Source organism: Typopeltis vanoorti, chromosome 3 (genome assembly GCF_054136105.1).
Source record: "Typopeltis vanoorti isolate ZY-2024b chromosome 3, IOZ_Tvanoo_1.0, whole genome shotgun sequence".
Lineage (NCBI taxonomy): Eukaryota > Metazoa > Arthropoda > Arachnida > Uropygi > Thelyphonidae > Typopeltis > Typopeltis vanoorti.
In genome coordinates, this window is record NC_143551.1 from 30,135,001 (window position 1) to 30,253,607 (window position 118,607).

The 118,607-nt window shown below is 35.8% G+C and overlaps 1 protein-coding gene across 1 annotated transcript; it reads left to right on the forward strand.

Annotated features, from left to right (window-relative positions):
- Positions 1 to 12,423: 12,423 nt before the first annotated feature.
- Nubp2 (NUBP iron-sulfur cluster assembly factor 2) lies at positions 12,424 to 115,975 on the forward strand. Its single transcript, XM_090415512.1, has 8 exons — positions 12,424 to 12,436; positions 23,372 to 23,496; positions 55,309 to 55,397; positions 59,394 to 59,503; positions 77,209 to 77,363; positions 98,077 to 98,187; positions 112,955 to 113,024; positions 115,732 to 115,975. Exons 1-8 carry the CDS (start codon positions 12,424 to 12,426, stop codon positions 115,881 to 115,883), a joined length of 825 nt encoding a protein of 274 aa, XP_090271638.1. The 3' UTR covers positions 115,884 to 115,975.
- Positions 115,976 to 118,607: the final 2,632 nt, after the last annotated feature.

The following is a 118,607-nucleotide window of genomic DNA, read 5'->3' on the forward strand; positions in this document are numbered from 1 at the left end:
TGTTGTTTTTGTGTGGGAGGTATATATGCAAAACGTTTTAATGTATTTTTTCGTAAAGTGAAATCAGGGGTGCCAGTTATATTCGACGGTAAGCGTTCGCTGACAAGTCGGCATCCTTCTGCTGCTTCCCCTGCTCCGCTGACATCTATGGTGAGTTACAATGCATAAATATTTTTCTCACTACCGTTTTTTTTTTTTTCAAATCAACATCATTAAAATCAATTTAATAACACAATAATCAATTTTATACTGAATAATATTATTCAGTATAAAATTAACTTACCACAAGTTAATTTAATGATGTTGGCCTGAGGAAACTACAATATTGTAGCATTAGTCCTGTGATTGATAAATAATTTAAATGCGTACTTTTATATTTCTCAACATAAGTGTACTAATACTCTTTATGATTATTCCATAATTAATTATTAATACTTATTTATTAAAATAAATAGCCAAAAGGCTTCACATCGGCGATACAAAATTATATAAATTAAGTGGATATTAAATCCAACATTAAACGTTAGTTTAATGTATGAACTTTAAAAAATGGGAACAGTATTTACGAGTAAATTTGTTGGGACTGGGCCCTCTAATACAGTAAGAATAAATATAAAAAAACTAGCGGTGGCTATATTATCAATTTTCTCCTCTACATATGCTTGTGAGTCATTATTTTTTGAAATGAATTTTATAAAACACAGTTTAAGAAATAGAATGACTGATGAATCTCATTCGGCGTGTGTATTACTAACAGTGACAAAATATGAACCTGATATAAAGAATTTGGCATCTAATGCACAACAGCAAAAATCTCATTAATAAATTGATATATTGATATTGATAAATTAATAAATTGATAATAGGTTGATATTGATTTGTATACAACAATGTGTATGCCAAATTATGAGTTCGTTTTTATGAAATTCTATGTTAATTTTTAAACGTGTCTCAATAAAATTCTGCAATCAATTTTGAACGGATAAATTGGCATTGTTAAACGGATAAAATGTATTAATTTTTCCCCTATTAAAAACTTGACGGCACGTCAGTTTTTGATTTGTAAATATTTGGCACGCGCTGACACATCAGCAACCCGATTTGTAAACTTTTGGCACGCGCACATAAAAAGGTTCGCCACCACTGTCGTACAACATGGTGTTAAATAGGGAAAAGTACATTTAAAAACAGGTGTTTTTAATAATTTTAAGGAGTTTTTTGATTTTAGTTCATGATTTTATGAACAAGTATATACACGTACTGTCATGGCAATTTTTTTTATGTGACATTACTTGCAAAACATCTTAAAAATATATTTTGTAAACTGGTTTTTGGTTATCCGACATCAGAATTTTTCTTCAATAGCAGTGTTTTCAATCTATATTAGATTTATTTATTTTCTAATATTATCTATTTTAGATATATTTTATTTATCAGGTAAGTAATTTTGTTTTAATTTATTAACTTATTTTATAATTAAATCTATCGTATTTAATTCTAGAGTATGACTAGTCGTGAAAGAGATTATTATGGAAGAAAATACCCAAGTGGGCATGACAAACGAAAGCGAAAAAAAGAAAAAGAAGCGGCTCAGGAACGTCAAAGAAATTCACTGTTTAAATTTATGAAGTTGAACTCATATATTTGTTCAGATATATCAGTTGATAACGAGAGTTCTGAAATAACTACAAACAGTTCTTCGGCTTCAACATTAATTAATAATGAGAGCTCTGAAATACTCAAAGGAAGCGGAGAACATGACGCGTTTGGTCAAACAATGAGTATTGAAGATCCTAAAACTGAGACACCAGAGGAAGGTGAGCTATTTATTATTAATGATCCAGCAACATGGCCCAAAATTTTGAACAACGCAACACTAACACAAATTGTACAACGTGGTCCACCATCTCCTTCGACTGAAAATGGTTTTCCAAAAGATGACAACAACAAGAGGTGTTTTTCCACAGCTCACTATGTCAGGACAATTGCAAACGGAGAGAAGCAAAACAGAAGATGGCTTGTATATTCAGACTCTTCCAACTCTATTTTTTGTTTTTTTTGCAAATTATTTTCTTCTGATGATAATTTTTTTTATCTAATAATGACTTTTCTGACTGGCGACATGTAAGTGAAAGATTAAAGTCGCACGAACGAAATCCAGTGCACATGAAATGCATGCATTCATGGACACAAATGGAATGTAATTTAAAAAATCACAATACAATTGATTAGACAAATCAAAATGTCATAAAATTTGAAGCAGAACGGTTAAGAAATGTTCTAAGACGAATAGTAGCAGCAATTCTTTATTTATCCAAACACAATTTAGCTTTTATAAGTAATTTTGATACTTTGTACACAGCCCATAATGGTAATTTTTTTGGAATCATAGAATTAATTGCAGAATTTGATCCACTTTTAAAAGATCATTTAATGCGATATTCGGGGGGGAAAATATAGGTAAGAAACAAAATTCGTATCTATCACTCATTGTGCAAAATGAATTAATTGTTGATATGGGAACCAAAATTCAACAAAATATTGTATATATGATACGACAGGCAAAGTACTATTCAATAATTCTCGATTGTACTCCTGATGTTAGTCATCAGGAGCAAATTTCAGTAATTTTTAGATTTTTACATATATTTGAAGTAGATATTGAAATTCGTGAACACTTTTTGACTTTTTAACATCTAATGACACTACTGGTAACGGTATATATGAAAATATAAAATCACTTTTGAATAAATTAAATCTTAAATTGTCAGACTGTAGACGGCAAGGGTATGATAACGGAGCGAATCTGAAAGGAGTATATATGGGAGTCCGTGCTTACATTTTAAATGAAAACGAAAAGGCATTTTATACTCCTTGTGCCTGTCATAATTTAAATTTGATTTTAGGGGATGTCGCAAAATCATCAATTATAGCAATAAATTTTTTTAATGTTATACAAAAAAATATATACATTATTTGCTGCCTCAACTTCACGTTGGGACATATTAAAGAAATTTGTTAAACAATTAACTCCAAAACCGTTATGTGATACAAGATGGGAATGCAGAATAGAATCAGTTAGAGCTGTACGTTTTCAAATTCCAGAATTTTTAAATGCACTAAAAGAATTATTTAAAACTGCATCGAATAATACTATCAAAGTAGAAGTGGTTTCAAATAGAACAAATAGTTTTTTTGAGATTGCTAAAGAACTGTCAAATCTATTAGAAATAGAAATTAAATTTAAAGAAAGTCGAGTACGTCGAAGAAAAGTATTTTTTGATTACGAAACGCCTGATGAATCACACATAGGTGATAACAAAGATAATTTTAGGATAAATTTCTTTTTGTAATTTTAGATACTGCTCTACAATCTGTCAAAAAAAAAATCATTTATAATGTATGAAATTTCAATTGTATGAAATTCACCAAATTTCAATTGTATTGAATTTCACCAAAAATTTCAATTGTATTGAAATTCACCAAATTTCAATTGTATGAAATTCACCAAAAATCATTCGGATTTCTTTACGATATGAAATTAATAAGAAAAATGACAGAAAATGAATTAAAATTTTGCTGCAAACAGCTGTATCAAAAATTAAATACAGATATTGATGAATTTGAATTTTACAATGAATTAATTATTTTTAGAAATATTGTTCCAGAAGATATCCCCATTAATATTTTAAAATTCATAATTGCAAATAATTTGTCGGATATTTATCCAAATATTACTACGACGTTTAAAATATTATTGACCAGTCCAGTTACGGTCGCATCAGCAGAAAGGTCATTTTCCAAATTAAAATTAATAAAAATCTATTTGCGATCTTCTATGTCTCAAGAACGTTTGTCGTCCCTAGCAATAATATCTATAGAGCGTGAAATTGCAAAAAATTTGAATTTTGATAGCGTTATAAATGATTTTATTGATAAGCGCATTAGGTTAAATAAAATTTAATATAATAAGATTTCTTTTAAATCTTATAAGTTGTTATACATATATTTCATTCTTTATAGTAAAAATGGATATTTTTTTCATATTTTATATTATTATTTATATTATTAAATAAATCATTGTTCTGGCGTATTTATATGATAATGTGTACTTACATAATAAAATAATATATCATGTACATACAAACACATTTATTTTTTAACTAATTTTTTCCCTCTACTTAAATTGATGCTAAAGAGCATACTTGTTTATTTATGTTCATAAATATTTTTCATATTTGATTTAATTAATTAATTAACAAGATATACATTTAAAATTTCCATAAAAGTTACTAACTTTCAGGGACCCGCTCCATTTCGCACAGGGCCCCGCAAAATATAGAAACGGCCCTGCCTGCTGATGTGTATTGATTACAGGGATGGCAAATGTATTGATTGCTGTTACAGTGTTGCCTCCATTTAGCTTTGACTTGACAACTTTTCTAACTCTTTTCAGATATTACACACTGTTTACTTTTTTAATCAAGGATTCCTAGATATTTATAGCATTCGTATTGTGGCAAATTTTTAATTTCCCTACCATCTGCAAATGGAAATCCTTTGTTGCCTGTTATTTTTCGTCGACCTATGAAGAGCGTTGCACAATTCTCAAGTCTAAATTCCATAAAAATGTCTTCACCGAACATGTGGAGTGTATTGAGCAGTGACTCAATTTCCCTGGATGATTTTCCATGAAGCTTGAGGTCATTCATGTATAACAAATGAGATGTTTTTCCTGCTTGCTTATGTTTGATATCCAAAGTTAGTTTTCTTTAGAATTAATGTTAAACGAATAACTACTATTATGAACAATAGAAGTGATAGTGAGTCACCTTGAAAAATTCCTTTTTCACTATAGGAAGATGATCTCCATTGATTATTAACTGAGTTTTTCAAGTAGGCATGCAACTCTTAGGATTTTTTTAATTTTACTCCCTAAGTAGGCTTTTCATCTTTCCGAATTTCAAAAAAGGTCATTTTGTAAATTAACAATTGGTCTTTTTTCCTCTGGATTTTCTGAAACATCCCTTTAGTCAATAGGCAGAAGTTGGTACCATGATAAATATTAACTAATCGAAAATTGCTAGAAGCCCAGTGAGTAAATTGAATGTTGTTGGCAGGCAAGTTATTGGGTAGTAATTACTTGGAAAACGTCTCTGTTTTCTTTGTTTTTGAAAATTAGAACTGTCCTTCCCATTGTCAAACATTCTTCAGTTGAACCTGTCTGCAATATTTTTTCTTTTTTGAAAGAAAAAAAAATCCGTACTGTTTATCTTTGCCTGGTGCACTTTATTACTTCATTATCTTTGCTTTTCTTTCGATGATTTCTGTAGTTATGATAGGGTCTTATATCTGAATGCTGTTCAATTCTTTCAGCAACTATAATAGAGTTAACATTTTATAATGTTCTTTTGGATTAAGTGTGGTAGACTTCTGTGGTGAGCGTGTAAGCTGTTTCAACACCATAGCCAAGGAAGCAGGGCTTGTTGCTGTGCGAAGACTCCCGGAACTTCGCTTGTGCACATCACACATGGTAACATGGATCTCAAATTTATCACGAATACGTGCAATTCTCAGGCATGTTGGCGGTTGTGTTGCAAACTCACTCCTCCATTGTCGTAGGACTTCAACAATATTCTCAAATTTGAAATACCGTTTTAAAATGTTCTTGCGTTCCTCGAACGACAATCGTACTTCGGCCTTTTGTTTGACTGTTCTACCGGTGACGTGTTGATGCTAGTATTCATTTGAGTAACGACATCTTTTGAGAGAACATCATACTACACACTGCTACCGTAAATCGATCCATCTTCGAAAAAAGTCTATAGATGACATCTGGTAAAGTGTGTATACATTTGTTTGATGGACTCTCTCTCTCTCTCTCTCTCTCTCTCTCTCTCTCTCTCTCTCTCTATATATATATATATATATATATATATATATATATATATATATATATATATATATCAGTACTCGTTTCAGTACTTACCAGGATCGCGACGGGTTCCACCGCCATTTATTACCTTCCTCAGATAAGTTTTGCAGAAGCTACGAGGAAGAAAGCAGAAATGCCAACCACCCAAACAAACGAACAAGTATATGAAAAAGAATGTATTCAGTAACTTACATACAGAATTTTTGTAGAGAAATAAAAAATCTGTTTCAGATTTTTTAGGTAGAAGTCCAAGGGTGTTAAATCAGGAGTATGTGGAATCTATAAAAATTCCAAAAAAAAAAATAATAATAAATCAGCTAACGCCTTTTTGTTCGCATAGGGAGTAGGCGAGGCCATTTTAGCCCTATCTAACTTTGGATACCGAGTGGACAGTTCAATCTCCACTGGTAGCCAGTCAGTGATAGCTGGCCCAAGGCTATCACTAATTAATCGGTACAGAGTGAAGAAGGCGAATGACAAGTGCCGCCATCTCGTGGACCCTAACCATAACACACTATTTTTGGGTCCGCGCGGTTAGCCCAGTGGCTGTGCTCTTCGCAACCATATACCCTTCGGAAGGAGTGTCCTGGGCTCGATTCACGTCGGAGATGTGAGGAACTTAAGGATTTTCCTCAGCCATAGCCAAGTTAGTCAGTCTTGGGCATGGACAGCAGGGTTTTTCCCCAGTTTAACCTGGGGTTTTTCATCCCGCAAAGCAGGTAAACCGGCCTTGAGAATTCAACTCTATGACAAAGGATACACTGGGGCATAGGGCTGACCATCTTATCCTGTAAAGGATGAGGTCTGTTGACTCCATTGAGGTCCGTTGACGCCACTAGGTAAAAGAGGGATAAAGGAAAATGAGATGAGAAATATTTTTTTTAATGTTTGAAAATAGTATGAGTCCGGCTGATTTTCTTTACTTTACCGGACGAAAAACCTTAGTTTAGGGGAGAAAACAACCCGCTTTCCCATACCAGAGATCGACTAACTGGGGAACCGGCCGAGAAAAGCCTAGAAAATGTTCCTGTAGTCGGCAACTAGATTCGAACCAAAGTCTTTCGTCGTGCGGCCAAGCGTCGTAGACTGCAAACGCCACTTCTACTGAGCTACACAGGCTCCTCTCAACAAAAAATATTGAAAGAAATACAAGACAAAATGCAGAACCATTATGCATATTGATATGAAATCATTTCATTATTGTTATTACTATTCAACTGTGAGTTGTATTATTTCATTTGTAAGCACATAAGCACATTGGTGCCAATCCATATGTAAATACGATGGATAAATATTTAAGTGGGTTTTGTTTTGTTTTTTTAATGTATAATTATATTTATAAAGAATTAGTTAGTGTGCATTTTGTACTGAATCCTTGTATTGTATTGTACAAAAATGTCTCACTGTATACATACGTAAATACTCTGTAAGATAATGAGCCTTGTTTTCGTTAAAATTTATTATTATTATTATTATTGCATGAGGCCATCCGTGGATCACTAAGACGCATTCTGAGAGACAAACTATCAGCACAATATCTATTATCCTTCTCAAAACCATTAACAGACAAGTCATTCATGACTAACACAGGCAACCCATTCCATTCGTTCATTCACCACTCTCCAATATGAGTCCTCACGCCTTTGCTAACCACACTCTTATCCAACTTCCAGGGATGACCTCTTGTTTTATAGCCAACCGCTGGAACATTTCCCTTGCATCACCCCAATAAAGCATTTAACCACGTCGCCGTCAATATGGATAAAATACATCACTCCTCTACACTTCACATCCATCATATATTTCAATGTAATATCAAAGGTATTACAATTTTAATATGCACTTCGCATCCATGGTAACTTGGATGTATATATACGTCCTGACTGGTTAATTATCTTAAATGTTTATATAATATCTCCACGCTTTCCCTTATCAACCAACTTTTTCTATCCATAAATCTTCCATCTCTCTCATCATAGTGATCGTTGCAGACTACTCTCGATCTTGTTCACTAGCCTCTAGATCCTCTCCACCACTTCGTCATCCCCAAAATACCCAGCTTACCAGACCTAAATTCAATACTCCAAATGCAGGTGTATCAAGATTTTGTAAAGAGCAACGATATCGCCCTGATCTCTGTTTCTTGATGTATTCACCAATAACAAAATAATCCTGTTGCCTACTATGGCTACTTTAGTAATATGCTCTATAAATTTCAGCTCTCTATCTACTTCTCTCATTAAATCCGTTGCTTTTTCTTCCTGGGTGTAGTTGCCTCAGTGTAGGAGAGAACATGTAATATTTGTATAACAAAATGCATAACTTTATACTTTTCCATATTAAATCGATATCCTTATGTTTTTCATATAATGTAAGCCTAATTAAATCATCCTGCAAGCTATCTAAATCACATTGATTACCCATTACTCTACATAACTTTGCATCATCAGCAAACAACGGAATATCTCATCTCATCTTCCTTTAACCCTCTTTTCCCTTGCGGTGTCGAGGGTTTATTAATCATCAGACCTCTAACCGTTCGCAGGGTAAGGTGGTCAGCCCTACGCCCCGGTGTATCCTATGGCCTATAGTATTGAGTTCTCAAGGCCAGTTTGCCTACTTTGTGGGATGAAAAACCTCATGATAAACTGGGGAAAAAAACCTTACTGTCCACGCCCAAAACCGGCTAACTTGGCTATGGCTGAGGAAGATCCTTCAGCTCCTCACGTCATCGATGAGAATCGAACCTAGGACACTCCTTCCCCAGGCATATGGTTGCGAAGTGCACAGCCACTAGGCTAACTGCGTGGACTAATCTCCCCTCAAATTCTTTTCTATATCATTTATGTACAAATTAGAAAGCAGTGGTACTAGTTCAGACCACTGCTGGATATCACTAGTCTTCTGAATTATTCTCGATTCTTCTCCTCCACATGCTACTTTTTTAGTATGTGTCTATTAGCCACCCTTTTATCGATACTACTAGTTTCATAGACATCCCCTTTTGATGTAGTTTGCTTAACATAATTCCATGCAGTATCCTCTCAAATACCTTGGAAAAATCCAGTAGTATCATAAAGTAGTCATTCCTTTTATCGAACTCAGTTGTCACTTTATTATAAAAAAATTAGTAGTTTACTATCGCATGACAGATCCTTCACAAAGTCATGCTGCCGCCTTATAGAGTACCATATTCCTAACAACCAATTCCTAAACTCTCATTTTAATCACCTTTTTCAGTACCTTTACTACCACCACAAATAAAAATTGGTCTATAATATTCTATCACAGACATAGAGCATCCTTTATGTAAAGGAATCATTTTGTGCTGCTTCCACTCTCTTTGGACTTTGCCGGAGCGGACACTTAAATTAAACATCATAGTCAAACGAATCATCAGTACCGCTGCACATTCTCGTAAAAAGTGCACTGACATCCCATCCAATCCCACAGCTGTATTTACATTCAGATTCTGCCATATACTAAGTACCTCCAATTCATCAATCTCTATTCTAACATCACTTCCTGTCACCTCTGTCATCATAACAACCTCTTCACGTAGATGATATACCCTTGCAAAATAATCATTCGGTGGTTCGATAATTTCGTCCTCCTCCGTCACGTCTTTACCATCTGCACTCATTGAAATTATCTTCCTAAAGTCAATCTTCCTCCCAGTTGCCACATAACTTCTCGTCACCTGATTTTGCCTTCCTTATCATACTGGTCACCTTTCTTGTCTGATCGTTGTGCTGTTCTTGAGTTAGTTTGTCTCCTTTCTCCTTATATACCTTCAACAGTATTTTCTTCTTCTGTAGCTCGTGTTAATCATATTACTCATCCGTTTAACTACTACCTGATTAATCCTCCTTACCCTACGTATACAATTTAATACTGCTTCCTCTAGATGACCCTTAACTATATCCCATGCACTACTAACATCCTTACCCTGCAGTGTTTTATGCCATGACACAGATTTAAGCTTCTTTTAGGCAATGCGGGTTACTTTGGTTATGAATAGCTCTTTTGATCCTATAACCATGTCCATTCACTCCCCTCTCATATTATTCCTCGAGTAGTTATTCTCAGCAAGTGAATACATTCCATTTTCTTCCTGCCATGTGAACGTTTTTCCTTCTAGTCTATATCTCCATAGCTGAAGGTCCTCATAATCATCACTCGACCTGTACTCATTGTACTAATTTAGCGATGCATGCTTTCCGGATCATCTGTGCAACTCATTGTCCTATAGAAATAATTAACTGTATATTTTATCTTACTGTTCTTAATATCACACCAGACTGCTTCAAAAGCACAGCCACCCTACCGCCTATTTCCTATTCTTTTTAGTTTCAATTCATCCGCTATCGTCAGCAGTACCCCCCTCCCCGTCCTACTTTATCTATCTTCCCTGCAAACACTAAATCCTTTGCATTCTATTCCTGTAACTACATCATCTACTGTTAGCCAAACCTCACAAATGCCTAAAACGTTTGGCGAGGCTGCACTAACCAATGCCAAAAACTCCACCCTCTTGTTCCTGATACATCTGGCATTCGCTTTAGTTCCCCTCACCTACCTTTACTTTCTGAATTGACTTTCCTATTTAATATTTTTGTTTGAAAGACTAGATTCCTCACTGAGTCATTCTAACACTCACTCGCTTCATTGAGGCCTTCACACAAACCCACTTGATTCACCCTAATTGCTTACGTTTCCCTGAATTTGCACTTCAGGATGCTTTGAGGTATAGCTCCCTCCAGACATCTAACCTCCAAACTATTTAGATGCTGTCCATCAACTTTGTACAAATCCTTCTTTCCATGAAATACAGACCACAGATTCAAATCCTGCATCATTCTTTCTTCACAACTCTACGTATAGACTCATTAGCTACCAATGCCCCCCTCCTCCTCCTCCTCCTCCTCAGTTTGCCTCTGTCATAGCGTGGTAGGAGACTTACAATCTTCTCCTTCTCACTCTTCACTTTTACCTCTTCTAATAACTCCTTTACACATCATTCATGGAACACTTCTTGCCTCTCATATCATTTGTGCCAACCAAGCAATCATTTCCTTCCCTAATCTTTTAAAATTCGGATGGCGTGACTAATATCGTGAATTTTTTCCACGAGGGAAACACGATTTTGTCACACTCTCATTAAGTACTACCCTGATCATTGAGTTTCTGTTAATAATTTTCGCGTTAATTTGTTTTTCTTTTTTGTGCGCTCAGTGTTTATTACTACTCGAGACTGCCTGCAGCTTTCTCTTCTCAGCCCTGGTAAGTCTTTCTGCTTCTGCAATTTTGAATTTCAGGCTTTATTATTATTATATTATTATTATTATTGCCCAAGACCTCATGGAGTCAAAGACTCATCTGCGATTTATGACTATGTATTTCTTGTTTTTCCTAGTTTGGCCTCTAACCCCTATTTGAAGTGCCATGAACATTGAACTCTGGAAGGTATCTGAACATTGCAGATAAGGCAATACTTACTACTCTATGCCATATCTAAGGAACTGACTATCTCTTTCAGCCCAATGCACAGTGTCATGAAGCTGCTGCTATATACTGCATGGTTTTCGGACATGGATGCCACCACACTTGACTGGCCTTTACAGAGCTTTGATTTCAACCGTTTTGAACAACTGTGGGATGAGGGTGGGGTCAGGGGACTTTCATCCCACAATAGCACACACATGCAATTTTCATACAAAAATATTATCGGTGGTAGTAGTGGTAGGAATTAGTTGCCGTTGTGTTGATAGTTGTAGTGTGTACTAAGGAAAGGATGAGTTGTTGTGTGGTTCAGTAGTATGCCCTACCACGATAAGCTCAAGGACTCCTTGGATGTGTGTCACACGATGATAATAATAATATCACCTCTTGTCCTACAGTGTAGTAGAATGGGAATGGACTCAATCTCCATGATGATAACGTAAAGACCAGGTGACTACAACTATCCATAAAAAAGCGCAAACAAATACTGTTCTTTGGGGCATGAAAAGTCTTTGGAATATTTTCTGTTTCTTTCCTTTTTTCTTTTTTTTTGTTCAAAATTTCAAGAGGAAGAACTCTGCCACCCCTTTATGAGACTAGCTAACTGAATCGAACTTCTACTTTATGCCAAAGTGATTTATGAAGTGGAAAAGAAGAAAGCCACACATTATACGTAATTAATTTTTGACGTTTGCTATTATTATCCTGATATGGACACGATCATGATTAATGTTTTCCCTGGATAAATTTTTACCTTGAACCAAGATTTCTTATTATTATTTATTTTATTTTATTGTCGTGATATTCAGGAAATATCATATTTAGCTGATATTCGGGAAAATATATATTCATATATATGTGTTTGTCTATAGCAAAAAATAAAATCAAAAGCCGTGATATATTTTTATGTATTATTTATTTATTTGTTTTAAATTATAATAATTGTTTCAATATTCAAATAGTACCAAACGAGGGCGTTGGATAAAATGTCTTCACCAGGTATGATATTCGAGAGTTATTTAATATACTGGGGGTTATAATTGTGTTAATTTGTTGAGAATGTAAAGTTACTCAAACATCATCGGTTAGTAATGAGGTACATGGAACTTGAAGTGATAATAACGACACCAGATTATTCGAAAATAACTGGTCAAGTGTGAATTTTGTGGTGGAGTTGCCCGCTTTGTACTTGAGTCGTGGTTAATCTTACGATAAAAGCATGGGGAAAGAAGAGGAAAATTTAAATAATTGACATTTGAGGATGAATTACTAATTTTAAGTTTTACGCGTAAATGAAGTTAAATTGAATATGAATAAATTATAAGTAAATCGATAATAAAAATATAAAAAAAAAAGAATAAGTCCTGAACTCAGAATTAAAATTTCACAACATTGTATATTATTATTATGTAACACCTCCAGGGAGTCCAAAGGCTCATCGAGGGAGAGTGTACCAACAGCATCGAACGATTGATCTCCTTCGCACTACTAACCCGCTCAAACTTGCTTTACTTTTTGCTGAGCCATTAGTAGCAGAGGCTCTACCAATCGACCAACCTTCTCTGTTTACAATACTTTTTTTCCCCCCATCTTTCCAAATAGTTTGAAAAAAAGCTATTGGTGGGGTTATATTTCAAAGCCTTCAGAATGGCAAGTTCTTATTCATATAAAAACATAAGACATGTTTTTATGCAGATGAGAATAAACTATCCTATCCTATTCCCTCAGCCATATGGCTGGTGGGGAGTAGCTATATGCTACCATACGAGGGAGATGATTATGAGCAAGGTGGCTTCCTGTTGCCTTCCTTGCCATAATATATTTTATGATTGTAGCCATGCATATTCACGAGACCGGTTTACCGGAAGAAAAAACCCCCCACCTTCTTATGAGACCGGTTAACTCACCTTTAGTCGAAAGAGACCAGATAAAGGTTCTTCATGTTCTTAGACAGGAATCAAATGCAGGTCTTTCAGGCCCCTGTTCGTTCTTTTTCATGTAAGAACATGCATGCTAGAAACAAGGAAACTTTTAAAAACTGACATCTGGCTTCTTTTATCACATCCATTCTTCAAATGTAGGACCTTTATAAAAGTTTTTCAACTGAAGATGAACAACTAAATGATTAGTTTATGTCATATGGAGGTGGCATAGTTTCTTCTGGTAACTTGGTTTTATCATCCTGCAGACTTGCAAGAAGAGCATGTGCAATTGACAGATATACCAGCCTCATAGTAGTGCTGAATGACAACCTATGGATTTTCAGTTTATTTGTTTTATATATATATTTGTCAATCTGGTGTATGCAACATGGAGCTCAATGCTATCTCTACATTGGATGAATAATATCAGATGTATAAAGAAGAGGCACTACTACAGTTGCTACATAAACTGAATAAGAATTTGGATTTTTTTTAAAGATATAGTAGCTTAAAACTGTGCATTAAATAATCTAGGAACTTTACTCTGGCAAACAGACATGAAACTTTTCAAGCCATTTGATATTGCCAGTAGGCAACAAAAATCGTATGATGCATATAGATATTCATAAATATCCCCCATAGTGAAAATCACAACCTACAGCTTATAAATGCCTTCATCAGTACAGAAGTTTCTCATTAAGGAATTTTTCTATTGCAGGTCATCAGTAATTCATTCTAGGTGTGCTGTATTTTTTCTGTGGCTCTATGGTATTCTTTCTACTGACATTACAGTTTAATAGGCTATATTCTGTCATCAAATTCCTGTTATATACCTTCAAGGGATGTACAGGATGTGATAATACTGCATGAAAAATGTACATCATTACTAATTTCCTATCTACAATTTTCCTCCAAATCAGTCTGTTACTTGTCAAGACTCCAACATTATCAGATCTTATATTTCTATCGTCTAAGGCACTTTGTACTGTATCAATCCACCTATATCTTGGTCTTCCTCTGGGTCATTTTGCTGCCAACCTGGCAGAGAACACTTGTTTTGCTAATCTTTCTTCGCCCATTCTGTTTAAGTGACCATACCACCTGAGATTAGCTCTGCTAATGCATTCCTGAATGCTGACAATGTCAAGTTCTTTCCTAATATCCTGGTTTTTAATATGATATTGCCATTGATGACAACCTATGTACTTTCTGTTCATGTCCCTAATCTTTCTCAGGACTCTCATCTGCTGTTTCTAGTCTTTGGTCAAGTGTTTTACTTCTTACCCAGCTCTCAGATTCATAAGTTAAAATTGGTTTGAACACTGTCTTGTATACAGCTAATTTAGTTTGGCTAATTTCTCTCTTATTCAGTTGACTTCCTACCATACCAACTTTGTTGATTCTGTTGTCTATTTCCATATTTAATTTACCATCTTCACTAAAAATTGTGCCTAAGTAGTGGAAATGTTTTACTTGTTCTATAGGTTCTCCATTCATAATGCAATTGATATTTTCAGTGTTTCTGCCTATTTTCATTGTCTTTGTCTTTTTAATGTTAACCTTCATACCATATCTATTACAACAGTTATTCAATTTAGTCAGGGAATCTTGCAGACTTGTAGCAGATTTATTTAGAAGTATAACATCATCTGCATGTAGCAAATAGTTGAGATTAACATCTCTAATTTTGATATCAGGCTTAATGCCACTTTCCTTTATAATGTGATCCATATAGATAATGAATAACAGAGGGGAGAATGTACATCCTTGTCTGACACCAGATTTAACATTAAACCACCTTCCTGTACTTCCTTCAATTCTAACTGCTGACTTACAACTCAAATAAAGACTAAGTATTGCTTGATATAAATTTCCATTAACACCATATAATTGTAGCGTTTTGAATATCTTCTCTCTTGGTACCTTGTCATATGCCTTTTCCAGATCTACAAAACTTAAATATAATGTATAAAATACTAAATATAATAAACAAATGTCTTTGTGGCATGCAGTGTTTGCGGCATGTATGCTTCCCGAGAGTTGGATATGTGGCTGGTGAGAGAAGGGGGAGTGCATATTTATGCAAAATGCAGACAGCGGGAGGAAATTAATGAATTAGATATATCAATAACTGACCTAGTTGCTTCAGGGATGGGAAATGAATGTCAGGAGACAAGTAGTGTGATGGGAGAGAATGACGAAATAAAGAGTCAGGATTGTGGAAGGCTTGAATGACTATGAAGTTTACAGAGATGGTTTTGATTGGGTGAATGAATGGCGAGTAAGAGTGACTAACTTGCAGAGAGAGGGATAGATAAGCTGAAAGAGGAGGTGGAATATCTTGTGAATGAGATGAGAAGTATGAAAGATGAGATTAGGAGAATGGAAGAGATGTATGCAAGGCAAATCAGAGTAGGAGTGAGAGAAAGTTTTGGGAATGATAGAAGCAGCAATAGGAGAGAGGGAATGAGAGAGAGGTTTGGGAATGATAGAATAGGAGAGTATAGAAACAGTAGAAGACAGGGAATGAGAGAGAGGTATGAGAATGATAGAAGAGGAGATGGGAACACTAGAAGAGAGGGAATGAAAGAGAGTTATGTGAATGATAGAAGAGGAGAGAATATGATAAGTGGTAGAGAGGGAATGAGAGAGAGTTATGGGAATGATAGAAGAGGAGATGGGAACAGTAGAAGAGAGGGAATGAAAGAGTTATGTGAATGATAGAAGAGGAGAGAATAGGATAAGTGGTAGAGAGGGAATGAGAGAGAGTTATGGGAATGATAGAAGAGGAGAGAGGGAATGGTAATAGGTATAATGTATGGTGACTCAATGATCCGTAGTGTGCAAGATAGGATGCGTGAGGAGTGTTTGCCTAGAGGAACAATAGAAAGTGTGACTATGGCAATTAAGAGGGGTGAAAGGGTGGATGAGATGATTGTGATGGTAGGAACAAATGACTTGACAGGTAATGTAAATTGGGCAGCGAGAGATATGAGATTCTTGCTTGAGGTAGTATGAAAGAAGATGCAGACAGGAAAGATAGTGTGCATGTTGCCTATGTATGATTGTGACGAGCTGAGCAGAAGAGCAGTAATATTGAATAACAGAATAGCTAGAATGTGTCAGAAAAGAGGATTGGAATATGTGGATGCTTGGAGAGCATTTGAGGACAGAGAGGAATTGTATGCAAGAAACCACTTGCATTTGAATGAGGAAGGACGTAGGCATCTGGAGAGATTGCTGTTCTGAACGAGTCAGTGTGTCAATGCAGGGAGACTAGAATGCCCAGGGTGGATGGTAGCAGGGGTGGCCTCTTGTGGGAAAGGGTACTTGGGAGAAGGGGAACATCAGGTAACGCTGAGCCCAGCGGAGTCTAGAGGGGATAATGCTGGGTATAGAAATAGGCATTTTTATGCTTTATACCAGGGGTGGGGAACCCCCTCACCCACGAGTCTATTTCAATTTGCCCCTTTGCTGATGTACTCGTATGTACATGTAAATAAAATTTTATAATACTGTAATTTAAATTTATTATAATTAAATTTATTTAAATTTAAATAATTAAATATAAAAAATCAAAAATAACTATATTACATAAAATATGATCATCATACGTCTGGCAACCATCAAATCGAGACCAGCCATTAAAATAAAAAGAAATCAGGAGCATTTCTCGCGGGCAAAGTTCAGACTTTCTCTGATTGGTTGCTTCCCAATTATCGCCATGACATTTTCTCGCGTGTCAAAACATATTGACTTTTGACTTTGTTTTTCTCATGCAGTACTGCGAGCGCCTTGTAATTAACCAGTTGACAAATTTATTCAATTTATTTTTTTAAATGACAAGTTGTAGTGAAAAGCGTAAAAGAAGTGGTGAATGTGCTCTGTTTTGTGAAAAATGGACAGAACTATACTTCTTTATTGAAATTAATGACAAGTGCATTTGTCTTATTTGTAACGAACATGTTGCAGTTTACAAAAAATATAATCTTGAACGACATTATTTGAGTAGGCATAAGAAATATGAAAATTTAAAAGGATCAGAACGTTTAGACAAGATAGCGACTTTGAAAGAAAATATAATCAAAAGCCAAAATCTTTTTAAAAAGCTTATTCAGGAAAGATCATCTGTAACTCAAGCTAGTTATATGTTACGTGAACAAATTGCTAAAAAAACTTAAAACCCATAATGAAGGTGAGTTTGTGAAAGATTGCATCCTTACTGCCGTTGAGATTTTATGTCCAGAAAACCGAGTTTGTTTAAAAATATTAGCCTATCAAGAAAAACTGTTTCTGACCATATTAAAGATATTGCTGATGACATCCAAACTTCTTTGAAAGTAGATTCAGCAGAATTTGTGTTTTACTCATTAGCCATCGATGAGACTACTGATATGTCAAATACTGCACAAATGGCTATATGGGGAATAATTACAGATTTCAATATATGAGAAGAATTTCTTGCTTTAAAATCAATGAAGGGGAACAACTAAAGGTGAAGATTTATTTGAAATGGTCAATTCAGCATTAAAGGATTTCGATTTACCGTATGAAAAACTGAGTGGTCTTGCTACAGATGGTGCTCCATCCATGGTAGGTCGTGAAAAAGGGCTCGTGGCTGTGATTAAGAATGAATTTAAGAAACGTCAATTGAACCCAAATACTTTAATTGTGTGCCACTTCTTCATTCATATGGAAAATCTATGTCCAAAGTCACTCAAGATGAACAGCATCATGAATGTAGTAACAAAGGCCTTTAATTTGATAAAAAGTAAAGAGTTGAACAACAGGGAATTCAAAGAATTTTTGCAAGATCTTGAAGCTTAATATGAGGACTTATTGTACCATTGTGAAGTTAGGTGGCTAAGTAGAGCTCAAATGCTCAAGCGATTTTATGAACTTAAAGACGAAGTGAAAATTTTCTTGGACATTAAAAGTATCCCCATTAAAGAATTGGAGGATGAAAAATTTCAAAGTGATTTAGCATTTTTATTAGACATAACTAGTCATTGGAATAATCTAAATTTGAAATTACAAGGCCCCAATCAGCTAATGATCTCTTTGCTCACTCATATCAAGAGCTTTGAATCGATGCTTCAATTATTTCTTACCCAACTGAAAAAAAAAACCCGCTTTACACATTTTCCAAAATTACGAGAATGCAATCCAAAATCAACAAGTGAGTATGCTGATGAGTGTCAAAGTGTGTTTTGAATCATTTTCAAAGGAGATGAGAAACACTTTCTGATATATGCCCTGAGGAAGCTTCCGATTCCTTGCAATTAGAGTTGATTGATTTGCAGTGTGATAACACTTTGAGATCAAAATATAGTAATCTGCCTATATTGGACTTCTAGTAATCTGCCTATATTCTACAGATCTATTGATTCTGAGAAATTCCCTTCTTTAAAAAATAATGCCTTGTAAATAAAAAGAAACAAAACTTCTAGTTTTTCTACTACTTATCAATGCGAGCAATTTTTTTCAAAATTAAGTCTGCCAAAAAATCGCTCTCGTACAAGACTCACTGACGAAAATCTCGCCAATGAACTACGAGTAACCGTCTCATCAAGGGCGGCTAATATTTCTAAGCTTTCACAAAAAAAGCAGTTTCAGCCTTCTCACTAAAAAGTTTTAGATTGTTATAATTATATGCTTCATCGTTATAATTATATGTCTACACAATGAGTATATAATTATATGTCTAAACAATAAGTAAATGTTGCACATTTAGTTATTGAGATATATATTGCACACTACATACACTATATATAAGAGTTAAAATTTGCCAGTCGCCTGCAGAAGTTTATAAATTAGCAATTTTTGCCCTTGATACTAAAAAGGTTTCCCACCCCTGCTTTATATTAATGCCAGGAGTATCCGGAATAAAGGAGAGGAATTGGTGGCGCTGATAGCATCAGCCTAGCCAAAGATTATTGGGATCACTGACACTTGGTTGACAGAAGAGGATATAATAACAGGAATAGAAGTAGCAGGGTACAGCATTTTTTGGCAGGATAGAAAGGGAAAGCATGGTGGTGGAGTACTGCTTATGATAAGTGACAACTTATGTCCTCTAAGAGTGGAGGCTTTGGAAGACAGTGAAACTAATGATTTTGAAAACATGATATGAGGTAGAGATAGGCAAGACAGGATATTTAGTGAGGTGTTGCTACAAACCAAGGAGCACAGAGGGTGGGGACCAGGAGATGTTTAGACAGTTGAGCTTGGCAAGTGCACGAAGAATGATTGTTATGGGAGATTTTAACTACAACAGTATAAATTGGGGAGAGGAAGATGAATGTAGCAATAAGGGAATGGAATTTCTAGAATTCTTGAGGGACAAATATCTTATGCAACATGTAATAGAGGGAACAAGAGGTTCAAGAGTTTTGAATTTGGTCATAGCATCAGAAGAATTGATAACTGAGATGACATCTCTCTCACCAGTTGGAGAGAGTGACCATGTGGTTTTGACTTGGAAGATGAATAGACATGCAGTAGTATCAAAGAGATGGGGAACATATGTGGAATTATAAGCCAGGTCATTATAATAGTTGTAGACATCAACTTTGGGAAATTTCATGGAGGGAGAAATTGGAAGATCAGGATATCATTAGTGCTTGGGAAATTGTGAAGGAATATTTGTTAGCAGGAAACAAGTTGGTGTAAAGTGGATGACAAACAATATAAGGAGACAGGTGAAGCTTGAAGAATATAAGACACAGGCCAGGAGGGTGACTGGTATGGTAAGGAAGGCAAAACTGGAATATGAGAAGAGATTTGCCCTAAGATTCAAAGAAAATCCTAGGGTATTTTTTAGCTATGTGGCCAGTAAGAGGAGAAATGATTGTGGAAGAATGACATTGTGGGATAAAAATGGGAATAGAGTAACTGATGCAGAGGACATAGTGGAATTGTTTAATGAACACTTTATTGGTGTATTTCATCCTGGAGGAGTAAATTTTAATACTAGAGGAATAGGGCAGGTTCGAGGTTTAGAGATGCAGGAGGAGGAGAACGTGTTCCAAATACTGAGTACTCTGGATGTCAGTAAAACTGTGGGACTGGATGATATTTCACCATGAGTTTTGAGAGAATGTGCTAAGGAACTGACAGCTCCTTTGACCTGGCTTTTCAATAAAAGTCTGGCTACTGGAAAGGTGCCCAGCAAATGGAAGGAAGGTAAGATAGTGCCATTGCATAAGGGCAGTAGCAGACTGGAAATGTCTAATTATAGGCCAGTTTGTGTGTCATCAGTAGTTGTTAAGATCTTGGAGAAATTAGTTAGGGACCGTATACAACATTGGGCAGATGAGGGTAATGTTATCTGTGGGCGTCAACATGGATTTGTGAAGGGGTGCTCTTGTTTTAGTAATATGCTAGCCTTTTATAATAAAGTTACAAGAGCAGTAGATGAGGGAAAGACATATACTGCCATTTTCTTGGATTTAGCAAAGGCATTTGACAGGGTGCCACATGATAAGCTGATATTTTAGTTGCAGCACATGGGTTTGGATGTCAGTTTGTTCAACTGGATTCAGGATTGGCTGTCTGATAGATATCAGAGAGTTGTGTATGGTGAGGCAGTTTCAAGGAGTCAGAAGATTACAAGTGGGGTCCCACAGGGCTCAGTACTGAGACCTATATTGTTTAACCTTTATATCAATGACATTGTCAGTGGATTGCAGGGGGATATTCAGTTGTTTGCGGATGATGCAAAGCTGGGAAGGATTATTAATAATAATGCAGATGTGGTAGCCCTGCAAGAGGATTTGAATAAGCTAGATAGATGGGCAAATGAATGGGAGTATCAGTTTAATGCAGCAAAATGTAAGGTCTTGAGGTTTGGGACACATCGATGGGACACTGTATACTCTATTGGAGGAGATATACTGGAGGAAGTAGGGGAGACAAGAGATCTGGGGTTGATGATTGATAGAAACTTGAAATTCAAGGGACATATTGCAAAGGTGGTAAAGGTAACACAGAGGATTGCTGCAATAATGAGCAGGACGCTGACCTGCAGAAATAAAAAAGTTATCATTCCTTGTATAAGACCCTGATCAGACCACACTTAGACTATTGTTCTCAGATTTGGTCCCCAGGATTTGAAGTGAATAAATTAACTGTGGAAAGGGTACAGAGGTGGATAACAAAGACAGTTTCAGGACTGTACAATGTTAGTTATGAGGATCGGCTGAGGGAATGTGGACTGACTGCAGAGTTTGGTGGATAGAAAAAAAAAAGAGAGAGATAATATGATTGAGACTTTTAAACTGTTGAGAGGTGGTTACAGGGTTGACACTGGGGAGTTCTTTCGCTTGGTTGAACAGCGGGAAGGAGTGGTGACAAGGGGCCATCCCTGGAAGTTACGAAAGAAAACTGTGAGCAAGAGGGTGAGGAGTGGTTTCTTTGCATGGAGGGTGGTTGAACCATGGAATGCATTGCCTGATAGAGTGGTGAGACCGAGAACGGTCAATGAGTTTAAGAAGTGGTATGATAGACTGTGTTTCCTAGGAAGAACCTCCCGCAATGAGTCTTTTGACTCCTTGGAGGTCTAAATAATGATAATAATGATAATTAAATACAGATCTTTGTTATATTCCCATGATTTCTTAACTATTTGTCGTAAAGTGAAAATCTGATCCTGAGCCTCTATTTGGCCTGAATCCAGCTTGTTCTTCACCAAGCTTCTCTATCCACAATCCTTCTCAATCGTTTCTCAAGTATACTTGCATATATCTTACCAGGAACACTCAGTAATGAAATACCTCTGTAATTCTCACATTCAGTTTTATTTCCCTTTTTATATATAGGTACTATGAGAGCTCTACTAAAATCATCTGGAATTCGTCTCTCTGTCCACGCCTTCTGAACTATGCAGTGCAGCCACTGTAACACTTTTATACCTCCATACTTCAGCATATCTGGTCAAATATAATCTACTCCTGCTGTCTTTCGACATTTCAGGCTTTTGATGGCTTTTTCTACTTCAAGTATAGATATGTATTCCTGACTGCATGCCTGTTGAGTGTTTTTTACCACTGTGCTGTCATCACTGCTTGTTTCATTTAGCAATTTTTTGAAGTAATTACTGCATACTTCAAGGATATCTTTTTCTCCAGTTCTTATGTCACATTTATCATCTGTAATTCATTTTACAGGTACTCTTTCCTCCATTTCTGATTCCAAGAACATCTTGCCATCTTCTTGATATTTATTTTCTATGTTCTTACCAAAGTCCTCCCATGACTTTTGTTTAGCCAGTTTTGCACAGTGTTTAGCTTTCTTACATTTGTCTCTGTGTTCTCTAAGAGCACAGCTGACTTATTTGCTAGGACCTTTTGATATGCTTTCTTCTTTTCCTTCACTGCTTCTTTAACTTTCTGTGTCCACCATGGAGTTCTGATTTTTCTGTCCTTGCAGACAACCTCACCACATGCTTCTCTGGCTGAATCAATCAGGGTTTTCTGCAAGGCTTGCCACTGAATCTCCAAGGTTTGTTTCCTGTTCTCAAACTTTCATTTTTTTAGTCTATATTTTAGTATATTTTAGTCTCCATATTTTAGTCTACAGTTCACATCTGAGAGCTGCTCAACTTTTATTTGCTTTAAAACTTTCTTACATGTTCTTCTTTTCAATATGAAATTCAATTTTATCCTGCTCAAAGGCTATATTCTGTTATATTTTAGAAAGTATTTGGCAATTCCATGACTGACCTTACCAATGGAAGTATGAAATTTGGTCATGCATTATTATTTAGTGACATAAATTTTAATGATTCAGAACAGAAGAAAATTATTTTTCTCTCTATTGAAAGGAATTAATAATTGCAAAATTTCTTTTAAATATTTTATATTTTAGTTATTTTAATCTTTCAGTGAGACTAACTCTTTATATATATATTTTTTATTTTTTTTCCCTATAAACGTTTGCATATGGTTATTTTAACTATTCTATAGTGTTACTTCCCGTTGTTGAAATTTATTATATCCTTATATGATTTCAGAAAGTGGCCAGCAGATTCTTTCAGGTGTCAAACATGTTATTCTTGTATTATCTGGAAAAGGAGGAGTGGGGAAGAGTACAGTTGCCACTCAGCTGGCTCTGACATTGAGGAAATTAGGAAATAAGGTAACAGGAAATAAGAATGTATTGTTATTAATAATAGGATATTACTGTTCAAATGATCAAATTCTTAGCTGCATTGTAACCATCTTAGTAGGGAACACATCTGGTAGTAGGGTTACTACCAGATTTGTTCAAGGTCAGTTTTATGTTTAATAAATAGAAATCAGAATCCAGAAGAAAACTCTACCCATAGTCTAAGACTAACTGATGTTAGAAAAAAATTTAACAGTAGGTGGGCTATATACGAGTATGCATAACAGAAAATTCACTGTCCGCACTAAGCATCGCTTGTTTGCTTTTGCATATTCAACTCGCCTTCTTCTTCAATCTTTTGGTTCTGTCCACTGCTGGACGAAGGTCTCCTCCATGGTTTCAAGATCACTCGGTTTTCTGCCTCTCCCATCCATCTCACTCCTGCAATTTGTTCCAGTTCATCCCTCCACCTTCTTCTCGGTCTTCCTCTTTGTCTTGCTCCATCCATTGGTCTCCACCTTGTTGTTTTTCTAGTCCATCTCCCGTCACTGCATCTGGCAATATGGCCAGCCCATCTCCACTTAGCCTGTTTAATGTATTTTACAATATCCATGACACCTGTTTGAGATCTTATCCAATGTATTTGTCTTCCTGTCTCTTAATGTTATTTTTAGCATACTTCTTTCCATGCGATGTTGTGCTGTTCTCAGCTTTTTGTTTAGGGCTTCTGTTAAAGTCCATGATTCTCCACCATATGTTAGGACAGGAAGTATGCACTGGTCGAAAGCTTTCCTTTTTAGACTCATAAGGATAAGACTTTTTAGACTCATATACTTCTGAATATGTCTCTGATTTTCCCATAAGCCATCCATCCAAGGTGAATTCTTTGTTCAATCTCTTTTCTTTGGCACTCCTCAAAGGATAACAATTGATCCAAATATACATATGAAATAACTTTTTCTATTTCATGGTTTTCAACTTTGACAGTGCCATGGTCATCATCATCATCATCATCAAATTCCTGCCATGTACCCTCAAGGGGTGTACAGGATATGAGAGTACTACATGAAAAAATTACATCATTACTAACTTCCTATCTACAATTTTCCTCCAAATCAGTCTGTTACTTGTCAAGACTCCAACATTATCAGATCTTATATTTCTATCGTCTAAGGCACTTTGTACCGTATCAATCCACCTATATCTTGGTCTTCCTCTGGGTCGTTTTGCTGCCAACCTGGCAGAGAACACTTGTTTTGCTAATCTTTCCTCTCCCATTCTATTTAAGTGACCATACCATCTGAGATTAGCTCTGCTAACGCATTCCTGGATGCTGACAATGTCAAGTTCTTTCCTAATATCCTCATTTTTAATATGATATTGCCATTGATGCCATCTGTTCACGCCTCTAATCTTTCTCAGGACTCTCATATCTGCGGTCTCTAGTCTTTGGTCAAGTGTTTTACTTCTGACCCAGCTCTCAGATCCATAAGTTAAAATTGGTTTGAACACAGTCTTGTATACAGCTAATTTAGTGTTCCGACTAATTTCTTTCTTATTCCATATGAATTTATTCAATTGACTTCCCACAATACCAGCTTTGCTGATTCTGTTGTCTATTTCTATATTTAGTTTACCATCTTCAGTAAAAATTGTGCCTAAGTAGCTGAAATGTTTTACTTGTTCCACAGGTTCTCCATTCACAACACAGTTGACATTTTCAATGATTTTTCATTGTCTTTGTCTTTTTATTGCTGACCTTCATACCATATCTATTACAACAGCTATTCAATTTAGTCAGAGAATCTTGCAGACTTGTAGCGGATTTATTTAGAAGTATAACATCATCCGCATAAAGCAAAGAGCTGACATTAACATCTCCAATTTTGATATCAGGTTTAATACCACATTCCTTCATAATGTGATCCATATAGATAATGAATAACAGAGGGGATAATGTACATCCTTGTCTCACACCAGATTTAACATTAAACCATCTTTCTGTACTTCCTTCAATTCTAACTGCTGACTCACAACTCAAATAAAGACTAAGTATCGCTTGATATAATGCCCCATTGACACCATATAACTGTAGCGTATTGAATAGCTTCTCTCTTGGCACCTTATCATATGCCTTTTCCAAATCGACAAAACTTAAATACAGATCTTTGTTATATTCCCATGCTTTCTCGACTATTTGTCGTAAAGTGAAGATCTGATCCTGACAGCCTCTATTTGGCCTGAATCCAGCTTGTTCTTCACCAAGCTTTTCTTCCACAATTCTTCTCAACCGTTTCTCAAGTATACTTGCATAGATCTTGCCAGGAACACTCAGAAGGGAAATACCTCTGTAATTCTCACATTCAGTTTTATTTCCCTTTTTATATATGGGTACTATGAGAGCTCTACTCCAATCATCGGAAATTCGTCCCTCTGTCCAGGCTTTCTGAACTATGCAGTGCAGCCACTGTAAGACTCTTATACCACCATACTTCAGCATTTCTGGTCGAATATCATCTACTCCTGCTGCCTTTCCACATTTCAAGCCTTTGATGGCTTTTTCTACTTCAAGTATGGATATGTATTCCTGACTGCATGCCTGGTCAGTGTTTTTTATCACTGTGCTGTCATCACTGCTTGTTTCATTTAGCAGTTTTTCAAAGTAATTACTCCATACTTCAAGGATATCTTTTTCTCCTGTTTTCATTTCACCTTTATCATCTCTAATTCCTTTTACAGCACTCTTTCCTCCATTCCTAAGCTTCTTCAACAACCTCCAGAATATTTTGCCACCTTCTTGATATTTATTTTCTATATTCTTGCCAAAGTCCTCCCATGACTTTTGTTTAGCTAGTTTTACACACTGTTTAGCTTTCTTACATTTGTCTCTGTATTCTGTAAGAGTAAAAGCTGACTTATTTGCCAGGAACTTTTGATATGCTTTCTTCTTTTCCTTCACTGCCTCTTTAACTTCCTGTGTCCACCAGGGAGTTCTGATTTTTTCATCTTTGCACACAACCTCACCACATGCCTCTCTGGCAGAATCAATCAATGTTTCCTTCAGAGTTTGCCACTGAATCTCCAAGGTTTGATTCCTGTTCTCAAACTCTTTCATTTTCTTTTCAATAATATTTCTGTATTTTAGTCTACAGTTTACATCTGAGAGCTACTCAACTTTTATTCGCTTTAAAACTTTCTTACATGTTATTCTTTTCAATATGAAATTCAATTTTATCCTGCTCAAGACTAAATAGTGATCACTTCCAATTTCAAATCCTCTGTACACTCTGGTGTCCTGCACCAGGGAGAAAACATCACTATCAACAATAACATAGTCAATGAGACTTTTCTTATTCCTAGCCTCTTCTCTCCATGTGAATTTGTGCACATTTTTATGTTGGAACATGGTGTTAGTAATAACCAGTCCATGTCCTGAGCAGAAATCCAACAGATATTTGCCATTATTATTAGCTTTGCACTTTTCTCCAAATTTTCCCAAAATATTTTTGTATGTCTCACAATCATTTCCTACTCTACTATTTAGATCCCCAACAAGGACCAACTTTTCCTTTTTCATTGTGTCAGTTGCTTTTTCTAAAGCCTCAAAAAAATTCCTCCGCTTCTACCTTAGTAGAACCTTCTGTGGGACCATAGGCACAAATAAGTCTCATTGTCCAGTTCCCCATTCTCATATTTGCCCACATTACTCTACTTGAGACTGACTGCCATTCAAGAAGATTAGCCTCTTATTTTGTGTTGAATACTATGGCTACTCCTTCTTTTCCTTGATTGTTATTGCCTGAATATAACATTTTGTATTTATTGCTCAGAAAGATCTCACCAGTTTTGGTCTTTTTTGTTTCAGTCACCCCTATTATGTCGATCTGGTACTTATCTAATTCCTCAGCTAGCTCCATTTCTTTGCCATTCAGGCTTCTTACGTTGATAGTACCGATCTTTAACTCTGGTGATGTTGAGTTGGGGTTTGTTTTCAGATTTGTTCCAGTAGCTGACTTTTCGCTGTTCGCCCTGGTTCCCTGGCGAAAACAACGGGGGCCTTGTTTAACCTGGCGACGCCCCAGCCGGCATGAAATTTTGTCATGTTGTACCATCATTTTTTATTTTGGTTTAACCAATAAGAATACAATTTGGTCGGCTAAATCCCAAATTGCCAGCCCATCCTCGTTCGTTCAGTATCAAAGTAGATACCCAACAGGGTGCACCATGAGAAGGTGAGGATTGGACATTAGGTCAGAAGCCCTGGTCGGTTCTCCGCATTCCTTTAAAGGCTATGTGGAGGTCTCCTCTCAGTTATACAGCTTTGACCCTTTGGCACCCCCAGTGCCATGGTTAATATATTTATTCATCATTATTTTTGTTTTTTGTTTATTTATTTTTAATCCAGTTACTCTGGAGGCTTCATTTAGCTGATTTAGCCTTTCTTCCAGATCTTCAAGATTATCTGCTATTAGGACAATATCATCTGCAAATTTCAGATGATGCAGCCTTTCTCCATTTATGTTTATTCCTTTTGTTTCCCAGTCAAGGCTTCTAAAGACTTCCTCTAGTGCAGCTGTAAATAATTTGGGAGATATGTTGTTGCCTTGCCAGATGTCTTTTTTGTATTGGAAACTTTTCACTGTTTTTATATAATTTAATTACAGAAGTTGCATTATTGTAAATATGTTTTAGTATTTCAATATATGGTTACTCAGTTCCCTGAGTTTCAAGTGCTTTTAGTGTTGCAGATTTTTTGACTGAATCAAATGCTTTTTCGTAGTCTATATCTCGTAGGGTTTATTGTATTCATTTGATTTTTCAATGCGCTCTCTTAATGTGTGAATATGGTCCAAAGTATTGTAATTCTTTCTAAATCCAGCTTGTTCACAGGATTGCATTCTCTCTAGTTTAGATTTTATTCTATTATTTATAATTTTTGTGAAAACTTTATATATGGTGGGGAGTAGGCTTATAGGTCTGTAGTTTTTAATTTCTTCCTTATTGCCTTTTTTAAAAATTAATATGAGAAGTGAATTGTTCCAATTTTTTGGAATTTTTCTCTGTTTTAGGCATTTGTTAAAGAGTTTAGTCAGCTGTTTGATAACAGGGCTTCCTCCCAGTTTTAAGAAGTCTACCATAATTCCATCTTCTCCTAGAGCTTTTCCATTCTTCATTTCTCGCAGTGCCATTTCCCTTTGACTTGTGAGATCTCAGGGGAATCGTGTTCTTCTTCACTCGAGTTATCCATAGATGATTCTTGGATGGCACAGTCTTTGTCTTCATAGAGTTCAGTATAAAATTCCTGAATTCTATTGATTATTGCATCTCTATTTTTTATAAGTTCACCATTTTTCCTCTTACAGCAGCTATTTACTTTGTTCCAACTGATAATGTTCGTCTTAGGACCTTCATATTACTATTGCTTTCTATTGTTTCTTTAATTTTCCTAGTATTATATGATCTAAGTTCATGTTTCATCCTTTTATTTATAGTTTTACAAATTTCCACATATTCTATTTTATTGGTGTCATTCAAATCTCTTTTCATATTTAAGCTTGTTTTTGATGAAACCTTAGATTTGATGAATTTCTTCATCAAATCTAAGGTTTCCTGTCTTAGTTTTTTCGTCTCTTTGGTGCCTTTTTACACTTCCTATTTCTAGTGCGCAATTCAAGATAGATTTGGTTAATATTTCATTAGCATCATCAACTCACCTAATGGATATTATATATATATTATTGAAATTAGGATTTACTCAGGATGTATACATTTATAAAAATAAATTTAACTGACTAGAACCCGAGAAAGTATAACAAAAACCTTTAATACATCATGACTAGTTTCATCGGTGCTCCGACTTCTTCAGGTGAGAAATAAAAAACATAAGATATAAAAATAACAAGGTAAAAAACATGGACTTTCCAGCTTAATAAAAAGCAGAATAGTAACAGTTTGAATAGGTGACCACGTGCTACCGTTGCCATGAGTTGAATGTGTGCGACAGCTAATTTTAGAGTGCCGGTACTGGATCACTGCGCTATGGGAATCAGGTAAATTGTAGCTTAGATTGTTGTTCAAATGTGAAGGGTCCAGAACTATTTCTTTTGATTCGATAATTCTTCTTTCGAATTCATCCTTGCATATATATAAATTAGTAGTGCATTCCCAGTCAACTTGATGTGGCTGTTCTTCAAGGTTAGAGTTAAATTAAAGTTTTCATGACTAAGGATGTAGTTAATAAATTAGTGTACAGTGCTTACAGAAAACTGTGGTGAGACATTTCAGTGTGGAATATGTCCACCGCAAACTGCGATGTAGCTCTCACAATGTCGTACCATACTTAGCACCAAATGATTCAAGAGTTCTTGAGGCAAACTGACCCACTTCTCCATTAGAGCTAGGATAAAGTGTTGTTTCTTTTCTAAAGGGGACTTTTGAGCAGTAATGCATCTCCCCATTGCGTCCCAAACATGTTCTTTGGAGTTGAGATTTGGTGAGTGTGCTGCCCACTCAATTTGATCAATATCCTTCGTCTCCAGAAGGTATCTCCACTGCTTGTGTATGAAGTGGCATTGTGATCCATAAAAATTAATTCTTTGCTACAGCACTAAGGAACAATTGAACATAATGATGAAAAATTTTGTTGCAATATTGTTCACCAGTCATAGTCCCTTTTTCGAGCACTTGTAGCTCAGTGTGTCCAATAAGCATAATGCTTTCCCACACCATACCCCAGCACCCCTTTATCCGTGCCTTTCAAGAACATTCTCATGATGGTAAGCAGTACCAGTTTCACTTTGGATCAGGTGTCATCTGGAATCAGGGGAAAGACTAAAATGCTCACCTGTAAAGAGTACATTAGCCCATTGGTGTCTTGTCCAATTTTTACGGATACAATACCAGTGAAATATGCTGTATAATGAGCTGTGGATAAAGGGACGTAGACTACATATATGCCTGAAGGGCATATAGGCCTACTTGTAGCAGAATGTCTTGCCACAGTATGTTGAGATATCCACATACCTGTGCTTGAATGGAGCCGACTTGCAAGCTGACATGCTGTGGTGAGTCGATTACATTTTTTTGTTAAAACCAAACATCTGTCTTCATGGTAGAGTTAGGGCAACTTCTTAGCAAACTTTTGGAACACATTCCATTGGTTTGAAACTGCCCAGAGCCTGAATACAATGCTACTGTATTTACTCAAATATAACTCACACTCCCCCCCCCCATAATTAAAGTTTTCATCACATAATATATTTGAATCTTTAGCAACAATGCTTCTGTAATTAAATTAAAACAAACAGTTTCATTATTACCTTTTATCATTTCGGAATAATAAGATCACCATGATTTAAAAAAACTGAAAATGGATATGACTTACCATGAATCTCCTATTGCTACTTCTGGTCTCGAGAGCAGTTGCCTTGTGTGCATTATCATGATCATCTACCCAAATAGAGTCATCTTCACTCCTATCCATGGCATTAGAGATGCCAGTTTTTAAAAAACTCTTGGCAATTATTTCTAACAAAATTGTGTCCTAAGCACTCAAAATACAGTTACACAACGGTTCTAATGATGGTCTCCTAATTTCCCTGCTGGAGTCAGGTTATAGCTGCCTGCTGCATCCATTCTATGTAGAATTTTCATACATAGTACTTGAATGGTTTGTTGACCGATACATCCAAGGGCTGTAAAGACTACCAGGAATAATGGCCATGTCAGTCTTCGCATCCAAAAGTTGTTTTACTATTTTAAGTCCTAAATGTCAGTGGAAACTATCCCTCGAGCAGAGCTAAGTGTCAAAATAAGGCCTCTGGCTGTTTGTCCCAAACTGTTCTAATCCAATCTAACCCCATATATGAATTCCAGGGGTAAATTTCCCCTTCAACATTGTTTTCCTTTTGAACATTACGTAAGAAGGCAACTTTCTTCCACCTGCGAGCATCGTTATGCATCTGTTTTTCACTTCTAGTTGTGCTCATTATCACGTTTTTTTCCACCATTTTCTGTTGTTGTTTGGTGCAGAATGTCGAAATTGAGAGGTATTTGATTGACATTGGCTATTTGTGATAACATGCAGTTATTGTGCTTCCTAAATTGAATCACATAATGATGAAATTCCATCACTTTATTCTCAAAATCTTTTGACACTTGACAAAGGAATGTCCTTCAACGAAGGGGGAAAAAACTCTTCCTCTTAATGAATCTTGTGATCCAACCTCGTCTCACTTTCAGATCTATGTGACTGATGCTTCATTTTCTAGCTTACTCATGTGCTTTGAAATGTAATATTTTGTTCGAAACACAGTAACCATATTTATGCAAACCTAACACATATTTAAATAACTTGTCCTCCAATGCAGGAAACTTTTCACTTTTAGGTCCTCGGAATACTTTTCTGGACTTATTGGTGTTTTGTAATGCAAGTTTCTGTTTATGCAATATTGCACATTAAACCCACTCACTGCAAACTCATGCCCTGCTGCTCAATTGTCATGTTTTTCTGCAAAATCAATACCTTTGAGTTTAAAACCAGCACTGTAACTTGAACATTTCCCTATATTTCAAGCAAAAATTACCAGTAATTTACAAGACTTGAGATACATTATGAACAGTCCTTCACGAATGACTAATAAGAAGTGGAGCACGAAATGGACAGCAATGGTAGGCCAGCAGAGATAGTCCAGCTATAAAGATGTGTATGATTGGTGCAGTATTAACAAAAGATCATGCGACTAAACGACAAAAGCAAGCCGACAATTGTTAAGTTGAAATGCTGATTCTCTTCAACTGAATTTCAAAATATCTGAACTTGCGATAACAACATTCACTATCTATTTCTTAAAGTTTTAAACCTTTTTTCATGTGTGAGGTATATGTGAAACTTTTTAATTTTTTATTTTTTTTGTAAAGTAAAATCAGGAGTGCAAGATATGCATGTAGGCAAGTTATATTTGAGTAAATATGGTACATGAGATTCCAAACTCTCTGGCAATATCAGTAAGTCTGTGACCTCCTTCAAACTTTCTAATAATTCTTTCCTGCATGAATCATCTAGATGATGTCTTTGTAATGTCTCAAAGACATGATCTAGATGATATCTTTGAGACATTACAAGACATCCAAGTTTGCAACTTTATTCCTTCAAAAAAAGAGCTTCCTTCAAACATTTCACTTTGTGCAGCCTTTGCCATTTATCCTGTTCATTGTTACCACCTGACCACTTTGCACGATTTGAAAATGTGAATATGTACCTTCTTTCTATTCAGAATCATCAATTATACAAATTGCCACAAGCTGATTCATCTGAATTTGCAGTTGTAATCTTCAGAAATAGTGTTTGTCCTTAGGTTTTGGAAACCAGTGTATATGCACAGTGCAGTCCATAGGTTTTAGGACAAAAATTATGAAAAATCACATACACTTAAGAGAAAGATTAAACATATTTTTGTTATTTGAAATATGATCCATTGGCATCAATACAGGCTTTAGTGCGTTTATACAGTTTTTGGAGAACTGTAAAAAATCCTGCTTGTTTGCTTGTTTTTAATTCATCAGTTAAAGGTTTTTTTTTTTTTTTTTTCATTTTTAACTTGTGGAACAGAAAACAGTCTGGAGAAGATAAATCTAGTGAGTAAGGGAATGATAAAGGGTAGGGATACTTCATCATCATCATCAAATTCCTGCCATGTACCCTCAAGGGGTGTACAGTATATGATAGTACTACATGAAAAAAATTACATCATCACTAACTTTCTATCTACAATTTTCCTCCAAATCAGTCTGTTACTTGTCAAGACTCCAACATTATCAGATCTTATATTTCTATCGTCTAAGGCACTTTGTACTGTATCAATCCACCTATATCTTGGTCTTCCTCTGGGTCGTTTTGCTGCCAACCTGGCAGTGAACACATATTTTGCTAATCTTTCCTCGCCCATTCTATTTAAGTGACCATACCATCTGAGATTAGCTCTGCTAATGCATTCCTGGATGCTGACAGTGTCAAGTTCTTTCCTAATATCCTCGTTTTTAATATGATATTGCCATTGATGCCATCTGTTCACACCTATAATCTTTCTCAGGACTCTCATATCTGTGGTCTCTAGTCTTTGGTCAAGTGTTTTACTTCTGACCCAGCTCTCAGATCCATAAGTTAAAACTGGTTTGAACACTGTCTTGTATACGCTAATTTAGTGTTCCGACTAATTTCTCTCTTATTCCATATGAATTTATTCAGTTGACTTCCCACCATACCAGCTTTGCTGATTCTGTTGTCTATTTCTATATTTAATTTACCATCTTCAGTAAAAATCGTGCCTAAATAGCTGAAATGTTTTACTTGTTCCACAGGTTCTCCATTCACAACACAGTTGACATTTTCAATGATTTTTCATTGTCTTTGTCTTTTTATTGCTGACCTTTATACCATATCTATTACAACAGCTATTCAATTTAGTCAGAGAATCTTGCAGACTTGTAGCGGATTTATTTAGAAGTATAACATCATCCGCATAAAGCAAAGAGCTGACATTAACATCTCCAATTTTGTTATCATGTTTAATACCACTTTCCTTCATAATGTGATCCATATAGATAATGAATAACAGAGGAGATAATGTACATCCTTGCCTCACACCAGATTTAACATTAAACCATCTTCCTGTACTTCCTTCAATTCTAACTGCTGACTTACAACTCAAATAAAGACTAAGTATTGCTTGATATAATGCCCCATTGACACCATATAACTGCAGCGTATTGAATAGCTTCTCTCTTGGCACCTTGTCATATGCCTTTTCCAAATTGTCAAAACTTAAATACAGATCTTTGTTATATTCCCATGCTTTCTCGACTATTTGTCGTAAAGTTAAGATCTGATCCTGACAGCCTCTATTTGGCCTGAAATCAGCTTGTTCTTCACCAAGCTTTTCTTCCACAATTCTTCTCAACCGTTTCTCAAGTATACTCGCATAGATCCTGCCAGGAACACTCAGTAGGGAAATACCTCTGTAATTCTCACATGCAGTTTTATTTCCCTTTTTATATGGGTACTATGAGAGCTCTACTCCAATCATCAGGAATTTGTCCCTCTGTCCAGGCTTTATGAACTATGCAGTGCAGCCACTATAAGACTCTTATAGCACCAAACTTCAGCATTTCTGGTCGAATATCATCTACTCCTGCTGCCTTTCCACATTTCAAGCCTTTGATGGCTTTTTCTACTTCAAGTATGGATATGTATCCCTGACTGCATGCCTGATCAGTGTTTTTTACCACTGTGCTGTCATCACTGCTTGTTTCATTTAGCAATTTTTCAAAGTAATTACTCCATACTTCAAGGATATCTTTTTCTCCCGTTTCATGTCACCTTTATCATCTCTAACTCCTTTTACAGCACTCTTTCCTCCATTCCTAAGCTTCTTCAACAACCTCCAGAATATTTTGCCACCTTCTTGATATTTATTTTCTATATTTTTGCCAAAGTCCTCCTATGACTTTTGTTTAGCTAGTTTTACACAGTGTTTAGCATTCTTGCATTTGTCTCTATATTCTCTAAGAGCACAAGCTGACTTATTTGACAGGAATTTTTGATATGCTTTCTTCTTTTCCTTCGCTGCCTCTTTAACTTCCTGTGTCCACCAGGGAGTTCTGATTTTTTTATCCTTACAGACAACCTCACCACATGCCTCTGGCAGAATTGATCAATGTTTTCTTCAGAGTTTGCCACTGAATCTCCAAGAGGGATACTTTTGTGTGTCAAAAAGTATGCAGTACATTTGTTGGCAGCTTTGTGACTGATTGTGTTATGCAACAGGAAAAAATCTTCCAACTGGAAAATTCATTTCTCTACATCATAATTTATCGCAAATTTATTTTATTTATTAAATAAATAGATTTCGTGTGATGATACTGCGTTCCCTTTTTTTTCGGGAGTTCACAGTACCATCTAGTCCCCCCAAATTTTATCCGGGCTCTGGAACCAGCATAGGCTGACGAATCAGACCTATGGCTGGGTCAGTATTCCTGACTGTAATCCATGTGTCCTCAGACCGGTTTGCCTGCTTGTGGGATGAAAAACACCAGATAAACTGGTGGGAAAAACCTTGCTGTCCACGCCCAAGACTGGCTACCTTGGCTATGGCTGAGGAAGATCCTTAAGCTCCTCACGTCATTGACAGGAATCGAACCTAGGACACTCCTTCCCCAGGCATATGGTTGCAAAGCACAAAGCCACTAGGCTAACCGTGCGGATATTTTGATTATTAATCCATGATTATTCTCTATATTTCACAGTTTAAAATAAATTCCTTTAATATTTTTGTTATTGTTGTTGTCGAGTCCATTGAAAAGCTTCTAGATATGATATGACCATGGAACTGTTGAACTTTGATGGAGTAGAGCTTTTCTCTAGGGTTATTGTCAATTTTCTGTAGAGCAGCAGCAATTGTGGACAAGAATAGATATGGGCAGGTATTAGTTCAACTCCTAGACAGTTCTATAATGATCAGGACAGACACTCTTCATGGAATTGGGTGTGCCAGAGCCCTGTTAGCCAGCAATTTTCAGGGATTCTATGCAGAATTTAATGTAACAATTCAAGTGAAAAAAAAAAAAAGAAGTGGTAGTAGGATTAGACAAAAGAAAACTGTTAAGATACCAAACCAGAAAGTGGATGAAAAAAAAAAGCAGGATTAGTTAGGAAGAAAGTTTTTTATGCTACCATATTGGAGCTTCACTCTACAAAGCAATCCCCTACTTCTTGCCACTTCCGCCTTGGACGTGAGGTTGGACTTCTGCATGGCAATATTTTTGTTATATGAAGAAATAAGTGCAACATTTTTTCTGATTTTTATACTATATTATTTTTTAAATACAATGTTTTTTATGAAATGAAATGAGAGTTTTATTACATTAAATGGAGAATATTATGGATCCATCTATATTTTATAGCCAAATGTAGAAAGAAAATGAAGTATTAAAAAATTTACCAGTGAGCTTATGATAACAAGATGGGAATCGGAGTTGCTTCGGCTGCACTATTTAAACAACACAAATTGAGTAAGTTTCACAAGCCTGAAATGCCAGGCTTTGAATTGATCAAGTTCAAAATAATTACAAGTGGAAGTGAAGACAACAGCTCATTCAATGCTGTAACAAAAGATATGTCAAAAAGTTAAATTCATCATGAGTGATCTCGAGATGAGTGCATAATAAAATATTAAACCCTGGAACCAAGAAACTTATATCTGTCTTACATAGATACTAAAATAAACAATACTACAGTCATTTATATTTTATAGCAAAATGTGGAACAAGTGAAAGTAAGAAATGTAGAAAATTTTTCTTAGGTTTGAAAATTTACTAGAAAGTTTATCAGGAGGTTATGTTCTTAAAACTCTGGTAAATTTTCAAAATTTTAAGTTTCTTTCTATGGATCCATAATATCCTTTATTACAATATCTCACTTGTTTCAAATTGAAACATTTTAGCTCTATATTAAAAAATTTGACAGTTATTACGATTAGAGAAAGCAAAATTTTATTTTCCCTTTTTGAAGATCTTAAAAGTTTTCATTTTGGCAACGAGCAATAAGTGTGTATATTAAAGATACATGCTTATTTTGTAGCTGAATATATATATATATATATATATGTATATATATATATATATATAGAAAGTTGGAAAATAAAGAGAGCTTATGAGAATACAGTCCTCTGCATCAGAGTTGCCTTAGCTTGCACTACTTAAAAATCTTTACAAGTTTCTTGAGTAATGCATGAAATATGGATTGATCTATTTATTTTACAATGCCAAAATGAATATATTTAGTCTTTTTTACAATTACTCTTAAGCACTAACTGCTTGTTCACTTATGAAAAATTCAATTCTCTGAAATGACTTTGGTATTGAATGAGGATTCTTGTCATTTTAAGATTTCTGCCTGATCTCTGATGAGAACCAACAGTTTAAAACAGCTGTCAAGCCAGTGAAATGTACTGGGAAAGAACTAATAAAAAGGCGAATTCAGCAGCACACTTGTCTTTTTAGCAGTGCAATCTAAGGCAACTTAGATGCTGAAGATTGCATAATGATCTCATAAGCTCTTCTTGTTCAAGAGCCTGCTTGTTCTTCTCTGAGTTTCTCTTCCTTTTTGTTTTCTATATTCTATACATGCTTGCATAAATCCTACTTGAAACACTCAGCACAGAAATTTCTCTGTCATTCTCATGTTCAGTTTTATTTCCATTTTTATAGGCGGTTATATACATTTCAACTCCAGTATGATAAGTTTCAACTCCATTATGCAGTGCAGCTACTTAAACTTATAATTCTATATTTGAGCAATTCTATTTGAACATTTTTTCCCCACTACTACTATTCAAGTATTACTGATGTATACTCCAAACTGCATTGGTCTTGAATATTTTCTACCACAATTCTGTCATTGCTTGTCTAATTTACTGTAATTTACTCCTGGCATCTAGAATTTCTTTATCTTCAGTTTTTATGTCACTGTTATCATCTGTGATTCCTTTTAAAGTATTTTTTCCTCCATTTCTAAGCTTTTTCAATAGCGTCCAGAATGTTTTTTCACCTTTCTGATATTTACCTTTTATGTTCTTATCAGTCAGGAGCCTCAATAGCTTATTTGCTTTCAGCGATACCCTTCAATTCATCATCATCATCATCATCAAATTCCTGCCATGTACCTCAAGGGGTGTACAGGATATGACAGTACTACATGAAAAAATTACATCATTACTAACTTCCTATCTACAATTTTCCTCCAAATCAGTCTGTTACTTGTCAAGACTCCAACATTATCAGATCTTATATTTCTATCATCTAAGGCACTTTGTACCGTATCAATCCACCTATATCTTGGTCTTCCTCTGGGTCGTTTTCCTGCCAACCTGGCAGAGAACACTTGTTTTGCTAATCTTTCCTCTCCCATTCTATTTAAGTGACCATACCATCTGAGATTAGCTCTGCTAACGCATTCCTGGATGCTGACAATGTCAAGTTCTTTCCTAATATCCTCATTTTTAATATGATATTGCCATTGATGCCATCTGTTCACGCCTCTAATCTTTCTCAGGACTCTCATATCTGCGGTCTCTAGTCTTTGGTCAAGTGTTTTACTTCTGACCCAGCTCTCAGATCCATAAGTTAAAATTGGTTTGAACACAGTCTTGTATACAGCTAATTTAGTGTTCCGACTAATTTCTTTCTTATTCCATATGAATTTATTCAATTGACTTCCCACCATACCAGCTTTGCTGATTCTGTTGTCTATTTCTATATTTAGTTTACCATCTTCAGTAAAAATTGTGCCTAAGTAGCTGAAATGTTTTACTTGTTCCACAGGTTCTCCATTCACAACACAGTTGACATTTTCAATGATTCTGCCTATTTTCATTGTCTTTGTCTTTTTATTGCTGACCTTCATACCATATCTATTACAACAGCTATTCAATTTAGTCAGAGAATCTTGCAGACTTGTAGCGGATTTATTTAGAAGTATAACATCATCCGCATAAAGCAAAGAGCTGACATTAACATCTCCAATTTTGATATCAGGTTTAATACCACATTCCTTCATAATGTGATCCATATAGATAATGAATAACAGAGGGGATAATGTACATCCTTGTCTCACACCAGATTTAACATTAAACCATCTTCCTGTACTTCCTTCAATTCTAACTGCTGACTCACAACTCAAATAAAGACTAAGTATTGCTTGATATAATGCCCCATTGACACCATATAACTGCAGCGTATTGAATAGCTTCTCTCTTGGCACCTTGTCATATGCCTTTTCCAAATCGACAAAACTTAAATACAGATCTTTGTTATATTCCCATGCTTTCTCGACTATTTGTCGTAAAGTGAAGATCTGATCCTGACAGCCTCTATTTGGCCTGAATCCAGCTTGTTCTTCACCAAGCTTTTCTTCCACAATTCTTCTCAACCGTTTCTCAAGTATACTTGCATAGATCTTGCCAGGAACACTCAGTAGGGAAATACCTCTGTAATTCTCACATTCAGTTTTATTTCCCTTTTTTATATATAGGTACTATGAGAGCTCTACTCCAATCATCGGGAATTCGTCCCTCTGTCCAGGCTTTCTGAACTATGCAGTGCAGCCACTGTAAGACTCTTATACCACCATACTTCAGCATTTCTGGTCGAATATCATCTACTCCTGCTGCCTTTCCACATTTCAAGCCTTTGATGGCTTTTTCTACTTCAAGTATGGATATGTATTCCTGACTGCATACGTGGTCAGTGTTTTTTATCACTGTGCTGTCATCACTGCTTGTTTCATTTAGCAGTTTTTCAAAGTAATTACTCCATACTTCAAGGATATCTTTTTCTCCTGTTTTCATTTCACCTTTATCATCTCTAATTCCTTTTACAGCACTCTTTCCTCCATTCCTAAGCTTCTTCAACAACCTCCAGAATATTTTGCCACCTTCTTGATATTTATTTTCTATATTCTTGCCAAAGTCCTCCCATGACTTTTGTTTAGCTAGTTTTACACACTGTTTAGCTTTCTTACATTTGTCTCTGTATTCTGTAAGAGTAAAAGCTGACTTATTTGCCAGGAACTTTTGATATGCTTTCTTCTTTTCCTTCACTACCTCTTTAACTTCCTGTGTCCACCAGGGAGTTCTGATTTTTTTATCCTTGCACACAACCTCACCACATGCCTCTCTGGCAGAATCAATCAATGTTTCCTTCAGAGTTTGCCACTGAATCTCCAAGGTTTGATTCCTGTTCTCAAACTCTTTCATTTTCTTTTCAATAATATTTCTGTATTTTAGTCTACAGTTTACATCTGAGAGCTGCTCAACTTTTATTCGCTTTAAAACTTTCTTACATGTTATTCTTTTCAATATGAAATTCAATTTTATCCTGCTCAAGACTAAATAGTGATCACTTCCAATTTCAAATCCTCTGTACACTCTGGTGTCCTGCACCAGGGAGAAAACATCACTATCAACAATAACATAGTCAATGAGACTTTTCTTATTCCTAGCCTCTTCTCTCCATGTGAATTTGTGCACATTTTTATGTTGGAACATGGTGTTAGTAATAACCAGTCCATGTCCTGAGCAGAAATCCAACAGATATTTGCCATTATTATTAGCTTTGCTCTTTTCTCCAAATTTTCCCAAAATATTTTTGTATGTCTCACAATCATTTCCTACTCTACTATTTAGATCCCCAACAAGGACCAACTTTTCATTTTTCATTGTGTCAGTTGCTTTTTCTAAAGCCTCAAAAAATTCCTCCACTTCTACCTTAGTAGAACCTTCTGTGGGACCATAGGCACAAATAAGTCTCATTGTCCAGTTCCCCATTCTCATATTTGCCCACATTACTCTACTTGAGACTGACTGCCATTCAAGAAGATTAGCCTCGTATTTTGTGTTGAATACTATGGCTACTCCTTCTTTTCCTTGATTGTCATTGCCTGAATATAACATTTTGTATTTATTGCTCAGAAAGATCTCACCAGTTTTGATCTTTTTTGTTTCAGTCACCCCTATTATGTCGATCTGGTACTTATCTAATTCCTCAGCTAGCTCCATTTCTTTGCCATTCAGGCTTCTTACGTTGATAGTACCGATCTTTAACTCTGGTGATGTTGAGTTGGGGTTTGTTTTCAGATTTGTTCCAGTAGCTGACTTTTCGCTGTTCGCCCTGGTTCCCTGGCGAAAACAACGGGGGCCTTGTTTAACCGGGCGACGCCCCAGCCGGCATGAAATTTTGTCATGTTGTACCATCATTTTTCATTTTGGTTTAACCAATAAGAATACAATTTGGTCGGCTAAATCCCAAATTGCCAGCCCATCCTCGTTCGTTCAGTATCAAAGTAGATACCCAACAGGGTGCACCACGAGAAGGTGAGGATTGGACATTAGGTCAGAAGCCCTGGTCGGTTCTCCGCATTCCTGTAAAGGCTATGTGGAGGTCTCCTCTCAGTTATACAGCTTCAATTCAAAAGACGTCAATTTAAATCCTGTGTGATACCTGAAGAACCTTCATCAGGACTTCTCAAGTCGATACAAAATTAATAATGGAAAAAACTCACGTACAAAGATTATTTAATAGTATAATTTTAGGCGAAAATTATACTATTAAATAATCTTTGTACGTGAGTTTTTTCCGTTATTAATTTTGTATCGATATGTCTACTCACGGTATACCTCTTTTAGGACTTCTCAAGTGGAGGTGAGTTAACTGGTCTCATATGATGTTAGCAGAGTTTCGGGTTTTTCATCTTCTGCATATAGGCAAACTGGCCAGCAGAACACACATAATTTACATATATACAAAGTATACTTATAGGCATAGAACTAACCACCTTATCCAGGAATCATGATTGCTAAATCCAAGGATATTTGTGGTGGTTATGGATGTTTAAGGACTTATTAAAAACTGTAGAAGAAGAAGATATTATTATTATGTGACACCTCCAGGGAGTCCAAAGACTCATCAAGGGAGAGCACCTACTCTATAACTGTCTGTCTTCACACTCAATCCACCAACTACAACGAACTGAGACTACATCAATGCCATCTACCGCCCACCACTACTAGTATTTTCACAGACAATCGCAAACATCCATGCCCATTGATGTTTGCGATTTGAACCTGCAGCCTTTTGCCTGGAGAGCAGATACACTAACCACTTGGCCAACCAGGCTGGCCTATATTCTTACCAGTCTTTCCATGACCTTTATTTAAGTACTTTTACACAATGCTTCACTTTTGTATATTTTTCTCTGTATTTTCTCTGAGCACATGCTGACACTTGCTAGGAACATTTGATACATTTTTTCTTTTCCATGGCTGCCCTTTTCACTTCCTAAATCCACCATGTAGTTTTGATTTTTCTACCCTTGCAAGCATCCACATCCCTCTCAGGCTGATTCAACATTTCTTCAGAGTTTGCAACTCAGTCTCTTTCAAGGTCTGATTATGTTTTCAAACTCTTTCATTTTTTTCTTGAATAATCAGTAAACTGGAGCAGATGGGTATAGATATAGGGTTGGTGAGATGGATAAGAGGGTGGTTGAAGGAGAGATATCAAAGAGTGGTTTATTCAGGAGTGGAGTCTAAAAGACGTCTTGTGACTAGTGGAGTGCCACAGGGCTCTGTTCTTGGACCACTGCTTTTCAATTTGTTCATCAATGATATTGGAAAGGACCTGAGAGGAAGTGTTCACTTGTTTGCTGATGATGCAAAGTTGGGTAGAGCAATTGTGAGTGCACAAGATGTCAAAATTTTACAGGATGATTTGGATAGTTTGGAGGACTGGGCTAGGAAAAATGGATGTCAATTTAATGTGGCAAAGTGTAAGGTTATGCACTTTGGGGTGAAAAGAATAGCAGCAGTATATCGCATTGGTGGAATCATACTCCAGGAGATTGATGAGGCCAGGGATTTGGGAGTGTTGGTGGATAGGGAATTGAAGTTTAGGGGGCACATTGCAAAAGTAACTAAAACAGCTCACCAAATCACTTGGCTTCTGAAAAATACTTTAACATGCAGAGACAAACAAGTTGTTGTTCCTCTGTATCGAGCCTTGATAAGACCCCATCTGGACTTCTGTGCCCAGCTATGGGCACCAGGGTTTCTTCGTGATGGGGAGGAAGTGGAGAGGGTCCAGAGACGAGTGACCAAGATGATAGCAGGTCTGTGGAATGAACCTTATGAGAATAGGTTGAGGATTTGTGGGTTGCAGAAATTGGACGATAGGCGAAGGAGGGGTGATATGATTGAGACATTCAAATTACTGAAGGGTTTTTATAAGATTGATCCAGAAGATATTTTTGAAAATATGACTGGTGGTGGGAGGACTAGGGGCCATGCATGGAAGCTGGGCAAGAGCGTGGTTGACAAGGGTGTTAGAGCTAGGTTCTTTACTTGGAGAGTGGTAAATGAGTGGAATAAGCTTCCAGAGTCTGTTGTGGGTGCTACGACCGTGAATGAGTTCAAGGCAAGGTATGATAGATACTGTGTGAATGTTGAATAGTTGTTCTTGACATGATGTTAGGGCCTCCCTCGATGAGTCTGTCGACTCCTTGGAGTTTCCCGGAACAACAATAATAATAATAATATTTGTATATTTGAATCTATAGTTCACCTTCAAAAGCTACTCAGCTTTAATTCCATTTAAAATTTTGTATTTATTTTCATACTGTTCTTATTTTGCTTTTTTAGTATGAAATTTATTTTATTCTGCTCAAAAGTAAATGGTATTCTCTCCTTGTTTCAAATCCCAATTGATCAAGTAATATTGAAGAAAGGAATAATGAATTAAATGTGAACAATGACCTAAAAGAGATAGATAATGAAATAGAAAGCAAACTAAATATATTTAATAATGTAGCCTCAGTGTGATTCCTAGGCACAATAATGTGTTTTCCATTGCTGCTCCTAAATATATAAATTTATTTTTAATTGTTGACCTTGTAATTTTCATTCCTCATTCAAGTGTTGTACTACTGTTAATAATACATCTTTAGTACAGTCAGAATGATACATGTCTCCTGGTTGAAAAAACCTGAAGTTGGGTCCCATTTAACACATAAGGAATTTTATAACAGCTTTATATCTGGAAATGGGTTATATTGTCAGGTAGGAATTTTCTGTGCCAGATTTCAGGCTTTTTCCTATGGGAAGGTCATCTGATGAGTATGCTCAGTTGACTGAGATAACAAACATGCTCATGGTGGACATAAGCTATAAACAACCACTTCTATTAATACTAAGAAAGTATTAATGAATAGAAATGCACTGTATAAGTAAATGAATTCTTCTGCAGTAGAAATTGCAAAACTGTTCAATTTTTGCGAACCTAGGTATTATCACAAAGAATTAAATATCTTTCTGTTTTTTTATCAGTGAAAGAATAATATCAAAACTTTATGAAGGTCTATGATTCTTAAGTTACAATTACCTTCCTCTCACACATTACTTGATTAAAGGTTTACTATACCGAACTCGAGGATTCCTCATGCTTGTCCCTTCGATTCTTGGATTCCTTTCCTTCAAAACATTTTCTTCCCTCTATGTTAAGGCTAAAATTCCTGTCAGATTAGGTTGGTCCTCATGGAGTCTGCATACCGATCATCTATGCCTAGAATATTCTTAGTGCGAGGCGATTCTGCATCCATAAGGCATGCTACCTGGCCACTATCTTTTCCAGGAGTTGTTGCCCTCTTGCTTCGAAAATCCTCTATTCGTTCATCGTAGGGCTTGGAATCCGCGATCCCTCTAATCACAACCCAACACCTCCGACTTCTGCCACTAAGAGAGAACAGAGCCTCCAGACAAAAAGCAAAAAGTCCTTTGGGGGGGGGGGGTTTCCAGCCCTTTTATATCAACCCTAAATTTTCACCCAACACGTTATTCCTTTGTACTCGTGGATCTTGCCTTTTTGTAGCGTCTTCCCCGAAAACTTAGGTCGCCACGTGCCATATGCGCGCGTGACCACTTGAGTCAACTTATTAATCCAGTGTCTTGCCCGCATACTTTGACCTTATAATCTCAGTTGGTTATATGCAAATTACACAGAAATTCTTTTATATCAGTTCTAACAGAAAATATGTATATAACAAATTCATTGTCTAACATACAATTTAGTAGGTATTTTACATAGGAATATTCACAAGTTTTGCACTAATTATGGTATCCAATATTTGTCAGGCTATATGCAACTTATACTAAAATACAAGCATATCCTTTTCAAAGGTTTTAACTTGTCAAATTATGAATGAAACATTCCTTAGTGAATTGTATTCATTCACAATATAACAAAGGTTTGCCTTCCCTTTTAAAAAAAAAATTTCTACAAAAAAATTTTATATATATTTTTTTTTGTGTTCCCCCTTTCAATTCCTGGGGTGGGGGGGGGGGTCTTCATCTTGAATAAATCTGTCTTTGAAATTGCCATTAGCCATGACTATGTTTTCAGAATTCCTTCCTTCTGTTTTTTTTTTCTTACATCATGCTGTGAACTCCTGATTATAAAAGTAACGTGTATTATTTAGGTTTTTGTGTGTGTGTGTGTGTGTGTGTAAAATGCTCTGAATACGATTTATTTCCTTGGGTGGGTTCGCCCGGCCGTTGTGTCTTGGTCTTAAATTGTACCTGGCTTGTGCTGACTCTCCAATCCCATTGTTAATCAAATGTTTCTCTCCTCTCATTTTGATTAATGTTTTTTCATTCAGATGTCCTGTTCCAGTGCAGTCTCTATGCCAATTGTATGTGGTGTAATGATCATCCAAAATAGGATTCTCCTCTCCTCCCTAATGGCAATCTCTCCTTTTCCTGCATGTTGTAGGCTCCGTGCTATCCTTACTTCTTGGATAAGTGTTCCCTGCACGATTGTTCCTCTTTCTTACCTACATGCTTTCCAACGAATCCCCTTGACACACTAACTTGTGTGATCTGGTTTTATATAATTTCAATCTGTTCGAGTGTACTATTAAAGTTTTTCCCTGTTTAGTCTTCTCCTTTATTCTATAAGTCACCAGAGATAATTTTTCTTGGATCTCATAAGGCCCAGCTGCACTCTTTCCAAACTTTCCTCCTTTCTTGTTGACAGAGTTTTTTGTTCTAGCAAGACAAGATTACCTGGTTTTAGATCCTTATATTTTCTCAACTTGTTGGCATAAGTTCTCACCCATTGTGAGCAAATTTTGCTAGATTTAACTACCATCTCATATGCTATATTATGATCCATGATTAGGCTATTTAGGTAATCGTCTATGTCAGGGAATCCAGAGCTTACCCGGTAGTTCTTGAAATCATTGGGGAAAAGAGGCTCAAACCTTAAAGAACAATAGCAAGGGCTTCCCTAATGGCAGTATGTAGAGTGGTCCTGCATGCAAATAAGGTGTGCGATAAGTAGGAATCCCAGTTTGACACCTGGCTATCTGCTAATTTGAATAGGGTAAGTTTCAGTGTCCTGTTCATCCTCTCACACATTCCATTCCTCTGGGGGTGATAAGGGGTGGTGAACAACTTTTTTATTCTCAACAACTTGCACAGCTGTAGCATGACTTCAGCTGTGAAGTTAGAGCCTTGATCTGATAGGAGGGTTTGGGGTATTCCATACCTGGAGATAATGAACTTGATAAACTTATCTGCTACAGTTCTTGTAGTCTGATCCTTAATTGCCACAGCCTCTGGATATTGGGAGAACATGTCTATAATTACTAATATATACCTATTGCCCTTCTTGGTGATAGGGAGCGGGCCCACAATATCCATGGCTACTGCCTGAAAAGGGCACGTGGGGATTGGGAATGACTGGAGTGGGGGCCTTACCTATAATGCTGGACTTTTGTTGGCATAAGTGGCAGGAGGACGACACATGTGACTCAACTTCCCCCTCATCCCTTTCCATATATATATATATCTGTCCCGCACTCTATTCCACGTTCTATGTATCCCCTGGTGACCCGCTAGATCAAATCATGAAATGTGTAGAGTACCCAGGGAATCATGATTTCTGGAACTAGGATCTTATCCTTCTGCCTCCCTGTGATGGCCTGCCTTGATAGCAAAAGACTGTCCTGGTCTATGTACAAGGTGTGATGGAAGGATTTCCTGTCCAGGGACTTCTCTCCTTTTAAGACCCTCTTATACACCCCCCCCACCCACACACACACATTGGATCCCTTTTCTGCTCTTCTATTATACGAGGTTTGTCCCAGACTTGGTATTTCAGAGGTGTGCTCTTTATCTTATCTAACTCTTCTGCCTTAAGTATGGAGTTGATTACTTCTCCATCTGAGCTGACGCTCTCGTCAGGTTCAGAGTCTAGGAATCTCGACAGATAATCTGCAACTACGTTGGCTGAGCCAGGAATGTAGTTTATCTCTAGGTTGAATTCCTGCATCTCTAAGGTCCACCGGATAATCCTCTGATTCTTATCCTTCATGGAAGAGATGAATGACAGAGGCTTGTGGTCAGAACAAGCTTGATTTGTTGCCCTAACAGCATATACCTGAACTTTCTAAGGGTGTAAATGATGGCGAGCACTTCCTTCTCAATTACAGAGTAGTTTCCCTCAGATGATGAAAGCTTTCTACTGACGAATGCGATGGACTTAAAGCCTTCCCCTTCCCTCTGCTCTACAACCGAGGCAATCGTTTCATTGGAGGCATCTGCTGAGAGAAAAAAAGTTTGACCAAGCCTGGGATAGGTCAGCACCGGGGATCTGGTCAAAGCCAAATTTAAAAGTTGATGCGCTCACTGTTGTTCTCCCCCCACACACACACACACTCGAACTTGACCCCTTTTTTTGTTAGCCTAACTATGGGCTCCATTAATTTGGAGCATTCAGGAATGAACTTCCTATAGAAGTTAATCATGCCCAAATACCTCCAGACCTGCTTTACAGTAGTGGGGATCCTTACCTTTAATATAGCAGTCACATTGGTTTTTGTGGGTGTTATTCCAGCTTCATTCACAATGTGCCCTAAATATTCGACTTCCCTGAGGAAAAACTGACACTTCGAGTACTTTAGGGAAAGTTGGGCCCTGTTTAGTCTTTCCATAACTCCCATCAGTAATCTGCTGTGCTCCTTAATGCAAGATCAGTAGACCAGGAGATCGTCCTGGAAGCATATAAATCCTCTTCCTAACATGTCAGATAGGATAGAGTTCATTAGACAATGGAAACTCATGGCTGAGTTCCTGGTCCCTTGGGGAAGGCGACACAGTTGATACTTTTGCCATCTCGTAGTGAAGGCAAAGTACTTCCTATCTTCCTCCCTTAGAGGAATTTGGAAGTAGCCAGAGTTCAGGTCTAATTTTGAGAAATATTTAGCTGCTTCCAGGCCGGTCAATAAGTCCTCAATCTTGCACACTGGAAAATCAGTAGGTTTGGTGACCTTGTTTACCTCTCTCAAGTCCAGAACAAACCTCATCATCATCATCATCATCATCAAATTCCTGCCATGTACCCTCAAGGGGTGTACAGGATATGACAGTACTACATGAAAAAATTACATCATTACTAACTTCTTATCTACAATTTTCCTCCAAATCAGTCTGTTACTTGTCAAGACTCCAACATTATCAGATCTTATATTTCTATCGTCTAAGGCACTTTGTACCGTATCAATCCACCTATATCTTGGTCTTCCTCTGGGTCGTTTTCCTGCCAACCTGGCAGAGAACACTTGTTTTGCTAATCTTTCCTCTCCAATTCTATTTAAGTGACCATACCATCTGAGATTAGCTCTGCTAACGCATTCCTGGATGCTGACAATGTCAAGTTCTTTCCTAATATCCTCATTTTTAATATGATATTGCCATTGATGCCATCTGTTCACGCCTCTAATCTTTCTCAGGACTCTCATATCTGCAGTCTCTAGTCTTTGGTCAAGTGTTTTACTTCTGACCCAGCTCTCAGATCCATAAGTTAAAATTGGTTTGAACACAGTCTTGTATACAGCTAATTTAGTGTTCCGACTAATTTCTTTCTTATTCCATATGAATTTATTCAATTGACTTCCCACCATACCAGCTTTGCTGATTCTGTTGTCTATTTCTATATTTAGTTTACCATCTTCAGTAAAAATTGTGCCTAAATAGCTGAAATGTTTTACTTGTTCCACAGGTTCTCCATTCACAATACAGTTGACATTTTCAATGATTCTGCCTATTTTCATTGTCTTTGTCTTTTTATTGCTGACCTTCATACCATATCTATTACAACAGCTATTCAATTTAGTCAGAGAATCTTGCAGACTTGTAGCGGATTTATTTAGAAGTATAACATCATCCGCATAAAGCAAAGAGCTGACATTAACATCTCCAATTTTGATATCAGGTTTAATACCACATTCCTTCATAATATGATCCATATAGATAATGAATAACAGAGGGGATAATGTACATCCTTGTCTCACACCAGATTTAACATTAAACCATCTTCCTGTACTTCCTTCAATTCTAACTGCTGACTCACAACTGAAATAAAGACTAAGTATTGCTTGATATAATGCCCCATTGACACCATATAACTGCAGCATATTGAATAGCTTCTCTCTTGGCACCTTGTCATATGCCTTTTCCAAATCGACAAAACTTAAATACAGATCTTTGTTATATTCCCATGCTTTCTCGACTATTTGTCGTAAAGTGAAAATCTGATCCTGACAGCCTCTATTTGGCCTGAATCCAGCTTGTTCTTCACCAAGCTTTTCTTCCACAATTCTTCTCAACCGTTTCTCAAGTATACTTGCATAGATCTTGCCAGGAACACTCAGTAGGGAAATACCTCTGTAATTCTCACATTCAGTTTTATTTCCCTTTTTATATATGGGTACTATGAGAGCTCTACTCCAATCATCAGGAATTCGTCCCTCTGTCCAGGCTTTCTGAACTATGCAGTGCAGCCACTGTAAGACTCTTATACCACCATACTTCAGCATTTCTGGTCGAATATCATCTACTCCTGCTGCCTTTCCACATTTCAAGCCTTTGATGGCTTTTTCTACTTCAAGTATGGATATGTATTCCTGACTGCATGCCAGGTCAGTGTTTTTTATCACTGTGCTGTCATCACTGCTTGTTTCATTTAGAAGTTTTTCAAAGTAATTACTCCATACTTCAAGGATATCATTTTCTCCTGTTTTCATGTCACCTTTATCATCTCTAACTCCTTTTACAGCACTCTTTCCTCCATTCCTAAGCTTCTTCAACAACCTCCAGAATATTTTGCCACCTTCTTGATATTTATTTTCTATATTCTTGCCAAAGTCCTCCCATGACTTTTGTTTAGCTAGTTTTACACACTGTTTAGCTTTCTTACATTTGTCTCTGTATTCTGTAAGAGTAAAAGCTGACTTATTTGCCAGGAACTTTTGATATGCTTTCTTCTTTTCCTTCACTGCCTCTTTAACTTCCTGTGTCCACCAGGGAGTTCTGATTTTTTTATCCTTGCACACAACCTCACCACATGCCTCTCTGGCAGAATCAATCAATGTTTCCTTCAGAGTTTGCCACTGAATCTCCAAGGTTTGATTCCTGTTCTCAAACTCTTTCATTTTTTTTTCAATAATATTTCTGTATTTTAGTCTACAGTTCACATCTGAGAGCTACTCAACTTTTATTCGCTTTAAAACTTTCTTGCATGTTATTCTTTTCAATATGAAATTCAATTTTATCCTGCTCAAGACTAAATAGTGATCACTTCCAATTTCAAATCCTCTGTACACTCTGGTGTCCTGCACCAGGGAGAAAACATCAGAACAAACCTTAACCCACCATTTGGTTTTTCTACTAAGATGAATGGACTGTTCCACCTAGAATTGGATCATTCAATAATGTCCGCCTTCTCGTACTCTAGTAATAACTTTTGGAGTTTGTCCGTATGTTTGAACGGTGTTTGATACTGTTTGACATATACTGGTACATCGGATGTAATTTGAACAGTATGCTGTACCTTGTTGGTGCAGGAAAGAGAGCTGATCTCCTCTGTGAACACTCTCAGGTAGTGATGGAACACTAACTTGAAAAATTCTTTGATTTGCATCCTTTCCTGCTCTGAGCTTGATAACTTAATGGTACCTTGTACTAACTTATCCTTCCACATACTCGAGTCATCGATATGATCCTTCAATTCGATTTCCATAGCCTCGCTCACCTCACCAGCACACCTTATTCTGAATTCTGGCTTGGACTTCTTTCTACATAGAGATAGTGTCTTACTAGCGAAGTCACACATAAATCTATGCTTCTCCAGAAAATCTGGCCTAGTATGACTTGATTACTAGTGTCTGCAAGCTCGGGGAGGACCAGCATTTCATGCGAGATGTTTACCGGGAAGCATGGCATGGAGATTTTTACTTTGCCCTTCAATACTGAGAGGAGCTCAACCTTTGCGATTCCCATGATCTTTACAGGGTTGCACAATTCGGTGAAGTTGTTAGGGGTTGTAGTCCGGAATTCCTTGATTAATGGCATTGGAATCACGGATACATGAGCCCTGGTGTCAAACAAGAAGTTGCAGGGGATTTCCTCAATAAAACCTTCCACCAGAGACAAGGGCAACCTTCCCTCTACCTCTGCCACCGATACAGTTTGCTTTCTGTACTCCTCTTGTTTATTTGAGCTCCCCCTTTTGGGTGATTCACTGGCGATTGTAACTAGGTCTCCCCTTTTTACACTTGTTTTGGAGAGATTCGAAATCTCCAATCCTATTCCCTGTCCATCACGTTTCGAAGGGTGGGTTCCCTTCCTCACATTATGTTTCTGCAGATTTACTGCTTCTGCCTCCTCTTTCATTACGCACTGATGGTACTTGAATGACTTCAGGAGATCAGAACCTACATTAGAGATGGACTTGTTCTCAGAACCTACAAGGAGGGGAACATGAGCCCCTGATCCCTTCTGCAATTGTAGCCTCAAAGAGGAGGCATGAGCCATCTCTTTCACTATTTTCTCTCTCTCTCTCTCTCTGGCCGGGTTGTGGCATCCATCCAAGTCTCTTGCCCCTTTTTATAAATGAACCCTCTCAATTCATCACACAACCCAATCCTAAATTGTTGGAATGCTGTCCACTCTAGTGGGTCCTTTCCTCTGGGAATGAGGTTCTCATGGATCAAGTATTGGACAGTACTCTGTTTAGATAACTAGTTACACTTTTGCCTTCTTCCTGTATGCATCCATACAATTCCCTCAAGGTTTGGGCCCCCCTTTTTTCTTCAAATACTCAGAGATTAGTATCTCTTTAAAATTTTGATATTTCAGGGTCTCTTTTAGAACAGGGAAGGCATATAGGAAGGTTTTGGCCTGCCTTACCAGCTTACTGCAGAGTAGCTCTTCAATATAGCAAAAGAATGCTATGACATTGTACGTCTTTCTTCCGCTGAAAATTGCGGGAACACCTGTTGTGGATTTATACACCTAAAGAACTCTGTATCGTTCATTCCTGAACTACTGGTAGGAGTGGACATGCTTATACCTGAGTTTACAATGTACTACACTAGAAAATATTCAAACTACTCAAAATTTAACCTTTGCTCTTCAAATGCCCGGTCAGAATCTGAAACCTACTCACTTTGAACTGTCTAAGATTTCAATTTAATAGTATAATTCACATCCTGTTGGCTGTGCCATTTGTTATAACATGTCGTCGTAGGTCTATCTCTTGAATAATTTGCCCTATTTCAGCAGTACCTATAATGTGTCTGTCTTTGTTTTACTAATATATACTTCAGCCCTTTTGATTATCACGTGCATGAGTCTGATCTACAAAGGGATTGTCTCAAGGCTGAGCCAACCCCTTGGTAACAAAGCTTCTGAAGTTAACTTCTTAAGGTTCTGGGAAAATTTATTTGTTCTGCTGTGCCACCCAGAACCCTTAGATTGGAAAAATGTCTCAGTCAAGAAGTGAACCTTCAGATATGCATGTGATTATTCTATCTATTTCTATACTAAGTTATCAATTATGAATACCTTTTATGATCAACCGTGTTTGCAGTCGTGGTTTTAATTAACAATTATTTCCCACTTAGATCCGAATAATTTATGAGTGGTGCATCGGATTCTTAGACACAGGCAACCAAATTAATAAGAGCAAAAGGTTTATTTAACATAATGATCATCATACAGAATAAAGAACTTTCAATTATCACTGTACTACTAGATTACAAAGTAAAATTAATCAATATACATCACACAGTAATTAATACTACAAAAACATTATGTTCAAAGATTCAAAGCTTGCATTCTTAGATTATAAAACCAATAATAACTTTTAGGTGTTAATCAAGCTGTCTGGATTAGACATCTCTACAGCTCTTAAACATAGCTAGCAATCAACACAAGTACAATTATAATACATAGCACATATTGCTCATCGACTACGATTAAACTATCACAGTTCTGTCTTAATAGATAGAGTCTCAAAACTTTATGAAGGTCTATGATTCTTAAGTTACAATTACCTTCCTCTCACACATTACTTGTAGAAAGTATTTTTAACTTGGGTATAGTTATGTTAAAGATACCAAGCCATTTTAAACCTGGTTTTACTCCATTTTTCCCAAGTAAGCAAACAGACAAAATGTCAAGTTTGTGCCTGCAATTTATGCAAGACTAGCTGATCCTACAGGTAGTGCAAGACCAAAGCAACTCGTGGTAAAGGTGGAGCAAGCTCTGATCACTAATCTTAATATTTACCCTTAATGCCAAAACACATCTCCAAGAAGGGGATGTATGATGTTTTGTATTAAAGGCAAGGGGCCACTACCCAGACCGGTTTCGACCTTTATTGAGGTCTCATCAGTGGAGCCAGGCTAGAAATACCAAGATTTAGTAATGCAGAGCTTGTAAGTATTTTACCAAAACAAGTTACCATAAGGTGTTATAACCTTATTAAATAAAAATCTCAGGAGGAGATATAAATGTAGAAAGTATTTTTAACTTGGGTATAGTTATGTTAAAGATACCAAGCAATTTTAAACCTGGTTTTACTCCATTTTTCCCAAGTAAGCAAACAGACAAAATGTCAAGTTTGCGCCTGCAATTTATGCAAAACTAGCTGATCCTACAGGTAGTGCAAGACCAAGGCAACTCGTGATAAAGGTGGAGCAAGCTCTGATCACTAATCTTAATATTTACCCTTAATGCCAAAACACATCTCCAAGAAGGGGATGTATGATGTTTTGTATTAAAGGCAAGGGGCCACTACCCAGACCGGTTTCGACCTTTATTGAGGTCTCATCAGTGGGAGCCAGGCTAGAAATACCAAGATTTAGTAATGCAGAGCTTGTAAGTATTTTACCAAAACAAGTTACCATAAGGTGTTATAACCTTATTAAATAAAAATCTCAGGAGGAGATATAAATGTAGAAAGTATTTTTAACTTGGGTATAGTTATGTTAAAGATACCAAGCAATTTTAAACCTGGTTTTACTCCATTTTTCCCAAGTAAGCAAACCGACAAAATGTCAAGTTTGCACCTGCAATTTATGCAAGACTATGCTTGGTATCTTTAACATAACTATACCCAATTCAAGAGAGAACAGAGACTCCAGACAAAAAGCAAAAAGTCCTTTGGAGGGGTTTTCCAGCCCTTTTATGTCAACCCCTACCCGGACTCCTTGTAACCCTAAATTTTCACCCGACACGTTATTCCTTTGCACTCATGGGTCTTGCCTTTTCGTAGCGTCTTTCCCGAAAATTCAGGTAGCCACGTGGCGTATGCGCGCGTGACTGCTTGAGGCAACTTACTAATCCGGTGTCTTGCCCGCTTACTTTGGCATTATAATCTCAGTTGGTTATATGCAATTTACACAGTAATTCTTTTATATCAATTCTAACAGAATTGATATAAAATTGATGCAGAAAATATGAATATAACAAATTCATTGTCTAACATACAATTTAGTAGGTATTTTACATGGGAATGTTCACAAGTTTTACATTAATTATGGTATCCAATATTTGTCAGGCTATATACAACTTATACTAAAATACAAGCATATCCTTTTCAAGGGATTTTACTTGTCAAATTATGAATGAAACATTCTTTAGTGAATTGTATTCATTCACAATTTAACAGAGGGTTGTCATTATGAAATTCAGATAAATAGTACATTATTTTACAGTGGGTAGACTGAGATTTTCTTTGTTCTTGTTTTTTTTTTTTATTTATTTATTTATTATATCAGCATCAAAATAATTATGATTATTTTGATTATTTATTTATGATTATTTTAAATCTTTTCAGAATTGTCATTATTATTTTGATTATTATTATTTGCTGTTATTCTATCTTCTTCAGGTGGGTCTTTTAGATATTGATCTCTGTGGTCCAAGCGTACCTCATATGTTGAACCTAGAAACCAAGGATGTGCATCAATGCCCAGAGGGGTAAGGAAAATTTTTCTTAGTAATTGTTACAGTACAAATTAAAATTCATTCTTTAGTTGAATTCTTCGTAATAATGCAGAATTTAACTATGTAGATTAAAATATATACTACAAAAGCGTTTTTTACCCTCCCCCTTTCAGTATTTTGCAAACATCTAACAGTTTGTATTAGTTATGCTCTAAGAAATGCTTCTACTTTGAAAGAGATGTGTGAGATTTTATGTTAATCTATACACAAAGAATAAATCTTACCATAGGTAGGATAAGATAGTCTAGACTCTGCTCTACAGACCAAATATCACTTGATGGTCTCATGCTGAAAATAGTTAAAAGAACTTAACAAATATTAATCATCTCTCCAACTTACCATGTGTAAGTTGAAGAGCAGATATATCTACTTGGCCAAATATGCTGTTTGGCTGGCTCAATGAATGCATGCCACATCACAATGGGATGAAATTGTATTACTGTAGAGAATTAAGTGGTCTTTCTACATGTTTCTGCAGGTTCACATAAGTGTAAAAATCCATCCTTAGAGTTTCTTCAAAAATTCTTGCAAAAGTCTGATTTATATTTTCAAAATTACATTTCAAATGATTATTATTATCGTAGGAAACTTCCAGTAAGTCAGGGACTCATTAACGGAGGCCACACACCGCTCCCACCACATGCCATACCTTCTCTTGAATTCACTCACTCTGCACTCACAACCTCCAAAGGCAAGCCATTCTGGTCATGTGTTGCTCTATGAGAGAAAAATCTAGCTCTCACTTCTTTCATTGACTTCATTCATTCTCAACTTCCGTGGATGTCTCACCCTTCATAAAATTTAAAAATGCCATCTACTAATATCCTGTTATGACTCTCTCAGAAGTTTGAAAGTCTCTATCATATCTCTCCTTTTTCTCCTGTTTGCTCCTGCATCTGCAGTGCACAAATTCTCAATATCTCCTCATAATCTACATTCCACAATCCTGGTAACATCCTTAACATTCTCTTTGCATACACTCCACTGTATATGCATCATCTGTGTCATCAGATTCGTTCACAGTAGTCCAATTCATGTTATGTCCACACCCCTGTAAAAAGGCAAAATCACTTCCTTATTCTTGCACATCATTGTTTGTTTCAGCATTACAATTATCCTCTGAATTGTATTTGCAATTTTTGCTATATAATCCCTGAACCTCAACTTCCTGTCTATTGAAACTCAAAGATCCCTTGGTCAGGTTTCTTCTAGCATAATCCTGCCAATATAATTTACCATTGGATATCTCATTGCACCAAAATGAATAACTTGACATTTACTAACATTGAACTGAAGGCCATATTCACTTGACCACAATTCCAATTTTTTCAAATCATTCTGCAAGCATTACATCACACTTTCATTTCTGATTATACATCCTATCTTTGCATCATCATAAAATGGCTGTATATCTCCTTTTAAATCCTTCCCAATGTCATTCATTAACTCAAAGATTGAATAACAATGAATAAGGTCTGATCACCTTAAATTTTTTAGACTCATATTCTTCATACACCATTTTTTAATATCTGTCAATCAGCCATCCTCTTATCCAGACTAGTAGTTTATAATCTAAGCCCATATCTTCCAACTTATTTAACAGCATTCCATGCTGAATCCTGTCAAAAGCCTTAAAGTTTCTTAAATATGACAGTCCTAATAAATCCATGTTGATCATTGCAAATATACATTCTTTGTCAACCCATTCCTGTATGCAATCTCTTACCAACTTTTTCCAAAATCTTAACCACCACTCCAGATACCAATAGGTCAACAGTTAGACACATCAGTCTTTGCAACACTCTTGTTCATTGGGATTATCATACATTCTTTCAACTCCTGTGCAATATTTTCTGTGGATGTTATATAGCCAGAGCAAAGGAACAGCCAATTTAGCTGATCACTCTTTTATCTTCCCTGTTGATATCCCATCAACCCTTACTGCCTGAATTCATATTAGACTATACAACAGCTGTAGTACCTCCTCCTCATACACCTGAGTTTCTCCTGTGTAGAGATAGCATTGAGCTCTATGTTTTATATATTAGGTTGATAGCTTTTCACAAAATGAGCACTCATTAGTTGAACGATCTCTTCTGCATCTGCCAACCTTATACTATCCACTTTGATGAGTTGTTCTTTTTGCATTCATTCTTTCTTTCTTTTACTTTCATCATAATTATAAGGCATAAGCCAAAAGAGTTAACTATCTGTATAGTACCTGTAACTCTTTTGGCTGATACCTTATAATTTTAAAAACTGACATCATCCTTATGAACAGAGTATTCTTTCCAAAAAATATTTTTCTGAAGAATCTCTTACTTAATAAGACTGCATATTCTTCAAACTCTAGATGTATTTTTTAAATACTTCCCATACATTGCCAATATCTAGCAACTGATACTGTGGGATCGTACCAAGTATTTTCCTGAGTTATTCATACATAATTTCCTGATTTGAATTCAGCATATAGCTTTTACTACATGGAATAGGCCATACACTAAGGCCACTTCCTAGGTCAGTACAACATGATCGGTAATTGTTCACTGATAATTCAAAAGAATTGCCAAAAGAGACTTGATACCAAAAGTTCCGCATAGAGACTTCACATTTCATACAGGAAAATAGGAACCCTTTGCTGCATATCATCCACCATGAATTTACAGTTTCAAGTCATGCTATTAATCAATAATTATTATAATTAATCTGTCAAACCTTCATGTATATAATAGTGATGAATCCGTGGTGATTACAGGTCATGCAGCTCTATGTTAATTAGCAGTCTTTATAGCATCAAGCATTGTAGATTTTAGCAGTTTTCTTCTTCTAAGATTAATTCTAGTATGATACTAAAAAACAATGCCTTATTTACTTTTATTTATATCAGTGTATATAATATATATACACTGATATAAATAAATATTGCTTAGAAAGAAGTCAAAGGACAACCCCATGAACAAAGGGCATCGTGCCACGTAATGAGTTATAAAAAGTCAGTGCAACTGTCTGGGTGAAATGTCTGCGAGAAGAAACTGACAGAGTTTGAAAGAGGCATTGCAATAGGATGCCATGTTGCAGGCCTATCTGTTTGGCATGTTGAAAAATTGGGTCATCCCAGGTCAACCATTATTGATACCATAATGAGATCAAAGTGTAGGGAGTCAACTGTAAGTGCTACGTGCATTGGATGAACAAAACACTCACCGAATGTGACTGTAGGGGGCTATGTTGGATAATATGTAAAAAATCACCATTCGTCAGCTGACACATTGAATGTAGAGTTCTAAGCATCGACTGGAACGATGAATCTGCATAAAAACATTCAGAACCGAGGCTCACAACATGGGCTTCCATGGTAGGACCACAATATGCAAGCCCCAACTATGAAATTTGGAGGTGGTGGTGTGATGGTATGGTCCTGTTTTTCCTGGTTTGGCCTTGAACCTCTGTTTGTGGTGTTATGAACATTGAAAACTCTGACAGGTATCTGAACATTCTAGACAATGCTTCCTGCTTTGTCGCATTTCTGTGGAACTGACCATTTTCTCTTTCAGCAAGAGTGACTGTGTCATAAGACTACTGCTGTAACTGTGTGGTTTGTGGACATGAACATCGCCACACTTGACTGACCTCCATAGAGCCCTGATCTCAACCCTATTGAACATTTGTGCGATAAACTGAAGCATCAGGTGAGGTCTAGAGACATTAGCCTCACAACAATCCAGGACCTCATTATATGCCTACAGAAAGAATGGTTCAAAATTCCTAGTGATCATGTATGCTTGTGGAAAGTATGGCCTGTAGGATTGCTCCTTTCATCACAGTGAAAGGAGGGCTTACATCTTATTAAGGTGGATGCCATGGCTGTTTGTTCCTCACACCATGATGTCCATTGACTTCTTTCCAAGCATTGTACAGTATATATGTGTATGTGTGTGTGTGTGTATATATATTTGAATGTCTTCACAGTTGGATTCCAGTATATGCTGACAAGGAACAAACCTTAGCTGTTATGTCAATAGGATTTCTGCTAAATAGTCAGGATGAAGCAATAGTATGGAGAGGACCAAAAAAGAATGGTAAATATTTTATTTATTTTTGCTGCTTATTGAAGTAATTTATAAATAAAATTATATAACAAACTGAGGCAATACATCAGTAGTAAAATTTACAATAATTAAGAACCATTAAAGATACCACATTTCAGACATTTAAAAGAATCAGGTTAGTTTGTGTTATGGCATTTTTTTAATAAATTGTATTTAGACCAACATATGTTTCATGCTATGTTTGAAATATAAAGTCACAGTGTGTGTGTATATCATCATCAAATTCTTGATATGTACCTACCTTCAAGGAGTGTACAGGATGTTATGATACTACTACTACATGAAAAGTTGCACCATTACTAACTTCTAATCAACAAATTTCCTCCAAATTAATCTGTTATCTGTCAAGATTCTAGAAACAAACTAGAAACTATCATCACAGATTGTAGATGCTCATCGGTCAATCAGGTTCTTTTCTTAGACTTATTAATTTTCAACTGCGAAAAAAACTGTTCACATATAAATGTACTCTCAAACAAAGCGATTATTCTTATTGCAAAAATTCCTAACTGAGGGTATTTATCTTTTGACAAGTGCGAATAAAAGTTAATCAAATCTGTATCTTCAAATCTTTGAATAAGATTTTTATCGCACTGTAAATTAATTAGCTCCATTTGTAGATTTTCTGGTGTGTTATTCATGTTCATTTTTAATGGTAATGAAAATAATGTAAAATCAGACTCCAAATCATTAAATCTTTCTTCAAATTCTTGTCGTAATAATGCTATTTTTCTTGCATATTCTTGAGATTTTTGATTTGAAATAATAGGGCAGGATTTAAGATGTAGGAAATATACGAAATTTTTTGATTCCAGTTGTGTTTCCCATAATTGCAATTTAACTTTAAAAGCTTTAATACAAGCATACATTTCAGTGATAAGTTTATTCTTTCCTTGCAGCTTTTTATTGAGAATATTTAAATGGCCGGTTAAGTCAACAAGAAATGCTAAATCTGTTATCCATGTATCATTATGTAGCTCGTCGATGGTTTTATTTTTTTGTGTCATGAAAATTTTGATTTCATTTATTAAATCAAAAAACCGTTTTAATACAGCTCCTCGATTTAACCACCTCACTTCATTATAATAAATCATTTCTCTGTACTCATTTTCAATTTCTTCAAGCAATGCAACAAATTCTCAATGATTCAGAGCTCGTTCACGGATAAAGTTGACTGTTTTAGGTACTGTTTCCATAACATTATCCATCTGCAAACTTTTGGCACAAAGTGCTTCTTGATGAATAATACAATATAGTGCAAAATGTATTCTGAAATTTATCTTCTTTCGCTATATTTCTTAATTTTACCGCTACTCCATTTTTTTTATCAACCATAGCAGCTGCACCATCACTTGCAAATCCAACCATTTTATCCCAACTTAATTTATATTTATCTATTACAGTTTTTATTTCAGAAAAAATATCCTGTACACCAGTTTTACCTTTCATAGGAATTATTTCCAATAATTCCTCAATTACTTCAAATTCATCAGTAACACCCTGCACAAAAACAGCAAGTTGTGCTATATCTGTAATCTCAGTACTCTCATCAACTGCTATTGAGAATGCTGCAAAATCTATACTTTTTTCTTTTAACTGACATCGTAAATCACTAGCAATTTCGTTAATACGTTCCGCTACTGTGTTGGCTGACAAACTAATATTTTTAAATAATTGTTGTTTGTCAGGACAAAAAAGATCAGCAGACTTAATCAAACAATCTTTAAGGAATTTGCCATCAGTAAATGGTTTTGATCGTTTTGCAATGATGTGCATGAGAGCAAAACTTGTGTGAACTGTTGCTTCACTGGATTTATTTCCTTCAGAAAAAAATTTTGTTGTCGTTGTAAGCCAGATTTCAGAAACTGTAACTTTTCTTCATGATTCGTTTCGTAATGGCGACGTAAATTGTATTCTTTCATCATCGTCATCATCATCATCATCAAATTCCTGCCATGTACCCTCAACGGGTGTACAGGATATGATAGTACTACATGAAAAAAATTACATCATTACTAACTTCCTATCTACAATTTTCCTCCAAATCAGTCTGTTACTTGTCAAGACTCCAACATTATCAGATCTTATATTTATATCGTCTAAGGCACTTTGTACCATATCGATCCACCATATCTTGGTCTTCCTCTGGGTCGTTTTGCTGCCAACCTGGCAGAGAACACTTGTTTTGCTAATCTTTCTTCGCCCATTCTGTTTAAGTGACCATACCACCTGAGATTAGCTCTGCTAACACATTCCTGGATGTTGACAATGTCAAGTTCTTTCCTAATATCCTCGTTTTTAATATGATATTGCCATTGATGCCATCTGTTCACGCATATAATCTTTCTCGGGACTCTCATATCTGCGGTCTCTAGTCTTTGGTCAAGTGTTTTACTTCTGACCCAGCTCTCAGATCCATAAGTTAAAACTGGTTTGAACACTGTCTTGTATACAGCTAATTTAGTGTTTTGACTAATTTCTCTCTTATTCCATATAAATTTATTCAATTGACTTCCCACCATACCAGCTTTGCTGATTCTGTTGTCTATTTCTATATTTAGTTTACCATCTTCAGTAAAAATTGTGCCTAAATAGCTGAAATGTTTCACTTGTTCCACAGGTTCTCCATTCACAACACAGTTGACATTTTCAATGATTCTGCCTATTTTCATTGTCTTTGTCTTTTTATAGCTGACCATACCATACCATATCTATTACAACAGCTATTCAATTTAGTCAGAGAATCTTGCAGACTTGTAGCGGATTTATTTAGAAGTATAACATCTTCCGCTATACGCATATACCACTTTCCTTCATAATGTGATCCATATAGATAATGAATAACAGAGGGGATAATGTACATCCTGTCTCACACCAGATTTAACATTAAACCATCTTCATGTACTTCCTTCAATTCTAACTGCTGACTTCCAACTCAAATAAAGACTAAGTATTGCTTGATATAATGCCCCATTGACACCATATAACTGTGGCGTATTGAATAGCTTCTCTCTTGGCACCTTGTCATATGCCTTTTCCAAATCGACAAAACTTAAACACAGATCTCTGTTATATTCCCATGCTTTCTCCACTGTTTCTCGTAAAGTGAAGATCTGATCCTGACAGCCTCTATTCGGCCTAAATCCAGCTTGTTCTTCACCAAGCTTTTCTTCAACAATTCTTCTCAACCGTTTCTCAAGTATACTTGCATAGATAGATCTTGCCAGGAACACTCAGTAGGGAAATACCTCTGTAATTCTCACATTCAGTTTTATTTCCCTTTTTATATATGGGCACTGTTAGAGCTCTACTCCAATCGCCGGGAATTCGTCCCTCTGTCCAGACTTTCTGAACTATGCAGTGCAGCCACTAAGATTCTTATACCACCATACTTCAGCATTTCTGGTCGAATATCATCTACTCCTGCTACCTTTCCACATTTCAAGCCTTTGATGGCTTTTTCTACTTCAAGTATGGATATGTATTCCTGACTGCATGCCTGGTCAGTGTTTTTTTACCACTGTGCTGTCATCACTGCTTGTTTCATTTAGCAGTTTTTCAAAGTAATTACTCCATATTTCAAGGATATCTTTTTCTCCCGTTTTCATGTCACCTTTATCATCTCTAACTTCTTTTACAGCACTCTTTCCTCCATTCCTAAGCTTCTTCAACAACCTCCAGAATATTTTGCCACCTTCTTGATATTTATTTTCTATATTCTTGCCAAAGTCCTCCCATGACTTTTGTTTAGCTAGTTTTACACAGTGTTTAGCATTCTTGCATTTATCTCTATATTCTCTAAGAGCACAAGCTGACTTATATGACAGGAACTTTTGATATGCTTTCTTCTTTTCCTTCACTGCCTCATTAACTTCCTGTGTCCACCAGGGAGTTCTGATTTTTTTATCCTTGCAGACAACCTCACCACATGCCTCTCTGGCAGAATTAATCAATGTTTTCTTCAGAGTTTGCCACTGAAGCTCCAAGGTTTGATTCCTGTTCTCAAACTCTTTCATTTTTTCTTCAATAATCTTTGTGTATTTTAGTCTACAGTTCACATCTGAGAACTGCTCAACTTTTATTCGCTTTAAAACTTTCTTACATGTTATTCTTTTCAATATGAAATTCAATTTTATTCTGCTCAAGACTAAATAGTGATTGCTTCCAATTTCAAATCCTCTGTACACTCTGGTGTCCTGCTCCAGTTAGAAAACATCACTATCAACAATAACATAGTCAATGAGACTTTTCTTATTCCTTGCCTCTTCTCTCCATGTGAATTTGTGCACATTTTTGTCCTGAGCAGAAATCCAACAGATATTTGCCATTATTATTAGCTTTGCTCTTTTCTCCAAATTTTCCCAAAATATTTTTGTATGTCTCACAATCATATCCTACTCTGCTATGGGTCAAAGCTGTATAACTGAGAGGAGACCTCCACATAGCCTTTAAAGGAATGCGGAGAACTGACCAGGGCTTCTGACCTAATGTCCAATCCTCACCTTCTCGTGGTGCACCCTGTTGGGTATCTACTTGGATACTGAACGAATGAGGATGGGCTGGCAATTTGGGATTTAGCTGACCAAATTGTATTCTTATTATTTAAACCAAAATAGTCATGTATATTGCTTATGTAATGTTTTATCTAATTATTGTAAAAAAAACAGTATTTTGGCTCAATTTTTTTTTTAGTGCTTTTCAGGTGTTATTAAAATGCCTTTCTTTTTTTTTTCTATATAGTAATATCTGTAGGATTTCCTTTACTTGGTCATCTGCCTTTTCATCAACTAATTTTCATTAACATGCTTGCCATTCTTCTAGCTTATACATTAGACCAGCATTTCCCAAACTATGTTCCGCAGAACACCAGTGTTTCATGAAAAATGATCAAAATTAATATGAGCCTGGAATGGTTTTAAATGCTGCAACAAGTTCAAACATGTTTGAAAATCAGGCACTCATCACTTTGTGTGTGGATTGTGCTATTAAAACCAGCACAGCTGGCCTTGACTCAGCCGCCCGCAGTTGTTGACACCTCTGAGCTTGAGTGAAGTACGGAAGTATCTATTCTAGGAAACGTGCGGTCACAAGCAAGGTCAGTGCGATGCGCTGTGGCTCGGCACACCTGTAGTGTGCGCTGTCGCATTTTTATGATGCGATACAGCCTACTTCAGTGATAGGGTGCGCTTAGCTTCACATTGAATACAAGACTGATGATACTCGACTCTAACGGTGTTCCGTTAAAATTTCAGGATTTGTGAAGTGTTCTTTTGTAGGAAAAGTTTGAGAAACACTGCATTAGACCAATGTTTTTGGTCTGTTCATTGCTCATCTTCAAAAGTTTCTCCACATCATTGTTCTTTTATTCATAACTCTTATTTAATGAGATTAATGGATGAAATTACTCAGCTATTTAACTTCTCCCATCTGATTTATTCATATCCCTGGGCATGTAATCAGATATTACTTCTCAAACACTCCTTTACTATTTTCTGTGCATTACTGACTTCCATCCCTTGCAACATCTGCCACCATGCACTGTATCAAACTGTCTTCTAAGTTGGTCATTATTCTCTGCTCTGTAGTGTAGTTCAACATATACCTGTTCTTAACTGAAACCTCCTCATGCTTAGCCACCTTGAAAGGTGACCTGAAGGTCAGAATTGCATAGTCAATCTCAGCAATTCAGGATAGTTAGTTCATTTACAAATACATTCTTTAATACTATAACCAAAACTAGTACACTGCAACATCATCACATTCTGCTTAAGGCAACTGTCTCCAACAGTTGTATGAATTCCAATTTTTGCTTCTCTTCCTATGTCCACATAATTAAAATCACTTGCAGTGATCATCATATTATATTCATTGAGATAATTTGCCATTACATTTCATGATTGCTTTCTTGCTTCTGAAACCCCCTCCCTATAAGGACATCGAACTGTATATGTCATCCTCAACTTCCACTTCAACAACCTCAAATTGACTGTCTGCTAAGTCACTGTTGATATCATTCTGGGTAATGCAGTTGTTTACAACACTTTGATCATAATAAATTGCCAGATTGAGTGCCTGTACTAAAAGCTCTGCAGTACCTGTAGCAAAATTAATTTATATGATGTGATGAAAGAAATCAATAATATAATCAGTAAATGTTAACACTGAAGATTTTAAACAGATTTACTTGATGAATTTTGCAGTTACTTGTAGTTTTTTTTTTATTTCTAGAAATGCAGATTGCCGTTGTATTTCTGTTTGTTATTGCAAGCCACTATAAAATTCTGATTAAAATTCTGTAAAATTTTAAATATAATCTTTCAAGTATAGAAATTGTGCTAATTGTTGGACGTTTAGGTGGATTGGTTGTTATACAAAATGTACTGGTTCTATGTACTAGGTTATCTCCCATTGTTAGGCTCAGTTGCTAGATGCATCTGATTTTCACTATTCCATTAATTTGCAGACTCTTGGTCCTGACCTTAGTCCCTAGATCAGATTTTTGATACTTTCTCAGTTTCTAAATCCAGGCCCTTATTCTGTAAGTCCACATAATCAGGGCACTTCTGTTATATACTTAGAAGGATAATGTGATATATCCCGTTTGGTTGGAGAAGTTCCAGCAGGTTCATTAGGGATGATGATGTGATGAACATTTCTTTGAAGTAAAGGGTTTTTTTCAACTGAAGGTAAGAAGGAAGGCTATGATAGCAAGTAATTCAATGCACAGGCTGTAGAAGAAATGGATGCAAGTTTTTAGATGCGTAGAGTGTGTGCTTGTTGGTAGAAAATACTTTTATAAGAGGGACAGCCTGCTCTTGAATGGATTTGGCATATGGTGCCGGGAAAAATTACTTACTGAGGTAAGCAATTTTTCCTGGTACCATATGCCGGGAAAAAAGACCTAATGCAGAGTTAGGAAAACTAGATCATTATGGGAGGAACAGCAAGAATGTGTGTGTCTAAGTTCAGCTGTAGTATGCAAATATGATAATCATATGAGTGGCACTGACCATGGTGTATCTTGTAAAGGGATTGAAATGTACACTTTGGATTACAAACTTTCAGTGTATCCAGGGAAGGAAAAGAGAAAGTTATCCAACATGGCCAAGCAAACTGTAGATCTAAGTATAAGAAACAGCCAGGTGGTAATTAGTTATGTCTGTATACAAATGCCAGGAGCATCCAAAACAAAGAGATTGAGTTTGTTGCTTTATTGAATATGTTGTGGCCTAAGATTGTTGGCATTAGTCAGCTTGCTATCAGAATCAGATGTTGTAAGTGTGATTGACTGTAAAGGGTATAGTAATTTTACAAACTACAGAAGAAATAGGAGAGAAGGTGGGGGGGGGGTGTTACTAATGATACCAGATGGCCTGAGTCGAGAATGTTAGGCTAGAAATGCATGAAAGCAATAATGTAATAATATTCTACGTAGCAATGAGTTTAAGGCTAACAGGATGAAATATGCGGTGGGCTGTTGCTACAGATTTGGCAATTCATTTGCTGGGAAATGAAATGCTTTGCCATATTACCCTGATGGGTACTAAATGAGTAATCATGGTGACTTAAATTATCCAAACATCGATTGAGTAGAAGTGAAATCGTATGATAAGAATGAAAGAGAATTTACTGAGTTGTTGACTTTCTTAAGCAGCATGTGAAAGAAGTAGCTCGAGATAAAAGAGTGTTAAATTTGATCATAACATCAGAAGGGGTCTCAGTTAAGAATATGACTATTTTACCACCAGTTGGTGACAGTGATCATACATACTTTCCTGGGAAGTAGATATTTATATAGATGTCCCAGTTAGAACAGGTTGCATGCTGAACTACAAAGGTGGAAATTATGACCAACTAGGAGAATACTATTTTAGGTCCCATGATATTAGTTACTAAGTGGAAAAGACATCAGCATGAGAATCTTGAAAAAGTGCTTAAATGAGGTGGTATCTGAATGTATTTCTAGAGTTTAAACAACAAAGGTTCAGAATGAAATGGTTGTATAACCTTATTAAGCAAGAGATTCCCAAGAAAATGATGTGGAAGGAATATCATGAGAATAAGAGTGAGAAGAGTAATGAAATATATAAAGCGTAGGCCAGAAAAATTATAAGTATCATGCAAAAAAGCTAAACCGGAGTATGAAAAGAAATTAACCATGCAGGCTAAAGACAATCAAAATGAATTTTATCCTTATGTTGCAAGTAAAAGAAAAAATGAATGTGAAAGAATAACTTTACTGAATGCAGATAGTACTCTTGTGTCAGAAGCTGGCGAGATTGTTCAGTTAATGAGTCCTTTAATAAGATATATCAACCAGGTGCATGTAACATGACATTGAATGAAAAGATAGAGGGGCATGAGAATGACAATGAAGAGCTGTTGCATAATCTGAATAAGAATTCATCAATAGGGACAGATGCAGTATCATCATATATGCAAAAAGAACATTCATACAAATTGGTTAGGCCTTTGACGTATTTGTATAACTTGAGTCTCATCTCAGGAAAGACACCATAAGAATGGAAAGGATATTCTGTAGTACAAGGGTGGTGCAAAAACCAGTGTGTGTCTCACTACTGATCTGTCAATATCTCTGGAGTAGTGGTGAAGATTTTAGAGAAGTTCGTAACAACTTGTATACAGAAATGGATTGACAAGCTATACTCTGCAAGGAACATCAGAAGTTTACTAAAGAGAGGTCATGCTTAGCAATTGATCATATTTTATAACAGTATTACAGCTGACTTGGAGAAAGGGAGAACGGATACACTCTGATATTGTTGAATTTTACTAAAGCTTTTGATAGGATACCACATGAAAGGCTGTTGCATAAACTGGAGAATATGGGTTCAGAATATAAACTCTTGAATTGGATAAGTAGAGGGTTGAGAGACAGGTATCAAAATGTGGTATATGGTGGATGCGAATCTGCAAGACTAAAGTGACCTGTCCTCGAACCATTGTTGTTCAATCTATACATCAATTAGGAAGGGTCTAATTGATGTTCAGTTGTTTGCTGATGGTGCAAAGATTATCCAGCACTTACAGAATGATTTGTATAGGCTTGAAATTTGGATGAATGATGACTATCAGTTCAGTGTTAGTAAATCTAAAGTTAATCACTTTAGCATGATGAGATTTTCAATAGCATTATATTAGCAGTGTTATGCTACAAGAATCTGATGAGGCTAGGGATCTTGGTATTATGATGGATAGGAATTTGAAGTTCAAAGGTTACATAGCAAAAATTGCAGGAGGATAATACAGTTCCGAGGATAATAGCACTGTTGAAATGAATCACGTCATGTTAGGATAAGGAAGTCATTTTGCCTCTTAAAAAAGACCTTGATAAGATTGCACTTGGACTGCCATATTCAGATTTGGTCTCTTGAGTTCAGAGCAGATAAAGAAGCTATGGAAAGGGTGCAAAGAAGAGTTACAAAGATTTTAATAGAGGTTTATGAACTTCTGTTTGGGTATTATAGTATATCATCCTGATGAAATTGTTTGTTATATGGAAGCTGAGGGAGAGAACATGGGGGGGGGGAGGCATCCATGGAAGTTAAGTTTATTTGCAGTTAAGAAAGAGATAAGAACTAGATTTTTCTCTCCCAGAGTAGTGGACGAGTGGAATGTTTGCCTCTTGAAGCAGTGTATCTAGTATGAATGAGATTAAGAGATGTATGAGAACTTGTTTGGGCGATGAATAACCTCCTTCATTGAGTCCTTGACTCCCTGAAGGTTTCAGATAATAATAATATATTTGAAAGCTATTAGCACCTTTTGTATTTGTGAAACAGACACTATTGCTCAAATTCCACTTTCCTGCTCTACTCTAGTTTTGTATCCAGCAACTCATCATAATTCATCTACTTGTACCTAATTAGTGAAAAAACCATGCCAAGAAAATTTTTTCGTTAGCTCCACAATTTTAACAACAAGATATTCAAGCATATAACAACCACTCCGTCCTTTTCAAAGTAATTCTCTGTTATTCCTTTATTTTTCTGTCACAAAGGTGATAATTGTGAATATTTATGATCTGATATTCCATACTAGAAAATGGCAGATCGAGAATTTGTCAGTGCATATTTGAGGAAAATTAAAAGATCAGTAAGTAATAACCCAGAATAGTGAGATTTTTCTCCCATATATTTAATAAATCTGTCAGAGAACCTGATCTTGAGAGTGCATCATCTAGGTAGCAGATGTGGTGGGATGTCCGAATTTGTTGAATAAGGATCTGTGGACATTGTCCTGGAGGCTATCATCTTAGTAGTAAGGGTAATGATGTCTCTAATGATGTCTCTCCCAGCTGGGTTTGTTCTCTTCTGCTCAATGCTATTAGAGTAGTGAAGTTAGGATTCTTTCCTTATCTTAAGCACTCTTTGTATAGGTGAAGGGTGCTCATAGTCAATCCTTCTAGGGCTAGATGTCCCTGATGTTTCCCCTCCATGTGAGGCAGGCACTTTGTTGTTGTTGTTGTTCTGGACCTGTTAGTTATGGTACTGGTGATGGTACTTTTTGTCCTTATTTTTTCTAGGCTTTTCTTCCTATATTTATCACCCAACTACTCCTGAGATATTTTTTTTTGGTTTATTTTCTGTCTTATCTTCCAGACCATCACCATTGGAATCTAAATCGTTGCTGCTGTGTTTGTCATGTGGTGCAACCCATGGACATCCAGAAAGGGGAAGGGGGGGGTATGGTAGTCGCACTACTCTGGCCTCTGCTTTGGCAAATGGTCAGTAATGGGTGGACCAGCCAGAATCATTTGGCTAGTATATTTGCCTGCAAGGGTCAGTGGTGCTGCAGTTAGTCCACAGATATGGCCCAATACTTGCTGTGGTGCTGATATGGTATCTGGAGTAGCCTTGATGTTCCACTCCAGTGCACAGTCATTGCTTGCCAGAGAGTGGGTATTCATGTGTGGTTCCCTGCTGGGCAAAGAGTTCTGGTTTGATTTGATTTTGCTATAGTCAATTCTTCTCTTATCAGTGATGCAATGACTCATTTGACAGAGTATTACACAAACCACCACAACTGCAATTCCTAAAATATTAGTTATTTTCACTTTACCCTAAACTGTGTTGGACCACTGATTGCTCAACAGCACAGGAAGCTCAGAAAAAAAACTTGAAGTATCTTCTGCAAATACTCCCACAAGAAACAAATCATTGCTTTCAAACGTGCTCAAGCTTGAGCAAGTCACATCTGTTGTCAAAGCCAAAAGAAATCCTGAATCCGATATACATCTTCTATAACAAAAGTAACTGACAGCAGAGAAGTCTGGGATAAAATCCAGAAAATGAAGGACAGATATACCACTTTCCATCCTCTAACTTAATAGATGCACAATTGTTAACACATTTGGGGCAATTTTTGCTAAAATATTGGCAACATTTTTGATGGCACAAAAGACTCAACAGGTTATTTGCAAAACAAGAAATGAAAGCTGCTTTGCTTAAATGTTGCCCAACTGCTGTGGCACTGGACCAGATAACATTCATTATGAGATGATGAGACATCTGTTGCCATCTGCCATGGATCAACTCTTGTACCTGTTCAGTAGAATCTTCTGTGAAAAATGTTTATGGATACCTAACGAAAGGTGATTATTATTGCCTTTCCTAATCCTGGGAAAGATCCAGAATTCCTGATAAACTATAAACAAATTGCTCTGACCAGTTACTTGTGCAAGGATCTGAAAGGAATGATTAACCATGTGCTGATTAGTACCATGATACATGGTAGTTGCCAGCCTGGTTGGCCAAGTGATTAGTATACCCACTATGAGTCCAATAGACTGTAGGTTCAAATCCCACTGGGAATTGAAGAGGATCATTTTTTATAGTTTCTGAATAGAAACAACCTTTTTTTTTCAAGAACACAGTATCATTGAATGACCAATCATATAGTCCAACTGGAAATATCCATTAGAGATGCTTTTCCAAAACATGAACACACTTAGTATCATTTAAATATTGAAAGCTCTACACAACTTTGGTCTCAGAGGGAATTTCCCTCTGTTTATCGGGAACTTTTTTTCAAAACAAATCATTCAAGTGGGAACTTCATGCTTTCAACTGCAAAGTTGACCCAATAACTGAGCAATTTCTCCTAAATGTAAAGTGCCTTTTATGTGGATGATGTCACCATCTTGTCATTTATGCAATATGAGGGTCATAGAAAGGCAGCAAGGTATTTGACCATCTTTAAAATTGGACACTGCAAGGTTCAGATTCTCCCAGCAGAAGGTAATTTGTGTGCATTTTTGCTTCAGATTTGGTCATCATCATCACAATCCAGAATTCAGAACTGGGATACACACTAATCCCAGTTGCACCAAATGCTAAGTTCTTGGGGCTCATATTTGACAAGAAATTTAGTTTACTAAATTTCTTGTCAAATTTATGTACATGTCGTACATGTTAAATTTCATGTACGACATTTGCAAGATAAGTAATGTAAAGTGATGGATGTCTTTTGTACCCTATCTTCCACCTCTTGAGCTGACAGATGTTCTTTATTCCAGTTGTGCTATGTGCTGATTAGTACCATGATACATGGTACTTGCCAGCCTGGTTGGCGAAGTGATTAGCGTACCCACTCTCTATCCAATACACTGTGGGTTTCAATCCCACTGTAGGCGTGGATGTTCATGATTGTCTTCCATATACTTGATCTTTTTTTTTGATTACTCAGATAACTTTTAGGTAACTTAGATCATAATCTTGGGGTGCTTAAGGGTCAAAGCTGTATAACTGAGAGGAGACCTCCACATAGCCTTTAAAGGAATGCGGAGAACCGACCAGGGCTTCTGACCTAATGTCCAATCCTCACCTTCTCGTGGTGCACCCTGTTGGGTATCTACTTTGATACTGAACGAACGAGGATGGGCTGGCAATTTGGGATTTAGCCCACCAAATTGTATTCTTATTGGTTAAACCAAAATAAAAAATGATGGTACAACATGACAAAATTTCATGCCGGCTGGGGCGTCGCCCGGTTAAACAAGGCCCCCGTTGTTTTCGCCAGGGAACCAGGGCGAACAGCAAAAAGTCAGCTACTGGAACAAATCTGAAAACAAACCCCAACTCAACATCACCAGAGTTAAAGATCAGTACTATCAACGTAAGAAGCCTGAATGGCAAAGAAATGGAGCTAGCTGAGGAATTAGATAAGTACCAGATCGACATAATAGGGGTGACTGAAACAAAAAAGACCAAAACTGGTGAGATCTTTCTGAGCAATAAATACAAAATGTTATATTCAGGCAATAACAATCAAGGAAAAGAAGGAGTAGCCATAGTATTCAACACAAAATACGAGGCTAATCTTCTTGAATGGCAGTCAGTCTCAAGTAGAGTAATGTGGGCAAATATGAGAATGGGGAACTGGACAATGAGACTTATTTGTGCCTATGGTCCCACAGAAGGTTCTACTAAGGTAGAAGTGGAGGAATTTTTTGAGGCTTTAGAAAAAGCAACTGACACAATGAAAAAGGAAAAGTTGGTCCTTGTTGGGGATCTAAATAGTAGGGTAGGAAATGATTGCGAGACATACAAAAATATTTTGGGAAAATTTGGAGAAAAGAGCAAAGCTAATAATAATGGCAAATATCTGTTGGATTTCTGCTCAGGACATGGACTGGTTATTACTAACACCATGTTCCAACATAAAAATGTGCACAAATTCACATGGAGAGAAGAGGCTAGGAATAAGAAAAGTCTCATTGACTATGTTATTGTTGATAGTGATGTTTTCTCCCTGGTGCAGGACACCAGAGTGTACAGAGGATTTGAAATTGGAAGTGATCACTATTTAGTCTTGAGCAGGATAAAATTGAATTTCATATTGAAAAGAATAACATGTAAGAAAGTTTTAAAGCGAATAAAAGTTGAGCAGCTCTCAGATGTAAACTGTAGACTAAAATACAGAAATATTATTGAAAAGAAAATGAAAGAGTTTGAGAACAGGAATCAAACCTTGGAGATTCAGTGGCAAACTCTGAAGGAAACATTGATTGATTCTGCCAGAGAGGCATGTGGTGAGGTTGTGTGCAAAGATAAAAAAATCAGAACTCCCTGGTGGACACAGGAAGTTAAAGAGGCAGTGAAGGAAAAGAAGAAAGCATATCAAAAGTTCCTGGCAAATAAGTCAGCTTTTACTCTTACAGAATATAGAGACAAATGTAAGAAAGCTAAACAGTGTGTAAAACTAGCTAAACAAAAGTCATGGGAGGACTTTGGCAAGAATATAGAAAATAAATATCAAGAAGGTGGCAAAATATTCTGGAGGTTGTTGAAGAAGCTTAGGAATGGAGGAAAGAGTGCTGTAAAAGGAATTAGAGATGATAAAGGTGACATGAAAACAGGAGAAAAAGATATCCTTGAAGTATGGAGTAATTACTTTGAAAAACTGCTAAATGAAACAAGCAGTGATGACAGCACAGTGATAAAAAAACACTGACCAGGCATGCAGTCAGGAATACATATCCATACTTGAAGTAGAAAAAGCCATCAAAGGCTTGAAATGTGGAAAGGCAGCAGGAGTAGATGATATTCGACCAGAAATGCTGAAGTATGGTGGTATAAGAGTCTTACAGTGGCTGCACTGCATAGTTCAGAAAGCCTGGACAGAGGGACGAATTCCCGATGATTGGAGTAGAGCTCTCATAGTACCCATATATAAAAAGGGAAATAAAACTGAATGTGAGAATTACAGAGGTATTTCCCTACTGAGTGTTCCTGGCAAGATCTATGCAAGTATACTTGAGAAACGGTTGAGAAGAATTGTGGAAGAAAAGCTTGGTGAAGAACATGCTGGATTCAGGCCGAATAGAGGCTGTCAGGATCAGATCTTCACTTTACGACAAATAGTCGAGAAAGCATGGGAATATAACAAAGATCTGTATTTAATTTTTGTTGATTTGGAAAAGGCATATGACAAGGTGCCAAGAGAGAAGCTATTCAATACGCTGCAGTTATATGGTGTCAATGGGGCATTATATCAAGCAATACTTAGTCTTTATTTGAGTTGTGAGTCAGCAGTTAGAATTGAAGGAAGTACAGGAAGATGGTTTAATGTTAAATCTGGTGTGAGACAAGGATGTACATTATCCCCTCTGTTATTCATTATCTATATGGATCACATTATGAAGGAATGTGGTATTAAACCTGATATCAAAATTGGAGATGTTAATGTCAGCTCTTTGCTTTATGCAGATGATGTTATACTTCTAAATAAATCCGCTATAAGTCTGCAAGATTCTCTGACTAAATTGAATAGCTGTTGTAATAGATATGGTATGAAGGTCAGCAATAAAAAGACAAAGACAATGAAAATAGGCAGAATCATTGAAAATGTCAACTGTGTTGTGAATGGTGAACCTGTGGAACAAGTAAAACATTTCAGCTACTTAGGCACAATTTTTACTGAAGATGGTAAACTAAATATAGAAATAGACAACAGAATCAGCAAAGCTGGTATCGTGGGAAGTCAATTGAATAAATTCATATGGAATAAGAAAGAAATTAGTCGGAACACTAAATTAGCTGTATGCAAGACTGTGTTCAAACCAATTTTAACTTATGGATCTGAGAGCTGAGTCAGAAGTAAAACACTTGACCAAAGACTAGAGACCGCAGATATGAGAGTCCTGAGAAAGATTAGAGGCGTGAACAGATGGCATCAATGGCAATATCATATTAAAAATGAGGATATTAGGAAAGAACTTGACATTGTCAGCATCCAGGAATGCGTTAGCAGAGCTAATCTCAGATGGTATGGTCACTTAAATAGAATGGGAGAGGAAAGATTAGCAAAACAAGTGTTCTCTGCCAGGTTGGCAGGAAAATGACCCGGAGGAAGACCAAGGTATAGGTGGATTGATACGGTACAAAGTGCCTTAGACGATAGAAATATAAGATCTGATAATGTTGGAGTCTTGACAAGTAACAGACTGATTTGGAGGAAAATTGTAGATAGGAAGTTAGTAATGATGTAATTTTTTCATGTAGTACTGTCATATCCTGTACACCCCTTGAGGGTACATGGCAGGAATTTGATGATGATGATCATAATCTTGAAAAGTTTCCATTTCTTCTCCTGTAGAATACCCTTCCCTCAACTCACTTTCATGTCCTTTGACATAGCTAAGATATCTCTGGAAATTCCACTCTTCTTTTCCATGGTCATACTACTGCTATATCTGATCCAAATGCTTGCTCTAATTAAATTTACAGAAATTTTGCTAGAATGAAGGACTTTATATCTCACTTCATTTAAATCTCCTGCCCACTATTAAAAATTTTTTCAAGTGTACCAACAGATTTCAAGGGAAAAATTCATACTGGTTTGATGTATACTCTTCAGCTTTATTTTCAGCTGACACTGATGGTCACTGTGGTTGTGGGAAGATATCTAAATATGACTTTGAAAGGGACAAATCTGGGACAAATATTAATCCAATTGATACTAATTCACTGATTATGAGGTACTGCAAGAATTAGTTGGCCTTCAACAATGAGCATCCCTACAGAATACTTGTGGAGTACATGCCTAAATGAGTTACAGCAATTCAATTCTGAGGATAAAAGTAGGTACTGTTAGGCAGGTATGCTAAAGCTGGTCATCACTTTGTGTATGTAATATTTTTTAAATTTAAATTAATCAGTATAAGCAAAGTTTGTTGTTAAAATAAGTTTTAATTTTTTCCCATACAACTTTTAAATCTTAAGTCAGTTCTCTTTTTTCCATGAGAATTGCAGAAACTTACTAGCCCTTCATTCCATAAACAGACTGTAGTCTGTTTATGGAATGTTACTGTATTTAAAAATAATGTAACAATAACAGCATATGTTGTAGCATTACCATGTGCATTGGTTAGTAGTATTGCTTTAATTGTAGCACTCATACTGTTATCATTACTCATAAAGAATACCCATTATTCTTATGTCATATTCTTGAGTATATATATTTCATCTTGCTATATGTGTGCAATATATGTCACATAATTTATTAGAACAACCATAAATACCAAATTGCTGGTCTCCTTGGCTGACTGGCTGGTGTATCTACTGTCTAACGAACCAGATGTCGATTTGAATCCTGCTGTGGGCATGGACATTTGTGATGTCTTTAGGTGAGATAGATTTCATCACCTGGAGGCCTGAAGAGTTCTTGATAAAATTCCATGTTTGTCTCTAGAGAAGAGTTTCTGGATTATATAAAAAAATAAATGAAAAAATACAAAAAAAAGCATACATATGAAAATTCATTTTAAAAAAATTAAAAAACACCTTCACTCACCCATGAAATGAATGCACTGTAGGTTTATAGAAGATTTGCATTGTTTGGAAGACACAAAGAAAAAAAAAAAAAGAAAGGTATGCAAAATATAAAAATGAGTAAATGAAATAAATCAGTGCGCAATAATTAGCCAGATACCCTCCATTTTTTTTTAAAAAAAGAATACAACTATAATAGGCTGTTTAGAAAGATATTTTTCAAAACCATGGTCTTGAAAGTGTCTCTTAACTGTGAACTTTTAAATGGAAGTCATTATTCCAAAAATGGATTGTGTGTGTGAAATTGTTGATTTATTAAAGAAAATTAATTATGAAATTCCAGAAACATTACTTTTTTTTAATGTGTTTTTTGTTTGACAGCAATGATAAAGCAGTTCTTAACAGATGTATGTTGGAAAAATATTGATTATCTTGTTATTGATACTCCTCCTGGAACTTCAGATGAACACATTACTGTTACAGAGAATTTAAGAACAGTTAATCCAGATGGTGCAGTTTTAGTCACAACCCCACAGGTTAGTTAACTATCTTCTTTCACCTTGTCTCACTTAAAAAGAGAAAACAATGTGCTTTGAATTTATGAGAAATGAAAGGATATATACAATAGGGGGAAAAGTTTGCATCCAGACAAATATCTTAAAAATGACTAGCATGGAACATCTAAATTCTCACATTGAGTTACTTCACATGAAATTTAATTATATTATATTTACGGCTATTTGCCTGCTTCTGTTTAGGAGTGCCCCAGTTTAAATGCCATTGGCTCTTTTCTCACGGATTCTTAGGGCATTGTAGATGTATATTTATCAATAAATATATGTTGCATAGAGGACAAGAAATTTGCACATACCTTTTTCTGGGTGTTGTGGCTCTTCTTCTTTCGCGTTGTCCAAACTACTGTATGTTGGGGGGGGGAGTTGGCAAGTGGGAAAATTGAAATAACAAATGGATAAAACCCGGGGTTTTTTTTTGAATAACATATATATACATATATATTATAAGGGATGGGCAGAGTGTTTTTTATATTTATATGAGGTGGGAAAGGGTGAAAGGGGTTGAAAACAGCAACTGATTTTTAGGGGTGGAGAAGGGGTTTGACGGGGTGCGGTCCATTTCGACTATTCTTGGTGTCGTCTGAACACATGGAGGAAGTGGATGCTATGTCAGGTCGGGTAGGTGCTTCTGCTTTTGAAGTGTTTGTGTTATCGCCTATTGGTCGGGATTGTGACCTCAATTTTATGTTGTGTAGCTTCCAAAACTCGGAGATTATGTTCAAGGGCGTGGACAGCTATTTTTGTTTTTCCTGTGCTTTGTATTCAGAAAAACGGAAATAGCTGTCCACCCCCTTGAAAAGAAACATACCCCGCAGATCGACAAGGCCATCATAGTAGATAGACAAGACAATGAAACAATGCTTAGAATATCGGAAACAATAGCCATAAAGTGTGATGCAAACTCTATCAACGTACACAGGCCCTACATAATCTCCGAGGTTTGGAAGCTACACAACATAAAATTGAGGTCACAACCCCGACCAATAGGCGATAACACAAACACTTCAAAAGCAGAAGCACCTACCCGACCTGACATAGCATCCACTTCCTCCATGTGTTCAGACGACGACGACGACCAAGAATAGTCGAAACAGACCGCACCCTGTCAACCCCTCCCCCCCATCTAAAAATCAGTTGCTGTTTTCAACCCCTTTCACCCTTTCCCACCTCATATAAATATAAAAATTGCTCCGCCCATCCTTTATAATATATATGTATATATATGTTATTCAAAAAAAACCCGGGTTTTTTCCATTTGTTATTTCAATTCTCCCACTTGCCAAAATCCCCCCCCACACACACACTCACACTAGTTTGGACAACGCAAAAGAAGAAGAGCCACAACGCCAAGAAAAAGGTATGTGCAAATTTCTTGTCCTCTATGCAACATATATTTATTGATAAATATACATCTACAATGCCCTAAGAATCCGTGAGAAAAGAGCCAATGGCATTTAAACTTGGGCACTCCTAAACAGAAGCAGGCAAATAGCCGTAAATATAATAGTTTGTTAAGAGGAGTAACATGGGAGTTTTCCCAGAAATAATATCTATAATTAATTTATTTATTTTTCCTTACATTTTTATTCTGGTATACAGTTATTAAAAAAGTGATTATCAGAGTGAATTGTTAAATGAATTGAGCAATCAACTCTGGCAATATTTGATATTTATATTTACTTATGTGCACTCCTTGTTAATTCCGTCAACATATAACACATTTATGCTGGGCTCTTATCAGTTTTCTTGCATTATACTTGCTTTTGAGGCAGGACAATAAATGGTCTTGGACTTTTTTTTTTGTGTATTGAGTAGACACACTGTAAATTATTTTGTGTCTTCAATTGAATTTAAAGCTAGGTAGAGGTGGAAAGGATCTGTTGACTTCAGAATATATAATTACTTAATAATTAAGAGGATTTCCACATTTTTGTGGTATATTAAATTAACAAAGGATGGAATAAACTGGTGAACTGTTAACCTTGAGAATGTCACATATCCATGAGTGGCAATTTTATGGCAGACAAGAAAAGTTATGAAGACTGAGATTCAATAGGGGGAAAAAATGCATATCTAATAATTCAGAGGATTTCTGTATATAAGTGCTGCAATAAATTACTATGAGATGAAATGAATTGCAGTGAACCACATGTGAAATAATTATAATTTTAAGGCAATGGAAAATGTATAAGGAGAGGGATTCATTGTACAAAAAATACAATCTGTGTAGCTTCTGCATATATTGTATTTATAGCTTGCTGTAGCAAAGGACAAATCTATATGATCGTAAGTATGCATGTTAGATGATGATTCATCTTGGCATGACATAAATTATGTATGTATTGGTAAAGAGCAGGAGTCACAGAACATTTAGTTTCGAGATTTTATTTCCATGAAATTAACCAACACAACTCTCGATGATCCTTTTATCTTGTTTTTGGAAGTTATGCACAGTAAAACATTTCAGGCAAAATTTTTAGTGAAGAAGGCAAGGAAATAACAGAGTAAGCAAACTTGGTATGGTAGGAAGTCAAGTGAATAAATTAATGTGGAACGAGAGAGATATTAATCGATACACTAAATTAGCTGTATACAAGATATTCAAATCAATTTTCACTTCTGTATATGACAGCCAGGTTAAAAATAAAATATTTGATCAAAGACAGATCACAGAAATGAGAGTTCTAAGAAAAATTTGGAAATAACTTATGTCAACATTGTCAGCATTCAGGAATATGTTAGCAACTAGTGTGATATGGTCACTTAAACTGAATGGAAGAGGAAAGATTAGCAAAACAATTTTTTTTTTTTTTCCTCTCTCCCAGAATGACAAGAAAAATAGCCAAAGGAAGACCAAGACCTAGATGGATTGATACAGTAAGAAGTGCTTTAGAAGACTGAAATATGAGATTTGACAATACTGCAGTCCTGATAGATAATAGATTAATTTGAAGAAAAATTTTTAGTAGGAAGTTAATAATGGTGTAGCCTTTTTTCATGTAGTACTATCATAATATCCCAAACATCCCATGAGGAAACGTGTCAGGAAATTGATGATGATGCATTGCAAAATGATTGAAATATTACAGCTCTATTCAAGATCTACATTTTGGAATTGCTCAATTCACTATGAGACTGTATTTAATTTAAAAAAAAAAAAAAGACACAAAATATTTGAAATGTCATGTTAGAGAATTTGTGAATGTAATGGGAGTTTGATGAACGTAGTCAGTGAAATAGTGATTTGAGTATAAAAACCATACTTAGAATTCATGTCTTGTGTCATAAAACTTCTTCGCATGAATTCCTATAAAAAGTTTGAGGTATTTTTATATAATTGCAATACAAAAAAAAAATGTTACAGTAAATATCATTGTAGTTTCAATTTAAAATATGCAGATAGGTAATTAAAAATCATCCTCCTCCATTAAATATAAGAATAAATTAGCAACAGATTGATAAGTGCCCTGAGATGTAATTTCTAGAATTATGGATAAATAATAAGCTGACTTGCCTTGTCATGTTGCCTGGATAACTTCAAAATTATTAAACTGTTAGCTGCTTTGGATGAATAAGAAAAGTAATCATACTGTGCCATAGTGCATTCTGTTTTAATTTGATGATCTCTCAAATTATTCATAACAAATGTATGAATCTTTAATTATCTTACTGGCATATTGTACTCCCAATGTGGGTGGATAATTGAGGGATTACCAGATATCAGTGTTTCTCAACCTTTCTAAACCCAAGGATAAAATGCCGAAAACAATTCTATGGACCACTAAGTTACAGAGGCGTAGCTTGGGGGGGATCCACCATGAGCAGCACTTTTTTGGCGTTTAAGAAATCTTGCCATACTGTCTAAAAAACAGCAACTGAGTGATGAAATAGACTTCGACAATGTCATCGACGATTTTGTGAACAGAAAAACAAGAAAAATAACATTTTAGAATGTTGGAATTAAAGTTTTACTTCAAAAATAAACATAGTGTTTTTATTACTAATTATAATGAAGAGCCGAAGGCTTCAATTCGGCGACATGAACTTATTTAAGTTAAGGGATATTATATTATATCCCATATTGTTTCTTAGCCGAATATAGAAATGGAATCGCCAAACTTTATATAGTTTCTATTTTTGGCATGAAACTCTTTGAGTTTCGTATTCGGCTAAGAAACAATATGGGATATAATATAATATCCCTTAACTTAAAATAGTGTTTTTAATTTATTTTAATTTTCTAATTTATTTAAAATTAGAAAAAGTCAAAACAACGTATAGGGAAATACGTCGTTTTGGCTTTTTTCTAATTTTTTTAAAAACCTATGTAGGAATTACCAACATTTTGGAAAAACTGTGCCATTTATAACATAATAAATCTAAAAGCATGTTTTGAATACATATGGAAATATAATTAATTAAATTGGAAGTAAACGATTAAAAGTGTATCATCACTGAACAAAGTTTTAATTTTTATTTATCAAATAAATAACATAATATAATTATGTTACTACTTACTTTTAAGAGATGGTTGAGCTTCTGGGTCTTTGCAGAGTTGCTGGATATCTGGTTCAATATTGGTCAACTTCAGTCGAAGATCGGCACACACATACACTAAGACGATTTTTGTATTTTGTTTTTAATGAAGGAGCGATGAAAATCCTTTCTCACAGATAGGTTGTAGAAAACTGCATGACGATTTTCAATGCTTCTTCAGATAATTCGGGAAATTCACTTCTCGCTGAATGTGAGATCCAAAATCGAGCCAAACCATGATCACGGAATTGCATTGTAAGTCCACTGTCACTTGAAAGCTCAATTAACTGTTCTTTTTTCGATAACGAAAGGTTGTTCTCGTGACTGCAAGCCTGAAATGGATCGCGAACCCACAGAAATTTCTTATAAAAGTTATTCGAAAAATGTTTCAAAATTCCGTTTCAGATTTTTGAGGGGGTCACAAACCCTTTCCAGAAAAACTCACAATCAACAAAAATATAATTTTACACTAAAAAGGATTCCAATGTTAGAAAAGGTGCAAAGGTGTCTGTCTTACATAATTAATCCATAAAATCAGTTTTTTCTCATATGTCTTTATTTTGTTGTAGGCATCAAAAACAGTTAAAGAATTTCCCTGAAAGGAGAGATTTAGTTCATTTAATTTCGAAAAAATGTATGAAAGATAGGATAGTGTTGATAACCATGCTTTGTCAACAAGGAGTGATACAAAATCAGAATTACGTTCATTTACAAATAATAAAACTTCGTGCCTTAATTGAAATAACCTTGTTAGTACTTTGCCCATGGAAAGCCAGCAAATTTCAGAATGAAGTAAAAGTTGTATATATTCATTCCCATTTCTTCGCAGAGTACTGAAAATAACCTGTTATTTAAAGGTTGAACTTTAATAAAATTAATTAACTCTGCAGCGTTGTATAGCACAGTTTTAAATTCTGGTGGCTAATGCTTCCCTATGTATGAAACAATGTACTCAATTCATATCCAGAGCTACTTCTTGTAATTATTGAGAGCATGAAATATTTCTTCTCTAGTTGTTCGGAATGGCAAAGTTCTACAAAACAGAATATCATCATGAATGAATGTTGTTATCATGCGCATATTTTACGTAGCATATTAACTGCGCATCATTTGTTAATGTCAGTAGTCTTGTCTATTTGTAACGCATAATAAGGGCTGTTCTTAACTCTTTCGATTAACTGAGATTCTACGTCACCTACCATATCATTAATTCTGCGACCTACAGTGTCATTTGAAAGAGGAATCAAATCAACATCTTTTAGTAATTTATTGCCAAGCATAGATTTTACCACATCTTTGATAGCTGGAAGTAGCATATTTTCCTCAATAGAATGAAGTTTCCCTGCTTTTCTTATGCACAAACTTAAGAGATAGGATGTTTCCATAGCTATTAATGGAACCCATGGCCGAAACACTATCTTTCCCATGATTTCATGTCCCTAAGTATCTCTGAAAAAATTCAATTGGTTCATTTTTCACATCACAATGTTTCGTTTCTAAATGTCGTCGGAGTTTCGCAGGTTTCATGCACTCATTCAACAACACTTCATAACACAAAACATATTGAGATTTCTGTTCACTTTCATTTCCACACCAAGTAAACCCGAATTCCAAATATGAACTGTTATATTTCCTATTGTACTTTTTCTTTGAACTGCTTGTTTATTCTACTTGAATAGTATCAGATTTACTTGCCGTTACAATACGTCTATCACAATTAGGTTAGCATCACCAGTTTCATTTGCTCTTCTTTTCAAAGTCCTAGTTCTAAGCCACTTTTCCATTATTAAAAAACGTTTCCGAAAAATATAACTCGCAACACACTTTGTCCAAGTATCACTTAGCACTTCTGAAGATATACTGAGCCTTGGTTGAAGGAGGGAAACCTTCAATAATAAAAATCAATAAACAATAAGCAGTTGGTTAAAATGTGGATAACACATGTTCACTTCAAATCTGACAAAACAGCAAGGGAAGGCAGAAGCAATAAAACTATACTGTTGTTCACTTCACCCCTCTTTTATTATTCGTCATTCTGCTGCTACAAATTTAGCAGCAGAAAGACAAATAATAAAAGAGGGTGAAGTGAACAACAATATAGTTTTTGATGGAAGTTATATTTGATCTTTTTTTTTAAGATTAACACATACTATTTGGATTACAAGACCATAGGTTTTAATACACATATATACAAAAACGTCTACTAGTTTTGCTAGCTGTAACTGACTAGCTTTGTCAAGACGAGAAGGTTAAAAAAAAACAAAGGAATGCAGAAACGGTTAACAACGTTAGACAAAATTGGAAAAATCTCTACAAAAATAGCTAGAATTATGAAGCCTTATAACATCAGAGCTGTTTTTAAACCGACGAGTACCACTAGACAGTTTTTGCAATCCCCTAAAGACAACGTAGCTTTCTTCAAATATGCGGGAGTTTATAGCATACCATGCATGTGTGGACTATCCTACATAGGCAAAACTTCGAGAAGCCTAGAAATTAGAAAGAAGGAACATGCAGGAGATGTCAATCACAACAGAACAGACACCTCAGGTTTGGCTCAACTTCAAACCATACAGTAGATTGGGATAACAGCTCCATGCCATATATAGAAGAGGATTACAGTTGTCGAACTTTTAAAGAAGCTGCAGCAGTCCTATGAACAGGGTGTAACCTTAATCGTAACCAAGGGATTATATTAAAGGACATGTGGAAAAATGATTAACTCATTAAGTTTAGCTGAGCTAAATTTTGCCAAAAATTATGTAACACGACTTTGTAAAAATCACTGACTCCTCACGTTTCATGCGTATCATGTCACTGGAACCTTTCCAATTTTGTCTAACAGTTGTTAACCATTTCTGCATTCCTTTGTTGTTATTTTTTTGCATTTACTAGTAGTTTTTTTTACCTTCTCATCTTGACAAAGCTAGTCAGTTACAGCTAGCGAAACTAGTAGACGTTTTTGTATATATGTGTATTAAAACCTATGGTCTTGTAATCCAAATAGTATGTGTTAACAATATAGTTTAATTGCTTCCGCCTTTGAACATTCTGATGCTGTTTGTTGGGCTTTTTTTAAGTCTCCATTTGATTTCAATAATTTTTTACTTATTCAATTTTAATTTGTTTTGTTTGGATAATTAAAAAATATATATCTATTTAATTAATTTATGCCTGCCTGCGGACCACCTGTCCCATTGTCGCAGACCACCTGTGGTCCGTAGACTACAAGTTAAGAAACACTGCTGTATATGATGTTTCTGTATGGAGTGACAGTAACATTACAAATCTAATCAATATTCTAAACTGGATCCAGCAGGTTAGGCTATTTTCATACACTACTGCAGGGATCTTAAACCTTTCAGACAGTGAAGCCTGAAAGGTTTAAGATCCTTCCGGCCACTAAGCTGTACTGCGGTATTTAGAATTATAAGATGCTTTCCAGATTCACAAGGAATGCTGTGCATTTGATACTTCACATAAAATCCTATAAAAATAAACAAACTCAGCTTTAAGAGTGTAGGTGGGAGTTGGATTCATGATAAGTAAATACAATCAATACTTGAAAAAAGATAATTTAATGAAAAAAAATATTCATTTTTTACAATTTCAATGGGAAACTTGGCAATGCTTTTCCTTGACCAGCTTGTCGATGTTGGCATCAATGTTGGAAGTTGCTATGTTCAGAGTATTCTCAAGATGTTGGTCCGTAATCTGAGTTCTTGCCTTGGACTTCACATACTTCATTCTGGAGAAGAACTGCTCACATAAGTATGTGCTTCCTAACAAGGCGCACATCTTCAAAGCATGCCGGCAAAAATTATTGAAAGTGTCCTCAGAAATGTAGTCTTTATAAAATGTAAGCAAGGGCACATTGCATAACTTTCCTCTCAAAGAAGAGTTGTTTTGGAGTTCGAGCAGCTCCATTTGTAACTGAGCCTGGCATTTCGGCAGCATTGACACTGAATGGCATTGAAAATAAATCTAAAGAAGACTGTTGGTTACAAAAATCATTAAATCTCTCTTCGAACTCACTTCGCAACATGGCTAATTTTGTAGCGTATTCATCAAGAGACGTACAGTTGGACTCAGCGAGAAGCTGAAAATGAGTTAAGTCTTTTTTTTTTTGTGAGTTGTGCCTCCCAAAGTTTGAGCTTGGCCACAAAAGCTTTGATGTGTGATCAAACAGAGTGTGCACCAGTTGATCTTTGGATTGTAGCCGGTTGCTCCTTAAGTCAAAGACTCTTTTAAGCAGCTTCCCTCTGCTCAACCATTGCACAACACTATAATAAACCACATCACCGTGATCTGCTTCACACTCTTGGGTCAAAAACTCTTGGAATTGATGATGATTCAATCCTCTTTCCCTAATAATGTTGACGACAGTCACAATAACTTTTATGACATTCTCAAATCCAATAGTTTTTGCACACAAATTCTCCTGGTGGATTAAACAGTGGTAATGGACGAAATCTTTTCCCTAGTTCCGGTTCTTTCCGTAGCAGCGCAACAAACCCTTCGTTCTTTCCCACCATAATAGGCGGCACCATCGTTACCACACCCTTAAGGTTGGTTAAACAGGTCGAAATGCTGGAGCGTTTTCTTGGCGGCTTCAAGAATATCATTGCCTGTCGTTGTTCCCTTCATAGATATGAGTGCTAGCAGTTCTTCTGTCACAGTGAATTGTTGAACAATGCCACGGACAAAGATAGCCAGTTGTGCTGTATCCTTCACATATGTGCTCTCTCATCTAAAGCAAGTGAATATTTGTCATTGTCATTGGCAAGTTCTTTGGCACATCGTGCTACAGTTACCCCAGACAAACTTGGTTTTTTAAACACTTCCTTATTATTTGGGCACAGAATTTCCCCCAGCGATGAGACACTCTTTCACAAACTCGCCAACCAAGAAGACTTGATTATTTGGCAATTTTTTCAGCTATTACATAACTTACTTTAAAGCACACTTCGCTCTCTTTCTTCTGCCTTTTAAACGTAACTGCTGGTATTTTAAATCAATTTGGAGATGATTCACTTTGTCCACAAGAAGCTACCCCTTGAAGGTCATCGAAATTGGATGCATGCTTTGTCTCATAGTGTTGATTTATATTGTATTCTTTTGATACTGACACTGACTCACGACAAATTAAACATGCTCACTTATTGTCAATCTGCACGAAAAAGTACAAATTGGTCCACTTTTCATTAAAAACCCGACAAGAATCACTTGATTTACTCTTTTTACTCGTAGATGCCATAGTGTTGGAAGGTGAACCCAAAAAAGATCCAAAATGGCAGTGTGACGGTTATTATCCACTGAATATGTCTCACACTAATGAAAAAAGTCTGGCAATATAAAACCACAATAGGCTATGGCTGACACAACGAACCTGCGTGCGCTTATACACAAATATCACACTGTTCACGACTGACTGACTGTGGATGAGATCTCTTGTATTTATATGAAAATAACGAAGTATCGAGAACCTTCGAGATGTATCTGGAAGGCACTAGACAGCGCACTCGAATGAACTACTGTTTCAGCCATCTACCTGCGACGTTAGTACTAATACTTACGTACCGCTTGGCGTTGGTAGATGGCTGAAGAAGCATGTCTATTTAATATTTATTTTTATAGGATTTTATAAAAATAAAATCCTATAAACATTCCTACTGTAACAAATGCACAGCGTTCCTTGTGAATCTGGAAAGCATCTTACAATTCTAAATACCGCAATATAGCTTAGTGGCCTGCAGGCTTCATTGAAATAATTTTTTATTTAATTGCGTTTTAATGTTAAATAGTTATTTTTTTAAAATGGCCAGTGGTGTTACACCCTGATGACTTAAGAATGTGAAAATTTCAGTTATCATGATGTAACAAGAGAAGAAATAAAAACCCTGTATAGATAACTGAGTAAGCAAGCGTGTTCCTAAGCAGATATCGTTAAGAGCCTTTGAAAGTAACGAATACAAAAAATAAAAAGAAAGAAAAACATGCTTGCATCCAAGTGAAAAATATAGCTGAAATTGTTTGTTGAACTAAATAAAAAAAAAGAAGAGAATTTTATTACAGTTGTGAGCAAAGAAGATTAGTCATAGGATTTTGTATGTAAGAGGCTAGTTTTTACACTTGAAATAAGAGATTAAAGATTCAAGTTAATTCTTAGAAAATTTTGGAGAGGGGATTAATTTAGTATAGATGACATAGAGGTTAGCTTAAACAAAAACCAAAGCTCAAATAGTCATAATTCCCGAATTGAGACTTCGTCACGTGTCAGTCGCGTGCACACGGACCGCATGATGTTTTATCAGAAAAACGCCACTCTAATTGGTCAGTGAAATTGACTCCAGTAAGGGGGGGAAGAAAAGAAATTGAAGAAGGTGCCGGTAGAGGTCATCATATAAAAGGGTTAGGAAACCCCCCCCACACACACACACACGAGGCTTTTTTCATCAGAGTTTTCTTCACGAGTCTTCGTATAGGGCTCATGCGGTTTTCCTGAGTGACAGGTTAGGAGTTTTCTCCGTCCGACACAATAAGGAAACAAAGTTTGCGGGATTTCGATTCCGTGTTCCTGTTGTAAGAAATGAGGGATGCCATTTAGTTAAAAGGAGAGAAGATAATGTCAGTGTGTTTCATCGTCCAGTGATCGTAATGAGAGAAAGAAAATTCTATAAAGAAGTCAGTGCCCATATGGTGAATTTCACAGCCATAGAATAGATGATCCTATGTATGTCCTTGATTTGAAGAATGTAAGGCAAAGATTGTGAAAGCCCATCTTAGTGCCAAAAGAACTTAGGAGTGATAAGTTATAGAAGAGTTCGTCCTAGGAAGGTAAAATATCAGAAAAAAGGTAGAGACCAGTGTAGAAGACTCAAGTCAAAAGATACTGTAAAATCTCATGTCAATTCAAATCATATGTAACTGTAGTCATTGTTCAATTACAGTTGAAAGGATTAATGAGAATTATACTAGGACTTTAGTACATGTCAAACTAGAATAAAAATGAGCTTGTTACTATTAATTAATAAGTATTCATGTGCCTAGAGATTTATGCATGCACATTGTATTTTAATTAAGAGAGTTTTAAAGGTTAAAAGTGTGTATTAGCTCAGCGAAAGGATAATTTTAATCCATATTGTCTTAGTGAGAAAATTAGAGTAACTGATTATATATGTCTTAGAAAATACAGAATTATAGCGTGATCAAACCAGTAAGGGGTTAGACAAAGGACCAACTAGTTCTAGGATTATATATGTTTGTATGTATAGAATCTGTTATGGCGATATGATCACAATTCTCATGTAGGGTCTTAACCTAATACTTGTGTTTAGCTAGTAAAAATTTGTATTATATATTCTTAGTATTGAATTGAGTTTTATTTGATAAAGGATGAATTGTACCGCGGTGCTTAAGGGGCAAAGCTGTATAACTGAGAGGAGACCTCCACATAGCCTTTAAAGGAATGCGGAGAACGGACCAGGGCTTCTGACCTAATGTCCAATCCTCACCTTCTCGTGGTGCACCCTGTTGGGTATCTACTTGGATACTGAACGAACGAGGATGGGCTGGCAATTTGGGATTTAGCCGACCAAATTGTATTCTTATTGGTTAAACCAAAATAACAAATGATGGTACAACATGACAAAATTTCATGCCGGCTGGGGCGTCGCCTGGTTAAACAAGGCCCCCAGTTGTTTTCGCCAGGGAACCAGGGCGAACAGCGAAAAGTCAGCTACTGGAACAAATCTCAAAACAAACCCCAACTCAACATCACCAGAGTTAAAGATCGGTACTATCAATGTAAGAAGCCTGAATGGCAAAGAAATGGAGCTAGCTGAGGAATTAGATAAGTACCAGATCGACATAATAGGGGTAACTGAAACAAAAAAGACCAAAACTGGTGAGATCTCTCTGAGCAATAAATACAAAATGTTATATTCAGGCAATGACAATCAAGGAAAAGAAGGAGTAGCCATAGTATTCAACACAAAATAGAGGCTAATCTTAGAGAATATAGAGACAAATGCAAGAATGCTAAACACTGTGTAAAACTAGCTAAACAAAAGTCATGGGAGGACTTTGGCAAGAATATAGAAAATAAATATCAAGAAGGTGGCAAAATATTCTGGAGGTTGTTGAAGAAGCTTAGGAATGGAGGAAAGAGTGCTGTAAAAGGAGTTAGAGATGATAAAGGTGACATGAAAACAGGAGAAAAAGATATCCTTGAAGTATGGAGTAATTACTTTGAAAAACTGCTAAATGAAACAAGCAGTGATGACAGCACAGTGGTAAAAAACAATGACCAGGCATGCAGGCAGGAATACATATCCATATTTGAAGTAGAAAAAGCCATCAAAGGCTTGAAATGTGGAAAGGCAGCTGGAGTAGATGAAAATCCACCAGAAATGCTGAAGTATGGTGGTATAAGAGTCTTACAGTGGCTGCACTGCATAGTTCAGAAAGCCTGGACAGAGGGACGAATTCCCGATGATTGGAGTAGAGCTCTCATAGTACCCATATATAAAAAGGGAAATAAAACTGAATGTGAGAATTACAGAGGTATTTCCCTACTGAGTGTTCCAGGCAAAATCTATGCAAGTATACTTGAGAAACGGTTGAGAAGAATTGTTGAAGAAAAGCTTGGTGAAGAACAAGCTGGATTCAGGCCAAACAGAGGCTGTCAGGATCAGATCTTCACTTTATGACAAATAGTCGAGAAAGCATGGGAATATAACAAGGATCTGTATTTAAGTTTTGTCAATTTGGAAAAGGCATATGATAAGGTGCCAAGAGAGAAGCTATTCAATACGCTGCAGTTATATGGTGTCAACGGGGCATTATATCATGCAATGCTTAGTTTTTTTTTGAGTTGTAAGTCAGCAGTTAGAATTCAAGGAAGTACAGGAAGATGGTTTAATGTTAAATCTGGTGTGAGACAGGATGTACATTATCCCCTCTGTTATTCATTATCTATATGGATCACATTATGAAGGAAAGTGGTATTAAACATGATATCAAAATTTGAGATGTTAATGTCAGCTCTTTGCTTTATGCGGATGATGTTATATTTCTAAATAAATCCGTTACAAGTCTGCAAGATTCTCTGACTAAATTGAATAGCTGTTGTAATAGATATGGTATGAAGGTCAGCAATAAAAAGACAAAGACAATGAAAATAGGCAGAATCATTGAAAATGTAAACTGTGTTGTGAATGGAGAACTTGTGGAACAAGTAAAACATTTCAGCTACTTAGGCACAATTTTTACTGAAGATGGTAAATTAAATATAGAAATAGACAACAGAATCAGCAAAGCTGGTATGGTGTGAAGTCAATTGAATAAATTCATATGGAATAAGAGAGAAATTAGCCGGAACACTAAATTAGCTGTATACAAGACAGTGTTCAAACCAGTGTTAACTTATTGATCTGAGAGCTGGGTCAGAAGTAAAACACTTGACCAAAGACTAGAGACCGCAGATATGAGAGTCCTGAGAAAGATTATAGGCGTGAACAGATGGCATCAATGGCAATATCATATTAAAAACGAGGATATTAGGAAAGAACTTGACATTGTCTGCATCCAGTAATGAGTTAGCAGAGCTAATCACAGGTGGTATGGTCACCTAAACAGAATGGGCGAGGAAAGATTAGCAAAACAAGTGTTCTCTGCCAGGTTGGCAGCAAAACGACCCAGAGGAAGACCAAGATATAGGTGGATTGATACGGTACAAAGTGCCTTAGACGATAGAAATATAAGATCTGATAATGTTGGAGTCTTGACAAGTAACAGACTGATTTGGAGGAAAATTGTAGATAGGAAGTTAGTAATGATATAATTTTTTCATATAGTACTATCATATCCTGTACACCCCTTGTGGGTACATGGCAGGAATTTGATGATGATGATGATGATGGGTGATGATGAATTGTACCATGTTTAAGAGTTCAATAAACTTTTGTTCATTGAAAATACAGTTGTCTGAGATTGCCGCTCAATGCACCACTTGTAACAACGTACGAACCTAATCACGCGGGGGGATTTGTTAAGTTACAAGATAAAGGTCACGACTGCATATTAGTTTCACACTCAGACATATTTTGGTAATTTGCTCCTTGTTTTTGAATTTTATATCTTAAATTAAATGTCCTGAGAGGCGCAGTATGAAATAAATATTTAGGGACACTAAGGGGAGGAGAAACTTGAATATTTGTATTTGGGTGATATCTCGTGTATAAATAAGATTTGGACAAAAACAAGTAGAGTTTCACATGTAAGGATAGTTGAAAGCCTAATAATCGTAAATTGGTACACAACAGTGGACCATGGCAAAGAGCTCCGTAGGCCATGTGTTGAAGATCCCTTCACTACTGTTTAATAATAAAATAAATTTCAATTAAATCCCTTCATAAACATTCCTAAGATTTAGTTTAAACAAAACTGTTGTGAACATAACTTATACAATATAAGAAACTATATGTAACCAATACATGTATCATATCAGGCAATGAAATAAACTTTAATTATCACTAGACAGGAAAACTCTTGGATTAAAGGCTATGAAATAGGAGCCAAAATATTGATTGAAATTGTAGATTACCTAGTTCCAAGTTAACAGATTTTGAAAAAATTCCAAGTTATAACTGATTTTAAAAAATGCTGCACAGGCTACCTCTATTTAACTAAAATAAAGCTGTAAATAAGTGTAAATGTAAGTGCAATAAATAAGTTGAAATGTAAATAAGGGTGCATGTAGTTATTATGTATTATAGTTACATGTATATAATTTACAGACATAAAAGGAGAACGTTGTTTAATAAGCATTTGCTTCTGATAGCGTTCCTTTTTACCTTTTGCTAATTGGGAATAATACCAACTACTGTAACTTATATATTCATGTAAAATAAACTATCGTTCATCATAGTTACTCTAATTTTGCATGAATTTTTCGTTACTATTTCATGCATTTTCATGTGGCTCATGAAGGAACGCCAACAGGTTTGCTTTTATTGCTTGTTAATTCAGATCATTCACTGTTTCATTAATTAATTTAAGCAATCCTGCTCTGAGCTTGTACTTTCCATATTATCATTTTTAATTTTTGGTTCCTTAATTTCTTGTCAGGCCAGCAGTGATTTAAGAAAATTATATTATAATCTCTTTTGTTTGAGGTATGCCTTTGCTGAACTTCTGAAGTTACCAATGTCTTTTTTTTTTTTAAATTCCTTTGTTAATTGTGCAGTACACACACACTGTTGAAGTTAGTAATCTCTATGATGTTGCTAAACACTCAAAATAGTGTCTGTTGTGAAACAAAGAAATGGCACACTTCATATGGACCTAAGTTTGTTGCCAAATTTACATGGCTGCATATCCAGTTTTATTTTTTGTTGAGAGCTTTATAAACTTGCATTCACTAAGACATGCAGAGTAGATATGATAACTGCTTTTACATTTATCTGCATGCTTTATAACAGATATAATATCAATACCCATCTCCTTGCATACTTTATAACAGACTGATAGTCTTCCATTATTTTGTAGAGGGGTGGAGTTAGAGTGATCAGTTAGCAGTTTTATTCCACTTCGTTAGACTATAAATTATAAGTTTAGTTTAATCCTTTATCCAAGTGTAAACAAACAAAGTTTGCACCTGAAGTATCTTCAGGACTGAGGCAACTCATGGTCAAGGTGGTATAAGTTCTCATCACTTGTCTTAGTATCTCCCATAATGCAAAGGACATTTCCTTGCAGACATGTATGATGCTGTGCATTAAGGGCCTGGATAAAGGATTAAACTATAATTTATAGTCTAACCAAGTGGGAAAAACTTCCAACATCTTCCTCTAATCCAGATTAATTTAATAATAAGGTGAGAAACCTTTTGGCAACTTGTATAGGTAAATATGAATTCTCCATTACTTATTTTATTACATTAGTATCACCACCTCTGGGTCTGGCTCCCACTGACGAGACCTCAATAAAGGTCGAAACTGGTCTGGGTAGTGGCCCTTCCCTTAATGCATAGCATCATACATGTCTGCAAGGAGATGTGCTTTGCATTATGGGAGATACTAAGACAAGTGATGAGAGCTTGGTCCACCTCTACCATGATATAATTTATTAGATAAAGCATACTATTAAAGTTAATCCCCTCTTTGTTTAAGTACTTGAATTGTATACTGGTCATTGGTGCCATCGCTGGCCACCCAGCAGATTAAGTTATTTTCATACACTACTATTTAATAATAAAATAAATTTTGATTAAATCCCTTAGTTTCCTGTTTTGTGCTGCCTTTTCACACACTCTTGTTCCAGTAGTATTTACTTATAAATGCTGTTTGGTGTGTGTGTGTGTGTGTGTGTGTGTGTGTGTGTGTGTGTGTGTGTGTGTGTGTGTGTGTGTGTGTGTGTGTGTGGAAGAAGCCATAGCATATCATTGCCACTGCCAAATGTAGGTAAGGGTTGGGAAAGAAGGATCATATTGACATTTTTCTTAAAAAGCTGTAGGTTGTAGTTGTTGAGAATACATTGTGAGGAGAGCTGTTTCAGAGAGCAAATAATATAAAAGAAGAAAAAGAGAAGCAGGTTTGGTGTCTTTCCATTTGGACTAAATGGCTGTTTGGAGAGCTGATTCAACAGTAAAATGGAGGAATGATGAATTGGGAGACTTACGGAGAGCATTCCATTGATGTATCTATCAGTGAGGGAAGGATCATCTATCAGCCAAATTCAATCTCCTTTGGATAACGAGAAGTTTTAGAGAGTTTTTGTGCACCACCCCAAGCAAGTAAACAGTATTCTAAGATTGGGCAAAGTTAAGATTTGTACATAATTAACATTTGGGTGGTGAAAATTAGCATCTTGAGCAGAAAAGAAAGCATGGTAATTTGGAGGCTGAGGAAGCTGTTGATGTGATCTGTTTATGCTAGGAAAAGTGGGAGAATATGTCAGTCCAAGCAGAGTGAACCTGTTTGGTGATTTGCATATTATTGAAGGTAAGGGAATGAGAGTTGAGATCTTTTTTTGCATTTTGAGAACATTGAAAGTGACTAAGTTATCCTTGCCCATTGAAGAATGGTATGAAGATTGGTGTTTTAAGGTTCTAGTTGTAGATGATATTGAAGCTTGGGATTTTTATGCGCTATATGGGTTGTTGAATACATAGAATAATGAGGTGTGATATCATCAGCAGAACTGTGGATTGGATTATTGCTCAATATCCTTTATGTACAGGAGAAAGGTGTAGGCAACAGAGCAAAGCCCTGAGGCAATTCTACATCGTGGAGAAGCTTTGAAGTGAGGAAGCCATCCACTATAACATACAATGATTGACCAGAAAACTGCTTAAAAAAATAAAAATGAAAATATATATCAATGATTATAATTTTAGTTTAGTATATTCTGGAGCTGTGTTAGAAAAAAAATTAATATTCTACGACTAATAATTTTTAAGATATCTTGCCAAAACAAACTTTTAAGTGTTAAAATTTAAAAACCAGAGAAAAATCAATTTAAAGTTTATAACTATTCTTTATTATTATTCTATGAATATTTAAAAGCCACCAGCAATATATGTGTTATTAACAGGTGTTTTAAATAACATATTCATAGATATTTGCTGTCTTTTTAATTTTTCTTCTTCTGGGGCAGCTTTATTTTGCTCTTAAGCATCTCTGTTTATCAAATATCTGAAATGTTTGTAAACATTGTTCACCTATTTTCAGTCTCAATCTTTCAACTACTGGTAATCTTCCAAGATCACCACCATTAAAAGTTATCAGTGCATCATATACTGCTATTTCTTCTCTTCTTTTAGGCATATTTATATATATTTATGTTTCTAAATGTTATATTAAAACTCCTTTTTTTATAATAAATCTCAGACTGAAGACAAAGCTTTGAAAACACACGAGTTAGTAGCGGCCATATTGGTTTTGGTGTTGTAAGCTTTGCTCTGATTGGCTTATTTCAAAGTAGCTTACAATATAGCAATAGTAGCAAGAACCAATAAAATTTCTTCACACAATTGATTTTACTTACGAAACTGGTGTTATGAAATTATGTAGATTTAAAAAAATCTACATAATTTACTTTTTATATTTTTTAATTCTGACAATTACAAGTTATAACAATTTGCATATTTAATGAGCATTTAAATGATAAATATGATAAATAATATGATAAGATAACTCAAAATGTAGAAAGTTTTTGAGTATGAAAATTATGGAATATATTCTTTAGTATATAAACTTTATAAAAACAAAAAAAAAAAAGTTCTTATTTTTATCTCAAAACTATGATTTTTTTGTGAGTACCCTAACCTTAAATTCTTCCAATGTCTTTTTTTGGTGGATGATGTAGCCAAGGAGACTACAGGAGGCATATTTCATTTATGGGGTGATGGGGGATAGCACCAGTGATCAGAAGTTGGGTCTGATGGCCTTTTCAAGGGACCAAGACATTGTGACTCCCTTGTTTGTGTATGTGTGAGAAAAATTCCCATTGACGAAGGGATATAAACTGTGGATGGTACTATGTTCTCACCCTATCCATAATTAGTACTATGGATGGGCTAAGGATTTTTTTTTTTTTTTCAATTTTCAAAGATTTAACTTTTTTGTATTTTTATTTATTTTTTTCATAATCTCTAAACTATGCTCTAAAGACCAAACATGGAATTTTTTTTTCAAGCCAATTCGTTGAGCAGAATCAGAGTTGTGGTCACATCATCGTGTATTGTATACATACCTGCAAGGATATACAAAAAGATTCTAGGGGGCAATGAACTTTTTTAAAGTTTGATTACTTTTTTAATATTATATCTTTGTTGCCATATTGTTGTAAATAAGTGCATGTCTATTCTGTAATTAATTTTTCAATAACTAGAAAATTTGAAGGAAGTTTTAAACAAAATGTATGTCTTGGCATGTATCAACTGACTTCCGTTAGTCCTGTCCGGTTGATGGTCCAGTTGCATTCCAATTGTGTAGTTCAAATTGTTTGCATTAAATTTGTAGACCTGAAAAAAAAAAAAAAATCTTCTAGATGTGGATTCCCCATCCATGGCTAAAAGTCTAAAATATACAACCAAATTTTGCCAAACTAAAGTGACAACAGAAACACTTTCATTTGTCTCATTAAACTTTTTTTTTATTAGTGAAAATTTAAATTTCAGAATTTTTGTTCATATTGCATATATATTAGATTTATATAACTAAAATGTATTTAATAATTAAAACTTTTGTTTCACATGTTTGTAAGTTATTATAAATCAAATGTTTTAAAAATAAATACCTTTACAATTATTTGTGCTTGAATGAAATATCATAACTTCTCCAAACATGCAATTGCTTGAAAGGACAGGGTACCTTTGTGTTACTAAAATTTTAAAAGAGGCATAAGGGTACTGAAAGTATGGGAAATGCTGCTTTAACTAATCCTCCTTTAGGCAGCAATTCCAAAAAAAAATAGAACAGTTACAGTATATAAAAATCAGTCAAAAATTGTGCACTTTACTTCCTCTTCATTTTATACATGTACCGACATGTAACATTTCTGTACATAAAGGTATCTTTTTATGTGACTCCTACCACAGAACGTTTTTTCATAAAACAATAGTACATTAGTAACATCGGTAGCCTAAGGTTTTTATTATTATTATTACATAGTTCAGAAACTCTGCTCTGGAGACAAACATGAAACTTTTTCAAGCTGCTCGACTTCCAATAAGCAGCATTATAGAATCACACTGGGTGATGAAATTCATCTTCTATCTAAGGACAATTTATAAACATCCATGCCTATGGTTGGATCTGAACCCACATCCTGTTGGTTGAGGAGTAGATATGCTAATTACTTGGCCATCAAAGAGGGCATAATACATTGATTATAATTACAGATCAGTAATTATTTTATTAGGCTTTAAGTATCATCATTCTACAAGATAATAGTTTTTTCCTACTTATATCATTTCAATTTACTCTTTTCAATATTAATTATAATCTGATTTTTCTTGTAATTGGTTTGTAACAGATCCTCTTGAAACATGTTTGAAGAGGCACATATTTTACTTTAAAAATAAATATCTTTAAACTATTTGAATTTTTTTTCTTCTAAATATATTTTCTAGGCCGTTTCAGTAGGGGATGTAAGAAGAGAGTTAACTTTTTGTCAAAAAGCTGGAATTCCCATTCTTGGTATCATTGAGAATATGAGTGGTTTTATTTGTCCAAATTGTTCAGTAAGTATAATCTTCAAATAATAAATATTTTTTATAAAAATTACCTTGTTAAACTTCACTTGTTACAATTGGGAACTTTTTTTAATTATTTTTGTATAAGAAAATATAACAAAATAATATAAAATCACACACTGTTTCATTGTTTCAGATTCACTTCCATGAATGAATAAATCTGAATAGTTGATTTTGCAGCCTGTTGAATAATGTCAAACTGCAGCATACTTGATATCCAGTTGTTAATTTTTTATACTTTGGCTTTAAATTCTTACCTTGTGTGTGTTTTTTTAATTTGTTAAAGCTTATGATTCTTATCTTTAGTGAATATCCTATTACTTGATATAGTTTCTCGCGTTTGCTTTCACCCTTTCCGCTCTGTGGCCACTACTTAAATTGCTCATGTGCGCAAAACTTGGTAAACAAAGAAATTTGCCCATGGCTAGAGCCAGATTTCTTTGATACAAACCTGGAATTAACTCCATGTCAGAATATGGAAAAATTTGTTTGTTAAAGCTGCACCATCCAAATTATTAGACAGCAGAATCTTCCTTGTCAGGGAGTTAACACTCAGAATGACACACTATTTGATAATCAAGCAATTAAAATTCCCAATTACAAAGACCTCATATATTTTTACTCTTACTGCAGTCGTAGCTATCCCCACAAGTTGACTCGCACTGGTTCTATTTTTATGAGTGGTGTATTGAGTTCACAGATCAGGCAGTTTGTTAGGTAAGAAAAAGAAAGGTTTATTCATTACTCTAATACGATATACAAATAATAAGATCACTTAACAAAACTGAATCTCTCCTACAAAATTGAAAATGATTAACCAGACATAACCTAAATACCCCTAGTCATAAACAATATGAGACAATATCTACTACCAGTTAAATTTCTGACTTCATCATATTCAACTAACATTCTTGTACAAGCATTTATCTTATTCTAGATTCAAGAACTATCAGGCTATAACATACTTTAGCAATTCAATACCACACTGTACATGAATTCTTACTCAGAGCTGAGACAATCTACCAGTTGATTAAATACTCAAGTCCTGGTTCAGTTTTGTAAGTCCAGTCACTGAGCATATCTGCACATTATTGCACACTAACTGTTTCTTGCATACAAAGGAATTGAAAAGTTTCTACATTACTGAGCATCAGGATCTCTCTTGCCTTTTTTCTTGATCTTCCGAAAAATTCACATGGCTTGTTACCCTCTCTTACGGTCAGTTGTCTTCAGGTAGGACAAACTAGTGATTACGATGTTGAAAGTTTATTTTTCACTAGGTTAGACTATAATAAATTTAGTTTAATCCTTTATCCCAGTGAGAGCAAACAAAGTTTGCGCCTGAAAATATCTTCAGGACTGACTATAGTGTTGTACTATCTTACCTGGGTAAGTAGTGCAACACCAGGGCAACTCGTAGCAAAGGTGGAGCAAGATACCAACACTCCTATCCCAGTATCTCCCATAATGCAAAACACATCTCCTTGTGGATATGTATACTGTTATGCATTAAGGAATTGGCCACTACCCAGACTAGTTTCGACCTTTATTGAGGTCTCTTCAGTGGGAGCCAGGCCCAGAGTTGGAGATACCAGGCAGAAGCAGTAGCAAGGTCATCTTTACCTATAGAAGTTGCCAAAAGGTTTACCACCTTTTTTATTAAATTACTCTGGATTTAGAGAAAGATGTTGAGTCAGCCCTGAAGATATTTTCAGGCGCAAACTTTGTTTGCTCTCACTGGGATAAAGGATTAAACTAAATTTATTATAGTCTAACCTAGTGAAAAATAAACTTTCAACATCTTTCTCTAAATCCAGAGTAATTTAATAAAAAAAAGGTGGTAAATCTTTTGGCAACTTCTATAGGTAAAGATGACTTTGCTACTGCTATCCATAAGGAGATGTGTTTTGCATTATGGGAGATACTGGGATAGGAGTGTTGGTATCTTGCTCCACCTTTGCTACGAGTTGCCCTGGTGTTGCACTACTTACCCAGGTAAGATAGTACAACACTATAGTCAGTCCTGAAGATATTTTCAGGCGCAAACTTTGTTTGCTCTCACTGGGATAAAGGATTAAACTAAATTTATTATAGTGATTACGATCACAATTTTCCGATGTGGGCGAAGCTGCTCTGCCGGGTTCAGTCCACGTGGTTCTGCATGCTGTTCGGTTTGTGCTGGCTTTTTCGCTGTACCGATGATTATGCCCACACTGGATCGCTATCTGGCCACATGGCTGCCACTGGACATCATTCTTTTCGACCACTCTCACACAACTTCTCCGGGAACGACTCAAACAGGAATCTTGAACAAAAAAAAAACCCAGAGTTGGCATTGCAAAGCTCTATATATCCTTGCTGAGCTGTTCTCCCTTTTACGTCACTCTTTTCTTGCCGGCACTTAAAATTCTTGCACTCTGTACCGTTTTCTCCTCGTTGCATTCTCCACGTGTGCAACTTGGACCTCACGTACGTGACTGCCTAGGGTCATTTCTTTAAGCTGATTATCTCATTGTATACTTAGATCTAACTGTAAACTTTTGCTGGTTACTATCATTTCGCTACTGCGCCATTGTAATAATATGCTGTTATTTTAATTTATTACTTGTAATGTCTTTTGCTCTATACTTTCTATATTATCTAAATCTTTATATGCCGTTATTCTAATTTAGTTGTGCGCGCTTTCTCTCTCTGAATCTTTTTTTGCTTAAATTATTACGTACTATGTTTATCTACCTTCGCACTACGAGTCTCATGCCTGAAATACTAGAAACTTTATTTAATTTAGACTGTACCTCTAATATCATTTAATTAACATGAAACTCAATAATACGGCCAGTAGATTTCTCTCTCTCTCTTTCTCTAACACAATTTCCTTCATTAAAACTTTACACAAACAGTCATGGACTATTCTTTTGCTTAACTTTACGCTTCGACTATATCACTTAGTTTCCTGCTCACAAGTCCGATTTATTTAGGAATAGTGCAGTTATAAAAATAAACAAACAGGCAGCGCTCTTTTAACAAAAAGAACAAAACAATTTATTTACATTACTATGGAATATACATGAATTTAAACATTAGGGAGATTGCTTTCTCTATCCATTTATAAAATCTTTAGCATAAATTATAACTTATTTACTTTAACACTAATTAACTTCTTTAACTCACAATCTTATATACTCTCCGCTTAGAAATTCAACTTATTAAACTTCTAGTTTACTTGCAAAGAGGTTAGCTAACTCTCTGTTAAGTTATCTTTCCAAATTTTATATCAACTTCCAATATGCCAATCAACTCTCTTAATGACAGTCTTAATTGTTCAATAGTAGTAAGAATTGAACAATCTCTTAAAAGTCCATCTACAACCTACTATGAGAGGGAATATACAAAAAAGTTTTAACTTACAAAAGACTCAGCATCGCACATTCAGTCAAAAGTCTTTCACTACAGTCTTATGGCATTTCTTTCATCTCATATCTTGAGCTTCCTCAGGAATGTCTGGCTTCAGTAATATATCTCAACAGGAAAATAGTGGGCTGTGAACTATGACTGGCAAAAGGTTGTTCTCCCATGGCGAAAAAGAAAATCTTCCGAGCGAAGTTGCTTTAGGTAATTTACATCGCCTTTTCTCCTCTGCTTTGGCTCGCCGAAAATGCCTGGACAACTGCCGCCTCCAGTGACCGTAATTGCGCCAACTGACTCTCTTGTGGACTCCCGAATCTGTTCCCTCTCTCTGGCGATGACTGGAAGCCTTTCCTTCTTCGACAACGTCAGGAAGTTGTCTCTCTCTAGCGACGTCTCGAACCGGAAAGCTCTTTATGCTTGGCTCAGTCCCTTTTTATTATCCTTCTCTTAGACCTCACACAAAGTTTGTAACCCCGAAGAATTCGGCATGATTCTTTCATCTTAAATTTCAAATTCAGTACACCCTTTGTTCTCTTCTGTGCTATCTTTTGATTGTAAGTTGTCGGCCATCTGAAAGTTGTTTGAACTTTTCAGACTGACTTCGGAGGTGTTTACGTGCAGAGCTTGTAAGCCTTTCACATACATACAAAATTTCATAAACAACCTTTCTTACGCCACCATGTAGATCTATTATTTATTATCTGCTTATTTTCAGTCTTTGTCTACTGATTTTCATACGAAATTTATTACAGTCATTATTCAATTTAGTTAGGGAAACCTATAGACTTGTACCAGATTTATTTAACAGTATAATATTATCTGGCCAGCCTGGTTGGCTGAGTGGTTAGAGTATCTGCTCTCCAGCCAAAAGGCTGCAAGTTCGAATCCTGCTATGGGCATGAATGTTTGTGATTGTCTTTCACCTTCATACATTCATTCATACAAGTGTATAAACACTCTCCCAAGATGGAATGGGTCACCATGGTAGAAGTAGACCCAACTCTCCCACAATGGGAGAGACCTTTATCTAACAGTGGGGAATATATAGGCTGAAAGAAAAAAATAAAATAACATCATCTGCATAAAGTAAGCAGCCAGGTTGAATATCTCCAAATTTGATATGAGACTTAATATTACATACAGCTCTGGCGGCAAAAACATTGCCTTTGTTTTTAACACTCTGAATTATTCTTATTAATGGAGTATATACAGTTAATTTCCAAAGGGCTATTTACAAAAACATCTAGTACAAAATATACAGAAACAAACAAGGTTTAATTTTACATCATTCTTATGGGACTTGACCTAAGTAAAAAATCGATGTAATGTGCTTTGGAATATTTAAGCTACAATCGAGGTTTTACATAACTTCCTCATGTTAACATAACTTTCACTAAATTTCAACTCTTATTGGTTTTACAAGGACACTTAACAATATAATAGTTGAAACAACAATTTCACTTATACCTATATACAAGTATTTTCTCCGGGAATTTTTTGTACCTGTTAAATCTGAATGAAATATTTTACAATATAATAAATCTTTCATTCAAGATTTAACACAATATCATTGCATAAGTTGATGCACTGGCAAACACTTCATCATCATCAAATTCCTCATGTGTACTCTTCAGAGCTTGTACAAGGTGGCTCATAAGTCACAAAGGGATTTAAACATTTAATAACTTTTTTATTTATTAATTATTTTTATTCCTTTTTTTGTTATAATAAAATGCAGAACCTGGAGGTTTTTTTTTTTTTTATTAGTTATGAAAAACCACTTATTTTAACCCCCTTTATGACTTTGGGCCACCCTGTACATAATGTTATGAGCACTACATGAAACGTTGACATCAGTTCTAACTTTCTAGCAACAAATTTCCTCCAAATTAATCTGTTATTTGTTCAGGGATCCAGTACTGTCGGATCTGATATTTTGGTCTTCTAAGGGACTTCTTACTGTGTCAATCCATCTAGGTCTTCATCTTCCTCTGGATCTTTTTCCTTCTATCTTCTAAACAAATATCTGTTTTGCTAACGTTACTAACAATGTCAAGTTATTTTCTAACATCCTAATTTTTAATATGATTCTGTCGTTGATGCCATCTTTTCACTGTCCAAATCTTTCTCAGAACTCATACGGTGTCCAGTCTGTTTTATTTCTAATCCATCTCTCAAATCCATATATTAAAATTTGTTAATGCACTGTCTTGTATATAGCTAGTTCAGTGTTTTCACTACTTTCTCTCTTATTCCATATAAACTTATTCAGTTGATTTCCTACCATACCAGCTTTGTTGTCTTATTAACATCTGAATTTCCCATCTGCACTAAAAACAGTGCCTAACAGTGGAGATAATCTGCTTATTTTCAGTCTTTGTCTATTGATTTTCATACGAAATTTATTACAGTCATTATTCAATTTAGTTAGGGAAACCTATAGACTTGTACCAGATTTATTTAACAGTATAATATTATCTGGCCAGCCTGGTTGGCTGAGTGGTTAGAGTATCTGCTCTCCAGCCAAAAGGCTGCAAGTTCGAATCCTGCTATGGGCATGAATGTTTGTGATTGTCTTTCACCTTCATACATTCATTCATACAAGTGTATAAACACTCTCCCAAGATGGAATGGGTCACCATGGTAGAAGTAGACCCAACTCTCCCACAATGGGAGAGACCTTTATCTAACAGTGGGGAATATATAGGCTGAAAGAAAAAAATAAAATAACATCATCTGCATAAAGTAAGCAGCCAGGTTGAATATCTCCAAATTTGATATGAGACTTAATACCCCTTTCCTTTGTAATGTGATCCTTATGGACATTAAAAGTGGAGATAATGTGCACCCTTGTGTCACATCTGATTTAATATGAAACCATCTTTTTGTATGTCTTTTAATTCTAACTGCTGATACAAATCAATTATAGATTGTATTGCTCAATATAATGTCCCATTTACACCATATAGTGTTTTGAACAGATTTTCTCCCGGAAGAACCTTGTCATATGCATTTTCCAGATCTACAAAACTTAAATACAGATCCTTGTTATGTTCTCACAATTTCTCAGCTACCCGTCTTAAAATGATAATCTGATCCTGACAACCCCCTTGTTTAGCTTGAACTCAGCTTGATTTACAAATTTTTCTTCAACAGTTTTTCTTAGCCTCTTTTCAAGTATGCTTGCATAAATCTTACCTGGAACACTCATTATGGAAATTATTCTAGAGTTCTACATTCAGTTTTTTTCCCTTTTCATTGATGGGTACTATGAGAGATCCACACCAGTCATCTGGAATTTGACCCTCTGACCAAGCTTTTTTGAATTATGCACTGTAGCTACTATAAAACTTATACACCTCGATATTTGAATATTTCTGGTTGAATATCATGAGCTGCAGCTACCTTTCCACATTTCAGGTTATTGATAACATTATGTATCTCAAGTATTGATATGTGCTCCTAATTGCATTCCTCTTGACTGTTTTTCTTCCACTTTTCTGTGACTTCTTGTTTCATTCAGTAATCTTTTAAAGTAATTATTCCAGACATCTAGAATATCTTTATCTTCAGTTTTAATGTCACCTGAATCTCTGATTGATTTTGTAGTACTCTTTCATTGATTTCCAAACTTGTTCATTAGCCTCCTGATATTTATCTTCTGTATTCTTACCAAAGTCTTCCCATGACTTTTGTTTAGCTGCTTCTATACATTGCTTTGCTTTCTTACATTTTTCTATGTATTCTTTCAGAGCACATGCTGGTCTACATTCCAGGAACTTTCTATATGCTTTCTTCTGTTTTAAACTTGCCTCTTTACTTCCTGAGTCCACAAGGAAAGTACATGGCAAAGTTGTAGACAACTTAACCATATACTTTCCTGGCTGAATCAGTCAATATTTTATTAGAGTTTGCAAATGAGTCACCAGGCTCTGATTCTTCTTTTCAAATGCTTTCACTTTCACCTTGAATAATATTTACATATTGCAAAAAGTAGCTCAACTTTGATTATTTATAAAACTTTCTTACACACTTTTCAACATGTTATTCAATTTTATCCTACTTAGAACTAAATAGTGATCACTTCCTATTTCACATCCACTGTATACTCTTGTGTCCTGAACCAGTGTGAAGATTGTTATCAGCAAGAACATAATAAATGGGACCTTACTTGTTTCTTTTGTCTACTTTCCATGTGAATTTATTTTGACACATATTAGTAATGATTAGTCTATGTCTTGAATAGAGATCCAACTAATGCTTAACATTTTTATTAGCTTTGCTCTTTACTCCAAGTTTTCCCAAAATATTTCTTTATGTCTGGTGTTCATTTCCTGTTCTGCTGTTAAGGTCTCCAACAAGGACTAACTTTTCCTTCATCATTATGTCCACTGCCTTGTCTAATGACTTGAAAATTCCTCTGCTCTCTTAATAGAACCTTCTGTGAAACCATATGCACAAGTTAAATCTCATTCTTCAATTCACCATTTTAATGCTTGCCCATATAACTCTGCTTGATATCACCTGCCCTGATAATTATTGCCTGTAAATAACATCTTATAATGGTTGTGTAGAAAAATCTTGCCTGTATTTTTCTTCTTTGTTTCCATAACACCAGTTATGTTGTCCCACCTAGCTTTTCTGCATCAACTTCTTTTCAGTTCCATCTTATGTTGACATCTCGAATTCTGCTGATGGTGATTTCAAGTTTGTGGAGTCTGTGATATTTATCCTTCTTGATAAAATCTTCTATATTGTAACCAAAGTTTTTCCATGACTTTTGTTTAGCTGCTTTTGCACAGTGTTTTGCTTTCTTACATTTTTCTCTGTATTCTCTTAGAGCACGCTTCCTATTCCCTATATACTCTTATGTTCTGAATCAGAGTGAAGATATCACTGTCACCAATAACATAGTCAATGGCTTTTTTTTTAATGCCATCTTCTCTCTGTGGGAATTTCTGCACATTTTTATGTTTGAACATGGTGTTAGTGATGACTAGCACATGTCCTGAATGGAAATCCAGCACTCACTTATTATTATTATCATTATTACTACTGACACACCAGGGAGTCCAAAGACTTATCGAGGGAGGGCACACACTGTACAGCTCTCCATCTCAACCGCTCAATCCACCCACCACCACTACTAGTATTTTTCACAGACAGTCATTGTTAACTTTTCTCCAGATTTTTCTAAAACATTTCTACATGGTTGGTATTTATTTCTTACTCTGCTGTTTACATCTCCAACAAGGACCAACTTTTCGTTTTTCATTTGTCATCTGCCTTCTCTAATGACTTGAAAAATTCCTCGTCATCTTCCTTAGTAGAAACTTCTGTGGGACTATAGGCATAAATAATTTCCCATTTCCCTGTACTGATGTTTGTCCACATCACTCTACGTGAAATTGCCTGCCCAAAAAGATTATCATTGGTTCATGTCGAATATTACAGCTACACCTTTTCCCCTGATATAATATTGTTGCCTGAATATAATATTTTGTATTATGTAGAAGAATCTTGCTTGCTTTTGTCTTCTTTATATTGGTAACACCACTTATGTCAACATGCTTCTTTAATTCTATTGTCAGTTCCACTTCTTTTTTACTAATACTTCTTACATTGATGGTGCTCATCTTGATTTCTGCTGATTTCGATTTGAGTTTGTGCAAGTAGCTGGCTTTCACTGTTCACCCTACTTCCCTGACAAATACAGCAGGGACTGTCTTTAATCAGGTAAATTCCCAGCTGTCATGAAATTTCATCATCTTGTACCATCGTTTTGTTTTTGTTTAAGTTATTATAGAATACCTACTAAACATGGGAGTGCACCACAAGAAGGTGAGGGTTGGATATTATGTCAGAAACTCCCTGTCAGTTCTGCACATTCCTTAAAAGCTATGTGGAGGTCTTCTCCCAGTTATCTAGCTTTGACCCATAAGTAACCCTATTGAGTTTGTACCTAAACTTAAATTCACTAACAGTTAGTATAAAAACTTTGTTCATTAATTCTTTCAATAGCTTTTCCATAATACTTATATCTGTGTATTGGTATGTTCTTACAAAATGTCATATACTTATTTTTCCACATGAATTTTAATCCCAATTACCTGTTAACTCTGATTTGATAACAACAATGCCTTTTGGTTGGAAAGACCTGGTTTCAAATCTCATTTAGGATGCAAAGAACCTGTATGAAAGGTTTTGAGTTGAAGTTGGGTTATCTGTTAGAGCAAGGATTTCAATTCTGAAAAACATGCAAACCAACCAGGAAAATGCATGCAATTAACAGACATAATACACTGACCTCATAGCCTTAATTGCTTCTGTCATAATTCCAAACAGCCTAAACCAGTCTAACCCAACATCTTCACTCTTACAGTCATAAGAACATCCTGTAGAAAAGTTAAAGATTATACAAACATTTTACTGTTGTATCCAGCTTTTTAGCATTAAAAGAGAGAATTGATTTGCCCTAAATGTTTGATCCTAAATCATCAGTAAATATATTCAACAACAAGGGTCTAAACATCTAACCTTGTGTACACTGCTTCTAACTACTCTTAGAGGAGGCTATTAGTTGACTCCTCTAAGAACTACTTCACGTTATCTACATATCATCCAATTTCCAACCTATTTGAGGAAGTAAGCCTCAGTAATTCTTTGGTGCAGTTTATTCTGCAGGTTTCTTTGTGGATTACTATTAAAATGTTTCTGAAATCCAATTAATTCCTCCATACTAGCCTTACTTATTCTAGTTATCAGTTTCCATATTTCATTTTCCTTTTGCATTAAAAAGTCTGTTTAAATAGCAAAATGTTGTTAAATGTGTTGTTTTCTGCTTGTTTTCATAGTTTTCTCTTTTTATTGCTGACTCTCATACTAAGGAACCAAAGTTATTTTTGGTTTAAGACTCTTGAAGAAAGCAGATTTATTTGAGAATAATATCACTATCATAGAATAAGGAGCTAATATTAATAAGTTTAATATTCCCTGTTTGAACATCATATTTAGTATTACTTTCCTTAATAGTGCAATTCATACATATGAATTTTTTTCATAGCCCTTTCAGGATAATTTGCATAAATCTGAACCTACATAATTCTAATTACATAAGTCAGGGACTTCCTGTACATATATATATACACACACACATAGTCCAGGAAGTCCCTGACTTATGTAATTAGAATTATGTAGGTTCAGATTTATGCAAATTATCCTGAAAGGGCTATGAAAAAAATTCATTATAAAAAGTTACTTACCAAGCGTACATTACTTGCATGTCACCTAATAGTGATTGTCTGTAAGGCAGACTCTGTTGTGCATGTATGCATCTTCTTTATTATTGAACACATACATGCTGTGGATTTGTATTCTTACACTTTCATCATTTTTAGTGTTTTTGTGCACTGAGTAGAGGTTCACTTTTTCACAGTCATGACTGGAAAACTATTGCAGGGGATGGTGAAGGGAAAGAGAGGAAGACTCTGACTGCAATGGAAAGACAACATCAAAGATTGGACAGGCAAGAATCTTACAGAAGCAAGAGATAAAGAGGCATGGAAGCAGACTGTTCATCAGCTACAACCCTCTTAAAGAGGAGGCCACAGGATTAGATTAGATTAGATTAGATTAGATTAGATATGATGATTATCTTTTAAAAAATTCTGTACAAGGTACCTAATGTGTCACATCAGGCATCAGAATGATTTCACCAAAAGTTCCCCTTTTGTATGTGCATACAACACTTCCAAACATAATGTTTCCATAATGTAATGTAATGCTTTCTCATTATGAAAATTTCTGGATAATGCCAGTAAAGATGTTTCTAATGTCAATATGAAGGTGGAGAAAGCATTTGGACGATGGAACATAATGCCTCATGATCTTAAAAGTCCAAAGAGAAACAAGTGATGCTTGTGAGGAATGTGACTTACATAAAATTCAAGTTATGTAAGGCTTGCAGAATGCAACGCTTAATGTTAATAAGAAATCTACTATGAGCTTTAAGATTTCATGTTTAGAATTTATCATTGGTGTAGTGAGGAGAGGTAATTTTTCTTAGATGCCAGATTGTGAGTAGGTATGTATCGATTCACATTAAGTTATGTTGGTTTTTAACTTTTTATGGTTGTTTATTTTATATATATTTCAGTTTCAGCAATCCTTTAAAAATACTTCATTTTCTTAAAAAAAAACTAGTTTCATCATATAATTAATCAGTACAATTTCTAATAAGGTAAGAAAAAATAAACATATTTATTGTGATCACATTCAAGCACTTATGGCCCTTCTTTTTTTTTCTTTTTTTTTTTTATCATAGTGCTTCTGATGTTGAATTTGTACATGACGTTTTAGTTTATTGTCTGTCCAGCTTAATTTCAACATCATCTGAGACAGTTCTACTTTGTTCAAAATAATCTACTAACAATTCCCAGTATCATAGGATATTAATAGTAGGTGAATTAGTCGATCACGACCCTAACGATGTCCAGAATAAGCGAGGTGTATGTTGGAATAAAAACTTGTATACTCATTCAGCAAAGTAATAGAATAAGATCAATAACAGACATGGAAGTTTCGAGAAGTTTTTTTTTTTTTTCAACTTTTGCTCTATATTAGTTTGATTTTTTTAGGAATAATTGACAGTAATAAATGATTGAGGAAGTGCAAATGTGCCTTTGCCCCAAGTGCATAATATCTTTTCTTTTGTTTTTGAAATTTATTTTACTTTACCTTTCAAAATGTAGATTGCTTTTTTTTTATGATTAAGAATTTATTTTATTTTATTTTATTTTATTTTTTTTGGGTGCTTAAGGGTCAAAGCCGTATAACTGAGAGGAGACCTCCACATAGTCTTTAAAGGAATGCGCAGAACCGACCAGGGCTTCTGACCTAATGTCCAATCCTCACCTTCTCGTGGTTCACCCTGTTGAGTATCTACCTGGATACTGAACGAACGAGGATGGGTTGGCAATTTTGGATTTAACCGACCAAATTGTATTCTTATTGGCTTAAACCAATGTAGAAAATGATGGTACAACATGACAAAATGTCATGCTGGCTGGGGTGTCGTCCGGTTAAACAAGGCCCCTGTTGTTTTTGGCAGGGAACCAGGGTGAACAGCGAAAAGTCAGCTACTGAAACGAATCTGAAAGCACACACCCCAACTCAACATCACCAGAGTTAAAGATCGGTACTATCAACATAAGATGCCTGAATGGCAAAGAAATGGAGCGAGCTGAGGAATTAGATAAGTACCAGATCGACAAAATAGTGGTGGCTGAAACAAAAAAGACAAAAACTGGTGACATCTTTCTGAACAATAAATGCAAAATGTTATATTCAGGAAATGACAATCAAGGAAAAGAAGGAGTAGCCATAGTATTCAATACAAAATACGAGGCTAATCTTCTTGAATGGCAGGCTGTCCCAAGTAGAGTGATGTGGGCAAATATCAGAATGGGGAATTGGACAATGAGACTTATTTGTGCCTATGGTCCCACAGAAGGTTCTACTAAGGTAGAAGTGGAGGAATTTTTTGATGCTTTAGAAAAAGCAACTGACACAATGAAAAAGGAAAAGTTGGTCCTTGTGGGATCTAAATAGCAGAGTAGGAAATGATTGTCAGACATACAAAAAATATTTTGGGAAAATTTGGAGAAAAGAGCAAAGCCAATAATAATGGCAAATACCTGTTGGATTTCTGCTCAGGACATGGATTGATTATTATGGTGGTATAAAAGTCTTACAGTGGCTGCACTGCATAGTTCAGCAGTCCTGGACAGAGGGATGAATTCCCGATGATTGGAGTAGAGTTCTAATTGTACCCATATATATAAAAAGGGAAATAAAACTGAATGTGACAATTACAGAGTTATTTCCCTACTGAGTGTTCCTTGCAAGATCTATGCAAGTATACTGGAAAAACGGTTGAAGAATTGTGGAAGAAAAGCTTGGTGAAGAATAAGCTGGATTCAGGCCAAATAGAAGCTGTCAGGATCAGATTTTCACTTTACGACAAATAGTTGAGAAAGCATGGGAATATAACAAAGATCTGTATTTAAGTTTTGTCGATCTGGAAAAGGCATATAACAAGGTGGCAAGAGAGAAGCTATTCAATACGCTACAGTTATATGGTGTCATATAACTGTAGTTATATGACATATAACTATGGTATATCATATAACTATGGTTATATGATATACCATATTTACCATATATACCATAGTTATATGTCATATAACTATGGTATATCAACCAATACTTAATCTGTATTTGAGTTGTAAGTCAGCAGTTAGAATTGAAGGAAGTACAGGAAGATGGTTTAATGTTAAATCTGGTGTGTGACAAGGATGTACATTGTCCCCTCTGTTATTCATTATCTATATGGATCACATTATGAAGGAAAGTGGTATTAAACATGATATCAGAATTGGAGATGTTGATGTCAGCTCTTTGCTTTATGCGGACGATGTTATACTTCTAAGTAAATCCGTTACAAGTTTGCAAGATTCCCTGACTAAATTGAATAACTGTTGTAATAGATATGGTATGAAGATCAGCATTAAAAAGACAATGAAAATAGGTAGAATTGTTAAAAATGTCAACTGTGTTGTGAACGGGGAACTTGTGGAACAAGTAAAACATTTCAGCTCCTTAGGCACGATTTTTACTGAAGATGGTAAATTAAATATGGAAATAGACAACAGAATCAACAAAGCTGGTATGGTGGGAAGTCAATTGAATAAATTCATATGGAATAAGATAGAAATTAGTCGTAACAGTAAATTAACTGTATACAAGACAGTGTTCAAACCAGTTTAAACTTATGGATCTGAGAGCTGGGTCTGAAGTAAAACACTTGACCAAAGACTAGCGACCGGAGATATGAGAGTCCTGATAAAGATTAGAGGCATGAACAGATGGTATCAATGGCAGTATCATATTAAAAACGAGAATATTAGGAAAGAACTTGACATTGTCTGCATCCAGGAATGCGTTAGCAGAGCTAATCTCAGGTGGTATGGTCACTTAAACAGAATGGGGGAGGAAAGATTAGCAAAACAAGTGTCCTCTGCCAGGTTGGCAGGAAAATGACCCAGAGGAAGACCAAGATATAGGTGGATTGATACGGTACAATGTGCCTTAGATGACAGAAATATAAGATCTGATAATGATAATATTGGAGTCTTGACAAGTAACAGACTGATTTGGAGGAAAATTGTAGATAGGAAGTTAGTAATGATGTAAATTTTTCATGTAGTACTATCATATCCTGTACACCTCTTGAGGGTATATGTCAGGAATTTGATGATGATGATGATGAATTTATTTTTTTATATAGGAATGTACCAACGTTTTTTCCAAAGGTGGAGGAGAGGCATTAGCAAATCAAGCCAGTGTTCCCTTTCTTGGTGAGTAACTGTTTGATATATTCATATATAGGTATCTGGCAGTTATTTAAATCTTCTTAATTTCAGTAAATCTCGGAAACTTGGTCTCTTGAAAGCCACTTCACATATTATAGCTCTGATAGGAGATTAGTAATAATGTAAACTTTCCATGTTTCATTGTCATAATAGTATCCTGAACACTCCTTGTAGGGTAAATACACATCAGGAATTTGATGGTGATAATTTTTGTTGTTTTTTTTCATATCAGTTCTGCAAAACCTGTAATACAATAATGCTGTGTGGGTGGGTGGGTAGACAAGTGATTACAAAGAAGGAATCTTATTTGTGTTAATTTTTGAATGACTTAAGGCTGTAATCCTTGAGAAAAATGGTATAGGAAAAATATGTTTGATATGGGAGAGAATAATGGTAGATGATATAAAAGAGGAGAAGAACGAGAAAGTTGGTTCAATATATTTATAACTGAACTCTTATGTGAGTATTGACTGACAGCTTCTTATGTTTTTGCATGTTTAGAGGAAAATGGAGGAATAGCGATGGCCAGCTTGATGGAGCAATTTCCTCTAGAAAGAGCATAAGTTGGAAACAGCATGTATCTGAAAAAGTGGTTGAAATTAGTCTATGAGAGAGAGAGAATCTATTAAGTGGGATATCCTCTTCTGAATAGCATCATGCATTTTTTAAAGAGGTTTTTGAAGTCTCATCCCAAATGCAAGATCATCATTTTAAGGTTGAGAGAATTTGAGATTTATGTATTATTAAGAGCTATGTACAGGGTGTTCGGGATAAATTTGACAGTTTCGTAAGGAAAAAGAAAATCTTCTTTGTATCTATTAAATTTAATGAATTGACAAAAAAACATTACAGGCAGAGTTAATTACAATACTATCAACAAGATTTACTCAAAATAACCACCATTAGCATCGATCACAGCTTCAATTCTGCTTCGGAACCTCAAACAAGCTGATGCTACAGTCTCCCTGGGAAGGGCCGCAAAAACTGTTTTAATTTTATCCATTAACTGGGCTTTTGTATTACTGGAAGTGCGATTGGTGTCTTTTTCAACTGCGCCCCATACAAAATAATCAATGGGGTTAAGGTCTGGGGAGTTTGGAGGCCAAACATTTGGACTGGTGAAGTCGTAGAAATTTTCAGACAACCATTTTTGACTTTTCCCAGAGGTGTGGCAAGGGGCCGAATCCTGCTGCCATACATACGGCCTACCATTGGCTACCCTTGTTATCCAGGGCTTGACTACAGTTAGCAACTCCACGAACAAAGCCCGAATTCCAATGCCAGGGTTCTTCAACACCTGTTCCTGCAGATTTGCGAGGAATTCTGCTGTACGAACGCAATCAGACCGTCTGCTAGGGATCTTTCTTCTTGCTACATCCTCGTAGTCACCATTGCAAGTCTCTAGTTCATGCCTGATTGTTTTTACTGTATTCAGGGAGCATTGGGCAGCAGTCGTAATATCCTTATTTTGATGGCGGGCACGAATCATCATGATACAAGTTATTCTCTTCCATGATTCAGGTGGGTTCCAGCTATCCATCCTTTCTGACATCTTGTATATGAATGAAGAAGGGTCCAAACTTTTAAATGAAGAGAAGTGTGTGTTAATACATGTAACTTACGGGAAAATATAATTAATTATAAATATGTCAAATTTATCCCGAACACCCTGTACATTTTTATGTGATTCCCAACCATGAAAGGTTGCAGACCCTACGTTAGGTGGACTAAAGATTTTTATATTTAAATTTTTTTTTTTTTTCTGCATAATCTGGAAATCATACTCTGGAGGCCAAACATGGTACTTTTTCAAGCCATTTCAGTCCTCCAGTAAGTAAAGTAGTGGTGGTTAAGGGAATACAAATCCCTTGTTGTTCAACTGCCAGTAAGCAAAACTCTAAGATTGAGAACTACGAATCTATGAGTTTCATATATATATACACCGAAAAACTATCAGTGAATCCAAGTGTAAATGACCACTTGATCAGGTTTGTGTATATTCTATCCACAACATATTATAGACCAATCATATATTAATATTGTGGGTGAACTATGGATCTAGTATTCTACTATCCCCTGCTTTAGAGACAGTACATGATACTCTTTCAAGCCACTTCAGTCTTCCAGTTAGCATGGTTGATGGTTTTGCTTTAACCAGTGAAATTATTTTAAAAACACAGACAGTCTTATAAACTCTGGGAGTATACAAGTTCATCTAGAGTAAGCTTTCACAAACATCCATGCCTGAGGTAGGATTTGAACCTACAACCTGTTGGTTGGAGAGCAGGTATATTATCCGCTTGGACACCCAGGCCCTAAAAATTTACAAACATCGATATGTCTGTGGGATTTGAACTCTCAGCCTTTTGGCTGGAGAGTGCAGATTCTGGCCTGGCCAGTGTAGCATAGATGAGTAGTCATAACAAAAGAGGAATGGTCCAAAATACTTGACTCATATTATTAAAAATTGGCAATAAGTATGCTTAAAAGAGTTAAAAGAAAGTTTCACCTGTGCCAATTGGGAAATCACATGTATGTGCAGTTTTTTTCTAAATTATATTGCTATTCTAGTATTGATCTCATCATAGCACTGAAATAACTACTAACTCTATATATACAATTAAAAATTTAATTTATTTTATTTATGCTCATATGATATTTCATTCTCCACTTGCTGGATTGTTTTTTTCAGGCTGCATTCCGTTAGACCCTCAACTGGCAGCATGTCTTGAGAAAGGACAGAGTTTTGTAGACAGTTTTGCTGAATCTCCAACATCACAGGCATTCTTTAATACAGTGAACCTTCTTCTTCAGAAAATAAATTATGAAAGTACTGTAAAATAAAGAGTGCTGTCTTAGTTTTACCATGTTCTGAAAAGTGGTTAAAATATAGATATTTTTGTATATGTACATATAAATAGCCTTCATAAAGTTGAGTCTGCATATGTTATTTATTATTAAAACCTTAATGCTATGTAATTTGTTTTTCATAATCGATTTTTTATTATTATTACATAACACCTCCAAGGAGTCCTAAGACTCATCGAGGGAGGGTACCTACTCTACATCTCTCCGTCATCTACATCATACTGCCTACAACACCACTAGTGTTTTCACAGACAATCACAAACATTCATGCCCATGGTGGGATTTGAACACACCGCCTTTTGGCTTGAGAGTGGATACGCTAACCACTCGGCCAACCAGGCCGGCAATTTTTCCTCAGCTTTGTGTATTATAATAAATGTATTTTCTGGCATCCTTGATTCCACAGCCTTTCTGGATTAGTCATTTTGCCAGACCAATGGAGGTCACCTAATAATAATAATAATTCATCAGTATACTTCTGACCCATTATTATACCCTGCTCATATATCAGAACTACTATGAACACATAGAAAGTTAAATATTAAATGTGAATTAAGTGATTAAATGTATAAATAATCTGAAAACACACCCCAACTCAACATCACCAGAGTTAAAGATCAGTACTATCGACATAAGAAACCTGAATGGCAAAACAATGGAGCTAGCTGAGAAATTAGATAAGTACCAGATCGACATAATAGGGGTGACTGAGACAACAACTGGTGAGATCTTTTTGAGCAATAAATACAAAATGTTATATTCAGGCAATAACAATCAAGGAAAGAAGGAGTAGCCATAGTATTCAACACAAAATACGAGGCTAATCTTCTTGAATGGCAGGTTGTCTCAAGTAGAGTGATGTGGGCAAATATCAGAATGGGAAACTGGACAATGAGACTTATTTGTTCCTATGGTCCAACAGAAGGTTCTACTAAGGTAGAAATGGGGGGAATTTTTTGAGTCTTTAGAGAAAGCAACTGACACAATGAAAAAGGAAAAGTTGGTCCTTGTTGGTGATTTAAATAGCAGACTAGGAAATGATTGTCAGACATACAAAAATCTTTTCGAAAAATTTGAAGAAAAGAGCAAAGCTAATAATAATGGCAAATACCTGTTGGATTTCTACTCAGGACATGGAATGGTTATTACTGTTCCAACATAAAAATGTGCACAAATTCACATGGAGAGAAAAGGTAAGAAAAGTCATATTGACTATAGAAAAAAAAAAAAAAAGAAAGCCATTTTAATAACACCTGAAAAGCACTAAAAAAAAAAAACCATTGAGCCAAAATACTGTTTTTTTTTACAATAATTAGATAAAATATTACATAAGACAATATACATGACTATTTTGGTTTAACCAATAAGAATACAATTTAGTCGGCTAAATCCCAAATTACCAGCCCATCCTCGTTCGTTCAGTATCCAAGTAGATACCCAACAGGGTGCACCACGATAAGGTGAGGATTGGACATTAGGTCAGAAGCCCTGGTCGGTTCTCCGCATTCCTTTAAAGACTATGTGGAGGTCTCCTCTCAGTTATACAGCTTGACCCATAGCAGAGTAGGAAATTATTGTGAGACATACAAAAATATTTTGGGAAAATTTGAAGAAAAGAGCAAAGCTAATAATAATGGCAAATATCTGTTGGATTTCTGCTCAGGACATGGGCTGGTTATTACTAACACCATGTTCCAACATAAAAATGTGCACAAATTCACATGGAGAGAAGAGGCAAGGAATAAGAAAAGTCTCATTGACTATGTTATTGTTGATAGTGATGTTTTCTCCCTGGTGTAGGACACCAGAATGTACAGAGGATTTGAAATTGGAAGCGATCACTATTTAGTCTTGAGCAGGATAAAATTGAATTTCATATTGACAAAAATGACATGTAAGAAAGTTTTAAAGCGAATAAAAATTGAGCAGCTCTCAGATGTGAGCTGTAGACTAAAATACACAAAGATTATTGAAGAAAAATTAAAGAGTTTGAGAACAGGAACCAAACCTTGGAGATTCAGTGGCAAGCCTTGAAGAAAACCCTGATTGATTCAGCCAGAGAGGCATGTGGTGAAATTGTCTGCAAGGATAGAAAAATGAGAACTCCATGGTGGACACAGAAAGTTAAAGAGGTGGTGAAGAAAAAGAAGAAAGCATATCAAAAGTTCCTGGCAAATAAATCAGCTTGTGCTCTTAGAGAATAGAGATAAATGTTAGAAAGCTAAACACTAAAACTAGCTAAACAAAAGTCATGGGAAGACTTTGGCAAGAACATAGAAAATAAATATCAAGAAGGTGGCAAAATATTCTGGAGGTTGTTGAAGAAGCTTAGAAATGGAAGTTAGAGATGATAAAGGTGACATGAAAACGGGTGGAAAAGATATCCTTGAAGCATGTAGTAATTACTTCGAAAAATTGCTAAATGAAACAAGAAGTGATAGTACAGTGGTAAAAAAACACTCAACAGGAATACATATCGATACTTGAAGTAGAAAAACCCATCAAAGGCTTGAAATATGAAAAGGCAGCAGGAGTAGATGATATTCGACCAGAAATGCTGATGTATGATGGTATAAAAGTCTTATAGTGGCTGCACTGCATAGTTCAGCAGGCCCGGACAGAGGGATAAATTCCCGATGATTGGAGTAGAGCTCTCATAGTACCCATATATAAAAAGGGAAATAAAACTGAATGTGAGAA

What these genes read in the sequence shown, in the direction of transcription:
- Nubp2 (XM_090415512.1), top strand. An exon ending in TGAGGAAATTAGGAAATAAG is followed by an intron (nt 23,497 to 55,308) that starts GTAACAGGAAAT and finishes TATCTTCTTCAG; the next exon opens with GTGGGTCTTTTAGATATTGA. An exon ending in AGCCAGTGTTCCCTTTCTTG is followed by an intron (nt 113,025 to 115,731) that starts GTGAGTAACTGT and finishes TGTTTTTTTCAG; the next exon opens with GCTGCATTCCGTTAGACCCT.